At 40.5% G+C, this 125,585-nt stretch overlaps 14 protein-coding genes and 1 long non-coding RNA gene across 23 annotated transcripts; 6 read left to right on the top strand and 9 right to left on the bottom strand.

The window, feature by feature from the left end:
• Positions 1 to 4,199: 4,199 nt before the first annotated feature.
• On the top strand, positions 4,200 to 4,942 carry LOC122640382. Its single transcript, XM_043833555.1, has 2 exons — positions 4,200 to 4,664; positions 4,787 to 4,942. The coding sequence occupies exons 1-2, from the start codon at positions 4,224 to 4,226 to the stop codon at positions 4,937 to 4,939; spliced, it is 594 nt and encodes a 197-aa protein (XP_043689490.1). The 5' UTR covers positions 4,200 to 4,223; the 3' UTR covers positions 4,940 to 4,942.
• Positions 4,943 to 9,022: 4,080 nt separating this feature from the next.
• On the top strand, positions 9,023 to 15,930 carry LOC122667900 (protein NLP7-like). Of its 2 annotated transcripts, XM_043864381.1 has the most exons (4): positions 9,023 to 9,622; positions 12,654 to 12,701; positions 12,791 to 13,727; positions 14,752 to 15,930. In XM_043864381.1, the coding sequence occupies exons 1-4, from the start codon at positions 9,173 to 9,175 to the stop codon at positions 15,897 to 15,899; spliced, it is 2,583 nt and encodes an 860-aa protein (XP_043720316.1). In that variant the 5' UTR covers positions 9,023 to 9,172; the 3' UTR covers positions 15,900 to 15,930. The 2 variants fall into 2 exon arrangements, with proteins under 2 accessions (XP_043720316.1, XP_043720324.1); XM_043864389.1 differs by lacking the exon at positions 12,654 to 12,701.
• LOC122667941 lies at positions 11,003 to 28,015 on the bottom strand. 2 transcript variants are annotated; one of them, XM_043864443.1, is made up of 10 exons: positions 27,880 to 28,015; positions 26,734 to 26,970; positions 25,860 to 26,133; positions 24,920 to 25,070; positions 23,512 to 23,734; positions 23,337 to 23,428; positions 23,062 to 23,197; positions 22,051 to 22,382; positions 21,507 to 21,775; positions 11,003 to 11,014 (listed from the first exon to the last, which is right to left on the bottom strand). In XM_043864443.1, exons 1-9 carry the CDS (start codon positions 27,924 to 27,926, stop codon positions 21,525 to 21,527), a joined length of 1,743 nt encoding a protein of 580 aa, XP_043720378.1. In that variant the 5' UTR covers positions 27,927 to 28,015; the 3' UTR covers positions 11,003 to 11,014; positions 21,507 to 21,524. The 2 variants fall into 2 exon arrangements, with proteins under 2 accessions (XP_043720378.1, XP_043720369.1); XM_043864434.1 differs by lacking the exon at positions 11,003 to 11,014 and having other exon boundaries at positions 21,362 to 21,775.
• Positions 19,157 to 20,005, top strand: LOC122667967 (LOB domain-containing protein 25-like). Its single transcript, XM_043864474.1, has 2 exons — positions 19,157 to 19,385; positions 19,599 to 20,005. Exons 1-2 carry the CDS (start codon positions 19,191 to 19,193, stop codon positions 19,944 to 19,946), a joined length of 543 nt encoding a protein of 180 aa, XP_043720409.1. The 5' UTR covers positions 19,157 to 19,190; the 3' UTR covers positions 19,947 to 20,005.
• A 46-nt stretch (positions 28,016 to 28,061) lies between the features above and the next one.
• On the bottom strand, positions 28,062 to 52,844 carry LOC122667929 (protein KINESIN LIGHT CHAIN-RELATED 1-like). 2 transcript variants are annotated; one of them, XR_006333879.1, is made up of 5 exons: positions 52,154 to 52,844; positions 50,013 to 50,921; positions 46,927 to 47,242; positions 42,897 to 42,900; positions 28,062 to 28,073 (listed from the first exon to the last, which is right to left on the bottom strand). XR_006333879.1 is itself a non-coding variant. In XM_043864420.1 (3 exons), the coding sequence occupies exons 1-3, from the start codon at positions 52,813 to 52,815 to the stop codon at positions 47,008 to 47,010; spliced, it is 1,806 nt and encodes a 601-aa protein (XP_043720355.1). In that variant the 5' UTR covers positions 52,816 to 52,844; the 3' UTR covers positions 46,733 to 47,007. The 2 variants fall into 2 exon arrangements, 1 of the variants encoding a protein (XP_043720355.1); XM_043864420.1 differs by lacking the exons at positions 28,062 to 28,073; positions 42,897 to 42,900 and having other exon boundaries at positions 46,733 to 47,242.
• LOC122667954 (bidirectional sugar transporter SWEET4-like) lies at positions 29,629 to 31,118 on the bottom strand. Of its 2 annotated transcripts, none has more exons than XM_043864464.1 (5): positions 30,970 to 31,118; positions 30,852 to 30,888; positions 30,393 to 30,771; positions 30,060 to 30,152; positions 29,629 to 29,925 (listed from the first exon to the last, which is right to left on the bottom strand). In XM_043864464.1, exons 1-5 carry the CDS (start codon positions 31,010 to 31,012, stop codon positions 29,710 to 29,712), a joined length of 768 nt encoding a protein of 255 aa, XP_043720399.1. In that variant the 5' UTR covers positions 31,013 to 31,118; the 3' UTR covers positions 29,629 to 29,709. The 2 variants fall into 2 exon arrangements, with proteins under 2 accessions (XP_043720399.1, XP_043720389.1); XM_043864454.1 differs by having other exon boundaries at positions 30,033 to 30,152; positions 30,970 to 31,117.
• On the bottom strand, positions 33,892 to 45,029 carry LOC122667914 (RNA-binding KH domain-containing protein RCF3). 2 transcript variants are annotated; one of them, XM_043864399.1, is made up of 8 exons: positions 43,916 to 45,029; positions 36,707 to 37,195; positions 35,885 to 36,133; positions 34,859 to 35,116; positions 34,623 to 34,702; positions 34,390 to 34,498; positions 34,170 to 34,296; positions 33,892 to 34,051 (listed from the first exon to the last, which is right to left on the bottom strand). In XM_043864399.1, exons 1-8 carry the CDS (start codon positions 44,621 to 44,623, stop codon positions 34,026 to 34,028), a joined length of 2,046 nt encoding a protein of 681 aa, XP_043720334.1. In that variant the 5' UTR covers positions 44,624 to 45,029; the 3' UTR covers positions 33,892 to 34,025. The 2 variants fall into 2 exon arrangements, with proteins under 2 accessions (XP_043720334.1, XP_043720342.1); XM_043864407.1 differs by having other exon boundaries at positions 34,390 to 34,505; positions 34,630 to 34,702.
• A 1,985-nt stretch (positions 52,845 to 54,829) lies between the features above and the next one.
• On the top strand, positions 54,830 to 56,724 carry LOC122648738. Its single transcript, XR_006331124.1, has 3 exons — positions 54,830 to 54,842; positions 55,825 to 55,827; positions 56,598 to 56,724. It is a non-coding gene; the product is annotated as an uncharacterized LOC122648738 (long non-coding RNA).
• Positions 56,725 to 57,697: 973 nt separating this feature from the next.
• On the top strand, positions 57,698 to 64,206 carry LOC122669109 (protein phosphatase 2C 57-like). Of its 2 annotated transcripts, XM_043865788.1 has the most exons (11): positions 57,701 to 58,144; positions 58,533 to 58,661; positions 58,897 to 58,999; positions 59,146 to 59,256; positions 61,147 to 61,226; positions 61,365 to 61,418; positions 62,248 to 62,364; positions 62,941 to 62,995; positions 63,086 to 63,118; positions 63,224 to 63,270; positions 63,953 to 64,206. In XM_043865788.1, exons 1-11 carry the CDS (start codon positions 57,852 to 57,854, stop codon positions 64,074 to 64,076), a joined length of 1,146 nt encoding a protein of 381 aa, XP_043721723.1. In that variant the 5' UTR covers positions 57,701 to 57,851; the 3' UTR covers positions 64,077 to 64,206. The 2 variants fall into 2 exon arrangements, with proteins under 2 accessions (XP_043721731.1, XP_043721723.1); XM_043865796.1 differs by lacking the exon at positions 61,365 to 61,418 and having other exon boundaries at positions 57,698 to 58,144.
• A 3,764-nt stretch (positions 64,207 to 67,970) lies between these two features.
• Positions 67,971 to 69,268, bottom strand: LOC122656100 (beta-amylase 3, chloroplastic-like). The gene is made up of 3 exons (XM_043850545.1): positions 69,089 to 69,268; positions 68,881 to 68,997; positions 67,971 to 68,762 (listed from the first exon to the last, which is right to left on the bottom strand). The coding sequence occupies exons 1-3, from the start codon at positions 69,266 to 69,268 to the stop codon at positions 67,971 to 67,973; spliced, it is 1,089 nt and encodes a 362-aa protein (XP_043706480.1).
• Positions 69,269 to 72,625: 3,357 nt separating this feature from the next.
• On the bottom strand, positions 72,626 to 73,236 carry LOC122656093 (beta-amylase 3, chloroplastic-like). Its single transcript, XM_043850534.1, has one exon. The coding sequence runs from the start codon at positions 73,184 to 73,186 to the stop codon at positions 72,626 to 72,628; it is 561 nt and encodes a 186-aa protein (XP_043706469.1). The 5' UTR covers positions 73,187 to 73,236.
• A 1,980-nt stretch (positions 73,237 to 75,216) lies between these two features.
• LOC122656084 (beta-amylase 1, chloroplastic-like) lies at positions 75,217 to 80,138 on the bottom strand. Its single transcript, XM_043850522.1, has 4 exons — positions 79,603 to 80,138; positions 76,305 to 76,515; positions 76,098 to 76,214; positions 75,217 to 75,981 (listed from the first exon to the last, which is right to left on the bottom strand). The coding sequence occupies exons 1-4, from the start codon at positions 80,136 to 80,138 to the stop codon at positions 75,217 to 75,219; spliced, it is 1,629 nt and encodes a 542-aa protein (XP_043706457.1).
• Positions 80,139 to 93,937: 13,799 nt separating this feature from the next.
• On the bottom strand, positions 93,938 to 96,955 carry LOC122667624 (importin subunit beta-1-like). The gene is made up of 2 exons (XM_043863981.1): positions 94,529 to 96,955; positions 93,938 to 94,410 (listed from the first exon to the last, which is right to left on the bottom strand). The coding sequence occupies exons 1-2, from the start codon at positions 96,946 to 96,948 to the stop codon at positions 94,212 to 94,214; spliced, it is 2,619 nt and encodes an 872-aa protein (XP_043719916.1). The 5' UTR covers positions 96,949 to 96,955; the 3' UTR covers positions 93,938 to 94,211.
• A 9,538-nt stretch (positions 96,956 to 106,493) lies between these two features.
• On the top strand, positions 106,494 to 110,823 carry LOC122659239 (luminal-binding protein 5). The gene is made up of 8 exons (XM_043854373.1): positions 106,494 to 106,631; positions 107,620 to 107,887; positions 107,998 to 108,212; positions 108,316 to 108,558; positions 109,098 to 109,577; positions 109,749 to 109,903; positions 110,130 to 110,212; positions 110,306 to 110,823. Exons 1-8 carry the CDS (start codon positions 106,574 to 106,576, stop codon positions 110,802 to 110,804), a joined length of 2,001 nt encoding a protein of 666 aa, XP_043710308.1. The 5' UTR covers positions 106,494 to 106,573; the 3' UTR covers positions 110,805 to 110,823.
• A 1,615-nt stretch (positions 110,824 to 112,438) lies between these two features.
• LOC122659251 (acyl-CoA-binding domain-containing protein 1-like) lies at positions 112,439 to 122,215 on the bottom strand. 3 transcript variants are annotated; one of them, XM_043854390.1, is made up of 6 exons: positions 121,551 to 122,214; positions 118,583 to 118,688; positions 118,367 to 118,476; positions 116,862 to 116,953; positions 115,241 to 115,334; positions 112,439 to 112,662 (listed from the first exon to the last, which is right to left on the bottom strand). In XM_043854390.1, the coding sequence occupies exons 1-6, from the start codon at positions 122,060 to 122,062 to the stop codon at positions 112,479 to 112,481; spliced, it is 1,098 nt and encodes a 365-aa protein (XP_043710325.1). In that variant the 5' UTR covers positions 122,063 to 122,214; the 3' UTR covers positions 112,439 to 112,478. The 3 variants fall into 3 exon arrangements, with proteins under 3 accessions (XP_043710325.1, XP_043710320.1, XP_043710329.1); XM_043854385.1 differs by having other exon boundaries at positions 112,439 to 112,658; positions 115,237 to 115,334; positions 121,551 to 122,213; XM_043854394.1 differs by lacking the exon at positions 112,439 to 112,662 and adding an exon at positions 113,211 to 113,443 and having other exon boundaries at positions 115,202 to 115,334; positions 121,551 to 122,215.
• Between the last annotated feature and the right edge of the window lie 3,370 nt (positions 122,216 to 125,585).

Genomic DNA, 125,585 nt, shown 5'->3' with positions numbered 1-125,585 from the left:
GCAGATCTAGAGGGCTATTATGGTATAAAAAGGTTAGGGTTTGGATGAGTTTTGAAATTCTGCAATTTTGGGCAAAATTGAATTTTAGGCCAAAATTAGGATTAAGTTAGGTTTAGGTTAGGGTTGTCTTATATGGTAATGATAGGCAGGTGTAGGGAAGTCTAGTGGTATAGGTTTTATAATGTTTGAGTGAATGGAAGTAGGTTAGATGAGTTGGACAGCAAGATAAGGTTATTGGAGACAATTCCTAATGGAGGTAGGAGTAGGGGATTCTAGGGTTGAGGGTGGTGGGGGTTTGATGAAACTTGGATCGAGTGTCGATAATGATGTAAGAGATGTATGCTGAAAGTTTGGTTTGAAACTAATGGACATATTTGAAGTTATGGAGGAATCCTAGTTAGGATAGGAGTGAGAAGAAAAAGGTTTAAACAAAGTTCAGATTCAAACTTACTGGATTTGAAAAGATCTTCAATGGCAGCAGCTTTGAAGATGAACAATGGGGTCTCCCGATCTTCACGATGCAAGGAGTCGATTGGAGATCCACCAATCCCTTCCACCTTGATAAACCCACAAGGATGCAACACTCTCAAGGAGCAACATCAGCAACAAAGGCAGCAAACATAAATCTGAGTTTTTATTAATCAAATTCGTATTCAATGTTGGCCTCCCTTACAAACTTATATAAAAGAATAAAAAATAGACTTAGACACTAAAAAGGAATGGCCTAACCCAATCCTTAACCTAGTAGCTAACTTAAACTGACTAGGAAACTGAAATAGACTCAAAATAGAGTCCTAATCCAGCCCAACTAAACAACTAAAAGAAAAACTAATAAAATCACTTAAATTGAACCATTGGTTGAACCGGTTCAAGTTAAAACACCAAATAAAAAGCTAAGTATGGAAATAAAACTAAGTATGAGAGCTAATCCCGTATGCAACCTATTTACCCATATTTTAGGCCCATAAAAGTGGCCTATTACATTAGAAGCCCATGAGATCAAAGACCCAACATGTATGTAACCCAACCCTAGACTTATTCCTAAAGAAATAAGTCCATTCGATGATGAATCTGCATTTCCAAGTTCCCTATCCTAGGGTATAGAAGAGGCGGTTGCGATGAGATCGATCCACTGCAATTGTCAACAGACTGTTGAAATACCATTGGCATGTATGGGTGTGGCTGAGTTGGGACTGAGAATATGTTCACAAAACCTGGCCCAATGCGTTGATTGTTATACTCATGTGCTGATTGCGCAAACTGACCATAGCCACAGGCAAGGTTTTGCAGCTTCTGGTCGAGTTAGAGGAGAGATCTTGCCTCTTGGTCGAGATATGACCTTTTTATAAAGTGGTTTGGGTTGAAATCTCGGTCGAACCGAGATCTCGACTCTATCTAGATTTCGACCAAGTTGGGGTATTTTTGGGTTTTGACCTCCATCTCCTCTCGCCAAATCAAGCGAGTTTTTACCGAGATCTCGGTGAGTTCTTGTACCATGATTTCCTCACTACTTCTCCTAGGGTCATTTTAGGCTTTGCCCCTAGCTCTTTTAGAGCCTTCAATCTGAATCAAATAACTCATTCATACTGGTGCATCCCAAGGCCTCCGTTGAATATGACCATGCCACCTCAAATGACTCTCTCATAGCTTTTCCTGTATAGGGGCTACTTCCCAGCTCAGCTCTAATATGGTCATTCCTTGCTCTATCCTTCCTAGTCTAAATGTGACCAAGGTCTCATCAGCTAAAGATATGACTAAATGTGAAAGATAAAACAAAGTAACTGGCCATGCCCTTATGTATGATAGCACAAGCGGAGACTTTTTCCCATTTAGTCACTACAGGAACTCAAAACTAAGAAAAGAGTATTAAGGACACCCCAAGTTTAGGGGATATTAAGATAAGTCAGATTAGAGTTTATGACTGACCTCCAAAAGAACAACCAAAGTCCTCAAGCTTGTTCAGTTAACACGTCCTTTTTCAAGATAGCCCTAACCGAAAACAAATGATACTAAATTAGGACAAATCAAGTTTGATTGACCAAGGAAGAAAGTATTTAGAGAGAAATCAGAAGAGTGTGGCTAGAGTGGAGGGAATGGAAGGGGGTGGAGAGTTGAGACGGCTGCAGAGAGGGTTAGGGAATTGATTAATTAAAAAGGGGGGAAATAGAAAACATGAGCGCCGCATAACCTGGAAATCACAAAGAGAAGAAAAGGTACTCACCTTGGGTTGAATGTGGCTGTTAAAAGGTGAGGCACCAAATTCCGGGAGCTGCTGGGCAGATTGGCAGAGTGCCAAAGTGGGAGGCAACAGTAGAGGCAGAAAAGAGTTCAGCCCTGTTTGGCTAAAAGTGAGGTGAATGGAAACAAGAATTGCTTTGGTAAAGTTACCCTCGGGTCTGTTGTTAAGTAAGTAAAAGAAAAGGTGATTGGGTCTGTTTGGTTTCGACATTGCAGGTTTTTCTTTATATTGGAAACTGGATCATTCATTAATATCATAATACACTCCACACCCCCTCCCCCGTCCAAAGAAGTGAAGGATTTTCATGTTATGTAGTATAGATTTTACTTTTTTAAATTAATTTTGGATTCTAAACTTAATCTGATTTACAAAAATGGTCCTATGAGAGAGAGAAGGTAGTAATATAGTGGTATACCATCAAGTATGAGGGGAGAATTTCATTTATTAAATCAGAGAACCCATGCATCAAATAAATAAAAGGCTTCTTTTCCGGGCTGCCTGTCTATCTCAGTGCATGACATATGTGGAAGGCAACTTGAATATGGTCCAAGTGGTAGCATTTCATCTCTTCTTGGAATATAATTAGAGAAACTAGCACATTGAGGGCCTCTGATGTTACTATGTCCTGGTGCTTCCAGACCCAAAAACATCTGTTTAGAAAATTGTAAAATTATGTTTTTCTAATTTATTGTAAATGTAAAAGCAAATGATATACATAAATAGAATTTATTGCTTGATATGGCTTCCTCGATTATATTGTCACACACGTACATCTATATCACGCCTGCAAGTTCCGGAGGCTCTGTGAATCTGAGAGTAGTAGTAGTTTACATTTGGTTCTTCATGCAATTATCTTGGTGCTGGGAGGGCCATGGCTTTAGCTTTCCACCGGGTCACAGTGACTAGAGGCAAACTAAAGCTCAATCTGCAGATATTTGCGATTGTCATGAGTTTTATGTTCTGGTTGGTGGCTTTATTCTGACCTTTTGAATGTAATTTCTCTTAGATACCATCAGTTCCGAGTTTCTACTAATTCTGTCAGATTTGTGATACCATTGGAATATGTATTACTGAGGTGTCTAATATTGTTAAATGTCAGTTAAATGCAGGGCTGCAACAGGGTCGGGTTGGGCCGGGCTTTATAGAACCCTAGCCCAACCCTAAGTCCCCTTAGCTAGGCCAAGCCCGACCCGACCCTGACTCAGGGCCAGAAAAATCCAACCCTGACCCGCCCTCAGGGTCGGGCCGGGCCGACCCTAATTGGCCCTGATCATGGGGAGGGGAAAAGAAATGCATGGGTTGGAATGGGCTGGGAAGAACTTATTAATTTTACATAAAATAACAATATAATAAATTATATTATAACACTTATTGTCTTCATATATAGTATATTATATAAAAAAATGTGGGTGAAATTTAAAGTTCATAATGTATAAATTATATCAATATATATTTTATAGTATAACTTAAATCAGGGTCTGGCCGGGCCAGGCCAAGCTTAGCTCGAGGCCTCAACCCTAACCCGACCCGACCCTAACTCAGGGCCAGAAGTTTCTAGCCCTGACCCGCCCTCAGGGCCAAATATCTCAGCCCAGACCCTGTTCGGGCTCAGGGCGGGTTCGAGCCGGCAGGGCCAAACTTGCACCCCTAGTTAAATGTATAGGAGTGCATATCTCACATTCTCACCATGTCAAACTTTAAACTGGTAAAACTTAATATATAATGAACGCTTAAATTATTGCTAAGATATCTCAAATAATGAAAGTCCCCTGACTGATCTGAATTGTAGTTATGTGTTGCATACCTTGTTCTCCAGGTCTACCCCTCTTCCACCATTTAAAAAAAAAAAGAGGAATTTCTATGGATCTCCCTCTGGGTTTATAATTAAGAACAGGGATTGTTTATCCTTGCATTTATAGTTTGCTCATTTGTGAATGCTCCATTCCCCTGTTTCCTACAGGAGTCTTGCATTTCTTGCCTCTTTATGGGGACTCCAAAGGAGGAGTACAATGCCTTAGAGGAGAAGTTGAAGAGGACTGTTTTTCTTGACAACCTCTCACCACAGGTTACTGCTGCTGTATTAAAATCTGCCCTGGGGCAGTTTGTGAATGTCATTGAGGTGCAGTTCATTCCAAACTACCTGGGACCAAGCAACATCCCACGATGTGCCTTGGTGGAATTGGAAACTGTAAAACAAGCTCGAAGCATTGTTGAGGAGATGACCAATTACCCCTTCATGATGTCTGGGATGCCAAGACCTGTGAGAGCACGTATTACTCATAAAGATATGTTTGATCGCCCAAAAAAATCAGGTCTAGATGTTCGGTGTCGTTGGGCGGATCCTAAGGACCCATATTTTGAGGTGGCAACAAAGGAGAAGGATCTGATCAAGAAACATGAAGTAGAAGCTTATCTCTTGCTGAAGGTAAAACTGTGTATTCCCTTGCATTCCAGGTTTCTATGTTAAATTTTTAGTGGTGGGACGATAAAATTGTGTATTCCCTTTCATTTTTGTAGAGAATGAAAAACCATGTTCTGCTTTTGCAGCTGGAACTGGAAGAAGAGGAGAAGCTATTGAAGCATCAGTATGAGGTGCTTCAAGCGAACTACAAGAAATTTGAGATGATTGATAGTGTTGTCGTTGATAAGACTCTCACTTGCCTTGCATCTCGGTATGGCATGAGAATGAAAGACGATTGACGAGAATTCATCTCTTGCTTCCTCTGTAAATAATAGAACTCAGCTCTTGCTTGCACTGTTCTTGTAGTGCCCTGGTTTGTACTATGGCAGAAATAGCTTCTCATTTGCTGCCCAACACAACCCTTGACCTGTTTCTTATGTTTGCTTTGTCTAGTTGAGTGGAACATTACAGTGGAATCTATTATAGTTGTAAGAATGCATTGATTTCATGTCTTTGGATGGTCTGTTCTAAGATCACCGGCTCTGATGAATTCATGAAAATTGGGATCAGTGTCTCAACAATCTCCATTGTTACAGTTGCACAGGTCTGATTTAGATCCTTCCCATTTAATAAGAATCCTACCCAGGAGCATGGATTGAGGTATTGGTATCGGATTGGCTGGATTGTATTGGTATTGGTCGAGTCCGATACCAATACTTGGCAGATCCTGCATTGGGTATCGGTATTGATCAGGGGTAAAATCCAAAAAAAAAAAATCTATTTTTAATGAAAACTAGGGTAAAATTGATCGATCTGGACCGGTACCGGTGGTCCGGATCGGTAAATCTTAATCCTTGCCCAGGAGACCTCTTCTCCTAAAATCTACTCCTACATCTACATGGCATCATCCATTGCTTTCTTTTCAATGGACTATTGAAGAATCTGAAGAAAGCGAAGGACTAAACCATGCAAGTATGTCATAAGCTTTTGAGGAATTCCTTCTTCTAAATGATATTACAGAAAAAGAAATCTGAAGGAATAAAATTGTACTTGGAGGGGGAGCATCTTCTAATAATTTTTTGGGGGCAGATAAAACCTCTAAACTACTCTACTGGGCCACCGCCCTCCCTTCATGTCGTTTTGTTTGTTCTGTGTGGGGATTTGTAGTTTTGCATGGCATGAGGTCAGGTGACTTTGAGCTGGTGATCATTTTGGTGTAGATAGTTAAAATCACTTTATGGTTCTGATTGATTATGTTGGTTGGGGTTAGGGATTATGGATTTAGACTTGTCAATCAATGTTTTAAGAAACTCCCGATTCCAACCCAATATGGTTAATTCATACTTAAAAACCCTAGAAATTCCCAGTTTTTGGATCTGGGGACTGATTCTAGGGTTCTTTATGTGGACCAGTTCTGATTCTGTTCCGATCCAAATCGGAATCTCCACAGAACATTCCGTCTCTGGAGCTGTAATCAAACTAAAACGGTTTCCAGACCATGCAATTAAGGTAGCTCAGTAGAGTTTTTTCTTTGGACGGCCAGTTTGTTGGATTCCGATTCATCTCAAATATTCCACTAAATTAAGTGAAAACCATGCTAACGTTTCCTGTGCCATTACAACTTCAGATGTGATGCTGGAAGCCTTGGACTGGGGAACCTTCTCTGAGATATGATTCTGTTCGTAATTTCAGGTTTATTATACTTTTTGATAGTTTTTATAACAAACGGATAGAATTGTTTATACAGAGAAAATAAAAAATCCGACTGAGATATGTAGAACTTTGGACTCGATGATGGGGTTTAATACGCGTACCCCCTAAAATGCATCGAATATTCTATATACCCCCCAAAGGTTCTGACAGGTCCACGTATCACCCCTAAAAATTCCACGTACCACCTCTACTTTACCCTTTTAAAGTTATTTAAGTCCACATCAAGTGTTAAATACTAAAAAATGACTAAACTACCATTTCTTCTATCTTTTCTAAAATTTGAAAAGACCTAATTGCCCTGACCTATTTGCTAAAATTTGAAGAGACCAAAATGTCCTCATCTTCCCCAAATCATCATCTTCTTTTACATACCCAATGCTACCACCCACCATTAACATCATCACCACCGTGAAGCCCCACCGTGAAGCCCCACCTCCAACTCCTCCACCTTTACAGATTCCACCACCGAGTCCCCCACCCTTGCCTATTCCTCCACCAACATCGCCGCCCTTGCCGAAGAAGCAAGTTACATGAATAAACACAGGAAGTAATCGGTAAAGGAGCGAGTGAACGAGAGAAAGAAGAGAGAGATGGCAGATTTAGAGGGAAGGACTCGTCGAGGTTGCGACAACCAGCGTGGGTGTCCAACACCCTGCCCCGGTGGTGTAGCTTGCAAGTATAGTTTTCAATTTCAGTTTCATTTTTGCTTTCTTTCTAGTTTGACAAGCTGCCTGATATAGATTGTGACTCGGGCAATCGTGAAGGAGCAAGCGGTGGTCCGTCTTCGTCGGAGGTATGGGCCGAGTTTGAGATCCGCCACCTTCTTGGCATCAGTACTGCCATCGGGGCAGGGCGTTGGACGCCCACACTGGTTGTCGCAACCTTGACGAGTCCTTCCCTCTAAATCTGCCATCTCTCTCTTCTTTCTCTCGCTTGCTCGCTCCTTTACCGATTTCTTCCTCTGTTTATTCATGTAACTTGCTTCTTTGGTGAGGGTGGCGGTGTTGGTGGAGGAATAGGCAAGGGAGGGGGACTCGGTGGTGGAATCGGTAAAGGTGGAGGAGTTGGAGGTGGTGCTGGAGGTGGGGCTTCACGGTGGTGATGGTATTAATGGTGGGTGGTGGTGGTGGTTGTAGTATTGGGTAGGTAAAAGAAGATGATGATTTGGAGAAGATGAGGGCATTTTGGTCTTTTCAAATTTTAACAAATAGATAAGGGCAATTAGGTCTTTTCAAATTTTAGAACAGTTTGGTCCTTTTTTAACATTTAACATTTGATGTGAACTTAAATGGCTTTAGAAGATACAGTAGAGATGGTACGTAAAATTTTTAGGAGTGGTACATAGACTTATCCGAACCTTAGCAGGATACGAGGAATATTGGGTGCATTTTAGGGGTACACGCGTATTTAACCTCTCGATGATGTGTATGGTCACCATATAATAATATAGTAGCATTACGTGAAGGATTTGTTTATTTCTGTGTATTGAATAAAAAACGCCTCTACGAAAAAAAAAAATGTCTTCCGAAAGGCGGAATATCCACTGCGAAGATCGGATTAACCACGGTAGTAGTAGTTGTAGTCTTGTTGATATATTATTATAGTTATCACTTGTTTTTTTTGGTGCAATTATTATAGTTATCACCCACTCAGATAAATCAAGTAATTCAATACTACAAGCAATGGATTCTATTGAATCGATCTCTGCTAATCTCTGGTTGTCACTCTCCTGCTCTCTTGTCATTACTTCGATAGGAGGAGAAGAAGAAGTAGAAGAAGAAGAAGAAGAAGAAAAGAAAAATGTGGGAACCAGTAGAAGAAGAAGAAATCGTGACCTTCTCTCCAAAGTCGGCACAGAGAGATTTCATCATGGATCTCGATCTCGATGTTGACACATCATGGCTGATGGATCAGAGCCAGAGCCAGAACCCCTTCTTGACCGACCAGGCGTCTCCGTTTCTTTTCGCTTCATCGGCTGACAACTCTCTTCTCCTGCCCTCTTTCTCCGAACAGCCCTATTCGCCTTTGTTGGCCTTCTTGGATGCTAACGAGGACACATCTGCTCGCAACACCAATTCCTTGGCAGGAGATCCTCGGTTTGCTGAATGCTCTACAGTATGTAAGTTTGTCAGTTTTCTCTCTTCGTCTTGTTGACTCCTTATCCGGGTTGAATTCCGTAAAATTTTTCTGCAAAACTATGCTACTGGTTCTTTACTTCTGCTTGACAAAAAAGAATCTCTCATGTAAATTTTTTTATTTTTTTATTTTTTTGGTGGTAGTTTAGGATTCTCTTGATACGTCTCACTTTATCATCAATTTGAGCTAGTACTTGAATCCCAAATTTAGAAGAACCTTCCAAAGGCTCATCTGCCCTGTGACTTGGAAATTTCTCACCTCCTCAACTCTTAGATGTTTGGAATTTGGAGGATCCTCTCCTTTTTTGTTAGCTAGGAAGCTGTTACCCTAGATTCAGGAAATTCCATAACTCCACCCTCCTCTAATTATCACATAAAAATCCATTTTTTTTAATGATTATACTCTTAGTGGAATATCATTCTCTACAATATGCTTCACCTTGGTTTTGCACCTTGGTTTGGGAAGAAACCCAATAACGTATTTCTGTTGTTTCTTTTGGTAGTTTAATCTTGTAGTGTTAATTAGTTTCAACTTACAGCACTTTTATTAATTTGCTTTGACCAGGTAATCCTGATTCAGTAATTGGTAATCCTGTCACTGATGAAGATAAAAGAAATCTCCTTCCAGTACCTCTTGGTTTGGTGCTGCAAGAGAATCCAGAAGGATGCTTGATCAAAGGGAGGATGATGCAAGCGCTTCGGTACCTCAAAGAATCGACAGAACATGTTCTTGCTCAGGTTTGGACACCTGTAAAGAATGGGGAACGCTATGTACTGACAACTTCCGGGCAACCTTTTGTTCTTGATCCGCACAACAATGGTCTTCTTCAGTTTAGAACAGTCTCTCTGATGTATATGTTTTCTGTGGATGGGGAGAATGTTGAGGATCTGGGGCTACCTGGCCGTGTTTTCTGTCAAAAATTGCCAGAATGGACCCCAAATGTGCAGTATTACAGCAGCCAAGAGTATCGACGACTTAATCATGCTTTGCACTACAACGTCAGGGGAACCTTGGCTTTGCCTATCTTTGAAGCGTCTGTGCAGTCGTCCTGTGTTGGTGTGCTTGAGCTTATAATGACATCACAGAAGGTTAATTATGCTCCTGAGGTTGATAAAATCTGCAAAGCTCTTCAGGTTGGTGATTTCCTCTTCTGAATATTTATAATTGTGTATTTTTATTGTTTATCAAAATAATTTGTCATTCGTTCTTACTAATACTGTTTTGGAAGTTTTACGTTTTCTTGATCTAATAATGCATATTTTTTTAATAATTAGTTCTCATCATGAAGGATGGTGTGCTCGATATCATTTCTTAATCGCTAAATGTGCACAGTCAGGGATTGTACAAAATGATGTATAAGCGTGGATCCTATGCCTCATGAGTGCTGTTTTTAGTAGACAATGATGAAAGTATTTCGTTTAAAATATTGATCCTTCAAATATTGAATGCTTGATTCCTACATCCTCTGTTTATTCATTGAATAAAGAAACCTATCTCAGGATCAATCATGGAAGGTAAATGGTTCTGATATTTTCATAAAGAAGGATTCATCAATCAGTTAATCCACTATCATTACTTTATTGGGCGAAAATCCCAATTGTTTATTATTTTGCTGGGAGCTTGTTCTGTCGAAATCAAACATGAAACTGTTGAAAAGGTACAGCAGCTCAAATAACTCCTTGTCCCAAATTGCAAACTCTCAGTGGAAACTAGAGTTCCTCGTGGAAGTATGACATAGTTATCAAGGCGGCAAGGCGACCATGGCGATGGAGAGGGTCTAAAATCAAGGCGACCAAGGAGCCTGGACGCCTTGATAACTATGGAAGTATCTGGTTTTAACAATAGATTACGGGGTTGGGAGAGTTGCCTTATTCCATGACCCCAGAACAACATCCTTTGCCAAGTTGAGTGGTGAGACCCGATTTTGAACAAAGTATGTTTCCTCTTTGTTAATTATGCTAAAGTGTAATTTTGTTGCTGAGATAAGATTACTGGCGTTAACATAAAAAGAACTTCCTGTTAAAATAACCCAACGGGGTAACTCTGTAAAGTCTAATACTCCACAATGAAGAAGTCATGAGTTCAACTCTCCTTCAGGCCAAAAAAAGAAGCAATATGATCGCATTTATTAATTGACACTATGTTTGTTTGTTTTGAGCTTATTCAGCAGGACATTTTAGTTAGACCTGGATGCCTTCGTCTTAGGGTTGTTACTATATATTACATTTGAAGTACTCCGATTCCCCCTAGATGGTTAAGTGGTGACCTTCTTCGTAGGTGACCTGAGAAACCTAGTTGGCTCTTCAGTATCTAATTTTAGGGATTACTAGTTTTCAGTCTCTATACTAAAATACCATTTCCACTGTCATGCTAATTTCTTGAATTGATTACTTTCTTGCATCAAACCAGCTGATCATCCGGAGGATCTATTGGCTGGTCATGGTGAACATAATCTTGATAGTGTGAGATTCCCTTGATGTAGATTCTGGCCAGAGGAAGAAGCAGAAGAACCATTGAACCATGTCCTTTTTGGGCCAGAACTGGACCAGCTTGAGCCAGCTCAGCAGGGCTTCTAGTAGCTGCCCAAAGATGCTCCACAATTTTGACAGTTTTTCCCTTGATCAGTCCACTAGTAGTTACTATATTTACTAGTTTGATTAGTTTCTAATTTGGTCCTTGCTATTTCTTAAGTTTCTAATTTTGTAAGCTGACCTATTCCATTAAATAGGCAGCCCCTCTTGTAAAAGAAACAGATTTTGAAGAATAGACTTTTCTGGCCAAGCTTGCCATCGATTATGGGAGTAATTCCTTGTTTCAACAGCTGGGATAGCTGTGGGTGAGAGACCCAGGCTGAGAAAGCCATTCCCGTACCCTCTTTCTTCTATCTTCTTCTCCCTTCTCTTTTTTCTTACCTTGCTCGGTCTCCTTAAGCACTGCTCCTACTAATCTGTAACTGCAACAACTGCTGCTGCTTCCCCTTAGATTAACACAAGTGCTGCGAAGATCCATCGAAGACTGCTGTCATCCCTCCAACACCCCAGATTACTGTTGCTGTTGCTGATCCGATAAAGCAGAGGTTGCACATACCCTGCGGATTCAGTTCTGTCCTGGGTTTTGCTGCCAACTTCGAGGCTGCATAACTCCTTATCCCTCCATCAGAAGTTGCTGAGTTTGGAGCACAGAATCACACCACCTACCACTCCACTTGACCTCAGTTCTGGCCTATTCTGTTGGCTGGATTGCTCCATCTCCATAACCTTCTATTTTCATTCCCCCTTCATAACTTCACTTCTGTCCATCAAATTACACCAAACTTGCTGCAGATCATCTATTCCTCAAGGCCTCCACTCGATCCAAACTTGGCCCCCAACTGGTGACTGGTTTGGCCTGCAGGATATAAGTTTCTATATTGATGTTGCTGCCATATCTTCCAATTCAACCATCAGAATCAAGTGAGACTTTCAGTAGTGCTTCTACTCCATACAAGCACCAATCAATCCAAGTTTGGTTGAATTCCCTTGGCTGGTTTGGCTTGATTCCCTGAACCTTCTAATTTGGTTTGTCGGTGTATTTGGGGCTAGATTAATCCTAATTTAGCCTTACAGCATCCCTGCTTTGAGACTTCCATGTTCTTGGGTCTAATATATATATATATATATATATTCAATAAAAACATTCTTGCTTTCCTCTTCAACAACATATTGAACATATAATTGGGGAAAAGAAGACCATGATTTCCTAAAAAAAGCCTCCATATTGGGGACCTTTGTGTAAACACTGTGTTTACACTTTTTCAACTAGTCTCGGTTTCTCAAAAAACCGAGAAATTCGTCGAGATCTCGTGAGTTCTCGAACTATGTGTGTCTGCTCTATAGAGTAGATGAGTTGTAAAAGCCTAGCCTTTTAAGTTCTGGCCTTGTATTATGGGACCTCTTGTACCTTTTCCTCTTCTTCTCCTACTAATAAGTAACCATTTTCCAGAAAAATATATATATAACAAAAAACTTAGAAAAAGGGGGAAGAGTATATTGACTGGATACTAGAACAATTACTAATACTTTCTTTATTTTTCTATCCTTGTGTGGCTGTGCTCCTTGGTTACTATTCACTTTATATTTCTCATTTTATCTTCTTGTTAGTAACATAATTCAGTTCCCCTTGCAGGCAGTAAATCTAAAAAGTTCTGAAGTACTGGATCTTCCATATATGCAGGTGAGTTGCTACTCTGTCCCAAATATCAGGCTTGTCATTCTGCCATTTTCCCCTCACATCATTATTCATAGGCTTTGTCATTGAAACAGATATGTAATGAAGGTCGCCAAAAGGCCCTGGCTGACATCTTAGAGATATTAACCCTCGTGTGTGAGACCCATAATTTTCCTTTGGCTCAAACATGGGTTCCATGCATTCATCACAGTGTTCTAGCCAATGATGGTGGTGTGAAGAAGAGTTGTACAAGCTTTGATGGAAGCTGCATGGGGGAAGTCTGCATGTCAACTGATGTAGCATTCTATGTTGTAGATCCACACATGTGGGGTTTCCGCGATGCTTGTGCTGAGCATCACTTACAGAAAGGGCAGGGAGTAGCAGGGAGGGCATTTGCATCCCATAAGTCATGTTTCTCCAGGGATATCACTCAATTCAGCAAAACTGAGTACCCCCTGGTACACTATGCACGCATGTTTGGCTTAACTAGCTGCTTTGCTATTTGCTTACGGAGTGCCCACACAGGCAGTGACGATTATGTTCTGGAGTTCTTTCTGCCACCTAGCATCACAGACTGTAGAGAGCAAGAAGCTTTATTAGATACTATCTTGAAAACAATGAAGCAGCAGTCCCAGAGTTTAAGGGTTGCTTCTGGAAAAGAACTGGAAGAGGAGTGTAGATCTGTTGAAATTATTGAAAAGTGTTCAAATGAGAAACATAACTCCAAAATTGAATGTTTTCAAGTGTCTCCTAGCACTAAATCCCCTATTGGGCATGAAGGCTTACCAAATATGGTGGAGGTTGTGCAGCCAAATCCATTAGAACAGTGTATAATAGACAGCTATGCTCTGAAGGATGAAGAGAGTCTGGCTAATGCTGATGAAAGCCACACTGCTGTCACTTTGTTGGACAATAAAGTCATAAAGAAACCATTAGAGAGGAGTCATGGCAAGACAGAGAAGTCAATCAGTTTAGAGGTCCTCCAACAATATTTTTCTGGTAGTCTTAAAGATGCTGCAAAGGGTATTGGTGGTGAGTTATATATATTTACATTGATCAATAACACTCGATTAAAGAGAGAAGGGGTTGGGAGACACAACATTACATCAGATAGGGGACAAAAGATTTTCTCTATCCCATCTACGTAATTGGATATGATGCCTCAGGCTTTATGTCCACTCTGAACCCACCTATTATTAGATTGGTAGGGGCTGGGCATTTAATGGCCTAATTTGGACATGCACAAACCACCTCAAATTGGTTGAGTTGGGCGCGCTATGGCTGGAACCGAAGTTGACATACTAGTTCATCGCGTCTGAGGCCCATGCCCATGCCCAAGCCCAACTTATTTAATGATCAAGTTAACAGAGGCCAAACTCAAGTATTAATCAATCTGGATTCAGGTGGGCTGGTTGTGAGTTTGTGAGTTGTTTTACTGCCAACCCCATATGTGCCAACTCATTGATTATGGTTGATATTGGTGAATACATGAATGGTATATTGATTCAGCCTTCCTAATCAAATGAGCTGGAGAACCTCGCAACTCTACTATAACTGAAAAGTCTTCAAGATAGGATCTGAATTGGCCAAGTTTGCAGCACTGAACTGTCCTAAAAGTCCTTCAATGCCTCACAGCTGATTTACCACTGAATACCAGGAGTTGGTTCCCGTTCTGAGAGAAAACTCTCAAGTTTAATTTTGAAAGGTTTTCTTTACTTGGTTAGGGGACCAACTACTGGTGATACAAATCAACTGAATTCATTAAGCCTTCACACCACTTAGGTTTGCTATAGGTTTCGAATGCCAACTGCTAGTGTGATGCATCTGACTATTCTATCTGGGCTTGGGAAAGGCAGTGGGGAATTCAGACCAACTACTGATCTGGGGGGTGAAAGACGAAGCCCAATTATAAAACTAATATTATGCTTAAAGCACTGCTGCTTTGTAATCTTGCTCACATGTTTTCCTCACGTCAACAGCTTAATTTCTTACCTAATGATTAGTTGATGGTAGTGATTGAAATGTTTTGATCTTGACCTGATTCTTGGTTTTACAGTTTGCCCTACTACCATGAAACGAATTTGTAGGCAGCATGGAATTTCCCGGTGGCCTTCTCGTAAGATCAACAAGGTTAATCATTCTCTGACCAAGCTGAAACATGTCATGGAATCTGTCCAAGGCACTGAAGGAGCATTAAGTCTGACTTCTCTGGTGACAAGTCCAGTTCCTGTTGCTGTTGGTTCCATTTCTAGGCCTGCCAATGGGAATGGAACCAATCAACAATCGCCACATTCTAAGCCTTCTGACCAGGGGGGAAGGGAGACAGAATCACCAAACCATGTCACACCAGAAAGCGATGGGCATGGTGACGCAGGAGATCAAATAATTGATGCGAGTAGACTGTTGGCTCATCAGAAACTCATTCATGAGCAAAATGGGTTTGTCATGGAGAATTGTAAGAGTCCCAATGTGTCTAAAACAAGAAGTGGTTCAGCAGAAGAGAGCACCAACACCCCTACTTCTCACGGTTCATGCCAAGGAAGCCCTGCCAATGGAACTGCTCAGTTAAATGGTCAATTCGTTTCCTCTATCCAAAAAGAAGGTATTTCTGTGGGGAGATCATCAGCTTTGGCATTTCAACTAACTGATACAAATCCACCTACTGCCTATACTGTCCCTGATGCTACTATCACCACACAACATCAAGCACCATTGGGTGGAATGCTAATAGAGGATGCAGGAAGCTCAAAAGACTTGAGAAACCTCTGTGGTTCAACAGCAGAGTTTTGTCAGGCCGAGCAGGTCCCAGAATCTAGTTTTATCAAACTTCCATGTCCTGATCAAGCCTCAAAGCAGACTCTGGCTCCTCTCACTGATGAGATGCCACATGTTACAACTACCCTAGATGTTGGAACAGTTACCTTTAAGGCAACTTACGGAGTAGATATTTTTAGGTTTCGGCTTTCTCCGGCTTCTGGCATGGTCAAGTTGAAGGATGAATTGGCCAAGCGGCTGGAGTTGGAAGAGGGTACATTTGATATCAAGTATCTGGATGACGACTATGAGTGGATTTTGCTGACTTGTGATGCAGACTTGCATGAGTGTATGGACGTGTCGAGGTCATCTGGTGGACGTATGGTCAGACTGTTGGTGCATGACATAGTTGCCAACTTTGGCAGCTCTTGTGAGAGCTCAGGCAATTGAGGAGAAACCACATCGTAAAGCAGGTAAACTTGTAGTACAACTTGTAAATATAAGTTTCCAGGCAGGTGAAATTGTAGATTTTCCCACTGTAACAAATATTCCCCCTTTGGAATAGGAAAATTCAGCTAGCATTTAAACCCCCCTCCCCAGCCTGCTTAAGTTGTCGATTCATTTTGTTGGTCAGGGACATGCAGACTGATAACTATACTCACGGCTAAAGATGAGATTTCCTACCAAATCTTATGCATGATAAGAATGCCGTTGAAGACTTGAAGTTCTATTTTAAAATCTGAGAAATTTTATGGGTTTCAAACTGCAGTTCAAGTGTGTGTAGCTGATTATATAAATCTGGAATACAAATTCTATACACGAAATCTACAAAAATGAGCAATAATCAGCCAAATAGGAATCTGAATGTTGTTGCAGCTAAAATATATATTGTGTCTTCGGACAATGCATTTTCAGCTTTGGAAGATCAGCTCATGTTTTAAGTATGGATGGATTGAAATTGATCTAAAGATTTTTATCAGATCAATGAGAGGGATTGAAAATCAATCAATTGTATTGATCAGATCTTTCTTCAATGATTGGAATGAAGCCAATACCAACTTTAAGGAGGCAAAATAGCAAAATACCTCCTTATATCTCCTGACTAACTTATCCTTCATTCCTAACTAACTTGGTGGAACTAGATGAATAAGCATTATAGTGACAACATTGAGAATGCTCATAGGTGCAAGGTGCAACAAAACAATCTGCTCCCAGACATGGACCGGTACGTAATCAGGCTGAATTGGATAGGAATTGGCCATAATCTGCCTCAACCCTAGATTCCATACATGGATCTGCAGATTCAAATCTGCCAATTCCGATTTTTGAATACCTGTTTGGGAGTGTTGAAATGTCATAAACTTGCAAATTAACATGTGGCCAAAAGCCATTTGTCTAAGTACCTGAAATCCAAATTAGACTCAACTAAAACTGAAGAAAGTGACAGAGTAAAAAGTCCAAGAAATATCTAGTTCCCCTACTTCAAGCAAGCAGCTAGTAGAAGATAAAGTCTCCGAAATTCTTGTACTGATAACCCAAACTAGCATGCCTACTACCAGTTTTGGTTAGGCCATTTTGTCTTTGTGGCTTGGTTTGGACTGACTGCAAGCAGCTCAAAATCCTTTGTTATCCACTGAAAACTCCCAATACCAAAGTCTAATAATAGTTGAGTTGACTCACTCATGACTAGACTTGGGGATGGACTCCATACACTGCCTAAGAAAGGCCACATGTAGATACGAAAAGCTCTCTTTCCAATCTGATTCTGATCTACTGCTAAAATGTCTGGCTTCTCTTGGTTGATGGGTTAGTTAATAAATTCGTTAATCAATCTCAAACATATCTAATTTTTGAAAAATCATACTGGATGATGTATCTTTCAAAGCTATGGTAAATCTCTGTACATTGACCATATTATCCTCGAACTTCTTGTCAATTTTTTTTTTTTTTGGGGGGGGGGGGGTTGGGGGGAGTGAGCTGTAGCTCATAGGTTAATATATATCAATTGTGCATGAAATAGGATGGAGATTTCCATGGCATTTTTCATTGGTTCCAAGTTGAAGATTCTGTCATGTAGTTAGAGAAAGGGTGAGGGTTTTCTGAGCAAGCGGCATAGGGGTGCGCACTAATGAGGCATGACAAACGATATTTTACATGGGAATCATGATATCTTAACTAGTCCATTATTCTTTATTTCAATCAAGGGTATTTTATCTTCGAAAACAAAGAAGATTGTCAGGTTGTGTGGCTCCCACACCAGCGGGGCCAATGTGAGTCCAATCACAAGCAACCAATAGAGGTGGGCTCATGGGGGTAGGGTGGTCATTTCATCCTCACTGTGTCTAGGCGCAAGGACTGTGCGACCTAGCAGTGATTCTTGGGTGCCCTTTACTTTTGTCCCTAGGCCATAATATTCTCTTGGCACACCCGGAAAAGTGGAGAAAGAGGATTGATGACTGAGTGCATGTATGTTAGTCACCCGTCTCACCAGTGAAAATTTCATCAGAAAGAAAATGGAAAAAATTCATTGAGCCACGGGGTGGGGTATGTTAGCAGAGAGAAGAGCCCCTTCGATGTGGGGATGGTCTCTATACCATCCACGGGGTGTGGGTCTTGCATGTCAAAGGTTGAGTGAGGTCAGCATTTTTGCCTTAGATGGATCTTAGTGTCTGTCCCACTGTCCCAACTCCTAACAGCAAGCCCGGCCACGGGGAAACCAATCGCAGTACACAGTTAATATTCAACTAGTCTCCATCAGAAGAAAGCAAAGCTGTCCTGTTTGTTCACCAAAAAGAAGAAGATAAGGAAAGGAAATTAAAGTCTGATCTGATGTTCCATCTTCCATGTATGTGGGTGGGTCAAACTTTGACACTTTTAAGTTATGAAATATCTTTTCGTCCCCTTTCATCACTGAAGAATTTTAAGTGGTCTTGTGTGGTGGTGGCACCTTTCCATGGAGCCCAGAATTCGGCCAAGTGTATGACATGGATATGTAGGACGGCCTCTGCTCTGTCTTTGTCTTAGTCTTTCCATGATTATTATGATCTATCATATTGACTACCACAGAGGAGGATTCACATCTGCAAATATTCCTGAAACAAGAAAGAAACCCGTTTGTTATTTGGCCTACTAGGAGATGAAAAGACCTCAGAGCTGAGTCTCAGAATGGGTTCATGCCTCAGGACAGTGAATGTAGGGATTCATGGTTGGGGTTCCAGTGGAAGACAGAAAGAATAGTCTTACGTTGGACGTGAGTAACTCGATGTGGAGACTTATAGGAACTTGGGCATCTTCTCCTTGATAACTAGCTTTTAAGAATGAGTTCTATTCAAATCCCTAACAAATGGTATCAGAACCAAAGATAGAGTAAAATCAGCAATAGAAATAGGCTACCTTGTTTGTGTCTGTGTTATTATTTATGGATGTGGGTAAGGAGAGCACCAATGGTTGATATTACTGTAGAGAGTCCAGACGGGTATGGCATTGGAAACCAAAATTTTCAACATAGATGTGTGCAGCTACACATTAAACCAGTCAAGTGACGGCCACCAGCTTAAACTCCCTTTCACTTATAAAACTTTGAATTTTTAAGCCTTCCCCCATGTCACATCTTTGGGAATTGGGAGTTTAGGCCTTAAGGTCTTCCGACCTTTTCTGCTTTCTATAAATGGAACATAAAACCACACACATGTATACCAACTTATCAAAACAAAACCTGAAGCTCTAGCTCTTCAAGTACATATGGATGTGGGATTAATGCCGGCAAAGGCATGGGCACGGGTGAAGATTAACCAGCCCTGTGCCGCTTGTAGGATGCTTCGTCGGAGATGTGGGAGTGACTGTTTGTTGGCTCCCTACTTCCCTCCTGAAGAATTCAATAACTTTGTTGTCGTTCACAAGGTGTTTGGTGCTAGCAATGTAATGAAAATGCTGCAGGTGAAGTGTTTTTTGCCTTTCCTTTCTTTAGAACTACCACTGCATACCTTTCAATTCACCTCTGACCTTAAAACAATGGGTGTGCTTCAAACAATTTACGTAGAGGTTAGAGACTTAAGCATGCCAAAAAAAAAATTTCTTTTAGAAGAGTTTCTGATGAGATTGGGCTTCTTCTTCTTCTTCTTCTTCTTCTTCTTGTGATGGTGATCTCAGAAGGTAGAGGAGAGCAAGAGGGAAGATTGTGTGAAGAGCATAGTCTATGAAGCAAATGCAAGGCTGAGGGACCCAGTTTATGGGAGCAGTGGAGCCATCTGTCATCTGCAGAAGCAAGTTCAAGAACTGGAGCTTCAATTGGAATCGATGAGAACCAAATTTTTGGAATCACAGGAACAAAGGAATCAGCTCTTGAAGATTTTGATGGATTTTCAATACCAATGTCCCATCTCCCCCATTGATGATGTGATGTTCGATCGAGGTAGTTTCTTCTTAGATGATGGCACAGTGCCAGTATTAGGCTACAATCCAATAGAATTTCCATTACATTGTGATTGGATTCTATAGTGAGAGAGAGAGAGAGAGAGATTAGGGATTAGGGAGATCCATAATTGAAAAAAATAAAATAAAATTCCACCCATTTGTGCTAGTTGCTTTGCAGATTGCAAATATCCATACTTTCATTAATGGAAGAAAAAGGACATGTGTTGTCACATAACCATACATGTAGAATCAATACAGGAAGGAAGGTGCTCATCAACTACTAGGAGAGTGCTCTTAGAGCACCATTGCCTTGACTCTGTTAAGGCCACAGTAGTTTGATTGCCCCATCTCTCCATGTATGGAGAGCTGATCCAGACTCCTCTTCTCCAAGTTAATTATTGGCATGACACAAAAATCAATAGGTAGTTCAGGGTTACCATCGCAAAAATTGGAGTGGGGAAGTTGGTGGATGTTGCTATAATGTTATGGAGGTCATGACATACTCAACTTTATAACAACTTTTTAAACTTCGAGTCCTTTATCACATGGACCCACCCACACCATCAAATTTTGCCAAATAGAAAAAATTATCACCTTGCGAAATTGGCAATTCACTAATGATTCGTGGCATTATATTTCGAACTGATTTTCCTTAACCCACGGAGAAAGGGAATCCCTAGACCACGGCTTTCGGAGCTCCAATTCTGATAATTGGAGAAAAATGTGTTTGGATGACATAAATTCTGCGTGTAAATAATTCTCATAGTAATGATAGACCATTGATCTGGTATATAGATTGAATACAAAGAATTGTGTGAATGAGCATTGCTGCACATATGTGGGTCCCATTATAATACAGATTCCCTAGTGGGCCCCACAAGTAGGATCAGCCCATTGAAATGGAATGAGAAATGTTAAATCTTATGTGCATGAAATTGAATTAGTTAACTACTTAACTCCGAAAATAACATTGTTTATATTAATCAATCCAAAGGGTAATCCAAGTGATACCAAGCTTACCAGCTCCACAGAAAAACACTGGGTTCTTAATCTATAAACAAATAAAAAAAACCAACCACAGAAACTTCATTATCATTAGTTTAAATTTGTAATGGAAGCATAATATCATTAATTACCACTATATGTTAAGGCTAATATGGAGAAGTAAGGAAATTCCAAAGCATTTAGTATTCTAATTGGCAAACAAAATGGAGCATTGGAAAGCTCCATGGACAAATTTGAAGGCAGGTCCCTTAAATGGTATAATTTGATTAGGGTCTTATAGATGCATTCTTCAAACAAAGTTACTTCTAATATCAAGGATACTTTGTGAACCACAAGGGGATAGCTCAAGTTGACAAGGATCTACACCTCACTAACAAGAGGTCATAAGTTCAACTCTCCTTGGGACCTAACTATAAAAGAAAAAGGACACTGCCATTTGTTTAAATAATCCAAGAAAACTGAGGGTGAAGGGCGTTTCAGATTGGTTCTGCTTACCCACAAAATTTACTGGTTCAACCGTCCAACATTTCCCAGCATTTGGCATTTACAGGGAATGACATTTGACAGACTAGAGATCATGTTATCTTATAATCCAGCAAAACTGATTCAGTTTAACTACAATCTCATGAGCTAAGAAACAAATAAGATACAACGGAACTACGATTGAACATACTGCTTATACTTGGTTCTAAGCATGGATAGTCTTCTCTGTAAAGGCAAAATTTCATCTTTTTTCCCCAGTTTGTCTAAATAAAAAACTACCTTCTTTAGAGTAACCATGACATCTTCACTCTCATGGCCCAATTCTTTCTCTTGAATGCTCAACACCCTCTTCAGCAGGGCCAATACTTCACCATCATCTTTCCTTAATCTGGACTGAATGGAAACCAAACAGTCAAGAGCCTCCCCTGCAAACACACATGCAAAGTATCATAGGCAGATGACCAAAACCGATCTGTATCAGTCAAATTGAATTTCAAGCCACCTGATCCCTATCACATTCAACAGAGGTGGAAGGCATAGAGCAAAAAGCCAAATCAATTCATTCTATACCAAAAATATACAAACTTACCAACTGGGAGAGATTCTTTTCCAAATGATCCCTATCACATTCAACAGAGGTGGAAGGCATAGAGCAAAAAGCCAAATCAATTCATTCTATACCAAAAATATACAAACTTACCAACTGGGAGAGATTCTTTTCCAAATGCCTCCTCACGTATACGTGTAGCCTCTAGAGCAAGATGCTCCGCCTCTTCATCCTGTTTCAAATGGTATAGAGTAACTGCAAGGTGCAACATTGGAAAAGTTATAGATTGATCATCAGGACCCACAGTCTTCATCATAATTCGGAGACTTGTCCTCAGCAAGCGCTCAGCTTCCACAAATTTCTTAGAGCGTGAATAAGAGGTTGCAAGATTTAGAAGGTGGGTCACTGAACTGGGATGCCCATTTCCTTTATACTTCTCGGTGATCAGCAAGCACTCCTCCAGTAGCTCTCGTCCTTCAATTTCTCTGAGGACGATAGAAAAGATGTCATGTTAAGACAAATACAACCATGGACGACAAAATTTAATTGGTTGAAGTTACCTATTAACAGTTGAAAGAAAAGAATCTATTGACTGTACAAACTAGAGCTTTGAGGCATGACACAGATTTTCCACAAGCTAATTTTTCATTAAGCTTGAAGGATGAGATTGAACCCACCATTTCTTTGCTGTGTTTAATTAATTGTATGGGCACACTATTTCTTTTCCCTATTTAATTAAAATACACAAGAAATTTCTCAATTTGAGGGGTCTCCTTACAAAGTTTTCATGGGATCATGAAGTAAAGGAATTGCTCAATAATCTCCAGAAGAACAACCAAAGGCCTCAAGCACCAGGGCTACATAATTTTCAACTCAATACAAGGTCTTTGAATGAGAGAATATTCATGAGAATAAGGAACCAAGAAATGATACCATGAACAATAGAAATTTTCTCTAATTGTCTAGCAACCTGTGTCATGTTGATGACTTGGTATCTATGCAAAGACAAGTTTATCGACTCATGATACTCAAGCACTCAGGTTTCTCCATATGAAGGTCAGAAAATATAAACAGAAACCCTCGGGGGAGGGGGGGGGGGAGCATAATCTAGAACAGATAGATCCATTATTGCTCAATAGTGTCTGGTATAAAATGAATCCCCACCTTCCTGCAACATGAAGCAACTCAGCCAAGTCTATCCGCATCTTCTCCATAATATCATCATCTAAATCCATGTACTTTGAAAACTTAATTACCTGTAAACCATTTCTGTATAAACGTATAGCTTCATCCATATCTCCTGAAAAACAAGATAGCATGAACTCCATATCATGAAAACAGATGACCTATTCGTCACTTACTAATTACTATTAGAGGTATATAGAGGCAAGGAAAGAACCACCCACATGCAAAATAAAGACCTAATAAAACTTACCTACCTTTTGCACACTTCGCGTGAGCTAGGAAGCACATAGCCATTCCTACTCTTCCATCCTTTTCTCCATATAGCTTGGTATATATGCTTAAAATTCTAGAAAGAAAAAGGAAAAGTGGGGTGAATTTAGAATGCCTGAAAAGCAAAGATTAACCATTAAGAATGTAAGACACACAAACCTCTTAAAAGAATTTTCTGCATCTGAAGCCTTTCCTTCCTTGATTAGAAGATTACCAAGACCAAATAAAGGCAAAACAACATCTTCACTTTCTGTACCTCTGCTTGTTTCCAAAATATTCAATGCTCGATAATAGAACTCTACTGCTTTTTTCACCCTTCCAATAGAACCAAACACTTTTGCCATCCCCAGAAGTGGTACAATAAGAAAAGGACTCTGCTTTCCTACAGCATGAAACATAACAATTTTTATCATTAATTGAAGTTTCTAACATATTTTTCTCAATGTTAAGAAAAGATTGCTAGTACACAATTGCATCAAAGGGGGTTATTGTGGAGAAATGCTATCCAAGAGGCACTTGGTGTTGACTGTGGTCCTATGAAGAATAAAAATTTCCAAACCAAAGGCCTAAAAAAATGCTTGGAACAGTACAAATTACACTACTGAGGGTAAACGGCTAAGATTATCTACCTTTTTTCTGCAGAAATCAAGCAGAACCCCTGGCAGTGCCCAAGGAAATTGAAAACATTTCTGACTAGAATAATGTTATGGCTAAGATGCAACTGGAGGTTCTCAACAATTAATATTTATTGTGAATGCAGGTCTAAACATTTCATATGCAAAGTTTGACACCCTACAGCAATTCCACAAATAACCTAGACCAAGCAAACAAACCTGAGACGTAAGAGGAAGTAAATCAACTTGTTCTATATCCTCAAACCATAGTTGATGCTGATCAAAGCGGACAAAATTTCAGAAAGCAAAGGTAACAATAAGGTGTTCTTTACCATCACATAATAGGAACAATGACTCCCGTTGTTTTAATAAATAAGATCAAATCTTGTAATGCTTACAGGTGCTGTCCTTTTAGGCAGGGTCTTCCACAAAAGCAGAAAGTTCTTTTCATCCATGTTACAAAGCCAGCAAACTGATTTGCAAGTTAAGCACAAGCTTTTGACCCAATTTAAAATTATGATCCCGGCGTATGGGAGTTGATTGTCAAGGTAGTATTGTTATATAACATGCAGCAGCTGTTTATTTATTAACACCGAGCAGTTGGCTTTAATTCATTAAAATAATCACAATCAAAACAACTATCAATTCAGGGATGATATGTTCAAAAGTTAATAGGGGGGGAATAGTATAAATGTTCCAGAAGTGTTAATCTAAATGTAGATTTAGAAATTTGCAATGGACTGCTTCATTATATATGGAATAGCATGATGCTTGCTTTCAATATCATAATTTATCAATTTAGCTCAAAGGTGGCATTTACGTGCATAGCCAAGTCAGAGAAACAAAATGCCATGATCAAGAAGGAAACAAGATCAAGTATTCAAGGTTGTTAACTGACTCTGAAACAAGATCACACAAACACATCATTTAACAGACACTAGAAATGGACATACCAAATATACTCTCTAAAATTTCAAGACCTCTTCTGTACACACGCAATGCATCTTCAAATTTCCCCAAAGCTGCATAAATACTTCCCATATGCATCAGTACTGAATCCAGAAGTGGTTCACCATTCTTCACACTTCTAACAATTTCATTCAACTGTAGTTCATAATAAGAGCTGAAAATTATCAACCACGAGTCTTCAAAGAAAGAAGAATTGACATGAACTCCCTATCTCTCAAAGAAGACCCAATTAATTCACAATCTGCTACAAATTATTGAAAGGAAATAAAATGTTTAATTAAATTTCCAATTCCCTGAAAAAGAAAGAAAATACCACAACCGGCTCTCAATTTCAGAACTTCAAAAAAAAAAAACACAAATCTTCCATGCCCATGAGGAACCCAGCATGTTTTTCTTACATACAGATAAATGGCGTCCTAAGGAATAAATTGATGCTTCAAAAATTCTTAAAAAAAGGGGGGCTATCAGGGATTCTAGCCAAGCACAATGCCCACTTTGAGTCTTTGCTCCCCATATATATGCTGGCCAGAATTTTCACAAACACCCTTTGGGAGTCGTCATATAAAAAAAGAACGTATCAGTGCACGAGGTTCCCGCTACTGCAGCGTCTGGGAGGGGCAAATGTATGCAGCCTTACCCCTGCTTCGCAGGAGAGGCTGCTTCCAAGTTTTGAACCCGCAACCAACAAGTTGCAATAGCACAACTTAACCTTTGGAAGACTTCATACATCTCACATACATGGAGAATTTAGCGAAATGGAATTGTAGCATAGCTGGAAAAATTAAGGGGTTATAGGAGATGACTCCTAGTCCTCACGTTCTTCTGAGATTAATGCAAATAAATGAGAATCACTTAGTTCCCAATATCTTGGTCATGCTTTAATTCTTCTACATTATTGTGTTTGCATGAAGAAAAGGAAACTACCATATTCAACAGGCACTCAACAAGCTTGAAGTCCCCGATACCCATGTATCCCAAAGCTATGATGTCAAGAATAGCAGCTTGCTCCATGCCTTTAACACCTGCATCCATCTGTTCTTTAACTGCTTCATAATTTGCTTGAAGAAGATCAGTAGCGCCATTTATATCCCCTTTCTTAAGCATTGTTTTAACCTCAATGAAGAAGTCCTGCAACTCTCTCTCAAAATCACTCATATCATGGATGGGGTTGCTTGAGCTATCAAGCAAAGTGTTTGACCTGTTAACAATAAACTTGTCAAGAATTACAATTTCAAGATAAAATTTTGTATTTATCAATATGTTCTAATCTTTCACATTCCAATGGTAGAATACGCTAGCCATAACCAGCAGTATAACATTTTCCAAACACTCTTGGAATATTTCTACGTCAAAATGAGTTCTACTCAACAGAGCATGGAAGAATCAATAAATTTTCTGTCAAATGCAAAAACTCCCACTTCCACAATGTAAGAATGTGCAGGCTCCTAATGGTGCATAAGCACAAGACCTTAAAAGCAGAATATCCAACCCAATGGTTTCCTCTTTACCATCATTTACTGAAGATATAGTGACCAACTTACTAGACTATAATAGGGATACGAGGAATAGGTTTTTTATTAAGGGGTGTGTGTGTGTGTGTTATTATGGTAATGTACTCATAAATTATGGCTCTTTAAAGGGGGAAAAGAAAAAGAAAAACATCAAACTTCACATTTCACAATCCCTCTAGATAACAAGCATCACAAATGAACTGATGCCCAAATTTTTATTATGCTAAAACAATCTGCAGCACATTGTTCATGATTGTAACAATCCATTTGAGAATGTGAATGCCAACCTTCCCAAGTAGTTTGGAGCTGAAACACCAGAAGAAACAAAATCCTTCTCATGACCTCCACGCAATTCTTTTGAACCATTTGTTGTAAAGCATCTCAATGAAGTAGGGCGAGAAATGGTTCTAGAGGGCATCGAATAAAGCTTGAAACTAAATTTTTTACTTTGGAGGCGAACGGAGAAATACAGAATGCCTTTTTTCCAATGGTTCAAATGTGTATAAAGGCGCACTTGGCCCTCCCTGAAAAGACGGGGAAAAAATGGTAAGTCATCCAGGATAATAGAAATTCCACATAAGAGCATGGATTAAAGTTACTCTGGAAGCTCACAATAATCAGCTGAAGAAAACTTAAATCACAGGGGGTTGGGGGGGGAGGGGGTGTTGGAAAGAGAACACATATCAAAGAACAATTTAAGGATGATTTTAGAAAGCAATCATAACTTATCTCAGTGGAGAAACTGAAATAGCCATTTCAGTTTTATTAGTTCATTCCCCCGTGGATTTGTCATGTGTAGGCAACGTAACTACTAAAATAATATATTTTTCAAAGAAAAGAAAGGGGGTGGGTGAGGCAGCTAAACCTGGGTCCGAAACCCATCTTACCTGCTAATAACTAAACGCTAACCTACTCATACCAAGCCTTCGTTTTTGTTTTTAATCCCACCATGCGTTGAGTGTTGACGCCTCCATTGACGGAAACTATAATATTCCGTCACAGTGAAAACGGAATGGGAACCAATAAACATCAATTTGTACCCAAATACAGAAATACTAAAGCAGAACAAAGTGAATTCCCAAATTTGAGAGGAATTCAGTAATCCAAGCTGTGATATGCAAGTCAAAAAAAGCTGTATATGAAGCAAAACCATTATGATTCAGACCTCAGGCAACAATACAGGCGTAGTCACCTTCCTCTTCTCAGTAGACGAACCCATGATTCCTTGAACTCTGGATTTTAAATTTCTAATACGTTTTATTGGTCAGGTATATACAAATATGATCTCTTTGCGTAGCAGACTAACATGCATGGGCAATATCAAAACGCTACAAAAAAATCTAGTAGAATACAATGGCAAGTGTTAAAAAATAAGGATTTCGGAACTTGAATTCCCTGAAAGCAGAGAGAGATGAGATGCTATTCACTGGTACCTGTTAGTATGAGAAAGCGGCGCTGCAAGATGAAGGGAAGTTGCCATTGAAGCCGTCCAAGAGCGGAATCTTCGTCGACACTAAGCTGTGTGCCCTCCTAATCTAATCTCCGATAGTTAAATCTCTTCTTCTTCCCCTGGATGTGATTGAATCTTCCTTCGGTAGTTGTTGCGAACGCGAGCTTGAAGCTTAAGCTTATCGGATAGAAGAAGATTCAAGATTACATTATATTCGTAACCCGTAGACGCGACTTTTGAGAGACAACGTATTTACCATTTTACCCAACATTAATTAATAAACGGACTGAAGGTACTCAATTACTCAACCCTAATCCAGCCCATTAATAATTGGGCGTGTGTGAGCTGGGGCTTTTAAAAAAACATTTTAATATAAGGATATGGGCTTCTCTCAAATGGGTGTGAATAGGCTTTTAGATTTTGTAAAGAAATCTGTTAATTTGTTTGAATGAAATACTGGATGGAAACAAATAACTTATTTAAGTCCTCTCATAAAATGATCCATGTAGTCGACACCCATTTAATTGGGATAAGACTGAGTTGAGATGAATTAAATAGTTTGCTCTAGAACCCTAAACTTGAATCCAACCCATTTAATAAATGTGGATTCGGATTCGGATTTCAGTTATCCATTTACATCCCTACATTGAAGTGAGCGGGTGTGGTTTGGGTTGGAGAATTTGCCACTCTACTTGTTGGTGATCTGATCACTGTCCTTTGCAAAGATACGCCCGTAATGCTAAATAATACTTTCATGGATACGTCCATGGCAAATTCTTGCATAGTGAAAAAAATACACAGTCCATGGTAGGATGTTAAAAAATATGTGTGGAATGTAGATAGCTAGCACAATTGGCTTGAGACTAGTGCTCTTGAGCTAGCCCCTAAGAGGTTTCAAGTTCGAGACTTCTTATTCCTCATCTAGTTTAGGAATTTCCTGCCCCCACTCCCCCCATAAAAAATATTGATAAATAGTACGGGCAACAAATATTTGTTTACATGCTCACCTAATGTTAGGGCCGGTAAAAGTAAGAACCCGGATCACGATGAGATTTATCTCACCTACTGCCATTAAGAGTGCATAAAGGGGATATTTATGGAAGCAAAAGGACAGATGTTATCACCTAACCGTTCATGTACTTTCAACCATTGTAGCCTCTTTTTTTTTAATAAGAAGCAAAAGGGTCAGATGTTATCACCTAATTATATCTGTACTTTCAACCATGCCGTGCCCCATGCTTACGGTCTAATCACGCTGTCCTTATTTACGATGCCTTGTCTCTATTTAGAGACAAATCATAGTGCTCGCCATTCACACTCTGTAGTCTTTATTTTTAGGGAGACAGTTTTATGTCCGGGTCTATATCCACTCCTCCTCAAAACAAGGGGCCAAAGATGTCTTTTCATATGAGGAGGAGAGAAATATACTCATGGGAGTGTTGGTGTAGGTCACACTCTTGGACAGAGTTCTTTTTCTCTTATTTTTATAAGGTTTTCAATGTAGAGTCATCACATGTGGGATGTTCAAATAGGAATTGAGATCAGCTAGGCCGTTTTTGATCATACTCATCCAATCCGATGAATCCAATCCCAATTCTTGAAACCCTAGCTTTGATAGTCAAATGTAGCAAAATGTATTATGATCGAGAACCTCATGAACAACAAAATTACTTTTTTTTTATAATAATTTTATTATTATAAAATGAAATTAGAGATGGTAAGGAACAAAAGAAACACTCTCTGGGATTAGTGACCCTAATAATATTGGTTTGGGGTATATTTGTGTTGTGGTAGTGTGAATAAAATGTTATGATCATGGCCCAGGTATCTCAGAAACTAGATTACCATTCTGAAGAGTTGGATTGATGAGCATCTTCTTGGAGTCTTGGATAAGAACCACATTTGGCAGCCCTATGTCACTTTTGCCCTGCAACTTCCTCTCCTCCATCTGTCTCTGCGTGGATTTATAGAACTTGGCATACAATAACAGTTGCACCAGCCCAAATAGAGTTCCTAGACTGTTAGTAATCTGCAGCATGGAACAACCAAAAAACTGTCATAAACTATTTTTATCATCCGAGAATGTGAAATCGACTTAAAATGCATATCAAACCCTGCCTAAAAGTTGTAAATTACTGTGATAAAGAGGTCGAAATGGATGACAGCATAACCAGTCCAGCAAATGCCGTTGACAAAGGAGGCAAGGGAAAGAAAGAATGGCATGTACTCTACGCTTCTCGTGGTGATCACCAGTTTCTGCATCATCCATTATTAAAAATCCACAGAGCTTCATGCATGAGAATATGAGACTTCTAAGACAAAGAAAGAAGCTTGTAATAGAAGAAGATGGGTTGTGTTTGGTATGCATTCTCGGAATATATTTTTGAGTCTAGAATGCATTCTGAAGCGAGAAAATAGAGAAGAATCAGGTTTCAGAATATGTTCTAGACCTAGAATCTCTTCAGAGAATACATACCAAACACATCAATTACTGACCATGACTGCTAAGGGTGCTGCATACATCAAAGTCCCAAAGAAGACACAAACACTTCCAACTACAAGAGAGCGGTAGGCAACTGTGTGTGCCAGAGTCAGGACAAGAATGGCCACCAATGCAACAAATGCAAACTCTACCAGCAACATTACAAGCACTCTGAATCTCTTTCTCCCATCAGAGTAGAAGAGGAAGAGAAGCACAAATGTGAGTTCTATCAGAAACCCAGATCCATTAATGGTTATCAATAGCATACTATGAGGATGCACCAGTGGCAGCCCATACACCAACCAAATCATACAATTCAGAAGAGTGGCTAAGTATGGTGCTGGTGAGAACTGCTCAACCGACCCTTTCTTCCATATTTGAATGAAAGTTGGCCTGAAATTAATCAAAACAATAACCCATTTAGAAAAAAGGGGGAGAGGGAGAGAGTATAGTAAAACTCGATCTAAGCTTACACTGGTGACAAGAACAAGATCAGAGAAGTAATGTTGCCTGCAAATAAGCAGAACCCATGTCAAGAATTTCTATTTAAATGAAATGAAAAACAATTTACTGGGTACCCAATTCACCCACCTAAGATGCCAATGATGGTCCGAGCAACTTCTACAGAAACCATGATTGGAAGAAGCAAGAGCCTAAGAAGAAGAATGGGGCTAATTAATCAAAGTTGCTGTACTAGAAGCATGGACAAGCAGGGGAGATGGATAAATAGTGGAAGAAGCTGTTTGGATTAAGAATGCGGTTTGGTCACCTGTAGGGCATGTATTGGTTTCTAGCTCTACATAAATAAGAACATATATAGATGGGAGCATGACACTGCTTTCAAGATTCTCAAAAAACCTATTATAGGTTTTAGATAGTGATTGCTTCTTGGATGATATTTTAGAAAATAACCCAATTGCCAAGACTAGCAATCTAGCATGTACTGGAAAGTAATATAATGAGGAATCCACAGTTCTTCACTGAATATATGTCTATCCATTCTTAGTAAATTGGAAAAGTTTCAAAGAAGAGACATCATATAGAATAGGATGAGATATAATCATTTTTTCTTATTGGGTCTTAAATGATATCAGGTGTTTTTAAATCTTAAACCATGGTGGTGCTTGTTAATTAACATATGTAGAATCAATTCAAGTAGGTTGTTCATGGTTACACTGTGAGTTCACATGAAGTTGGAGTTGCTCAACAGTAATTTAGTTGATAATAACCAACTTCAATTGATAGGGCTTGACCATGATTCCCTAGCTAGGGCTATTATTTTGATAAGATTTAATAGGGGAATTTAATTAGAAGGACTTGTTAAATACCTGATGGAAGGCCAAATTTCTGTACTCCCATTTGTGACCACATCATGATCCTACTTATGATATTATTCACTTGTTCCTCATGGTTCACCAAATGCGTCTGATGAATTTGATCACATCTGGCTTCATTTCATGTGATCCAACTTATGCAGTTCATACCAAGAATAAGGATTTAAAACTACATTTCATTGGCGGTAAATAAACCTTTCCTTAATTTTTCTAAGTTTAACATCAAAAGCCAAGGCACATTTAGCAGTAGATTTTAAGCGTTCCAGTAAAGATTATCGAGGTGGTTTTTGGACCTTTGCTGCAGTATTTAATGCTGCTAATTAAAACCCTATTTTTCGGTAGTGGGATTTGTGATGGTTCACCATGGAATTAAATCTCAGTCGAAACCCCAGTTTCGGACCTGGCTGAAACGAAACCCATGATCAAAACTTCGAAACGAGATTTGGCAAGTCTTGATTTTGGGCCTTACCGAAACCAAGATCTCGATCATTGGTGTCCACAAGAGTGATACTCTCTCTCTCTCTGAGTTGAGGATTATGAGATGTTAGATTAAGTTTCAGTTACACATCAAACACAATCAACCTACCGTTTAATGAGGAAGGCCAGAAACAAAACTCCTGATGCTCTATCATCAGGAATTAAAAAAAGTAGTAGCTAGAATTACGAATAGTGGCAGTAGTAGACTCGTGTCTTTGCTTTATATCTCTGTAGGAGTTCTTTAAGTTGATGGTTCTGTTTCTCCCACTCTCTCCCTTTCACATGATAGAGATTGGTGATTCTGATGGAAGCTTGGAGCAAAGTAGCAGATATTTTGATTTGCTTTGCGTGATGAGAAGAATATTTTTAGATACATTGATATCCATATTGGATAGGGACGTAAAAGTTAGCACTTAGAAGCCACTGTTACTAAAAAAGAAGCCACTGGGTTGTAGACAGAGGATGATAAGTAAGAGATACCCCCCAACAACCACCCTCTTCTGTTGTCCATAAGGATTATAGGTGTTAGGATTCACTTTGTGTGAGCTCAAGTACTATTCCAATGGATTGATCTCTTTATTTGGCAATTTACTAGACATGGAATTATGTTCTTTTTTACCTGGCCAGAGAAATCTCATGTTGAATTGTTGCTGCCTTTTGTTGGCCTCTCCATTCATGAGTCATCTTTATAGCACCTGAACGGATCTCATATCTGATTCGCCACATTTAAGTTGAATTTCGTATACGCAGCAGTGCTGCTCATATTGAGTAGGTGATGTTGAATTCAACGAGGCCATGACACTCCTACCTATGCGATCTCTAAAATGTAAATTCTTTAGGGACTGAGCTTCCTTCACCCACATTGAAGAAAGAATCACTTTACTCCTGGGTTTTGAGGACATTTGGATGAGACTTTTGGAATAGTTTAAAGGATATTCCGTACCTTCGTCAACAAGTGAATGATTGGATTCTCTTCACCCACAGTGATGATGAGAAACTTTCATCATTCTTTAATCTGTAGGGGATGGAGTTGGTTTGATAGTCCTTTCGACTATGGGATGTCTAGTGATCGGTACAAGTAGGTCCCACAGTACTTTGAACACTCGTCAAGTTTGAACTCAATTAAAAGTGGTCATGTGACAATATGAAGCTTCGAAGTTCATCAGTTTTTGAAAAATCAATCAATGACTAAACAATGCAAGAGGATGATATCAATGCATGATGAATTGAGTTTTGCTATGAAATTTGAAAAAACAAAATGACACTGCCCAATACAGAGTTTGAACCATGTCTTTTACTTTTCAATGGTTGGATTGGCCAAATCACCCTTACACGTGGCACATTTAAGTGCGTCCATGGAGGCTTTTGTGCGTGTAATAGCCACAAGAACTCGTAACAAAAAGTGTATTTTGCCATTCACTATACACATCTAAATTGATGATTAGGTCCAACCACCTGAAAGCTATAACAAGAACAAGAGGAAAGATTTTTTTTTCACAAAGGCACCAAAATTTCTACCATATTTTAACCCATTCAAAGAAAATTATATCCATTCCTATATGGCAAGACTTTCATCTTCCCAAATATACTAATGTTTCAATCTCCTAAAATTTCAATTAATTATGCTTCAGAGAAATAATCTTCAAACTGCAACATGAAAAGCTACACATACCTTTCTGTACAAGAAATTAAGAAACAAATAACATAACTCTCGGGGATTGCATTAGGAGGTCAAATTACCAAATGAAACTGAGCATATCTCTTCCAGTTTTTGCATTGGGAACAAAATTGTAACCAACTTCTCCTCTTTCACTTTTTGCAAACCCCACTTTCGAATTAGCTTGGTGGACCATCTTCTTGTGCTGAAAAATGAAGACCACTTGAAATTATAATTGTGATATGCACATAAAATGAAATATACATTATGGATAATAAGGTTGAATTCTTGCTATTGGGAGAAAAGGGAAATAGAGAACTTACTACTCAGAATAAACCCTTGAAGTAGGCTCTGGGCTCTCTCAGCCTGTTCTGGAGTACCGGATATTTGAATGACCTTTTCAGTCAGCTCAGGTCTATCTTCAACAAGGCTAACACTTGCTCCTGACAACTACTCCAGTGAAACCCAAATTAGAATAAAGTATCTAAATCACTTCACAAGTCATTAAATCGGATAAGAGAAAAAAAATTTGGAAGTAAGCACCTCGCTGATCTGTGCAAGCTTGTTTCCAGATCTCATTATGAGCTTCGGAATGGCATGCTCTGGGATGACAACTTCGAGTGTGCTTCTAGTGACAAGTGGCACAGCAATTCTGATAGACAGTAGAAAAAAAATCATAGTGGGCAAGTGCTGCAGAATAAGAGACGTCACTACTGTGAGGGGGAAAATAAAAATAAAGAGCCACTACTGCAAAGAAAAAATTGAGAAATCACTACCTATTCAGCACACTTGGCACATCTTCACGAATATCACCTTCAATTCGGTCCAATGATCCACTACTAGATGCTCCAGCATCCTACAACAATGAAGCTTTAACCACATAAAAATAACAAATAAAGGCTGACACAGGAAAACATTGCAACAGCATCAATTAGATGAAGCTGCAAAACAGGATGACAGAACACTGCAAATATATCAGCAATGCAATTTCCAATTCTACTGTGATTATTACCTTTGATGTCCGTGCGGTTGTCACAGTCTGCACATTCTGAAAGCCTGCAGGAGTGTCACTTCCCTGGAAACTTTCACGGCTTGGAATTCTACTGGGGGAAGCAGCCTCGAATCCAAACATGCTACCAGCTGGGGCTGTCGCTGACGTGGAAGGTGGTAAGAATTCCTTTGAAAAAGATATCTCACGATACAAGTAACTCCGAAGCCTTGACGTCACCTCAACAAGAGCATCTCGGGCTGCTCTTATCTCTCCCACAATCTGTAAATGCTCATTTTATCATAATACTGAATCCATTCTTTCTATATAAAAAGAGCACCCCAGTGCACGAGGCTCCCGCTACTGCAGGGTCTGGGAGGGGCACATGTACGCAGCCTTACCCCCACTTTGTGAAGAGGCTGTTTCCATGTTTCGAACCCACAACCTGATGGTTGCAATAGTACAACTTAACAGCAGGGAAAATTAATGGCCATCTTAGAAATGCCAAAAGGGATCGACAGCAGGCCCCCCACCTGGTCAGCAATTGGTAATCAACGCCCACCCCTCACCCCCTTTTCCCCTGTATTTGGGGACTTGAACTCTGAATGGGATTTCAACAGATCACAAGATGGTAGCATTGTCTGGGTCAGTTTACAACTTCCCTGACCCAGATTTTTCATACCCAAACAGGTTAGGTGCACATCTAGTTGGATTTCTTTGTTGCCATCCAGACAACAGCACATGCATGACCATATTGAAGGTATGCTTTCAACCACCTAAACAAGCTTTATGAGGATCTGCTCACTTGCCAGGACAGTTTGAATCTGACTGGCAAAGCATATGATAGGTTAGATGGATGAGACTATATCTGGATTAGGTGATCTCACACATTCCTACATGAGGTCCACCAAAGGATGGTTCCAACTCCCTTGCATGCAGTCCACAGGTTTTCTGGATGGAAGTGAAAGAGAGCAATGCATCTATGATGCATAAGCTTCCATTGTCCGGATAAGAATTGTAAGAATTTCACTTAAGATAGTGATAGCAAACCTGTATAAGCTCATCAGCCCCTAGTACACATGCAGGAAGTTCATCTCGGGGAAGGATATCTATATTTGCAGCAGTTAGTCTCCTCAGTTCAGACAATGATCCATCTCGCCCCTGTAAACACCCAATTTCACTAGATGGCACAAGTAACCTTGTGGTTACAATGTTATCTTTGTCTGGGACAAGATCTACAATCCGACTCTGAATATGCAATAAAGCTTCTTGAGCTGGAAACAGTTCATCATCAGGAGCCTAGCATAAAGTAGAAACATTGAGATCAAATCACAATTAAGCACCAAAACATTTGGGCAAACAATTATGTCTCCATGGAAAGTAACCCTTAAGCCGACCAAATACGTCTCTTGAAATTTAACAAACCCTATTCAATAAGAAAACTTCAAATAAAAGCAGCTGATATTAAAGCAGGCCATATTGCCTCAATGGAAGTCTCGTCTTAATGATAATTTTTCCTGAAACTTTGAAACCATTGTAGTTTAATTGTCTTTATGACTGTACACGCTACAGTCAGCTACTCAGGACCTTTACAGTGATATACATAGTTGGAACATGTAACATTGCACCAGTGCTTTAACAAAAGAAAAAAGAAGGCCAACTGAGAAGCACAACTGAAACTCCTAACATGATTCCGATCACATTATCAAAGTACAGCCAGGTAAAAGGGATGTGTTTCACTCCTGAGGTGCAAAGGCACATTCTTGAGGAGCACGCCTGATAACACTGCCTACACCAGTGCCTATGCATGTGCATGCTCAAGTGTGAATGTGTGTGTGTGCGTATAGAGAGAGAGAGAGAGAGAGAGAATACCTCGTCAGAAGTAATAATGATTATCTGCTCCTCTGATCCAGGAACAAGATCACTAACTCTAAGATCAACACCAATTTCATCCCTGAGCATTTCTATAATCCCATTGGCCTCTCCCATTACACTCTCTACCCTGTCATACGGGCAAAGAATTTGAAACACTATGTCCTCACCAGAGAATAGCTGTGACTGGTGGTCTGCTATGGGACCAGCCCCAGACTCAAATGCATAGCCAGATGTACGTGAGCCATATGAATTGTTTCTCAGACTGGGAAAACCTGCGGAAGATCGTGGTCCTAATGTAGCCTCATCCATGGGTGATCGATGAGGTATATTGTTTATGTGCGGACTGAAATCATCATCAGAAGGGAAAAACCGCTCTGGTGAATGTACCCGTCCATGGAAATGACTACGGTCACGAAGCTGGCTCTCTTTCAAGCGTGATGAAATAATTGCTATAGCTTTCTTCACGGCATTAACATCACCCACAACCTGAAAGGGAACTATTGTTATCAGACTTTTAAAAGCATAAAGCAGTTCCTCTAAGTACCAAAAATATAGGAAACACCAAATTTATTTATCTATTTCCATGCCAGCTACAAGGAGTTATTAGTTACAGAGCTCAAAAATATCAAGCTTCCTACAGATTCTTTACAAACCATAAAAGGAACCTCTTTCTCTAAGTATACGATATAAGTATATAGTAATTCTAGGAACACTGAAAAAATGAAGATAAGAACTTCAATTCCCCTTTCTTTGTTACTCTATCTGGTAATTGTACTAATATCTGTTCTAACTACTAATAATTTGCCAGGACATACAAAAATGATCTCAATAGAAAGCAACTAATCAGCAGGGGTTATCAGCCCAGTGTACCTTTTTTTTTTTTTTGGGATGAATAGCCCAGTGTAATTTCAGCGGTGCAGGAACATACAAAACCCACTTGGATCCAATATGCTAGGTCCAGGGAAGGATTTATTCAATTTTTTAATGAGTTATAGAGTTTTAAAGGTGAATTTCAAGAAAATTGGTTTAACTTTATCAGAATTCTAGTAAAGTTGAGATAACAATTTAGGAAGGAAAGATGGAGTTCAGATAGGAAAGATTTGTTTTCACTCAGGTCTATGGTGGCACTGGTAGCAGTTATTGTGAGTTCTTGGAGAAAAGTATGTATTCTTGAGATAAGAAAACAAAGCAGGTGCGTAGAAGTACTTGGGTAACGGTGATAAACAGCTGAAGGTAACTGGGGGATGCATGATTTTTAAATTTGATTTTTAGGATGGGTTCTTGGTGGTTTCGAATATACTTGCTAGAGATGGTAGCTGGTCAATTGCGCAGCTGTTTCTGGTCTAAAATATAAATGAATAAAGAAGAGATAAATTTACACACGAACTCACCTACTAGAAACCATAAAAACAAACACGGAAGAGAAACTGCTGAAAAAAACCATCCCGGTAGGGTGTTAACTAAATGGCAAAACGTGTGGGTCAAATCCATTAAATGACCTCATAACCCAAACAGCTACTTGGACGTTGACCCACTATTAGTAACAACAGGACTTGAAATGGCATTAACTCCTATCAAGGGTGAAACAAAAGGCACTCCTTGATTAGTTGAGCTCGTCTCCAGGGAGGCGTGCGCCCAGGGTGCTGCCAGGGGGCATCCAGCTGCTGAGCTGTGCCACACACATCTCGGCGCACGCCTAGGGATGTGTGCAGCACAGCCCAACAGCTGGCAGCGCCCTGGCAATTCCCTGCTCCCTGGAGACGATCCTGATCCCTCCTTGATGTCCTTTCAGCATAGAAAACCCAATAAAATCCCCAAAACTACTTCAAGGCCAGGATTTATTACAAGTTTGCCCCACTTCTCACAGTGACAAATTACCCTTGCTAAACAAGATTTAAGTAAATGTTAACTCACTAATCACTAACAAAACCATTTCTGAAACAAATTACAGCAGAAGCCATCAATGACACATCCCAACCTAGACCAATTGCAGCAGAGCTATTACAGTTACAGAAGTGTTGTACTCTGGTACTCACAAAAGGAAAAATGAGCATAGAAAAACCAAATACATAACGATTCAACCAAAACAGAACTGTAACCAATTCCTGCCAAAGAAAAGAGAGGAGACTGCCTAAGAGAAGCAATCGTTCGTACTAGGTAGCCTCCCTCCATCGTATATATAAATCCAACAAAGTATCATAGTTTAACTCTAATTTAGGAATTAAAGTACTAGCTAGGAAGGTAAAAGAAAGGAAACTAATTGCTCAGACCACGTACGAATACCCGAACTGACCCAACGGGTTGGCTGATATCTGTCTGTGTCGTATATGTGTTATTGTTGTATCGAAGGTTCGACTCGACTACTGGAACTGTCTGGCCTTACACTGTCTATCACTGCCATGCGTCATCACCTAACTGGTGAGTGATAATTTGACTCATCAGTGAGACATAATATCTTAATACTCCCCCCCCCCCCCTCAAGCTGGAGTATAAATATCAAAGGCTCCAACTTGGAACAACAAGAAGAGATATTAAAAGCCGCATTAGTCTTGCGCACAAACAGTAGTGGCAGACGACAGTGAGCATAGGGAGAACTTCATTCAGGTAGCAATATCAATCAAGCACATTAATCATCAACAACTACAGTAGATAATAATCTTCGTGTCGAATAAAAATCCAATTAACAATTAATAGAAATAGGCGGTAGTGAACACTAACTGCAATCCACAATATCATAGCAGCAACAACAATATCAAAGGCACTTCTCAAGAAGGCAGGTAGTATTAAGTATCCATCTTCTCAAAGAGAGATAAAAGTGCAGCATCCAACGGCTACATCATAAGCAGCAGGTCGTAGGTAGTAATCTTCCCAAAAAAAGATAAAAGTGCAACATCCAATAGCTACATCAAAAGTCCTTCCAAATGAAGGCAAGTAGTAAGTAGTAACTTAAACAAAGACAGATAAAAGTGTAGCTCCAATAGCTACACATAAGCCCTTCTCAAGGAAGGCACTCCAATCAACATGGTAACAATAATGAGACTAACAAAGATCACATAATTAAAGGTTTGATTAATAAAACTCAAATCCACTGAAAAATAGGCAGTATAGGTTACTGCAAACAAAGTAGCTACATTAGGTTGCTAGGGACCAGACAACATCAGGTTGCTGCTTCTTTTTTTTTTTTTTGCTGAAAAAATAGCAGTATAAGTTACTATGACCTAAGTAGCAGGATCAGGCTGTTGGAGACCAAGCAACATCAGGTTGTTGTGAACTAGGCAATATCAGGTTGTTGTAGACCAAATAATTATGCTTTGTTGTTGAATATCATCTTCATAGATAAAATTGTTGTTGAGGACACGAACAAATAAATAATAATAATATTCAAATAAAAATAGTCTTGAGCTGATGACTTGAGCAAATATGAATCTCCAGTCTCCCCCTCAGTAGCACGACACGCGGACAAATAATGACCAATAATCAGCACTTCAAAGGATGAGCATCACAAACAAAAAACCCAATATTCAAGACTAACTCTAAATAAACTCCAGCACCCCCTTACGGTAGCAAATAAAATCCCAATAATAATAATTCCCAACCTCCCCCATCACAGTAGCCAAGACAATATTGGGTGTATAAGATATAAACGAATCCAAGCAAACAGCAATCAGCAGCACTCCATGAAAGTACCAATCTTCAAAAAATTGCAAATCCCAAACTGATGTGAGTCATGTGACTGGTGATCCAAGACCGTAAAATGAGTGTTATGCGCCCACAAATGGCAAATCTGTAATTAATCTATGCAATCTCGAGTTTAAAACCAATGATGGGCCCACCCAAGGGAGGTAAAACTCAATTCCAAAGTAGTGGCAATCTGTTAATAAACCAGAATTTTCAAGGGTTTAAGTAAAGAGGAGAGGTTATGGTAGGGATTAGTATTTATTGTCCAGGGATAGACTAGGAAGCAAAGTTAATTAACAGATATGACAGAAGGGGAAAGATAGGGACAATTTAGGAAATAAAGAATTAAAACCAACAGCCACGCATGAGATAATCTTCTATTATTCTTTTTTTTTTTTTGGTGGAAATCTTCTATCATTCACATTGGGCCATGAAAGGAATTGTAATTATTCACAAAAGTTATACTTGGAAGCAAAGTAAATAAAGGACAAGATTGGATTTAGAAGTAAGGATGGGTAAAGTTGGAAGAAGAGATTTAGGAGATTAAAATTAAAAGAAAAACAGAGACAGAAAACCTGCAACTTCCGTAATAACAACAGCCCGCAACCACGTCTCTCTTATCCTTCAAGATAGCAACCAGCAACAACAGGGAGGTAACCACGATAACTCGCAATCAAAAAGGGAACATCATCAGAACAGCATCAGTAGCAACAACTAGCAATCGAAGGTGAGAGTTTGCTCTACACTGCTGCAATCGATAACACTAGCAGCCAGCAACCAGAGGAAGAACAATCAAATTGAGAACCAGCAATAGAAGGAAAACCCATCTCAAGCAGTAGTAAATTAGCAAATCAGACAACCTGCGATACGATGTAGCAAATCAGCAGATTTGGTTGTCTCCATCAGAAAATTTCAAGGTAGCAAAACCTTTAGATTTGCTACAGCAGAACCTCTCCACAATTGCAGGTATGATCTTCATATAAATAAATCTTCATCGAAACTCATACAAAACCCTAATTCTCCTTCTTCCTGTATGAAATAGCGTTGCACCAGTAGCAGGAGAACTTAGAATGACTCTCGAAACAGCTAATGGTTACAGCTCTGATACCATGTAACAAACCCAGAATCTGTAACCAGTACCTGCCAAAGAGAAGAGACAGTAGAGAAGAGAGGAGACTGCCTAAGAGAAACAATCGTTCGTACTAGGCAGCCTCACTCCATCGTATATATAAATACTAAAACAACCAGTTACAAAACAATCATTATGGAAATAGAAATCCTAGTATCCTAATCTAACTCTAACCTAGGAAATAAAGTACTAGACTAACTAGGAAGGTAAAAGAAACACCAACTATATCACGTTGGGACAAACCCCCAATCATGACACATATCTTAACAACATAAATACCCCAAATTAAACTCCGAAATAATTTGGACTTATAGGAACCATAAAATATCAATCATGTAACCTCTCTAATTGCTTAAAGTACCTTTCAAGCCGATAGAAACCCAATTTTTAAACTGAAATTTTATTATCACAAAATATCCCCCAAACAATCACATGCTTATTTTGATTTGTATGATAAAGTATTTATGCTGCTACTGTGCAGCTAATTCTTAAATTTATTGTTACCACATTAGTAAGTCCATTAATTGGCTTTTCTTACTGAGGAGCAAGTGAGCAAAACCTTTTAAAATATATCAGTCAATGGTTAGGACTAGTTCTCCCCCTTCCCAATACAACGGTTAGGACTAGTCAGTTGATCCAATTGCAATGAAAAAAAAGAGCAACCTAGTGCACAAAGTTCCCGCTACTTCAGGGTCTGGGAGGGGTAAATGTACGCAGCCTTACCCCCTGCTATGCAGGAGAGGCTGCTTCCAAGTTTTGAACCCACAACCAACAGGTTGCAACAACACAACTTAACCATTGCACCAAGGTTCATCCATACCCAATGGCAATGATTAAATTTTAACTTATCTATGGTGAGAATTTAGAAATACATACGTGATGAAAACAGCTCAACTTTCCAAAGAACAAAGTTTACACTCCTCTCCCTCTCCCTTCCCGACATGGTTAGTAATCTCGGCATCAGTATCAAATCTGTGTATCGGGATCAGTATGCCCAGAAGCGGGCCAAAGATGACACATTTGCTCATGTTATTTCATTTTTAAAAAAAAACTATTTTTTACCTTTTTACCCTTGTCTGTATCGGATCGGTCTCGGCTTATACCGATACGATTCGATCCGATCCAAAATTAAGAACCATGCTTCCCCATCCCCTCTCTCATATCAATATCCATACGCAAATGTTACTTTATTTCTTCTCTATTCTTCCATCTATGTTTCTCATAGGAGTCAATGTGCACACTTTCGAGGAAGGATCTTGGACTTAGATCCCTAGAATTTCACAATCTTTTCACTCTTAGATGTTTATCAAGGATTGAACTTTTAAACCAGTGAATATCACACTCAAGCCACTAACCAACTCATACAGCTTCATTGCAAACAAATCTCCACACTAAAGCCTTCATAGAATTTAATATTTCCACACAATTCATCTCATTCCAACCATACAATCTAATTCCAAAGCAAAGACATGATGCCAACCCTTATCAAAATGCATCATCCTTCCAGTATGCAATTTTCTCATCAAACTTTCTACCATCACATCCTAAAAAAAATTCAGAGGAGATGCCAAAAAGAAATTGAAGGAAGTCAATAATTCATTTGCCCCACACATTGATCACCTCAGTTTCATTAAGGTTCATGTCAGGAGTTTGGTAACCCTATGCAGTTTTATTGTTGTATGCTACAAGTTTTTAATGTGGATGCAGAACGGATAGAATATTTTTTATGATCAACAACTTGAAATTTAGGTATTGGATATAGAAATCCAAACATTTAATTATCCTCTGTAGTTTCTCCTGAAGCTGTCTACAATATGCACAGTGCTTTTGCCACAATTGGAAAGCAAAAATGAACAATTGAACTTGCGCTATGAAGTTCCCCAAGATTTATGATAATCAGTATTAAATCACACAAATAAGCAGCACAGCTATAGGAGTGTAAATATTATACATGCATTCCCTTTTGTCCATTCTTGATTGTATGACATGTTAGTGGTTTCAATTGCACACTTTCTCCATTCCAAACAAGCATAAATGAAGTCATTCTTCAATTCTAACTCCTGAATCAAGACAGTTGTCTGGCACTAGAATGCATATTTATAAAAATTTCTTGTGATTGTAATGATAACCAACAACCCTCATTTATTTTAGACTTCCCCCACGGCTGCAAATTACTGAGCTTTTCTGCCGTTTCTTCTCAGGTGTTAACAGTCAAATCCTTTTTATAATTTACACTGTAAGAACTCCAGACTCGTTTTTAAGAAGTTGCCTTTCGATCAAACGGAAATGTTCCATTGAAGTATACCAAAAAAAAACGCTTCTTAAAGGAATTACGGGGCTAAACAAACGGAAACCCAGTGAATGAACCAAACTATGTAACACAATGAAAGGCATGGTACCTGAACAATTTCCTCCGACATCGAAACACACCGGGGCAGATTATGATCCCTTGGAAGGATCCTAATTTGAGTCTTTGTCTCCATCCTCATTTGCTCGATGATCTTCCCACCCTTGCCCAACAAACATCCGACATGCATCCTTGACACAACAAGCCTGGTGGCAACACGACCAGCACTACCGCCGCCGCCACTTCGCGGACCATAATCGTCCTCCTCATCCTCAGGACCCCCAACAAATCCAAAACCAAATTCAGAATCACTCGCCAGAATTCGTTCGTGAATCATAAGCAGCGCCTCCTGGGCCGGGGAGAAAGATGGGGCACGTCCGTCAGGGTCACGTCGACGGGCGTCGGAGATCTCAATGATCCGCTCTTCATCACCGGGCATGAGTGCGTGAACATTGATCCAGGCGCCGGTCTCTTGACGGATTGCCTTAATGATGCTACCCGACTTTCCAATCACACCACCGACTTTCATGTCATGGCATAGGATGCGATAACAGGTGGTTGCAGTAGGAGAAACTCCCGGAACTTTAGATAAACGGCCACCGCCGCCTCCGCCGCGGCGGTGGTGATTGCTGGTACCATTGTTATAATGATGGCTTTGATTGTTGTTATGATGGCGGTACCGTGGTTTGGTCCTTGCTAGGGTCTGGGAATCGTAGTTCTGATCGTAATAATGGTTCCTTTTCGATCTAGATCTCTCCATATCTACAAACTTTGTCTAGGGTTTCCAATATTCGTTTGTTTTGCTGGTGAGATAGTACGATACTGATATGTGAAACTTCAGTGAATCCTAAAGTTTCTGCTTTACTTCTTTAGTTCCTGAAGGAGCGAGATTACTGATGCAGCACCTCCGTCATGTGATGAGTTATGGGGGTTTATCTGTCTCTCAGTCTCTCACTGATGTTTCTGCCCAGTTTTAGGGTTTCTGTTGGTGCTTTGGTTTCTGTATCTGGTTCCTTGGAAATGTTCGTCGGAAAATCTAAGCGGAACGACCCACTGAGATTCGAAAAGTTCATCTGAAGCTGAGACTGGAATGAGTTAGTTGCAGAGCATGGAGGAGAACAAGCCGAGTTACTTACTAATTTAAAGGGTTCGATGTTTGGTAGTTGTCGGAGTCAAGAGAATCCTCCTCTCTCATCCTCCTTTCCCTCTGCTACAACTGGCTACTAGGGACTACCGTGACGAACAGCTAATGAAATGATTGCTTACCCATTCTGCGTTCCTAATCATCCAATTACGTAGTAATTTTTTTTGGAAAAAGATCCCTACTTGGTGGTGGTGTTTCCTACGTCCTATCATAGGCAGTGTGAAATGACACCTCTGCCCCCTGAAGAATTTAGCTCGTCTCCAAGGATGCATGCCCCTAGGATGCTATCAAGGGGTATCCAGCGGTTGAGCTGTGTCGCACACATCTCGATGCATACCTAGAGATATGTGCGGCATAGCCCAACGACTGGCAGCGCCCTAGGTGTTCCTTGCTCCTTGGAGACGATCCTAATCTGATACTAAGACTGTTTACCCATTGGGCCAGATGCTATTCGACCAAGTAGAGATTTCTTGCACATTTTTTTAATTCCTTTTTTATTATTTTTTCTTGCTGAGGTGGATTTCATTTCGGTGATTAAAGGGTAAAAGAAAATGAAAACTTTGATTATATTGGAAGTCAACGGTCAATACTAAGTAGATCCACATGGACAGATTTTATCCGAGTCAGCCACAGAATCCCATTGCAAATATGACGTCACAAAGGATGTAATAGTTTGATGGTAGGGCAACGCGCATTTCATGCGTTTAAATCACGCTGGGATACCAATTCCTTAAGCTAGGCAGTGCGGCAGTGTTTGGTGGAAGCTTGGACATCCAAGCACTGCCAAGTGTTCAAGCTGCCACATATCAGCATTTCCACCTAGCATTACCGCACTGCCAAGCTTTAAGAAATTAATCTGTCACGCTGGGATGCGATATTGTCAACCTTCTATCATGCTTAGCGTAGCTCGTGTTTTTCCGTCCCAATATCTCATATCAGTCCTTGCTCTAAGGCTGCTCTAAATCTTACTTATATCAGTTTGTAACATGGTTCGTAATCTCAGTATCAGATTGATGTATTGTTCAAAACCGAATCAAATAAGACACATTTACCTTTGTTTTTTCATTCCAAAAAAATAGTAATTATTATTTTTTATCCTTGTCCATATCAATGTATCGGATCAGTCTCGGAATTAAACTCAGCCGATAATGATCCAATCCAGCCAATATCATCCGATCCTAGATTAGGAACCATGGTTTGTGAGGGATTTGGTGTGATTTAATATGGATTTGTGTTTTTTGTGTGAATTGACATGGTATTCCATTCATGGATTTAGTGCACCGTATCAGATCGGGTATCAGGATCAGCCTGTACTGATAAGGCTGATCTGATACCGATACCTAAAACCATGACAAAAAGAGCGGATTTGGGTTCCGATTCAGTCCTAGATGGAATCAGTTGGCAACCAATTAGAATTGAAAGAAATCACCGGCAGGCGGCAAGGTTGAGATTCCAACTGATTCCATGTTTGTACGTGAAACTTGAAGGACAGGATTGTGTTCAGGGTCTTCCAACATGGTTGATTGAAACTGGGGAAAGGAATAGCTTCATATCTGGACCTAGCTATTGATTCTTTTGTCATTAATTAGATGCTTAAATCAACATTTTACTATGGATATTTGTATAGTTGAGAGAGAGAGAGAGCGAGAAAGTATTGTGGGAAACAATAAAGGAAAATCAAAGATAGGAGCCCTCTGTACCTGGTCACTTCCAGAATAATTGGGATTTACAAGGAACACAATTGTTACATTTTTCAGAGACACCAGTGTCTCACAAAGAAGCAACCACAAATGCTTATTCACTCAACATAAGCTCAACTTTTAACCCACCTTTCACAGTGAAGAACAGCTTCAAGAGCACAAGACAAGTATTTTAAAGAATAAATCACAAGAAATCAAGGCTGACCCTCCCTATAGGACATGAAGCGCAACTTGACCCTTTACACAATTTTCATTTTATGTTACAGAGAGTGAATAATTAGATGAGGAGAGCATGCTTTGTCAAGTTTTGAAGCCCAAGCCTGACCACCTCCTTGTTACCTCTTTCTTTACTCTATCAGTCTTAGAATCAAGAAGGTTTTCAAGTGATTTTGCTTTTCTATCCCGAATCCTGCCAGCTTCTTTGAGGAGCTCTGCTAGCCTTTTCTTCTCATCATCAACATCAGGATTCGCCGTTCCAAGCTCTTCTTCCCTAACTTTTAGGATGCTCTCCAAGATCTCTATTGCATCATCTACCCTGTAAAAATAAACCATGATGATATGTTCATTAAAGCAGGTCCAACAGCAGGAGATTTATTCCAAGGTATTCCATAATACATAAACATTAGTTAATGCTAATGCAAATATCAGTCCCTCATCTAAAGACCAAACTTTGTTCTCATCAAGATTCCATTGGTTTTCTTACAGCAAAATGGTGATATCCAGTCACAATGAAGCTCAGTTTTCAGTTGGTTCATCAATCAATGAGACTGTTGGTTGCTGATTCTAGTTATAGTTGTTCAAAAGATTAAATGATTGGAAAATGGGAAAATGTTCTGTCTGGGACCGTAGCCTATGCAGCACTCCCCAGTGTCTAAAACTCTCCTCCCCTCCTCTGAAATGATCTCTTTGCCCCCCGGAATGATACTAGATAACCCATCGCAGTGGAAGGCCTTTACAACACAAACTGCTTTCAAATACAAAATGGAATCAGGATAGATATCAGTAGGATAGAACTGGAACAGACACTGAAGATGATTATAGTAATATGGTTAGGAAGGGATGACGGGGGTTCAAAGTCCCCTGGAGTTAGCAGGACAGGTGCCATATCTGGTGTACAGCAGTTTAGATGGCACCCAAAACAGATAGATAGGTAGATCCATCCTCCCTCATTTATGTATCGAAGATTACATTCCAAAAGGAATTTCACCACATGGAAAAGTCAAAAAACTGTTTGACCCGGTAAAAGAAGACAGAGACAAATAAATGCTGGAGCTGTATAATGGACTGTCGCATTGAGATTAGCCAGTCAAGTTACAAGATTATACTGTCGCATTGAGATAAGCAAGTCAAGTTACAAGATAACATAAAAGGCTTCATTGATCATTAACTTTTGAAGTTCAAAGCCAAAAACCTAATTCACCATTAACATTTGAAGGACATTGATTTCAAAGCTTCACAAAGGTATTTGTGGGATTATCTCTACATTAGATTCATCAATTTACAAATTCTCCAACATAAGTAACTTCTACTCCACTGCAGAATGAAATAACCATCTCACATTATGGAGTCAAAATGATAGGCTAATGCTATACATAGATTTCAGGAATGAAGCATTACTCGTGATGTTCATTCCCAGCATAGTTCGAGAACTCGCGAGATCTCGCTGAGTTTCTCGGTTTTTCGAAATCCCGAGACGAGACTGCCTACGAGTCTCAAAATGTCAATATCTCACCGGATCTCGGTCGAGATCTCGGTTTGACATAGAAAAATGCCCATCTAGGTCCTTTATATGAGTGCCAGATCTCGAGATCTTGCTGGAAATTCTTGGTATACAGACACCTATCTATGCCAGAAACTAAGACAGACAAGACAGACACTTTTATATGCCTAATATCAGTTAAGTAAATGCTTTTGTATTTGTATTTCATTTACTTAAGATATTATTCATAAATAAGCAAATACCCCCCTATTTGAATCGAATAAAAATAGTTAAAAAATAAAATTCCAAAAGGAAAAAAAGTCAACCCCCCAGTTCAAGAACAAAAACTGGATTTTCGACGGTAGGTGCAATTTTCAACTTTCTAATGCTGGGGTTTTTCTCAAATCTAAAAATTCCATAAATCTTATTATGGTAAAACATTGCTAAAAACCAAAAGTGCGGTAAAATATTCATTTGTTTTGATGTCCAAAAAACTATTTTCATTCAGAGTGATTTTGACAGCATTCGCGCACACCGAATTAAGTTTGACCGGTACATAACTCTTTCAATATAAATCATATTTTAGCAATCTTGGACTTGTTGGAAAGCTTTCCAATTCCAACAAGTCCATGGGGTCAAACTTAATTCGGTGTGCGCAAATGCTGTCAAAATCGCTCTGAATAAAAATATATCTTTGGACATCAAAACAAATGAATATTTACCGCACTTTTGGTTTTTAGCAATGTTTTACCATATTAAGATTTATGGAATTTTTAAATTTGAGAAAAAACCCAGCATTAGAAAGTTGAAAATTGCACCTACCGCCGAAAATCTAGTTTTTGTTCTTGAACTGGGAGGTTGACTTTTTTTCCTTTTGGAATTTGATTTTTTAACTATTTTTATTGGATTCAAATAGGGGGGTATTTTCTTATTTATGAATAATATCTTTAGTAAATGAAATACCCCCATAAATCAGTGTGTTTGTCCTGTGTCTGTCCTGGTTTCTAGCATAAGTGTCTGTCCTGCTTTCCCATTAACTGAAACTCCTATTTGGACTTTGTTTTTGCAAAATCTGATAGTGCCATTGTGTTTAAATGGCTTAAAATATGGTGAATACCAAGTTTCAAACCCAAACTAGGTCTAAAACCCACCGAGATGAGGCTTTGAGTCTAGAAAAAAAAAAATGCACCAACTCGGCGAGATCTCGACTCGACTCAGTTTTTCAAGGGTCCGAGTTGGCACCAAGACCCGAGTTTTCGAACCTTGATTCCCAAAAGAATGAGGATCCCTACATTTCATTCAGCAAAATGGAAGTTTCTTTGAATTTCGTCTTGGTTGAAAGTTAATTCAGGAAATGAAAAGACACTTAAGAGTTAACCTAAATAGAAGGAAAGAGTTACCTAAATAAAAGGATCCATATCTATGACAGTAGCAGCCACGCTATTCAAGTTGTAAGATGGATTTAGAGTCAATACATTATTCAAGAACTTTAGGTGGAATTCTCCTAGGATGTAGAAACAGAGCTTTGAGCTTTGGCACATAATAGGAGAATGCTTGAAGAGGATAATACATACGCATTAAAACCATAAAATAGAAATCTTCTTACCTGCCCATGGCATCATAGGTTGCTGCAAGATTACTATACACAGAAAGAGTATCTGGATGATCCGGACCACACTCCTGCTCCAATATCCCCCTTGCTTCTTCAAATAGCTCTGCAGCCTCATCTATTTTATACAGCTGCACAGAAGCCAAACCCATTTGGTTCAACAAAACCCCAAAGAAGGCTGATTTCCTCTCCCCACTGGCTCTAAGCTTCTCCACAGCACTCTCAAAAGAGTATCGAGCCTCTCCATACCTACCAAGCATGTAGTACATTACACCCATTTGTGCTTCTATCCCTGCAATCGTGCTTTGCTGCCCTGGTGTGTCTTCTAACAACTTCATTGCCTTCTGCAAGAGCTTCAATGCTTCCTCAGGTTCATTTACAGCTTCATAGATTGCTGAGATTTCAGTCAGCCCACTGGCTATCTCCTCTGCTATAGTTCCAGGAACAGGTTTTGAATATATCCTCAAAGCACTTTCACAGTAGGACTTGGACTCCCGAAGCTTGCCTGTCTTGTAGTAGAGGTCAGCAAGACGCACAAAGACTGATGCGACTGAAGGATGGTTGTCACTCTTGGCGGATTTGAAGACAGTTAGGGCCTTCTGATAGGAGAATATGGCCTCATCAAAACGGCTGAGGGACAGGTAAATGTCACCAATGCTAACATCAATTGCAGCAACTTCGATCTCTTGGCCATTGGCAATCATGGCCATACTTGCAAGAACAAGGTGCTCAAGGGCAGATTCATAATCTCCCTTTGCTTCACATATGAGGGCCATTAACCGGCGATCAGCAGCTTCTTCAAGGGATGCTGGTGCGCTGTGCTCACGGTGGATTTCAAGGGTCTTCGTGCATAGCTTTTCAGCTTCATCAAATTGCATAGCTTGGACATGGGCTTCAGCCAAGTACCTGCCATTTTATAAACAATTGTGTGGAAACAGAATTAGGGATCTGATTTTCGCTTCCAAGTCTGCACTAGATATTTTCTGGCAGTAAACCGCTATCTGCCTATTGAAAATAAACGCAAGAATAGGATAAAAACTTGTCTCTGGAAAATTTTAGATCTTCAGAGCAAAAGATAACTACATCGAGGTGATTGTGTTGAATATTGAACATTAATTTCAATAAGAAGATCCTCGTCTAATATATAAGTACAGGAGAATGTTTGTTGACCCACTTTTTATTATCCTTTTAGCTCATACAAGCAAAATTGATGCAAAGTTGTTACATACTATTTAATTGTTACATATGTTTTGTCATTGTGTTGTTTATCATTGTCAATTTATCATCCATCCAAACAAAATGTTGTTCTACAAAATGTAGAGTTGATAGTCTGATACAATCATACAAGGTAATTTAGCTAAGATGGAAGATGTAGTTGGTCGTTAGAGCCTCAGACAAGGTTATATTCGGTAAAGTCCAGAAGAAAAGTACATTTAATCATTCCATGACCATGAGACATGTATGAGCAACAACTGTTTTCAGAATTCTGCCAAAAAAATTTTTTTTTTTTACTGTGACCACATTGAAAATGCTTGATCCCAGCTTTCCTTTTTTTTTTTTTTTTTTTGGTGGTGGGGGGGAGTTAATCATTGTGAATGAAATAATTTTAGAATAAAACAGGCACCAGATTCCAAATCTCGAGGCCATAAAATCTTCTGACTGTAACAGGCGCCAGTGGCCGCATCCCGCCAAACACGCCTCAAATCAAGTGGGGTCATGGGGATACAGGATACTCAGTAAAAAGCGCACGTTAGAATACAAGGACATTTCACTAACATGCGCCTAACATCGTTGGAGGAAAATTCAGAGACTACGACGCCGGAAAAACACACTCTTTGCGGCCAAAACAAGCGTGAATTGTTGCTTCTGAGAACCCAAACTACAGAAATCTTCGTCGAAAATAGAAAAGAACAACGGTATGCCACACAACAAAGTGTACACGTAACGTGCAAATTGTCGTAGGCAGGAACAAAAACTCCAGAAAGCATTTCTCTATAATCTGCCAAGAACAAAATCTAGAGATATATATCTTGCAAAGCTACGGCGCTGATCGTCCGGCACCGAAGCGGTTCGTCACAGGGAGGAGCGGAATATAGTGCCGGCTAGAATAGAGTAATGGAAAGGGATTGGCATCATACCTGCAAGTCTCTGCGACCCTCGGATCTAACTCTCCCAAAGCTTCCATCTGGATCTTTAACCCAGAATCATAACAAGCAACCGATTTGTCGAGCTGACCAAGCATCGAATGCGTATCTCCGAGCTGCATATAACCTGAGAACGCTGCGAGCGCGTGGTCTGGCCCTTTCGCTACATCAGGGACTGTAATCGCCCGCTCAAGCACGGGGATCGCCTCCTCGAACCTTCCCAAACTACAGTAAATAGCCGCAACCACGTGCAAACACATGGCCAGCTCCAAGTTCGGTTCGCCCTCCCCTGTGCAACGTTCGAACGACTTGGAAGCTCTAATCGCGAAATCCAACGCTTTGTTCGGGCTCTCACCATTGGCTATCGTGTCGCGGGCGAGTTTAAGAAGGAAGGGCCCGAGATCGGGATTGTCAAGGGAGGATTCGTCAATTTTCGGCTTCTCGGGTGTCTTCTTCTTGCCAGAGCTTCCGCCTGGCGAAGGCTTAGCCCGTGAAGTGGATGGAGATGGGGTTCTCTTCGGCATCGGGGATCTGATCTTAGGGCTTCTGGTTTCGGATTCTTCGTCATGATTTTGAACCTGTTGATCTCCGGCGGGAACAAGAATTTGAAGCGGTGGAGCGTCTGGAGGTGTTTTCACTGATACAAGACCAGGCATCTCGCCAACAATAAATAATTAAAGAAAGGAACCGAAAAAATACAGCGATTATGATTATGGCGGTGGTACTCTCAGGACTCGAAGCTCAATAGCTCGATAGAGAGAGAGACGCCGGCCGGCAAAGGTTGAGCTCTGCAACTGCGAGAGTGTTAGAAGGAACAAAATACAGAAGCTGGGGATTACTACTCGCTACCATTCTCCATGGTTGCTTGTATTACACTTCTCGTCATCGGATCGGACATTAATTTGTAATTAAATCAAGGATATTTTAAATTTTAGGTAATTAAGGGGGAGAATGAGAAAGGTTTAGAATCCATCATCATGGCTTCTTCTTTTCCCTTTCTCCATTATCTACCTTTCTTTTACTGATCCTGAAAGTAAAACCATACGAAGGCGAACTACCAAATAACCGATATGGAGTTTAACTGTTCGTTTACAACCAATCCTTCATTTCCATCAAAATTTCGTGAATTGCCACTTCAGCGCGAAAAACGCATAAAATCTAGCTGAAAACAAAAATAAAATAGCGCATCACATGGTGGCATGCTCGAACAAGGCAGGCTGCGTGGGCACTGCATTTCATTAATTGAGTTCGAGTCTTTGGCTGGTACCTTAGGAAAATTATCACCTCCAGTTTGCTGACCGGCCCAGTTCCCCAGTTCCTCTAATAAGGGGATGGTGGACCCCACCCGGGCAAGGTGTTTGGGCATGGGTAGAGAGGTCATTTCAGCCCCCCTTTGTTAGAGGAACTGGGAACTGGGCCGGTCAGCAAACTGGAGGTGATAAAGATCCGGTACCTTACCCCCTCCAAAGGTCACTCCCCCCCCCCCCCCTTATAGATAAATATATATATTCATACAAGCTCTCAATTCCCAAAAAAAAAAAAAAAAACTTGTTTAAAATCCTCTATAGTGCTCACACGTGTGCATTGCATTGCGGCCCTCAAAGCTCAACACATGGAAGAAGCTTCATTCAAGGCTTCTTTTTTTTTTTTTTTCCTTCTTTCTTCTTGAGCTTGGTACTGTTGGATGTCACATCTTCCACGTGTCGAGCTCTCAAACCTGCATCGCAGTCTACTGTGCCATTTATCACCATCACCGTTAATAGGCTCTTGATAGTCATGGACTTGTGGCCCCCATGGACAAATCAGAATTGGTAGTCTCACCCATAAGATGGAGATCTTTAGAGTCAACACATCCAACGACTAAGCAGTGTTCGGCACATCCCAAGTGCTGCTTAGCCATTGGATGCATGCTGGAAAGGATCTAGATCCCTCGCCCATATACCAACTAGAATCTAGATAGAAGAATTGAGACGGTCCGATTGGAGGGGTAGACCAAAGGGCAAGGTTTAAAGTATCGGTATCCAGGATTGTATTGGAAGTGTGATTTTTAAGAGACGTATAGAGAGACATCCATGTATGACTACGAAAAGTTGATTAGGTTTCATATCGATACCTTAAAGATATGATCGTATTAGTATCAACAGATAAGGAATGATACTTAAAATCTTACGTAGGGGTTTCAAAAGGTGGTGTGTACCGACAGGTCCAATTTGAACGATTAAAGTCTGAGATCGATCGAATCAATTACTAAATATGTCAAGCTCAAACATTGACTCATTAATAATCAAACGTTTTGGGGAACGTAGTGTGCCGAAAATTGCTTGATTGGGACAAACCGAATATTATGACCATGTGAGTGACCATTTATAGCTTGATTAATTTATTTAACCTGGTTTATCATTTAATAACCTATATACCCAATTAGTCAATTAATACGTTTAAAGTTCGATTACCTTGAACCAATTACACAGGCAAGGGTGAAATGATCGCGCTATCCATTGTTTGAATACTTTGCCCGATGGGGTACGTGCCCTGCCAGTGTGAGGCCGCACAACGATTGCCCGATTGCCCGGCCACAGAGGATCCAAATTCGATATTGCCAAAACCTAAGGTGGCAAAATTTTGGTCTATCCATCTGTCCGGCTCAGCGCCCTCTGAAAACTAGATCAGATAATATTTTGTTGTCCAATATACGGTTTGGGAAACGAATATCTTTCTTGATTTTAAAAATCGGGTCAATGGTTGACGTATCATATTTTTTATGGCAATGTGATAACTCAGTTTGAAGCATTAATAGATTTTGGAGTGTATAGTATCTAATATGTTTTATTAAAATAAATATAAAATAAATGTGATAAATTCGGACCATTGATAGAGTGAACAAAATAAGTAGAATATTTGTCAAATTTCATACTAAGTATAAGCTTTAATTATTGATATATTTTTTTGGTAGAATTTAATTATTGATATATTTATGGTATGGAGAAAAAAAATAAATCTTAAAGGTAGTGTGACCCAGTACCGTACTGGACATAAAAGGGTGTGACATGATCATCCCATTCTTATGAAAGGTGAAAATCTTACCCTTATTGACGTTTCTATATATGCTCCCATTGGCCATATTTCTACTCACTCATAAGTTATGGATTTTCGATGTTTTATTTCTTTAATTCATAAATTCTGTTTAAATTAAAACTTGACATTTGAGTAATGGACCTAGGGTCCATTGTCAATAAAATTTAGGCCACATCCAACATAACATGTGACAGATTTTTTAATTAACCAGCTAAGCTTATCTAATCAAGTAAACTAAATATGCTTTAGCAATAACTAATTGATTTGTTTTACCAAAAACGGAAAAAAAACAATAATTGATTTAAGTATTAACCTTTACTCTTAAGTATAATTGGCAACAAAGCCTTGAATGACGACTCGAGTACCTGATCTTAGTAAACCACAAGAGGAATGCTAGTATACGATTGGCCGATGTTTAATAATCCACGATGTTTGTTGGTATATGCTGATCCTACGGTGACTATGTTGCGACAGTTCAATCAAATGCCAAATAAATGTTATTTATCCAACGGCTGACAGGATGGGCCACAGGTGTTTACTCCCATCTAACACGCTGTCTTACAGTTGAACCATCCCCTTCTAGGCCAGAGATGGTCTCTTATGATCTGTCTCTTAAATTTCACAATGACAGAGATGCCCTCAGATTTATTGCCTGTCTATTTTGTCCGGGAGGCTAGAGTTGCCTTTGTGAGTTCTTTTAGGTCTTTCAATCTATATCAAATCATTATTCTGTACTGGACCATCTAAAGGCTTCCATTATACATGTCCATGTGATCATGCCATTTCAAACGATTTTTTTATAGTTTATCATGTATCGATGTACTTCCAAATCAGCTCTACTTTGTTCATTCCTCACTTCATCCTTCTTAGTTTTACCGCATAACCATCTCAACATCTTAATTTCAGCCATAATGAATTTATCTATATGATGTTTCTTAATTGCCCTACTTTCCATCTTACATCATGGCTAGTCGTAAGACTGTCCTATAAAACAGAAGCACATATTTAAACAAAAGAACCTCCATTAGGATTATTAGTTATTAGAACCTTAGCTCTAAAAATCTATCACCTATTAGGGCCACTCCTAGGCTAACAGGAATTTTGTCAATTTTTTATTTTACCTTTTTTGGTTTTGCCACTCATCCATCTTAACATCCTCATATCGGTATATTTATTTTATTTATATTCAATTTCTTTATAATCTCTTATTTTATTTATGTATAGTTTTTATATTTCCAACATAAGCTCCATTTGTCATCTTGGTCTTATATCTTAATTGTTAGTGAAATTTATTGACACACCACTCCAAAGCGCCTCTACATCTCGTCCAACAACCTTCAGAAAAACAAATAAAATAAATAAGGCATTTTATTATTGTCACAAAAGTCTGTTATTTTTCCAAATGTCACAAGGTATTTATTCTGCCATGTGGACAGATGATATGTCCATTCCAATCGTTGGATAGAGAGAACATGATCTAGATTAGTCACTTGTCAAATTTCAGAGTCTAATTCAATCAAGGGAAAAAGAACTTTGTTCGGGAGTGTGGCCTACATTAGCACTCCCATGAGTCTATATCTCTCCTCCCCATATGAAAATATAGCTCTGCCCTCTTGTTTTAAGGAGGAAAGAGATAGACACATGGCAGTGCCGGCACAGGCCACACTCCCGGATAGAAAACTGTTTCCCTTCAATCAAATACCCATTTTGTATTGGCACACATCCTGTGTATGTCCATGCATGTGTACTAGCATGGTTCTAAGTATCGGTATCGTATCGCCCGTATTGGGTGATACATATCGGAATACACATTCCGATACTATGCACTAAAACCATGTGTAGTAGTACTCTAGACATTATTGTACACTCTCTCAACTTTGAATAGGAGCATATGGTATAGATTAAAAGAAAACCGTAAAAATGAATGACTCAAATTTATATTGTGATTTCAAAAGCATTACATTCCATTTGTTACATGGATAACTACTTAAGAACAAAAAAATGTAAATATATATACTAGGTTGAGTTTGACAATTCATCTCAAGACCTCAGCCTATGCTTGGCCCAACCCTAGCTAGGGCTTAAGAATCTCAACCCTAGCCGCTTATAGGCTGAAAAGTCCAGCCCAGGCCCTACCATGCTTGGGCTCACCATGCCAAATTTGCACCCCTACCCTTACCTAAATACTTTGGTTGATGAGTGATGATTAGGGGTGTTAAATGGTCCAATTTCAATTAATGGTATGGTTCGATTTAAATCATTTAATAAACGGTCTCAATTTTGAAACTATACTGGAATTATTTATTAAATGGTTTCACGGTTTCGGTTTGATTTTGGCATCGGGTTATAATGGAACATTTATAGAAGAAACCAATCCAAAGTTCCAACCCTCTGGATATTTGACACGTGGCGATTTTGGCCGTTTTGGGTCAGGCCCAGTCACCACCATGCTAAAGCAAATCGGGATTTCGGAATTCGGAGTTAGTTGATGGCGCGGAATCTGAAATCTAATCCGTTAAAGCGATTAGAGGTCTAACTCACTCTCTTATCCTTTCCAGCTACAAGGTTCAACTAGTGTTTACAGTTGCAGTTAGCTTGAACCCAGAGGATTCTTTCCATGGCGTTGCTGAACCAACAATTGCAGAGATTCTTATTGAACGGAGTCAACTGCAGCTTTGGTTTGACGTCTAAGAAGAACAACATCAGAGAGAGAAGCCGATGCTGCTCTGCAATCGCCATTGACGCTCCATCCTCTTTGACAGGCGTTGCGGGGATCAGATGGGGTTGCTGTCGATTACAGGGCCATCGTGAAGAGATGGAAGATGATGTCGTCGTCCGAACGGAGGACGGATTTTCTTTTGCTGCCGTCTTTGATGGTCATGCTGGCTTTTCATCCGTCAAATTCCTCAGGTGCTCAGGCATTACTTAGTACCCATTCGGAGAATTGTGTTTTTTTTTTTTTTTTTTTTTTGGGGGGGGGGGAGAGGGGGGATTAGTGGGGATTTCTTGTACTTTCTATATTGTCATTATCTCGAGGACTAGAGCATAAATCCTGTTGATTTCTGTCTATGGCCAATTAAAATTTATTTTTGAGACAATCCGGCTGAATCCAGCCTCATCCATATAGGCCATCCATCTCGAAAAGAACACCATAGAGTGATCTTGGAATGGAATTTCCAAAATGTTCTCAAGCAAATTTGCCATTTGGAATCTCGAACTGTCAGAACTTGCAAAGAACTTTCTTTTCAAATATTTTTTTTTTGGGTTCAGACAATCTTATCTGTTATATGGAGTTCAGGGACGAGTTGTTCAAAGAGTGTGTTGAGGCTTTACAAGGTGGATTGCTGCTAACTAGCAAAGATTTCAATGCTGTAAGAGAGGCCCTACAGGAGGCTTTCACAAATGCCGATACGAAATTGTTGAATTGGTAAACCATTAACTTTATAAGCATCTGTCAAGCGTATATGATCTCTCCTCAACGAAATATGGTCATATCGGTTGAGGAGAGATCATATACGCTTGACAGCATCTGTTCCCAGAAGTCGGAGAAAATTCTACTGATTCTAATCATTCAGTAGCTTTCTCTGTGAATTTTGATTGGACATTTATTATACCATTCTTTTGAAGCATTCAAGGTTTATTTGGCATCTTATCTTCTGCAGGCTTGAAGTGACTGCAGAGGAAGTTGAGTCTGGTTCAACGGCTACAGTTATGTTTGTTGGGAATGATGTGTTGGTCATTTCACATGTTGGGGATTCATCTGTGGTATAAATTCACAGTCCTTTAGATATTTGTAATGATTCACTTTTGCTTCAGGCTGTTTTGCGTTCCAAAACTTTATTTCTTCTGCTATTACTGAATAATGAACTTTGGGGCTCAATGAATTCCGTTCTACTGTTACTGTTGATGAGGTTCTCTGTCGCTCTGGAAAAGCTGAGCTGTTGACCGGCTCTCATCGACCTTATGGCAGCAGCAATGTTTCTCGTCAAGAAATTAAGCGCATCAAAGAAGCAGGTGGATGGGTGTGTCTTTCTGTTCTTATTTCCCTTCCTCATTAAGTTATGCATGAGTATAGTTTTATCATTTGCTTGGTTGGCATGCTCTACTGTAGCTTTTGAGGTCTGAGATATCCCAAGTGTCTAAATAGTTTTGAAGGATGTGTGATATGATCAGACCAAATTGAAGTAGCATGAGCTAGAAAATTGGCAATGAACATCAGATTCCCATTCAAATTGTAATGTATTGCTCATTCTTATAAACTTGCTTACTTTTCTATTGGCATGGAATACAACTATTATACCCCATTTAGTTGGGAAAAGGCTTAGTCTAGTTGAGTCGTAATGCAACTATTATGAAATTCTCATCAGAGCATCATCATCTAAGTTTTCTGCAGATATTTAGCTTGGTCATGGATTCTGTTCTTCCCTTCAATTCTTCATATTGCGTTGCATTATCTGTCCCAATCCTGGGTGATAGAGGTTTATGTCAGGTTTCCAGCCAATATAAAATTTATGGCCAATGCTGTTTCATATGAATCCTGTTTGCTTGGAGGTTTTAAATCTAAAAAGAAAAGGGGTTGTTCATGGTTTAGTGGTTAACAGGATGCTCTTTTTCCTATATTGGAGCCAAACAGTGTTCTTTAATTAACCTATTCGGTTCCCTCCCAACCTCTCCCCATCCACCCACCCCTCAAAAAAAAGGCCAATCGTGTCTTATGTTACATCTTTGAAGTCATTGATTTGATTTTTTCATGTATAGAAGTGAAAAGTACATCCTGATGTTGAATAGCATTTGGGGTTAACAAGTGTTTCAAATGCTTTTCTTGAGGAGGTTGGGCCAACAAATGCTAGGATTTAGCCATGGAAATGTCTAGAGGAAATCAAATCCTAACAGTAGTTTTATTCCAAATGGTTAAACCTTTACTTGTTTTTCCTATGTTTGTAAAGAAGAACTTCTATAGTTCTATTTGGTAGGATAATCTGTTAAACTTTTCCTGTAAAATTGTTGTATGCTTGAAGAAAGAATTGTTTGAGAAACTTAGGTATCCTACTTTTCACTCACTCTTTGTCCTGTCATTTGTTCAAGGATGGAGAATGTTAACTTTAGTTAACTGAGTTAGACATCCTTGTCTTTAATTATGTGAACAAATTATTAATATTGGCTCCTCTTACAGCTACGTCTGCATGGTAAAAGTGCTGAATTGCTGCTCATTGATAATTAAACAGCCTTGTACTAATTTTATAATCTTACCTGCTATTGGCATTAGCTGTGCAGGCCATTAAATGTTCTAATATTAACTTTTTAACATATCCTGCTATTAGTGTGTGTGTGTGGTTCTCTTCCTTTCTACCTTTTTTTATGGAGTGGTTTTGTATGAAAAAAAAAATTTGTAGAAAATTTCCCTTTACTTTTATTGATCAGGCAACTGGGGGAAAATTTGTAGAAGTCTCACCTCCCCATATTTCAAATTCAACTGCTTTGTCCTATGACGTAGAGCTTTGTTCTTTTATCTAATCATGTTACTGTGTTCCAATCATTTTAAGCTGATGATTTATTAGGCTAAGCAGGGTAGGAACATCTCTCTGTTGTCCTGAAATTCTCACAAACATGTTTCAGATGTTTTTTATCTCCTGCAGATGTTTCCTTTCAGTCATAGTAGACAGTTAGATGAGACTTTTTTTTTTGGGTAGGGGGTGGGGAAGGTCAGTATAATGGGATTAATTCACTTGGTATGTTTTATTTAGCTTTGATAATCCATCTCCATCACAAGTTTCAATATGAAAGTAGTTCCATTTTCTCCCCAAATAATTGACTAGACTCTCTCCAAGAAATTCCTAAGGTGGCTTTGTATTCAGCAATCTATTCTGTATTCTTTGCTGCTGACGATGTTTATATTGAATGGGTGTGTATAGATTGTTAATGGAAGGATATGTGGTGATATTTCTGTATCCCGTGCGTTTGGTGATATGCGGTTCAAGACAAAGAAGAATGAGTTCGTCTCTTGTACTCTCCTTTCTTCCTCTGGATAATGATGCTACACAATAATTTTTCATTTGTAAAGCTATATTGCATTTCAATCTATTAATATATGGATCTTATAATGGCCTCTGCCTGTTATTCCTCTTGAAAGAATGCTGGAGAAAGGAGTTGAGGAGGGGAGATGGTCCCAAAAATTTATTTCTCGGTATAGTATTAAACTTTATTTTCATAGCATTTTCTGTCATTATTTATTTATTCATTTATTATTTTCTTCTTAAAGTAGGATTTGAATCTTGACCACAATTCTGTTATTTTAAGAATGAGGTTATGCAATGTTATACATCACAGAAAATATTCATACTTCCTTCACATGGTGCATCTTTTCTTCCCCTTTCGGGTGGGGGGGGGGGGACATTTGGAGTTCTTCACCAGCTAAAAGGTGTGCCAACTCTTTGGATCATCCATGACTTTCAGACTATATTTGACCTCTGAATCAAGTTGTTTTATTAGATGAAATAATTTCATATAAAATTAGCAGTTTTCATAGGTATACAGATCAACTCTCAGGTCCAGATTTGTACATCCCCGTGTGAAGGAGTCAGGAATCATGCAGTTTCATGACAGCAACATTTTTTTTATATTTCTTCCCAGTGACCTTGTCACCACCTCACTGCCTGAAAACTGATTAGATTTATCAAAGCAAATAGATGAAGAAACTCTATTTTGGTCAGTGATTCATGGCATACCATTTTAATGACTGATAATATAATTGTGGGATTATAATTATTCTGTGGCGTCATTGTTCCTAGACCTAGTGTATGGTTAATTCTGTAAGAGGTGGAATATGTCCTAATTATTTGATCTGCCTTATAAAATAGTATACACACTTGGCAATGTCAGCTTCTAACCGTGTAGTTGCTATGCATAACTGTTCAACATAAACTAAATAACCCTTTCAGCATAGTGTAACTCTTAACCAGACCTGGTGAAAGTCACATAATTGTTTGATTGAAACTGCATTATTTCTTGTTCAGATTGCGATTCAATGGAGACTTGGTTATTGCTTCCCCTGATATTCATCAAGTTGCTCTTGGATCAGACGCAGAATTTATATTATTAGCAACTGATGGATTATGGGATTACATGAAAAGGTTTGCTGGAAAAGCTCTTTGATCTTTGTGTATAATATGTTCGGATACTAGCTATTATAGAAAGGGTAAGGGTTTCCTACATGGTCCACCTAAGAAGCTTTACTAAAAACAGGCCTAAAAATCTGCCATGTGGCAAATCAGAAGGGGCCCAGATTTTTGGACAGGTGGACCCATAAGTCCCCTGTTCCATGTCAAGTGTCAGTTCAAAAATATGCCTAGTGGCCAACTAGAGCATTAAAAATCCAGGGTATGGAAAGTGCACAGTAGTGGTTGGAGTACTGTAGACGTCTTACATAGGGATGCATGCCAATACATGGGAAGGTATTTGATTGAATTAAGCTCTGAAGCTTGGCACATAACTTATCTAAACCATATCCTCTCCATCCGACGGTTAGAATTGCCATGTCATCTGTCCATGTGGCTCAAAATAGTGAACCATTTTGAAGTCCTTCCTAAACAGGGCCATGTAAAGGCAATTTCCCTTATAAAAAAAATTACCCATGTTATTTGTTTATGTTGTTGTTGGTTCAAAACAAGAAAGAGTCAACAATTGCTTATACTTGCTGATTCCTTCAGTTCAGATACAGTAAGATTTGTGAGGACTCAACTTCGACAGCATGGCAATGTGCAGGTACTATGCATTCTACAGGCCCATTTGGTGCTAGAACTTATTATATTCCTATCAGTCTCTAACTTCCCCCCCCCCCCTTCTTTTCCCCAGATAGCATGTGAGGCACTTGCACAAGCAGCTCTGGTAACAATTTCATTTATTGGTTCTGAGCATATGTATCATTTTATTAGTTATATTGTTATACACCTTCGGCAGATTTATAAGCACGTCATTTTATATGTGTTGCAGGACCGGGGCTCACAAGATAATGTTAGCATTGTCATAGCCGATTTGGGGTATGTTTCTGTTTCTCAAAATACCTATATTGAAATTTACTCTTTTTTACCAGAACTGAGCTGAGTTAACCAACACATGGCTCTCAGCTGTGATTCTCAGATTAAATTATGAATTATGATTATAATATTCTGTTGTGAAAGGTGAAAAAACAAGTATAAAAGCAAAACAATCTACCATCTGATGGTTTATTTTATTTTCATTATTATAAAATAAAAAATCTAGTAATCCATCATACAATAGCCTTTAAACAAGTATAAAAATATGATTGCACCTTCGAGTCCTGTGCTGCATAACCCTCTGCCCTCTTTTGATTTGGGAACGCACATTAATAATTAAATTTCTCAACTCCATTACGAAATCTATGAGGACACATTTCTTATATTGTTAAAACATTTCAGGCTGAAGAATACTGCTCTCTTGATTGTAAGGCCTCATGCTATTGTTAAAAAAGCAACTATCTTTTTTTTCGAAGGATCAAAAGCAACTTTATTATGGTTACTGTTTTTCCCTTTTTTTGCTAGTATAAGAAATGTAATTTTTTTGGGTGATATTTTGGATGTTGTAGCTTCATGCTTCTCATACATACGATTCATGTTTAATTTCCATTTATTTGTTTTCTTTGTGAATATTTGTCCCTTTACTTATTCCTTTTTGTGTATATGGGCTCTGAATTGTTGGTAGGAGGACGGACTGGAGAAGTTTGCCTCCTCAGCAAGAAAGTTTTGTGTATGAATTAGGCCAAGCCTTTGCAACTATTGGTATTGTATCACTAGGAATTTGGATGTCATCTTTGTTTTCGTCATAAAATCAAAGCTACTCTCAATGTATATTGACAGATTTTCATATTCTTGTCTATATCATGTAAATGTATTTGTTTCCCATCTAATAGTTTTGCACTGCTCTATATAATAAATTATGATAACCCATATTATCCAGTGCTGCTGCTGAGAGATCTTGTTGTTTTACCATGTGTAAACGTCGAAGTCATATACAGCAGTTATATTATGATCTAGTCTGTAGAGGCTGATTTCATGGTATATCAGATATAACTCTATAGTTGTCTATCTTATGATTTTTAATAACTGCTACTGTGATGTGCACACACACGCACATATGTCTGGATGCATACTCCTTGTTTCCTTTTGTACAGAGGAGCTTTAAGAAACAAATTTAGGCTTGCTGAGATTTTATTTAGGACCTGTAGCCAAGTAAAATCTAGTAAAGTGAACCTTAAACAATCACTCTGGTCTTCCAAGCTTTCCCAAGAAAGGGACAAAAGGAAAATACTCTAAACTCACTTCTATTTGATTGGAATCCATGATGTGTCTGCAACTAACAAGTCATATTTGTAAGACAAAATAACTTTAGAGCGGTAATAAATTCCTCATATAGCTCAAAACAGAATAAGAATGTTATCAAGTTTACTTCTTGAGCAATTAGGACTCTTACTAAAGTTTCCTAAAATTATCTTCAACAACACTAAAATTAAATTCCAAATTATTTGATAGCATTTACTACAAATAGCACTCAAATTTACTTAAACTCAAGACCATGAAGATAAATTTGGTGAGGGGCCTAATATGGTGGGTGCTCTTAGTATGGCATAGTGCTCCTGAACATTGAGGGTATCCTTCTTGCTTAGAAGAACTTATATTCTCTAATCCTTTCAATGGTGATCTGGAGGTTGAAATTTTGTGGTGCACGCCTATATGGGAGAGTGAGAAGATCTCATCCCCTCGTTTGCAACCGATTTTCTTTCCTTTGCTTTGAGAGATTGGAACCCGTACTGTTGGATTTTCTTGTTTCAATGTGATGCTTTCCTGCCAAAATCTTTATGTTTATTGTAGGAGAAAGATATCACCCTATTTATTGGAAAGTAATCGATGCAGTTTTTAGGTTCTGCATTGAATATGGAGAGCTGTTCAACTATCAAACTTTTATCCAAAATCATTTCGTTTCCGAATCTACTTACAAATATAAGTAGCAGTAGCACCCAGTCTATAAGTTCTTCATTGTGTAAATTCTAATGATTGGAAAGGAAACTTTGGAGTTTTTGCATCATTAGGATGATGTCTGATTTGATATCAAATCCAACCAAACCTGACTTGGTTTGGGTTTGTCATATTCCATCCCAACCACCAAGAAGGACAAAATGTGTGAAGTTGAGCCCTACTTGCAGCCCTTGCTTTTGCACTATGAATGATATATTGGTCAATGCCAGATAGTGAGTATGAGGTGGTTACATTTTCAGCATGAGTTATGGAGATACATACTTTCTTGTTTGAGTGAAACACTTCGGTAAACATCATCTTTGAATTATATATGGTTCTTAGATCTACATTAAATTTTATTTTCCTTTGTCAGTGAATTTGTCTCTGGTGGTCTAGCATGTGAGTTGGTGGATTGGTTCTGAAACCAAGATCCAGTATCAAAGCCAAACAATTCTAAGAACATATTTTCCATGCTTAAGTCATTGTCAGCGGCATAGCAAGGGATACAAAGTTCTGTTTTGTGACATGAAAAAATAGGTGCTCTTTCATGGTGTGGCAGTTGCTAGTTAAAGTATAAATGAAAGAAGCTCTAGCTTAAAGCAGGAATCCCTTCTGAGTCTCCTGGAGGTGAATATGTTCTGACTGGTGGAGACCAGAGGAGGTAAGGCAGGTGATGCAGGAGCATCAGCTAGATATGTATGTCCTTGAGGGAGGAATCTTATTCCTACCACTTCCAGTGTATCTTTAATTAATGGGAGTCAACGCAACAGAGGGGATCAAAATTTGAGTAAAGGACCATAACCATTTGTGGGAGCATTGCTCTAGGATGGGATTCATTTCTTTTTGTTACTTTGTCTAATATAGTTCTGGTTTTGCCATCTACAATTGGGGCAGTTTTTGTAATTTTTTTAAGGGAAAAAGAATGCTAACCAGTGTTGTGCCTCGGCGGGTACCTGCACCCAGGCACAGTCCCGCGCAAAATGGTCGGCGCACCCCCCTGGAAAGGTGGAAAGGATCAAGGTTGCGTCGGTCATTTTGCACGTGGATGTGCCTGGGCGCAGGTAGACGCAGAGAAACAACACCGATTAGCTTTCCTTTCCCCCCCCCCCCCCCTTTTTTTTTTTAAATAAAAGTTTATGGTCTTACGAGTTGTCATTGGAGTCTGAATTAGTATTATTACAAGTCCACTCTGAGGCCCGTTGTATTTTTGGATTTTGCTTGTTGGATTTGAGTACTGGTTAGAAAATAGGAATTGGTTTCTCCTTTTAAGGTATCCTTGCAGCAGTTATTGGATTCTTTTTTGTAGTTATTTGCTTTCTTGCTGGTACATAATGTCAGATTGTGATTTCTTCCTGTTCTTCGTTTTGTATGGATCTTGGATCTGTTCTACCACCTGCACGATATGTTGGTAATTCTCTGCTGGCCAGATCTATGTTTTGATAACTCCTCATCACTTACATCAATAGATGCACTTCTTGAATATCCTAGAATCCTTAAAAGCCTAACTTATTGCAAGATTTTCATCCTGAAATCAAATTTTTTTTATATCAAAATTCTGAGGGAACATACCTTACAAAGCCTCAGAGGACCGACATGAATGATAGCACAGTGGGTTTTGCTTTCTTTTTTAGGTCTGAAAGTCTTCTTCTCGGTGAGGGTGGAGAAACCGATTTGGATGCCTCTGTTCCTCAATATTCCTTATTTGATTCGAATGAGAATACAGAGGAATCGGAAAAAAACTTGATATGTTGTTTCGGGAAACACTAGTGGAATGCGTTGGGCTCCTCTATAGCGTGACAGGGAGTGTAGCGCACATCCAACGGCTTGTAGTGCTTGGGCACGCAGCCTAACACCTCGTCTGTGTATTGAGCTGCATGCCCAAGCACTACAGGCCGTTGGATGGTGAGCTACACTCCCTGTCGCTCTACGGAGGGACCCAAATCCCTAGTGAAACTGTTAGCTCCAAAGATAAGGGAGAGGGTTCCATGTACAAGCGTCATAGCATAGGGAGGGTGATCCAACAGTTTTGTAAATAAAGTGTAAAAAAAGTCATTTCATATGTACTTGTACGTAATTAGATATGTAGTTTTTGGGTTGAGGATCGCTGCCAGGCTGCATGCAGCCTGCACCAGCTTAGGCCAGCCAATGGGACGGCGCAGAAGCATCCAACATTGGGGCCACTTAGTCATTTTCAAGAGGAGACATTGCATTAGAAGTTCATAAAGCTTCGTGCTGCTATGGACCGTCTTAGAAAAGATCGATCTACCAAGTGAAGATACTCATAAAATATTTGAAGACAAAAAATGATCCCACTCACAGCAACTGACGAGTGGGATCCAAGTAACAGAGACCATCAAAATCCCAAAGGCCTGCTGGCACAAGGCCGGGAACCGAAATATATCATATTGGAACCATTCAAGTCCTTCTTACCTAACTCCCCATGTGAAAGAAAGATGCATGAGACTTCACCAATTTCACTTTATAGCTAGCTAGTGCAGCCCTAATAGCTTTAAGATCCTCTAGAACTTGCATTTCTAACGATAGCACTACATGTCACATTGAAGTAGAGGTGGCAACAAATATGGGGTGAAGAATTTTTGTATTGAATCTTCATTTCACTGTTCCAACATTTACATGCAGATCAATCAATTAGACATCTTTTATATGTAGAATATACAAACCAAAGAAAGATCGAGCCTGCCTGCCTTCTAAGAAGAGTATGCAAAAGCCTCAGTTGCTAATACAGAAGAAACAGATCGCGGACCATCCCCGGTGGTATAGTTTAGTTTGGATTGAAAATCATTGACTCTGGACATCTGCTCAACTAAACTGCAAAAGCGGGTCCAGTTATCATGCTTGTACAACTTTGCGTTCATTTTCCCGAAGTTCAACGAAATGGATGGATCAGTGAGACCATCTGAGTATAACATGAACATCTCTAGCACATTTTTCTGTGATGTATTATCAATCCTAGAGTCAGTAGTTTCACCCACTAGGGGTACATCACATGCCTTGGCAGCCAACACCAGTCGCTTAACAAGCCCTTCTGGACTGCTAGTCGGGTGTAACTTCTTCTCAGCTTGATCAACCAATTCAAAGCATTCACAGCACAAGGTAATCCCATGCCTGCCGAACATCTGGATGATGGGGAGGTATCCATCTCTGCCTGAGGTATTGTAATAACCTGCAGTCAATTCAGATGGATGCGATATTGTATGATAGTGCCAGAATATCCCTCCCACTTTGGCAGCTATATTCACCCCTGTACCATGAAAGATGGTTTTTGCTGCCATGCATAACCTCTCTCCATGCAGAAGCAACATCCCAGAGTACCATTCAAGAAAAAAATGACCGTAGATGGTGCGCCAAATTCCGGTACTCTTAAAGAACTCTAGCTCTTCGGGACGCTGTCTCAAGCGTGCAGGACCTGCAGGGCCTCTAATTCCCCAGTCTGGTTTTCCAGCATCTTGTGCACTAGCCCTCAAAGATGCAAGCATGTACTGATGGAGTTTCGAAGAAAAAAAATGCATCAGTAATAATGAGCAAATAAATGCAGGCGCATGCAATTGGAATCAACTCCACTAAAAGCATGCAAACAGAACTGGTGTCACCACCTACCCTATCATAGATCTGGAACTCTCCAATTTCATAAAACCGCCAATGCCATTTAAGCCTTTGAGAAGGGCTTGAAGCATATCTAAGTTCACCTGCAGGACCCATGCCAACTTGAATGTCCTGCCAAATGAATCATGTTCGATATATCAAAACTCTAACAAAAGCACAAATCTACGACCTCATCTGACAAGACAGAAAATTTTAATCTTACTGTTATAATACTCCCAAGGAACTCTCTAAATGTATCTCTGAAGTTCCTCATAAAATCTGAGTAAATTTGAACAGGTGATCGGCCTTTGAGAACAGGAAGGATATCGCAGCCCAAGGATATGTATTCTCTGCTCTTTATTCCAAACCTGTCACTATATACCAAGTCTGGATTCTTGTCCATCTCAGATAACACCCAATGAGGAAGAGGAATCCTTCAAAATGAAACAAATGTGTCAAAATCCTGTTGAGGAAAAAAAGAAAAGAAAAGCAAATCGAGTGGGGAAATTAAGAAAAATCCAAGAGCTCATGTTTTAGTGTACAAGCCCATATTGTCAGGTACAAAAATGGGATTCTAGTGATCATAGTTCACATTAGCGCTCCACTATTATGATTGAAAAAGTCACTACCAACAAAATAAAATTCTTTTACCAGATGGCATACAATTTTCATCAGAAGAGAGAGAGGAGAGAAAAACAGTGCACCACCCTCATAAAGTCTGCCCCACATCAGTTCCTCTGTAGATACTCCACTCTGTGTATCTCATTCCAAACAATACACATATTTTCTTTTAGGGAAAAAGAATTATGTCCGGGAGCATGGCCTACGCCAGCACTCCCATGTGTCTATCTTCCTCCCTTATGAAAAGACATCCCTGCCCATTGTTTGGGGAGGAGAGAGAGAGACACTGGAAGTGCTCCGGTGTAGGCCGTGCTCCCAGACAGTGAACCACTTCCCTTTCTTTTAATAAAAGAACTGCTAAACTATCAAAAGAAACATAAATTAAAGAGAAAGTGAGCACTCTAGATGATAGACATGAACATATTTCTTATATTTAATGGAACTCCCTTAAGCTATCAAATTAACTGAGACCCAAAAAGAAACAGGACTATGTTGTGCGAATAGTATGATTGTTGAGAAAAACTTGATCACATCATCATCTAGAATAGGGACTAGAAACCCACAGAATGACTAAGTACTGGTAAACTGCATGAAGGATTTGAAAATCAAGTTATACAAACTAGAAGGTTTTACACACCGATTTGAGCCTTTAAAAATAGGCTCCGCAGACACTCACGGAGGTGTATATTGAAGTTTCGAAATTGATTGGAGAAACCAATTTTGCAAAATAACAATCTTTCTTATCAATATACAGAAGGATAATGTCTGAGAAATAAAAGGAACAAGAATAAGTAGACAAACTGCATGCAGAAATTTTACTAACTGTGCATCAAAACTACCCAGAGTCATATAAAGTAATATTAATCTTTAGAAATTACACTAATTGTGCATCAACACTACCTACAGTATCCATACAATGGAATATGATCAAATCAACGTGAACCACAGTATGCTAAAATTTCTTAAAGATATAGAGTAACATTAATCTTGAAAATAAAGAAAACAAATTAAAAATCCATAACTTTTGTGCAGAATCAGAATAAAATACAAGGAAAATAAAATCTAAACATGCTTTGGACTATCTCCATCCAAAGCAGTTTTACAAGTCTGTTGACTGTTCCTAAGATGCACTGAAGCAAACGTACTTATAACCAATAAAGACATCAATATCTTCAAGCCCTAAATCATCTTCCACAAGGGGTTTTAAGTATATAACTGTTTTCAAGAGTACCAGAAGGACAAATCTTGGTCTTATCAGTCCAATGGCGGTACATTTTTTACGAGTACAAGGATCCATGTAGCCAACCCCATTTAGCGGATCTTTATCCTCTCATTTTTTACGTGTTTAGGCGTTTAGCCCAATATATCACTGTGAATTTTCATTTTCAACTGCTGCTCTGTGCAATCCTTCTTGCAGTTGGGATATGATCTTAGGTTCATTGAAGCCAAGCCTGGAAGTACACAGCTCAAGTACTAATTTTTATTGTCTATAATTCTTATACACAGAGAAAACATTTCAAGGTGAATGCCACTAAACCTTAAAAATTTATTTATTTTGGTAGTTCTAGAGGCCATGGAAATCCTAAGATTAGTGGCCTTTCTTTGGGTTTTCATCTATATTCAAGATATAGCTATTTCAGGCATACCAGGGACCAGTTTAGTCTAGTTGTGACTCCTGAAGACTCTTCTTATGGTAGTCAAATTGTTCTGAAATTTTTACGGATTAAGTATTGGAAGTCTTACCAGATGAATCTACAAGTTCTCAATTTCTGGAACTTTCTATGATATTTTTAGTAAAATTAACAGGAAAACTAGTTTTGAGAAACAATTATCCGTGTTGCAGAGTTGTGATTCATAATTTCAGCCTTACCTTCTTTGAAACTTATACCATTGGATTGCTTACTGGTTCTTGTATCTGCAAATTGAATTTTGTGTGATTTCATTAATAATGAATACTGTTAGCATTTTTAATATTTTTGAATTTACATGATTTTGTAAATTTGACCTTCTTGAAGCAATGAAATGAAACTTTCTGGTTGCAGATCAGAGGGAGAGGGGGCAGAAAAAAGGAATTTAACCAATCAGTGCAATGCACCCAGCACTCCAGCAGACAAGAACATGACATTTATAGTGGGGGGAAAAAATCAAATTAACAGGGCTCGTAGAGTATTTGGCTGCTGTGTGGCTGCTACAGCAGCTTATCAGAACTTTCATAGGCAGGTCAATGCTGCTAAGGGTGACAAAGCATTTACCATTCAGCATCTGCTCAAATCAAATACCATACCAACTTTATTAAAGCTGAAACAGTTCCATAAGTCAGCATCACATAACTGAAATGCATATTTCCTCATAGGCCTAAGGGTAGCACCAACAGATGACAATACAAGTGATAGGCCACTGGGATGGTTTTGTTATGTACAACAAAGAAAAATGACATACAAAGTGAGGAGTAACATAATGAAAGATGAAGCAAAAAGGACATGGAATTGAGGAAATGGGCTAGAAGGACCTAGGTGAAGTGGTGAAAAACAAGACATCAATGCCTATGAATTAAAATTTAACAGAGAGAATGGCTCAGGCTAGTCCAACAGCACTCCAGTGGACGGCCCAGAGTGGATGAGGTAAGGCGTGCTTGAGTTGATTTGAAGAAAGGCTTTTAAGAAACTATGAAATGGTTGGGCAAATGATTAATCACGGCCCAATTAAGAGAACCTTATGTGTTTCCGAAAGAATATGTCACATCCGAGAAACTAAACCCTTGTATGGGGCTCAAGTATCCCAAAGATCGTCGTTATTTTACCGCCTTTTTCATCGGGTAGAGACTTTCACATAGGGATCTCTCCTATAATCTCAATTTTGTTAGAGCACCGTCATCTAAGCCAGTGAACATATACATATATTTTCTTCAAAGAAAGAACTCAAGAAGAAAAGAAAACTGGAATTAGTAATACGTACTTTGAGAATCTAGAGACCAATACATTGAAATTTGAAAACGTATGAAGAGATAATGATATACAGACACCCAAACTAATCACAAAATTCTGTATAAAGATTTGAGAGAAAAAAAATCTTGATAAAGATTATAAAAAGAGTCGCATTACCTACAATCTTTTCTGCAAAAGAAAGAAGGAAAGAAGGATCAAAAAGAGCAAAGACAAAGGACCAACCACAAAGATTCACGGGATTCAGCGGGCTCAGTGCGCCACTGATGAAACGCCATAACCGCTCGAACCTTCAATTTGCAATCTCGAACCATGGCCACTAAATCCAAATACGCTCGCCAATCATAGTTCTCTGGCGTGTCCTCAACATATCCCCACCAGACCTCCATGACCACACCTTCCACGCCAGCTGCAGTGAGCGCCTTCAGCGAAAACACTAGCTTCTTCCGGCCCTCGGAGTTCCCAATCATACTCGACGCGTCAACTGGAAGTTTAACAAAGACAGAGGCTCCTTTTCGCCGTTGCGGGGGTGCGAATCCGTGCTGGAGCTCGTACTCGAGATCTTCATCGCCGGGAGAGACGGAACCGCCGGTGCCAGAGGGCTTCGAGGAATTCAAACTGAACCGAGATGGATATTGTTTCAGAGCGGTCAATGACACAGTAATCGACGGAAAGCGAACGAAGCGAGCAGGCTCGGACCTCGAATAACAGAAAGAAGCGGATATGCTGGATGGAAATGCAGAAGAAGCAATCGCCATTGCAAACCCTAACGAGAAAGATCAAGAACGCTAGAAAGACAGAACGCGATTGCGACAGTGAGAAAGGTCGTGGGAATGGTGTGGGAGTGTGGGAGTCGGAGAGTGTTTTGATTCTGTTTGCTGTTGGTAGTTACAGAGAGTATCAGAACGAAATAAAAAGAAAATGTAATAACCGAATGGACAACAGATTGCTGTCTGATCGTGTAGCGCCTCACCAGCGATTAAGGGGACAGCTGAAACGGAATTTTTAATTGCGTTGGTGCTGAATGATAAATTCACACTTCCGGTTACATAGGATACGCTAGCACATTTGTGTCCATCTCTCTTTTTTCCAAATGAAATGACTTTGACCGCTGTTTTTCTATGGTCCTACCATTGGTTGCAACCTATTAGTGTGCATCGTTGCTTTCCTATAGAGAACCCTCTCCCTACTATTATATAGGGAAAAAGATCTCTGTCCGGGAGTGTGGCCTATATCAGCACTCCCATGAGTCTATCTCTCTCTTCCTCATGTGAAAAGAAACCTCTGCCCTCTTATTTTTAGGAGGAGAGAGATAGACACATGGGAGTGCTGGCGTAGGCCACACTCCTATACATAAAACTACTTCCCTATTTTATATCATATGGGATAAACAAGCCCAGGATGCTAGAGTATAGAATCTTTGCATCCCTTACATTGACATTCTCTTTCCTATTTTTTAATTATATGAGTCCCATGTGGATGACAACATTATCCACACTTCTATTGATGTGGAATTTAAGGGTGTCAAAATGGAACTGAAATCAACCGTTTTAGATCGATCAAAATCGAACTGTAAAAAAATGATCTGCTTTTTATTTCATAGGTTCTTTTTTCGGTTTGGTTTTGATTTGCACCGTGAAACTGACAGTTTTAAATCAAATAGGTGCCGGAAAAATTCAATAAAAACCGATACATCTCAATCAAATACTAGCCCACGCACTTTTGGTTTGAAATGCACATAATTCCCCACAATGGCGTCACGGGGAATTGTCTACCGTCTTCCTTAGCTCAAAAAATGTAGGGGTGGCAATGACACGGGTTGATCCAGGTCAGGTCTATATAAATCCATATAAAATGGTATTAGGATCGGTCACTTGCAAAATTGGAACGTATCAAACGATAAGATACTGATACCTCAAATCATAGGTGGAAATGTGGAGGTAAAGTTACTTTTCCCACGAATAATAATCAAAAGTTCTACCGATTTCGTAGGACTTTGGATAGAATAGGAATGCGATTTTGAAGTGTAATATCAACAGACAAAACATTTAATGACGTTCTTTGAGCTTTTATAAGCTCATCACCCGGAGATAACCAAACAAGGTTGGGGTGGGATTTTAAAACGCCACATCAGCATTTTCCCACCCTAATTCTCCCACCGCACCTAGTACCCTCTAAAAAAATAGGGGCCTTAAGGATTTTATCTTTGATAGATTTAACGAATTTTACATGTGGTTTACCCAAGTAATTTATTTTCTATCTAATATTGACAATGAAGAAATCATATATGATATATCCATGTGGGATAACAAGTCACGTAGGAAATCTGTAGGTAATAGGGGAAATTGCGTAGATCTAGTAGATTGTAAAAAGAATTACAAAAATAATAAATATAAATTATGTTTTACCATCACAAGTTACACTGTTGAAAAGATTTACCAAATTCCCACACGAATAAAATGGCTAAATGAATAACCTAAAATACCCCCATGTAAGAGATGCATGAGACTCACCAATTTCACTTTATAGGTAGTGCAGGGCCATGGGATTGTTCCCAAACCCTAGCCTTTAATCCTGTAGAACTTGCATTACGAACGATATCGATAGCTCTACCAGTCACATTGAAGTAGAGGTGGCAACAAATAGGGTGAAGAATTTTTTATTGAATCTTCATTTCAATATGACATCTTTGTGGCAACATAGAACCATGATCAGAAATTACTACATTTGAAGATCAATCAATTAGACATCTTTTTGTTGAATATACAAACAAAAGAGAGTCTGTCTTCTAAGAGTATACAAAAGTCTCGGTCGTTGCTAATACAGAATAAACGTTTAGTTTGGATTGAAAATCAGTGACTCTGTTCATCTGCTGAGCAAAATTGCAAAAGTGGATCCAATTATCACGCCCAAATATCCTTGGGCTCATTTTCCCGAAGTTCAAAGAAATGGATGGATCAGTGAGACCATCTGAGTATAACATGAACATCTCTAGCACATTTTTCTGTGATGTATTATCAATCCTATAGTCAGAAGTTTCACCCACCAGGGGTACATCACATGCCTTAGCAGCCAACAGGAGTTGCTTAACTAGCCCTTCCGGACTGCTAGTCAAGTTTAACTTCTTCGCATCTTGATCAACCAATTCAAAGCATTCGCAGCACAAGGTAATCCCATGCCTGCCGAACATCTGGATGATGGGGAGGTATCCATCTCTGGTTGAGGTATTGTAATAACCTGCAGTCAATTCACACGGATGCGATAGTGTATGATAGTGCCAGAATATCCCTGCCACTTTAGCAGCTATATTCACCCCTGTACCATGAAAGATGGTTTTTGCTGCAATGCATAACCTCTCTCCATGCAGAAGCAACATCCCAGAGTACCATTCAAGAAAAAAATGACCATAGATGGTACGCCAAACTCCGGTACTCTTAAAGAACTCTATCTCTTCGGGACGCTGAGTCATGTGTTCAGCACCTGAAGGGCCTCCAGTTCCCCATTTTGGTTGTCCAGCATCTTGTGCACTAGCCCTCAAAGATGCAAGCATGTACTGATGGAGTTTCGAAGAAAAGATGCATCAGTAATAATGAGCAAATAAATGCAGCCGCATGCAATTGGAATCAACTCCACTAAAAGTGTGCAAACAGAACTGGTGTCCCCACTTACCCTATCATAGCACTGGAACTCTCCAATTTCATCAAACCGCCAATGCCATCTAAGCCTTTGAGAAGGGCTTAAAGCATATCTAAGTTCACCTGCAGGACCCAAGCCAACTTGAATCTCCTGCCAAATAAATCATGTTCGTTATATCGAAACTCAGCAAAAGCACAAATCTATGACCTCATCTGATAAAAGAGAAAAAATTAATCTTACTGTTATAATACCCCCAAGGAACTCTCTAAATGTATCTCTGAAGTTCCTCATAAAATCTGAGTAAATTTGAACAGGTGACCGGCCTTTGAGAACAGGAAGGATATCACATCCCAAGGAAATGTATTCTCTGCTCCTTTTTCCAAACCTGTCACAATATGCCAAGTCTGGATTCTTGTCCATCTCAGATAACACCCAACGAGGAAGAGCAATCCTTCAAAATGAAACAAATGCGTCAAAATCCTGTTGAGGGAAAAAAAAACAAGAAAAAGAAAAAGCACATCGATAGGGAAATTAAGAAAAATCCACGAGCTCATGTTTAAGTGTACAAGCCCATATTGTCGGGTACAAAATGGGATTCTAGTAATCATAGTTCATATTAGCACTCCACTATTATGATTGATAAAGTCACTACCAACAAAATAAAATTCTTTTACCAGATGGCATACAATTTTCATCAGAAGAGAAAGAGGAGAGAAAAACAGTGCACCACCCTCATAAAGTCAGCCCCACATCAGCTCCTGTGAGATACTCCACTCTGTGTATCTCATATTCTCATTCCAAACAATACACATATTTTCTTTTAGGGAAAAAGAATTATGTCCGGAAGCATGGCCTACGCCAGCACTCCCATGTGTCTATCTTCCTCCCTTGTGAAAAGACATCCCTGCCCATTGTTTGGGGAGGAGAGAGAGAGAGAGAGAGACACTGGGAGTGCTCCGGTGTAGGCCGTGCTCCCAGACAAAGAACCACTTCCCTTTCTTTTAATAAACAGAACTTCTAAACTATCAAAAGAAACCTAAATTAAAGAGAAAGTGAGCACTCAAGATGATAGACATGAACATATTTCTCATATTTAAAGGAACTCATAAGCTATCAAATTAACTGAGCCCCAAAAGGAAACAGGACCATGTTGTGCGAATAGTATGATTGTTTAGAAAAACATGATCACATCATCATCTAGAATAGGGACTAGAAACCCACAGAATGACTCGTAAGTACTGGTAAACTGCATAAAGGATTTGAAAATCAAGTTATACAAACTAGAAGGTTTTACACACCGATTTGAGCCTTTAATGCACACACTCAGGCAGGTAGTTATATATTGAAGTTTCGAAATTGATTGGAGAAACCAATTTTGCAAAACAAAAATCTCACCGTTGCCGCATCTCAATCTCTGTCTCTTTCCTGTTCAGCCACATACATGTATTTATAATTAAACAACCCAATCCTAATCTAAAGAAGAAACTAAGTAATAAAACATATAAAATAGAAACTAGACTCTAACTAGGATTCCCAATTAAGATTACAACTCAAATAGGAAACTAAATAAGTGTCTAATAATAAAAATAACACCAAAAATCAACTCCTCTAAGCCAGCAGTCCATATCAGACCTAAATCACTATTCACGTGAACAGTGTCATGAGGTACTGTTCATGTGACAGTAACTTTTTTTTTTTATTTACTTTGGTGTTCTTCATGCTTTGATCTACATCAGTTTAGCCCAATATATCTCTTTGAATTTTCATTTTCAACTGCTGCTCTGTGCAATCCTTCTTGCAGTTGGGATATGATCTTAGGTTCATTGAAGCCAAGCCTGGAATACACAGCTCAAGTACTGATTTTTATTGTCTACAATTCTTATACACAGAAAACATTCCAAGGTGAATTCCACTAAACCTCAAAAATTTATTAATTTTGGTAGTTCTATAGGCCAGGGAAATCCTGAGATTAGTGGCCTTTCTTTGGGTTTTCATCTATATTCAAGATATAGCTAGGGGGACCAGTTTGCACTAGTTGTGACTCCTAAAGACTCTTCTTATGGTAGTCAAATTGTTCTGAAATTTTGATAGATTTAAGTATTGGAAGTCTTACCAGGTGAATCTAGAAGTTCTCAATTTCTGGATCTTTCTATGATCATTTTAGTAAAATTCACAATAAAAATAGTTTTGACAAACCATTATCTGTGTTGCAGAGTTGTGATTCATAATTTCAGCCTTACCTTCTTTGAAACGTACAATATTGGATTGCTTACTGGTTCTAGTATCTGGTGTGATTTTATTAATAATAAATAGTGTTAACATTTATAATATTTTTTATTTTTGTACGTTATTTTGTAAATTTGACCTTCTTGAAGCAATGAAATGAAACTTTCTAGTTGCAGATAAGAGGGAGAGGGGCGGAAGAAAGGAATTTAACCAATCAGTGCAATGTATCCATCAGACAAGAACATTACATCTATAGTCGGGGGTAAAAAACAATTAACAGGGCTCTTAAAGTATTCGGATGCTGTGTTTCTTCTACAGCAACTTATCAGAACTTTCATAGGCAGTTCAGTGCTGCTAAAGGTGACAAAACGTTTTCCATTCAGCATCTGCTCGAATCAAATACCATACCAACCTCATTATAGCTGAAACAGTTCAATAAGTCAGAGCATCACATAACTGAAATGCAAACTTTCTCATACGCCTAAGGGTAGCACCAACAGATGACAATACAAGGGAAAGGCCACTGGGATGGTTTTGTTATGTACAACAAAGAACAATGACATAAAAAGTGAGGAGTGACATAATGAAAGATGAAGCAGAAAAGACATGGAATTGAGGAAATGGGCTAAAAGGACCTAGGTGAAGTGGTGTAAACAAGACATCAATGCCTGTTAATTAAAACTTAAAACAGAGAAAATGGCCCAGGCTAGTGCAACAGAACTCCAGTGGACGGCCCTGAGTGGATGAGATAAGGCGTACTTGAGTTGATTTGAAGAAAGGCTTTTAAGAAACTATGAAATGGTTGGGCAAATGATTAATCACGCCCCAATTAAGAAATAAGCTTATATGTGTTTCCGAAAGAATATGTCATATCCGAGAAATGAAACCCTTGTATGGGGCTCAAGTATCCTAAAGATCATCGTTATTTTTCCCCCTTTTTCATTGAGTAGAGACTTTCACATAGCACATAGGGATCTCTCCTATAATCCCAATTTTGTTAGAGCACCATCATTTTAGCCAGTGAACATATACATATATTTTCTTCAAAGAAATAACTCAAGAAGAAAAGAAAACTGGAATTAGTAATACGTACTTTAAGAAACTAGAGGCCAATACATTGAAATTTGAAAATACATGAAGAAATAATGATATACAAGCAAACAACCATCCAAATTAATCACAAATTTCTGGATAAAGATTCGAGAAAAAAAAATCTTGATAAAGATTACACAACAGTCGCATTACCTACAATTTTCTCTGCAAAAAAGAAAGAAGGAAAGAAGAATCAAAAGAGCAAAGACAAAGGACCAACCACCCAGATGTACCGGGCACAGTGCAGCACTGATGAAACGCCATAACCGCGCGAACCTTTAATTTGCGATCTCGAGCCATGGCCACTATATCCCAATACGCTCGCCAATCATAGTTCCCTGGCGTTTCCTCAACATTTCCCCACCAGACCTCCATGACCACACCTTCCACGCCAGCTGCAGTGAGACCCTTCATCTCAAACGCTAGCTTCTTCCGGCGCTCGGAGTTCTCAATCAAACTCGTCGCGTTAAGTAGAAGCTTAACAAAGACAGAGGCTCCTTTTCGCCGTTGCGGGGGTGCGAATCCGTGCTGGAGCTCGTACTCAAGATCGTCATCACCGGGAGAGACGGAACCGCCGGCGCCAGAGGGCTTCGAAGAATTCAAACATGAAGACAAACTGAACCGAGATGGATGTTGTTTCAGAGCGGTCAATGACACGGTAATCGACGGAAAGCGAACGAAGCGAGCAGGCTCGGAACTCGAATAACAGTAAGGAGAGGATATGCTGGACGGAGATGCAGAAGAAGGAATCGCCATTGCAAACCCTAAGGTGAGAGATCAAGAACGCTATCAAGACAGAACGAGATTGCGACAGTGAGAAAGGTATAGGGAGTGTGGGAGACGGAGTGTGTTTTGATTCTGTTAGTTGTTGGTAGTTACAGAGAGTATAAATTAATGCGCTCCTACCTCTAGGCGCATAAGTCACATAACCGCATAAATCACATAACCGGTTAGCCTTCTTTTTCCCTCCAAATTTTGAAACCCTCCTTTCATATGCTGAATTAGGTAATTATACTGGAAAAATATCCTCTAGGACTCTAGATAGGATAAACTAGTACCTTTTTGTCTATCTCTCTCTTCCTCATATGAAATGATCCCGCTGCTTTTTTATGATGGATATCATTTTATCACACCCTAATGGTGTGCATCTCTATTTCCCTATATCGCTTTGTTGCGTGTGGAAATCTCCGATGCTTGGTTCGCTCACGGGTGAGCCTGCAAAGACCAAGTGATGAGCACAAGAGAGTCGGTGTGGCTCCGGCCTAGGACTCTCTGATGCTAAAGTTAGATCACCAGTGCAACAGCGTAACTGCGTAGTGAAAGCAAGATGAGGAATGGTGCTCCATACCTGGGTATTTATAGAGTGAGGATGGGATGAGGCGGTTGGGAGAGTCCTCGTATGGTAGGAGTCCTTCTTTTGGAAGGCTCCCTTGCAATAGAGTGGAGTAGAGAGCTATTTTCGGGGTCGGGCTCTTATTAAGATAAGAATCCATGTAAAGTGTGATTTCGTACTGCGCTGGGATCGCGGCTCGATCCTTATCCCGTGATTCTCGGGATGTGCTGACACGGCCCAGCGATCCCCTGTGGGGCGCTATGGTAGCCTCTGTGGAGGAGGGCTCGGCCTCGGAGGTCGGCCTGGTCGGGCGGCCTTGACAGTCACCTCGGCCTGGGAGGTCGGCCCGAACGGTTGGTCTTGGCAGTCAGCTCGGCCAGGGGTTTATGGCTGACCTAAGTGAGCTCGGCTTGAAGCTCTGCCTTAGCCACCGGCTAGCTTGCGCGAGTCTGGCTCTGTCAGGTGACTTATTGGAGATGGGGTCGGCCTGGTTTCCTGCTCGGCTCAATTCAGTTCTCGGACTGAGGTCAGGTCGGCAATGTGGCAACCTCTGATAGGTGGGGTGTTTTATGCCTCATCACAGGCCCCCCCACTCATCAGGAGTCGGCTCGGCACTGATGAGTGAAGTTTCCAGGTCTGCTTGTCTGGAAGATTTTTGTGGCCGAGCCGAACTTATTTTTTGCTGTGGATTTGACGTTGCACGGTCTGACGGTTGGGCGTCAGTGCCACGTTAGCGGAGTCATTATGGCAGGCTCGGGAATTCGAAACGTCCTTTGATCTGGGCCGTTGAATTATGCTGAGCTCTGATCGGCCGTTGGATCAGTTCAACCCAAGAACTATAAATAGGTGACTCCTAACTATTCATTCTTCACTGCTCCAAGTTATTGACTTCTCGGCAAGCTCGGATTCTTTAGCTCTGTAGCGCTCGGTGCTTTCTGGTTCATGATCAGCTCGGCCTTTGCTTCGTTCGCGCTCAGCTCATCCTTAGCTCTTCTTCAACCAGTAAGTCTTCTCCTCCCAGTATGTCAGTTGGTAGTAGTCCCATGGGCGAGTTGTTCGCCGGGGTGGCAGAGGGCGCGAGTCCGAGCCGAGAGCTCCCCGCTCGTTCTCCCACCATAGACTTGTTGGGCTCGACTTCGGATGAGCCCGATGTAGTGGAGCCTCGTCAGGCCGAGGTGGTCGAGCCTCCGTTGCTACTGGAGTTCGACCACGCGGCCCGACCAATCGACGCAGATCGAGCCGAGAACTCTGGGTCGTCCTCATCCGATGAGTCAAGTGAGGGAGATTCGTCCGAAGTGGGGGTTGGCTAGGTCAGCTCGTCCGTTAATGCCCCTGAGCTCAAAGAAGGGAGTGTCGGCATCGTTTCGAGCATGATCACGGATGCCGACCTCGACTATATGACGACGACCTATGCCATCCCCGAGGACATTCAGCTCCGAGCTCCTAACCCTGGGGAGATGGCCTGCTTCATCAGGCCCGGTGAGGTGGCTCTGTACGGGACGCCTTTCAAGTACGCGTTCAGGCTCCCCGTCCTCGGCTTGGTGGACCAGATCTTGGACCACTTCCACCTGTTCCCTGGCCAGCTGGTGCCGAACTCTTGGCTGGCCATGTACGGCTTCTACGCCCTATTTTGCGAGATGGGCCGAGGTGCGAGCGTGGCGCTTTTCTCTCGGCTCTTTTTCTTGAAGAAGTCTCCAGATAAGGGGTGGTACTACTTCAGTCGCCGATCTGGGAAGAGTGCGGCCCTGGGCAGCCACAAATTTCTGGTCGGCATGCTGACCTTCAATAAGTATTGGAAGCCTCATTTTTTCTTTGCTTCCATTCCAAACAGCCCTCTCCGAACCTAGTGGAAGGAGATGAACTTGAACTACGTCAATAGGGTACTGCCCCTAACCAAGAATGAGCTGACCTCACTTGATCTAATCCCCCAGCGTCTGCCCTTTGACGTCCTTCGGCTTCAGGACGAGGGGTTTCTTCAAAGGTGGCACATGACCCCTGGTGGGAGCCCGAGCCGAGCCCGTTTTCGTTCCCGAGCTGACCTCTTTAGTTAGTCTTCATTTCTTTTTTAATTTGTTTTTGACGTTTGGTTTCTCTTGTAGTGGTCGGCCATATTCCCCCTATGGATACAGCTCGGCTAAGGGCCGAGACCCTTGCGGACCGAAGGAAGAAAAATGCAGAGAAGAAGTCCCGAGGCGAGTCCTCCAAGGCCCCCAAGGGCAAGGCCATGTTGCCCAGCCCGCCCGACGCTGTGGTCGGCCTTGAGGCCGAAAAGAGTACGGGCCCAGCGGGGTCTCCGAGGAAAGGGAAGGGCCGAAAAGGAGAGAGGAGCCCGCCGAAAGAGGCCAAATGTCAGAAGCTCTCGGTCAATCTAACGAGTGGGGGTCTTTCGCCCGTGGCTTCTCCCCCCAACATTTCCTGCTATGTCTTGGGGAGGGCCTCGGCCAGCAATGTTCCGGTGAGGCCGACCTGACACCTCTTCCCAGGGGACTCGGCATTGACGTCAGCTGCGCATGCCAAGGAATGGCTGGATGCAGGTCGGCTCGCGGCCAACAGGGAGAAACTCGAGGCGCTGTCAGACCCCGAACTCCTCTTCACCCTGTTTCAGGATTTCAACATGGTAAGTTTTATGCTCGGCTCTTATGATTAGATCCGACCTGTGTAATCTGTCCTGAGTTTTGTTCTCATGCTTTTTTGCAGGGCTTCACCAAGGTAGTGGAGACTATGCTTCGCTTTGAGCGGCTCTTGACCGAGAACCACTCCTTGGGCGTCAAGTGCAAGAAAGCCTACCAGGATGCCCAGGATGCCGTTCAAAGGCGTCGGGAGACCCAAGAGAAGCTTACTGCGGCTGAGGCCGAGGTGGAGAGCTCTAATGCCGAGGTGATCAGGAAGAAAGAGAAGGTTCGAGCTCTGCAGGCTCAGCTCACCGAGGCGAGGGAGAAGGCCAAGGAAGACCTAGCCCTAGCTCGGGACGAGGCGATCAGCGACTATCTCCAATCGAAGGAGTACGTTGATGTGTGCCATGAGATCAGGAAGCCTCCCTTTACCGAAGGTTTCGAGGCAAGCCGGGCTGATCTCTTGGCCAAGATCAGGGCGGTCTATCCCGATCTCAATCTCTCTCGTTTCGACGATGACGCGACTACTTTTGCAGGGGAGTTGGGAGATGAGGAGGGAGCCGAGGTCACCCAGGCTCTGCCCATTGAGGAACCTACGCGGATCGACCTCTTCGTCCTTGACGCTGAGCCCCAAGACCCCCTTGCCGAGCCTACTACCGCGGATGTTGTCGAGGTTGCCTCCAAGTCCACCGCCGAGGAGATTGAGATGTAAATATTTATTGCTGTTGTTTTTTTTTTTTTTTTTTTTTGGGTGATCGAATTGCCCTCATTGTAACCATGCCGAGCAGTTGGCCTGTACTGAATAAAAAATCTATTTTTTCCAGAATTTGTCCAAGTGTTTTAGCTCAGCACTCTTAACCTTCTCTTCCTTGTGTACGTTGTTCCATTTGAGGTTGTGGCCGAACTGCCGAGTCGTTCCGCTAGCCGGGCTTAGGGACTTGTCTATTTTTTACCCATGCTTCACGTGGTCGATGGCTCGGCCATGCCATGCCTGAGGTCAATGTGATTTTCACTTTGGTTAGTTAATTCGCCATTCCTATCGGTCCGATTGGACAGACTATCATATAAGCGGACGCGTGGCCGAGCAGCGTTCCTGGCCGAGCGTAATGCCTTAGCTTAGTTTCAAACTTTGTTAGGCTCGGCCAAGGGGGGGAGTTTGCTCTTGAGAGGTCGGCCAGGTCTATGAGGACCGGTCTTACGACTTGGTTGCCGACCTATAAGGGCTGGTCTTTGAGGTCGGCCAGGTCTATGAGGACCGGTCTTACGACTTGATTGCCGACCTATGAGGGCCAGTCTTTGAGGTCGGCCAGGTCTATGAGGACCGGTCTTACGACTTTGTTGCCGACCTATGAGGGTCGGTCTTCGGGGTTGGCCAGGTCTATGAGGACCGGTCTTACGACTTGGTTGCCGACCTATGAGGGTAGGTCTTCGAGGTCGGCCAGGTCTATGAGGACCGATCTTACGACTCTGCTGTCGACCTATGAGGGCCAGTCTTTAAGGTCGGTCAGGTCTATGAGGACCGGTCTTACGACTTGGTTGCCGACCTATGAGGGTCGGTCTTCGAGGTCGGCCAGGTCTATGAGGACCGGTCTTACGACTTTGATTTAGGAGCTTGCAAATACGTTAAGTGGTGGAGAAAGACTTTATTTAATTGAATCAAACGTCGGGGCTGAAGTCGAATACAAGCATGCTCAGTTATTGAAAAATTTTCTTCAAATTCTTTGAGTTCCAAGGTCTCGGTACCTTCTTGCCCCCCGGAGTCTGCAAGCTATATGTCCCGGGGCGAATTTGCTTGGAGACTATGTACGGGCCTTCCCAGTTTGGTGCTAACTTTCCTTGCTGCCTTGGCTGGGATGCGCTAAGCTTTCTGAGGACAAGGTCCCCTTGACGGAAGTACCGCTCTTTTACTCTTGAGTCATAGTACTTTGCCGTCCTCTGTTGGTATGCCGTGTTTCGGAGTAGGGCATTTTCTCGAACTTCGTCGAGGAAGTCAAGGTTGGCTCTCAGTCCATCTTCATAGGTCTTATCATCGAAGTTGAGCACTCGGTATGATGATGCCATAATTTCGACCGGGGCGAGGGCTTCGGTCCCATAAGCGAGGTGAAAACTACTCTCCCCGGTTGGTGTTCTTACTATCGTCCTATATGCCCATAGGACACTTGGGAGCTCTTCCACCCATCTTCCTTTGGCCTCATCTAACCTTCTCTTAATGCCGGCGAGTAATGTTTGGCTGGACACTTCTACTTATCCATTTGCTTGAGGATGAGCTACTGAGATGGGTCAGAAGTCAATGTAGAAGTGTTCGCTGAACTCTCAAAAGGCCAGGTTGTTGAATTGCGTGCCATTACCTGTGATAAGCACTTTCGGTAGCCCGAACCGGTAGATGACCTTATCTCGGAAGAATTTCTCCATATTCTTCTCGGTGATGGTTGCAAGGGGCTCGGCCTCGACCCACTTGGTGAAGTAATCGATCACCACTACCACGTACTTCCTATTTTCCGATGCCTGGGTGAAATCTCCGAGAATATCCATTCCCCACATAGCGAAAGGGATTGGGCTCAGCATTGAGGTCAACTTTGTTGCTAGTCGGCTCGGGATTGGTGCAAACAGTTGACACTTCTCGCACGTCTTCACATACCTCATGGCCTCTTCTTGCATTCTTGGCCAATAGAATCCTTGCCGAAATATCTTGTATGCAAGAGCTCGGCCACCCATGTGACTCCCGCATATTCCCTCATGCACCTCGGCCAAGGCATACTCAGCTCCCTTCGGTCCAAGGCATCGGAGAAGAGGGGCTGAGATTACTCTTTTGTAGAGCACTTCGTCGATCATGGTGTACTTGGCAGCTCGGATCTTGACCTTTCTTGCTTCGTCTTGGTTCTCCGGGAGCAGGTCATTTTCCAAGTAGTTGACAATGGGGTCCAACCAGGTCGGCCCGTCCTCTTCAATGTGCTTTACGCTTTCTTCTTGTAAGGAGGGCTTCTCCAAGATTTTTATGTATACTGATCGGCTCAGTTATTGGAGGTCGGCCTCGGCCAACTTTGACAAGGAGTCAGCCGCGGCATTCTCTTTTCTTGGTATTCGAGTCATCTCAAAGTGCTCGAGTTCGAAAATCAGATCTCGTGCTCGGCTCAGGTAAGCTATCATCCTTTCGTCTTTCACCTCATAGTCTCCATTGACCTGGTTGACCACGCGTTGGGAGTCTCCTCGCACCTTCAACCGCTTTACGCCCATTGCTTTGCTGACTCGAAGTCCGGCTAGGAGGGCTGCATACTCGGCCTCGTTGTTCGAGGTGGGAAACTTGAACCTCAGGGCATATTGGATCAGAAACCCTTCGGTGCTCACCAGGATCAGGCCGGCCCCGCTTCCTCCGGAGTTGCTTGAGCCGTCGACATTCATGGTCCAAGTCGGGTCAGCCGTAGCCCCGACCTCTTCTACTGTCTTTTCTTCCCCGACTTCATGGTCGAGCCCTGTGCATTCGGCGATGAAGTCGGCAAGGGCTTGTCCTTTTATCACCGTCCTCGGACGATAGCTTATATCGTATTCACTCAGCTCAACCTCCCAGGTGATCAGCCGTCCCGAAACATCGGGTTTGTGCAGTATCTTCTTGAGTGGCTGGTTGGTCAGTACCGCGATCGGATGAGCTTGGAAGTACGGCCTTAGTTTCCTTGCGGCCGTAATAAGAGTGAATGCTACTTTCTCAAACCTGGAGTATCTTGTCTCGGCGTCGACAAGAACGTGGCTGATATAGTATATGGGTCTTTGAGTTTGACTTTCTTCCCTAATCAACACCGCGTTGACCGCTACAGGGGTAGCAGCTAAGTAAACTTGAAGCTCCTCTTTTGGCTCGGGTCGGCTGAGAAGAGGCGGGTTCTCCAAATATTTCTTCAGCTTCCTGGCATTCGTCCGACCAGATAAAGTCCTTCGGGTTCCGGATATTCTTAAGGGCCTTAAAGAATGGTAGGCACTTGTCGCCCGATCTCGACATGAATCGTGCCAACGCCGCCACTGGTCCGTTTAGCCTCTGTACTTCTCAAATCGTCCTTGGAGGGCTCATCTCTTGGATGGCCCTGATTTTTGCCGGATTGGCTTCGATGCCTCTGACAGAGACCATGAAGCCGAGGAACTTTCCTGAGGTTACACCGAATGCACACTTGGCGGGGTTCAGCTTCATTTGGTTCTTCCTCAATATGCCAAAGGCTTCTTCCAGGTCGACCAAGTGGTGTTCGGCCTTCAAACTCTTCACTAACATGTCGTCCACGTAGACTTTCATGTTTCTTCCGATCTGCTCGCGGAATATACAGTTCACAAGCCGCTGGTATGTCGCTCCGACGTTTTTCAATCCGAACGGCATGACCTTGTAGCAAAAATTTTCTTGGTCAGTTCGGAATGCCGTGTATGACTCGTCCTCCTCATGCATCATGATTTGGTTGTAGCCAGAATAAGCGTCCATGAAACTCAGCGTCTCGTGACCTTCCATGGGGTCGATCAAGAGGTCGATTCGAGGTAGCGGGTACTCATCTTTTGGACAAGCCTTGTTGAGGTCGGTGTAGTCGATACACATTCTCCACTTCCCGTTCGGTTTGGGGACCATAACGACGTTAGCCAACCAGGTCGGGAATTTTTCTTCTCGGATGAACCTTGATTGGCGAAGCTTCTCCACCTCTTCTTTGATCGCGGTTTGTCGATCAAGTGCGTATTCCTTCTCTTCTACCGAATTGGTTTTCGACTTGGATCTACGTGGAGCCGGTGTTCAGCTATATGCCTGGGTATGCCCGTCATGTCGGCAGCCGACCAGTCAAAGACATCGGCGTTCGCCCTTAAGAAAGCTCCAAGCTGATTCCTTTGATCTTCATTCAGTAATGATCCGAGCTGGACCACCTTTGCTAGGTTATCTTCACTGAGATGAAATGGGGTCAGGTCTTCCACGGATCATCCTCTCCTCTCGATAAGCTCATCCCGCTGATCCTCGGGGAGGTGTTCGACGCACATTGTCATTCCTCGGACATTGCCTTTGTTTTGCTTGACAAAAGTAGCATAGCACTCCCGCGCCTTCTTCTGGTCCCCTCGGACTTCGTCGACACCGTTCTCGGTGGGGAACTTCATCTTCAAGTGCGTCGGGGAGATGATGGCTTGGAGAGCGGTCAATGAAGGACGGCCGAGTATGGCGTTGAAAGCCACTACCGACCGTACTACCATGAATTTGACCTGGATCGTTGCCTGGCATGGAGCTTGCCCAATCGTGACCAGCAGGTCGATTGAGCCCTTGATGGTCACGGCGGCTCCCGAGAACCCGTGAAGTGAGGTGTCTTCCTGCTTGAACGCTTCATCGCCGAAGCCAAATTATCGGTACGCGTCTAGTGACATAAGGTCCACGGATGCGCCGGTATCGACCAATACACGGTGGACAGGTCTTTTCGCAATTTCTACCTACACCACTAAAGCATCGTCATGAGGTAAACTTATACCTTCGAGGTCGGCCTCGGTGAAGGAGATCGTCGTCGCTGGCTTGAGCTTCTTGGTGGGCATCTCGGCAACTCCGATGAATCGTGCATTTGCTTTAGCCTTTCGAGTAGTCTCTTGCCCGGGCCCTCCGAGGATAGTGTATATGGGAGCTCCCTTATCACTGCTCGGCCCGGACCCGTCCTCTTTCTTCTCAGCTCGGACTTTATCTTCATCTCGTTCGACTCGCCTATTTTTGGGCCTCGGCTCGGCTCTTCTTTGATCCCGCTCTTCAGGCCGCCGACCCCCACGCTCTTCACGGCCTCCTTTGACATATCGCTTCAAATGGCCCGCTTTTATCAGCTCTTCGATTTCTCTTTTCAGTTGATAACAATCCTCGGTGTCGTGATCGGTGTCCTTGTGGAACTGACAATATTTGTTGGGATTCTGAGATGACCCCGCTTGCATCGGTCGGGGTCGACGGATGTACCCACCGTCCTGTATTTGCATCAAAATCTCCTTGCACGAGGTATTCAGTGGGGTGTAATCGGGGCTTTGAGCTCGATCCGACCTGTCGGCTCGACGATTCGACCTGTCGGCTCGGCTATCCGTCCTGGGCCGTTTGTCTTCCCTACGATCGTCTGTTGTCGGCCTTCGTTCGGCCTTCGTTTCCCTTCCGGGCCTGGAGGACCTCGGCCATATTTGCAAATTCATTGCATCTCTCTAAGAGCTCGGCCAGGTTTCTGGTCGACTTTCGGGCCAAGTCCTTGATGAGGTCCATGTCGGCAAGCCTGTTGCCCATAGCCGTATGGGCCGTGGCCTCATCCAAATCCTTGATGTCTAATGATTCCTTGTTGAAGCGGGAGACGAAAGCTCGGATCGACTCGTTGAGCCTTTGCTTCACGCTGAGGAGGTTGACCGTTGTCTTCTTGTGTTTCATACTACTCTGGAAGCGCGTGACGAAGGCTCGACAGAGTTGAGCGAAGCTTGTTATGGAGTTCGACGGCAACCAGGAGAACCATGAGGTCGCCGCGCCCTTGAGGGATGCAGGGAATGCTCGACAAGAAACGATCTCGGTTCCCCCGTACATGGTCATCATTGCATTAAAGTAGTTGATGTGATCCGTCGGGTCGATCGTCCCGTCATATCGATCGAACGGGGGAGGTTTGAACCCGGTCGGTAGCGGCGCGGTCATGATCTCAGGAGGATATGGGTGACGCTCGACCAACGAATAGGCGTCCGGGGTCGCTTGTTTCTTCAACCTCTCTACTTGCTCCGCCAAGTCTCGTAGCCACCTCTCCAGCTCGGTTTCAGGTGCTCGGCCAACCGGCTCATCCACCCGGTACAAATTGTTTTGCTCGATCGGCCTAGGTCGACCATTTGGCTCCTCAGCTCGAGGTCGGTAGGCTCGTTCGTCCCGTTGTGGTCGGCCATTCTGGTCAGCTCGGTCTGCACCATCCTTCCTTGTTCTTCTTTCCTCCTGGAAGTTGGACCCACGGGGGCTCCCCTGTTGTTCTTCTCGGGGAGGCGAGCTTTGACGCCGGGGGTTATGACGAGATCCTTCTCCTTGTCTCGCAGCGCGCCTTTCATTCGGCTCTTTCACTTGTTCTCGGACTCTCCTCGGCTGTCCGTCCTCTCTGAGCCGTCCAGAAAATACCGACCTCCTCGCTACCGAGCCGGCTGGTTTGATTTCCTGCCCTATTCTTGGGCTTCGGCGATGCTCTTGCTCATCCCGCCAAGCGCCTCTACTAGGGCGCGGAGGTGGAGTCTTCTGACGAGACGGGTGTGAGGACGCGGCTCGGCTAGGCTCGGCCCTACGTTGGCCACCATTTTGCTGTAAGTTTCTCTCTGCGCGGACCGGGGCTGGAGGGGGCGCGACCAGTGGTTGGCCCATCAGCTCGCCTCGGGTGGTTCATGAAGGTGCGCAGCATCTCGTTGGTGTGGAGCATCTGCAACTGCAAGTCCATAACTTGTCGATTATTTGCCGGGGCTTCGGGCTCCAAACTCTCCGGTAAGGGCGGCGGTGCTGGTAGGCCCAGCCCGTCCAAGCTTGGCTCGGCCTATACTCGGTTAGCCACGGCTGTGGCTAGCACACCTCCCCCATTCCCACCCTCCAGTGGGGGAATGGGACTGATCATGGTGCCCGTGATGGGCTGCGCACCCCCTACCCGAGGGGGTCTTCTGTTTATCCCCTGTCGAGAGGCTTCAGGGGGCGGTGATCGCCTCGTCTGCCCAACGGGTTGTGGCTCGTCCGTGCGGGAAGTCGAGCCATGCTGCCCTGATCTCGTGTGCACCATTATTGTTGCTCTTGAAGTTGGTAGAAACGACGATGGCCTGCTGATGTCATTCCCACAGACGACGCCAAATCTGTTGCGTGTGGAAATCTTCGATGCTTGGTTCGCCCACGGGTGAGCCTGCAAAGACCAAGTGATGAGCACAAGAGAGCCGGTGTGGCTCCGGCCTAGGACTCTCCGATGCTAAAGTTAGATCACCAGTGCAACAGCGTAACTGCGTAGTGAAAGCAAGATGAGGAATGGTGCTCCATACCTGGGTATTTATAGAGTGAGGATGAGATGAGGCGGTTGGGAGAGTCCTCGTATGGTAGGAGTCCTTCTTTTGGAAGGCTCCCTCGCGTAGAGCGGAGTAGAGAGCTATTTTTGGGGTCGGGCTCTTATTAAGGTAAGAGTCCATGTAAAGTGTGATTTCGTACTGTGCTGGGATCGCGGCTCGATCCTTATCTCGTGATTCTTGAGATGTGCTGACGCGGCCCCGCGATCCCCTGTGGGGCGCTATGGTAGCCTCTGTGGAGGAGGGCTCGGCCTCGGAGGTCGGCCAAGAAGGTCGGCCCGAACGGTTGGTCTTGGCAGTCAGCTCGGCCAGGGGTTTATGGCTGACCTGAGTGAGCTCGGCTTGAAGCTCGGCCTCAGCCACCGGCTAGCTTGAGAGAGGCTGGCTCTGTCAGGTGACTTATTGGAGATGGGGTCAGCCCGGTTTCCTGCTTGGCTCAATTCGGTTCTCGGACTGAGGTCAGGTCGGCAATGTGGCAGCCTCTGATAGGTGGGGTGTTTTATGCCTCATCACGCTTACTCAGAGAACCTTCTCCCTATTATCATATGTGAAAAACAAGCCCACGATGCTAAAGTATAGAATCCAGCATGCGTCCTCTCACATAATGAGATGTAAGGCTTATACTGACATTCTCTCTCCTATTTTTATTCATATGAGTCTTATGTGGATGATAGCATTATCCACACTACTCTTGGTGTGGAATTTAAAAGCACGGATCCTCTCCAATGAGTTGGAGAGCCTAGTGAGGCATCCGATGGCTAGGTTGTACTGCACACATCTCGACGGTTGATTGGGCGTGCATCAGATGTGTGCGACACAGCCCAAACGTTGGATGCTCATTGGGAGGTGGTGGGGCACACATCTCATTGGAAAGGATCCAGATTCGGAATTTAAGGGTATCAAAATAGAACCAAAACCAACCGTTTATGACTGATCCAAATCACATTGTGAAAAAATGATCTATTTTTTATTTCATAAATTCTCTTTCTAGTTTGTTTTTTATTTGCACTGTGAAACCAACTGTTCTAAACCAAATAGGAGCTGGAAAAATCAAATAAAAACCGATACCTCTCAATCAAATACTAGCCGACACACTATCTGCATAGGTATGCGGATAACTCCCTACAATGACATCATGAGGAACTGTCTCCCGTTTTCTTGTTAAAAAACTGTAGGGGTGGCAACTACTACTAAGCAGAATGCCACCTTGGGCCTCTAGATCATGCACACACATGCTGACCAATGGAACATGCATACAAGCATCACCTTAGGTGGAATTTTTGTCTTTCTATGAGGGCACCACAATACTAATGTGTACTTTTGTGTCTAAATACAGGAGCGTAGCGTTCTTTTCCCCAAAAAGATATTCAAAAAACTATTTTATTGTTCAACTACAGCCATAATGATTTCAATACTCTGTTTAAGACTTTTTTGGATGAATTATGTAGATACATTGACAAGTTTAATGGTCAATTTATCAAGCATAACCAATTCAGATTTGTCATGATTGGACCTTAAATTTTTTTTTTTCCACTAAAAAGAAAAGTGAGTTAATATTGTCACAAAAAATCTGTTACAAGGCATCTATTCACCCACGAGAACTGATATACCAACTTCGATGGACAGAGAGAACATGATCTACATTAGTCACAAGTCAAGTTTTAGAATCTAATTCAATCAAAATGCCTCCTTCGTCAAATTTTGAGACCTAGATAATGTAGAACATGATCTACATTATTTAAAGCCGTACATTTATTCCAATCCAACCGTATATTGCATGGCATTTTTTATTGGCTCTTCTTATGACCTAGTCCATGGCCTTCTGCTCTCTCTCATCTACATCTTTGAGTTTTGCAATAAAATCACTTATAAGATTTAGTTCGAGGATCTACACTAACAACGTAGATTGGCATCTCCCACAGGAATAAAATGGGCAAAAAGGAGTGCCACATAGGATATACATGTGATCAAGGATGAAAGATAGTGTCAGAAAGAAATAGAGTATGTTGGATTGTTCAAAAACACAAAAAAAAAATCCAAAAACCCAACAAAGTACCTGTAGTAATTGATGATGAAATATCATTGATGCAAAATATAAATGCTCCATACGACTGTGACAAATTCCATGTGGGGAATTCCTAGCCCCACATAATGAACCAAGTATACAGAAAAGCAAGAAAGAGATCTGGCATGACCCACCCCGACTGCAACAAACAGAACCTGAAACAATGCAAGACTCAAATACAAAATTTCCCAAAAAAAACAAAAAAGAAGAAAAAGGAAGTACAGGGGGGAAAATGAGATAAAGAAAATTAAAAACATATATATAGGGAATAATTCCACTGGGGTTGTTCTTCAAGTGCTGCAAGACCCGAAGAAATTTATGGGCATTGGAAAACAGCTAAGACTCTTGATTCCTTGCCCATTTGAAGAAAACAGTATTAGCTGGGTGAGATGGGGTCCCTCACAAGATGTTATCCAAGCAGAACCAGATCGGACATAGAAGCAATGACAGTACCACCAGAGCTGTAACTGCTTCACAGATCACACAGCTCACATCGCCACCCACCCCAATTCCTCCCATACAGTCCATTTTTCCCCCCTTCCCTTCTGTAAGAGAGATCTTCTTCACCCATTTATGCAAAGTTAGCAGAGGTTTGTGGGCCATCGCCACCCACTTCCTCAATGAGAAGCAAAACAAACCGAACTCCATATGGTGCTGATGCAAGAGTTAGTAACAACCCCAACCGACCCTGACTCTTGTCACGCGAAAATGGCGATGACCTGACACATTGTATGCAACCCCAGACCCCAACTCAACACACCCGAATGCATGCAGGGACTTCTAAGAAAGAATATACCGAGTGGAATGTATCAAACAGAAATGGCTCGACTGATGGCCGACTTGGCCCATTCGGCAGATTCCTTAATTAAATGGTCATCTGAGGACAAGCATTCAGTTAAAAGGTCTCTGCTTGACACAGATTGCTGAATCAAAGGACCAGCATTACTGCCCAATGTGTCTGCTAGATCACCCAAGACTCCAATCGCTGTCTTCATCACCACATCATCCCTGAAGAAAGAAAAAACAATGAAAAAACATAAGAGTCAGAAACAGAAGAATAAACACTCAAGAGGAAATGAGGTACTTAAAAGAGGGGAGAGGGGGGAATAGAACACAGTACACTCACATGTCTTTCTCCATATACAAGCTATCCAAGAACTGAAGGATATGAGGGGCATAAGGCATCAGTAGCTGGGTCTTAGGAGAGTTCTTAAAACCTTGGAATATTCCTGAGTAGGCCTCCAAAATCCCATTTCTTAAAAGATTGGTGTACTCTGCTGTTTCATCATCCGCACCTGACGCATGGACAGATAATTCTGCTGCACTCTGGAGCATGGGCATGGAGTACATCAAGTACTTCTCAAAATTCTCTCCTATTGCCAGGGCAATGTCACCAAAGCATGAGAAGATTGGGGGTTTCACAGAACGGTGCAACTGGTTGCTAGACAAGTCCTTGAGGAGTTGTGTCATAATCCCATCACAGTAAGGTAGTATTTTATCCTCCAATGCCCTGCATATGTCACCAACCACACCAACTGTGATGGCACAGACCTGGTACTCCTCAAAATTCTGAAGACCCATTTCCAAGTACTTGTAAAAATCTGGCATATATTTTACAAAATCAGAGCCTGTAGCATAAGCCAATGCTCCAATAGCAAGCATAGCCTCCTCATGCACTGTGGCGCTTCTACAAGCAAAGACCCTCAAAAAGAGACCCATCATTTGGTCCACATACTGCATGAAGACATATTTTGTTGGCTCAGAACCTCCCAACTTCTGTATCATGACCTGCAAGCACCCACAAAGAAGACCTTGCAATTCATTCTGCTTTTCCCTCTCATCAGAAGAGAGTTTTTGTGTCTCTAGTGTTTGGTGGAGCTCTGCCATAATGATAGGAACTAGTTGCATAACCATTGGGGCTGTTTCATCTGTTGAACACCTCACAACTTCATTCAATGTCTCATAAGCAGCAGTTCGGAGGCGTGATTCTCCAGCATCTTCTCGGTGTGTCACGGTCAGAAGAGCTTGGACTATGTCTTGAAAAAAGGGTGTTAATGGGGAGGACGATGAGCCAATATCCTCATAACCTTGTGCAAGGAAATATAGAGCACCACAGGCTTTCTCAGCAACATTGGGAGCATCCTTCATGCTCTGAAGCAGAACCGTGATTATCTGTTGGCAGTTTGCATGGGTAATAATAGGTGTGTCCATAGTTGAACCATGAAGGAATTCAAATATTCTCCCCAGGGTCCAGGCAGTGGTGTCCTTCACATGGTTGTTTGGATCCTTCATCAAGGCACTAAGCATGAAGTTTAGAGCAACATTAACAATAGATGTGAGCTTTTCCGGGGAAGGACCTTCCAAGATAGAGCCAAATGCATAAGTGGCTGCTTCCCTCTGCCGCCAATCCGGTTTAGTGATGTTCTCTTGAATGAAAGGCATAACCAGTGGAACAATGTCATCTCCCACAGTTCGTGCAACCAAACCTAAACATGTTCCGCCAGCCATTGCAAGGTTCCATGCTCCTTCATCCTGATCCTGATCCTCCTCCTGCTTAAGTAATGTCTCCAATAGCAAAGGAACAAGAGCAGGTAGTGCCTGTTTGATAAAATAAAAGCATGGAATATCAGAGTCACCACTGAATTCACCTCCATATTCTTCTATGATATCTATCTCCTCATCACAGATTGAGCTCCAAAACTCAATTGCCTGAAGAGCAACAGGCTCTTCATCTTCTTTCACTGCCTTTGCTGTGATGTTAAAAATGTCCTGTATGTAAGGAGCTAGCTTCTCATAATAAGTTGACGAAATGGAGACCAAGCACTCAAATGCTGCCTGACGTATCTTCACTTCGGGAGATAAGGTTGCCTCACAGACAACTCTCATGATATAGTCTCGCTCCATGTCATTGGAAAAATTTGCCTGAGCAAAGCCCAGAGCATTAAACAATGCTCGTGTAGCAGCAAGCCTGACATCATTGCTTGCCTCAGAAGAGTTCATACCCTGAACCACAGCTGTAAGTATCTTATTTACATGATCTTGATCTACCACATCTGGAGAAACTTCCTCACACAAGTAACCAAGAGTTTCAAGAGTGGCCTGCTTCACATGAGGTGGAAGTTGGTGAATGTTGGACAAAAGTGCTCCTATCAACTCAGGCCACTGATTATGCGGCAACTCAATACCCGCAACCTTTGCAATGACTTGAGATGCAGTTGACCGCGCCTCATGTACAGGAGAAGAAAGGGATTGCAACAAGCATGATTTGATCTGAGCCTTCACAGCTGAGTCCAATGCCAACCATCTTTGTACAAGCTCAAACTTCCTATGCTGTTCTTTTGCATCCAATGCATTTTTGAGGATCAAACCAGCTAATTTACGGCTATCAACCGGCTTCTCCTCATTCGCCAACTCCCCAGAAAGAGAAAACAGAAAACTGGGAAGGTTTTGCTCCTGGAACTGTTTCAGGCTTTCTTCTGCATGCTTCCGCACAGTACCATCAACCGATTGTGCATTCAAAAGCATCATAGTTACTTCCATCGCCATCTTGTATCTGGGAGTAAACAAACACAATTACTAAAGTCAACTTAAAGGAAGTAGGACATGCTGTAACAGAAATAGTTCATACGGAAACCAAAACTTAAAACCAACAGTGCAGATTTGAAAAGAGTAAATCTTATAAACTAGGATATAAAAAGCAAACAAAAACACTTGTCCTCATGAAAAGCATCATATCATAAACCATGTCGATTAAAGTCCATCTACTAAGCATATAACCCAGAAATAGTACCGGCTATTGCGAAATTAATGGGGTTTTTGTATTAGAAGGGGGTTGTAGGAAAACAAACTTGTACAACCGAATCAAGCAACACGAGGCCTTCCTCCAGAAACATTTCCAGATAATACAGAAGCGGAAGATAAAAGGATCTGAGGCATCACCTATTATCAAGGATCATAGATCTGGACTTTCCGGAGAAAAAACTAAGATGAAATGACAGAGAAACATTCTCAATCGATCACCCGAACAAAGCCAAGTAATTAACCTCTAATTTTAGTTTCTTTTTTCTTCAGCGCATAATAAACAGCTAGGAATATGAGTTATCCAAAACCCCAAAAAAAAAAAAAAAAAAAGCATATCATGTAAAGGAATAAGAAAGCAGTATCAAAGGGAAATGCAAGGAACTGAAATCAAACCATAAAATATCCAATCTTTACATGAAAAATTCACAGCTAAACTACCTTCAGCAACGATGGATCGGTTACAATTTCTTAGTCCCCAAGCAAGGAACTAATTTACAACCGTTCCAGATCGAAAAAAGGTCGAATCTTTTAAACAGAAGAGCATGAAAAAAAACCCTAAATACCGAGAAACTGTATAAGGAAAACCATCACAAATAAAAACAGTCCAAATCAAAGTCGAAAGTTAAATCACAACTCAAAAACTGAGAGTCGCGAAAAAACTCAATATCAATGCCAAAAAAATTCTAAACCAATAACCAAAAACCTCAATTATCAGTACAAGATTAAAGAAAACTTACATGGATTGTAGCCACTTCCCAATAGATCTCTGGAACAGTAACAATCGAGATCAGAAGACCAGAAAGACTTGAAAACCTAACGAGAGAGAAAGTAAGAAGAAGAAGGGTATAGAGAATAAGACGGAAATGTAAAGCTGGAATTAATGTATATCACTATATCTTTTTATTTCTCTTATTATTTAAAAATATTATTTATCATTATTTTCATTGGATGGGACCTTTTTATTTCATTTAATCTATTTGTTTTTAATAACTTATTATAATTCCTATAATGCCCTTTTCCTATTCAAACACACACTGACCCCTTTTCTTCACTCTCTAGAGAGTATAGAGAGTCGGAGACTATCCGGGAGTCTAGGGTTTCCACTTTCACATCACGAACCCATGGCCACGTCAAAACGCACGCTCCCCCGCTTGCATTCTTCCCTTAAGTCGCGTTTTGGAGTCAAAATCATTTTTTTAGTTTTGATACTATCATTCAAGTGGGACCCACTTGGGATTTTTGTTTTGTGAGATTCAAACGTTCGAGATTATCTGTCCTAAAAATCAAGCAAATCTCAATATAACATATCTTCGTCACCAAGAACAAAAAAACATAATACACATATTTCTTCAGAGCGAGGTTTCCTTCACCCACGGTGAATGGGATCTCTTTCATAAGAGAGTGGAAGCAATTTGGATCCTCTACTGCCGAGCTGCCCAATAGGACCGTGCTGTCAAGACATGGTGAGACATGCAATGACTGCCTTACCCCTGCCCAAGCGTCTCACCCCGAGTGAGGGTAAGGCGATCATTGCACGTCTCACCGTATCTTGACAGCACGATCCTGTCGAACAGCTCGACAGTAGAGGATCTGGATCCACAAAGTCATTTTGAAAATATGCTAAAACCCTATATAGGGTTCATGAACCATAGGATGATAGATGAACCGTCCTTTATGGGTAGAAGAAAATTTTAGCTTATTCATCAACAACAACAACAAACTAAGCTTTATCCCATATAAATGGGGTCAACTAGTTGGATCTTTTCACATCTTGCACATCAAAGTAAGAGAAAAGAAGAAATCAAGACACAAGAGAGTACAAATAAAAAAAATGAAAGGCTATATGGGGTCGGTAACATGGATCTTTGCCCTCCAAAAGGCTCTATCCAAGGTCATACTTGGTACAGGGGCCTATGTTCATTCCTCACAACTTCTCTTATCGTCATTTTTGGCCTGTCCCTAGATCTTTTAGTTCCTTCAATTAGAATCAGATCACTCCTACGTACTGGGGCAGCCTCAAGCCTCAGTTGCACATGGTTATACCATCTCAAACAACATTCTTGCAGCTTGTCATTGATTGGAGCAACTCCCAAATCAACTCTAATACAATCATTCCTTATTTTATTCTTCAAATCTTTTCGCACATCCATCTTAACATCCTCATCTCTGCTGCACATAACTTCTCTATATGACACTTTTTAATTGCCCAACATTCCGTCCCATACATCATAGTCGGGCCAACAATAGTCCTATAGAACTATTCTTTAAGCTTTAAAGGAATACACTGGTCACATAGTATTCTGATCGTACTTCTCCACTTCATTCATCCCACTTTAATTTTCTATAAGACATCATCATATATGTCACCTTCTTTATTTGTGGTTGACCCCAAATATTTAAAATAGTAATTTTGCGGTATCTCCCTCTCCCTCTCTCTCTCTCTCTCTCTCTCTCTCTCTCTCTCCCCTTAATTTTCACCATATCATCACCCATCTGGAGTGATTAAAGTTATACATCATATACTTCGTCTTCGATCTACTAATCTTAAAGCGTTTCATGCGTTGATCTCCAAATCTCTAACTTAGCATTGGTCCCTTCTTTAATCTCGTCTACCAAAACGAAATCATCGGCGAAGAGCATATACCATGGGACGTCATCTTGAATGTTCTTGGTTAATTCATCCATGATAAGTGCAAACAAATATGGGCTTAGAGCCGATCCTTGGTGTAACCCAATCATAATTGAGAATTCCTTGTCTTGAGTTCTCATAGATCTCACACTAGTCACCACGCCCTCATATGTATCTTTAATTACATCAATATATTTACTGGACACCCTTTTCTTCACAAGAACATGACGGATATAGTCTCTAGGGACTCTGTCATAGGCTTTTTCCATATCAATAAAGACCAAATGGAGATCCTTCTTGCTAGTTCTACATCTTTCCATGAGCCTCCTCAATAGTAAAGTAGCTTCTGTCATGGATCTACTTGGCATAAAACCAAATTTGTTCTTTGAGATATGTGTTTTTCTCAGGCGGGCTTCAATAACCTTCTCTCATAGTTTCATAGTGTGACTCATTAGTTTTATGCTTATATAGTTATTGCAGCTCTGAATATCATCTTTATCTTTGTAGATCGGTACTACAATGCTTCTCCTCCAATCATCTGACATTTTCATTGAGCCAATAATCTTGTTAAATAGCTTGGCTAACTAATATACCCTACAAACTCCTATGGCCTTCCACACTTCAATTAGGATCTCATTTAGGCCCGGTGTCCTGCCTACTTTCATCTTATTTAAGGCTTCTTTAATCTTCGCCACACCATCCTTTCGAATATATCTATGTTGTATGGTCTCTTGATGAATAATAAAATCATCTTCCTTGAGTCCATAATCTTGTAAAACAGCTTGGTTAACCAATATACCTCACAAACTCCTAAGGTCTTCTACACTTCAATTATGATCTCATCTGGGCCCGGTGTCCTGTCTACTTTCATATTTCTTAAGGCTTCTTTAACCTCCGTCACACCAACCTTTCGAACATATTTATGACGTATGGTGTCTTGATTAATAATGTAATCATCCGGGTTGTTCATACTCAAACTTTCTCTTATTCCTTATGTATTGAAAAAAAATTTGTTTCAATAAAAACCTCTAAATATGCTTAGAAAGAAGTTACGAAATAGAGACCAAGCAGTTCGATCTAGTCTGGTCTGTTTCAAGTTTACATTTATATACATATTGGGTTAATATTGTGCAGGTAGGGGTGTCAAACAAGAACTGAAACCGAATATCGGAACTAGAACCGATCGTTTATGATCGAACTGAACTACATCGTAGAAAAATTATCCGATTTTGATTTCATAGGTTCTCTTTTCGGTTCGGTTTTGATTTGCATTGCAAAATCGATGGTTCTAAACAGAATAAGAACTGGAGAAACCAAATAGAAATCGGTACCTCTCACTCGAATACTAATCCACACATCAACTGGGTTAATTAATAAAAAATGATTAATTATTTTCCATAAGAAAAATAATGATTAATTCAATAAGTAAAATTTGTTGCGTCATGCTTGAAACATAAAATAAGTATGTCTTGGGACTAACTATACAATATATATATATATATATATATATATATGTTTAAGTATGGATTGAAAATGATTGGTTATATTAAAATGGATTAACAAAACTCTATTTGTTAATGGAAGAAATTGTTTGTTTATAATGTGAAAGTGGAGAAGAAAAAAAATGGAAAAACAAGGAACATGGATAAAAATAAAAAAACACAAAGGAACAGGTGAAGATGAGATAATTTTTTTTTTTAATCATCTAGGCGTCGGAAACAGGATGAGTGGGAGAGACTAGGAAGAATGGGGAAACATAAGAATATATATGTTTTGAAAAGTTGAGGTTGTCCTCGTTACCGTTTCCCAAAATGGACACTACAAACCGCATGTGAATCGAATAACAAAAACCAAATAGAAACCGGTAAAACCGAATCGAATGCAAAACAATCCTAATTTTGATTGATTGCTATCTGGTTTTGTTTTGATTTCACCTTGTCAAAATCACATCGAAACTAGACCGATTGACACCCTTACAGGCAGGTCCGTTTTTCTTTATCGGATTCAATCCAATTTTCAGTTTGGTCAATGCATTCAGCTAGTTTCAGTTTTTACAAGTTTCATAAAACCATAACTCAAAATCAAACCATAAAGATTTATGTCCAGGCTGAACCGATCAGTTCAAGTAGACCTTTGACATCCTTAGGCCCAACGATTTGAAAAATAGGATCAGATCACTTAAGGACAACCGTAATTCCACCTGATCTGGTTCGACCCAATTTTATATGGAAACCAAGGTTAGGGTGTTTTTAAGTCAATTCCAACCAATTTCGATTGATATCAACTAGGGATATAAATGGATATTCGTAAATCCGTATTCGATCCGCGGTCGTATCCGTTTAGGAGAATCCGAATCCGTCCGAAATTAATCAGATACGAATATGATAATCCCCCTATCCGATCGATTATTATCCGATTAGTTTAGCAGTCCAACGGTAATAAAATATTTGAAATATAACTCTGTGTTTGTCTATCCTTTTAAGTTACCTTATTGAATTTTGTTATCTTATTTTTATAAATTTATAAGTTAAGATAATGTGATTCTTTTTCTAGATTTGTTATTGGTTGATATATATTATTTTATGCAATATGCTACATGGAATTACATATCTATTAAAAAATCAAAAATAAAAAACGTAAGAGAATAAAAGACTAAGAAGAGTAGAAGAAAGGGTAATAACTGAACTCTCAAGTTTCAACCCTAACCTTCATCATAAAAACTATAAATATGTCAACGGATAGTCGAAAAATCGTATTCGATCTGTATTCATATCCATTTAGGAGAACCTGTATTCAAAAAATCATTATCCGGAAATTATCTGAATCCGTCCGAATACCGATAGGATATTATCCGAATCCATCCGAATATAAACGGATACGAATATGATAATGCCACTATCCGACCGAATTCGATCCGTTTACATCCCTAATATCAACGGGACCGATCGAAATCTTGCTTCTGGATTCTTAAACACAACAAGGGCCCCTAATGGTTAAAAACCATTGAAGATGATTCTCTGAGCAAATGGCATACAAGAATGTACCTATGAGATGGATGAAAGTATTTCATACATGAGCGAATTTTCATATATGGAGAAGGATCCGACTCCTCTACTTCCGCCTGCCCGGTATTATGGTGCACCCCCACATACAAGCATGGCGGAAAGTACCGCCTTACCCCCAGTCGGGCAAGATGCTCAAGCAAGAGTAAGGCGGTACATTCTGCCTTACTAGTGTGTGGGGCGCACATGATAGTAGGGGCAGGCAAAAGTAGAGGAGTCGAATGGTATGGGGAAAGAGAGAAAGTGCTAGCAAACCATCCCCTAGTGGGTCAAAGAAGCTTTTCCCTTCTCTTGAGTGCAATATTTCACTAATCGAAAACAATTGTTTCCGTTTTACAAAGCTGTTGCTTGCCACTGAGGTAAGGACTTTGGATTTTTGTGGCTAAATCTTGGGGATCGAATCTTGTTACACCATTCTTTCTCCAATTATCCAACCGCATTAATCAAAACAATTATAGTTTTAATGGACTTTTGAAGTGTTTACATAGTCGTATGGCTCTAGGGCTTGTATTTACAAGGGAAAGATGAACTGTCTAGTACACCTTTAAAGTGTATCTATAATGGGAGGCAAGTAGCAAAGAGGTTAGAATGGATGACTTTCTCCATCTATCTCCAAAAAATCAGCTTAATCAAATAATGGGAGGGGGAAAAATGATCACCTCGTCCCCATGAAATGCGAAACGATTGTTCTGTTAATACTTCTGCTTGTGCGCTCATTGGCCCAAAGTATACACAGAGTTATGTTCCCCACATGAAACACTTTGCCTCAAATATTTATAAGTAACAAAGAAACGGACAATGTCGGAGTACAGATTCTAGTGTTAGACCTCTCACGTAATGAGATGTGGGACTCACGCTAACACCTTCTCTCCTATTTTGACCCATGTGGATGGCCCCACAATAGTGTCATGGGGAACCCTCTCCCTAATTATAATTAGGGGGTGGCACTGGCACTGATAGTTTCCCTAACATCAATTCACCATATTGTTGTTTTGTTTTTTTTTTTTTTTTTTTTTGTCAAAAGATAATTAATAAAGATTGAAGACTAGTAAATACATAAAATTTTGTTGCTCTCGATATGACTACCAAAGAGCTTAAAACATTTAACTGAAGAAGCATAAGTATGAGCCAAATTAACATGATGCTCACTAACTTTTCTAAAGGCACAGAGATCGTTGCCTGCGCCCCTCTAGAGCCTGTATGCATGTGGTGGCCAATGGGATTACACACGTAAGCATCGCCTTGGGCTGGATTTTTATTTTTCTATGGGGGTAGCATAGTACTTCATACGCTTATGTGTCTAGGCGCAAGAGCCATGCCGACCACACGACCAGGTAGCATTCTTTTCCCCTTATTTAATTACCACAACTCAAAAGTGCTAAAGAGCTGTTTGAGATCAAATAAAAGTGTAAAAAAAGGCCAAAAGCAACACCTATATTATTCCGAAGATAACCATGCAACCAGTTCGGCAGAATCAGTTCAAATGTCTAAATGCTTGATGCCCTTGTTAGCTACAACTTTGATGCCTTGTTCAATTACTTTGCCTTTGGAAATGTAATAATCAGTCCAATGAGAAAAAAAAAAAAAAAGATGAAGTAAATGATGAGGGTCATTTGTTTTTTTTTTTTGTTGGGATAATGGAATCCAATAACAAGAAAGAGTTTAAATCAAACTTGGAAAATCTTTATTGTTAAACAACTGACAAAAATAGTTCTTGAACAGGAGCTACAAAAATGGACATAAATAATCAACAGGGAAGAATCGTTGGAGAACTTCCTTGGTGAGCCATCAACAATTTTCCAACAAATTAACTTACGAAACTCTGGTAGAATGTCCAACATTTCCCTACAGAAAAATGGAATATTGTCTTTGCTTAGGGGCTAAAAGGAAAGAAGTGTGCCTAAAGTATTTAGATTGAAGCATCTGAACCCAGAAGTTTTGCAACAAAAACAAAAAGATTCTTTTACTTTAAAAAGACTCAAGGTTGGATTCAGCAAATCTAAGTTGACCTAAAATGTTAAGAGAATGACCTAAACTTTGAAGCTCAAGAAGCTCGTTGAAACCAAGCCTCTTTCAGAACAAAAAGGTTACCAAAAACATCCTGATTCCACTTAAGAAGGTATCAACCCTGAGTCCTCTTAGCTCAGTCCAAACCCAGCCCAGCCTGGCCTAATTGACCCTGATTCTATGCATTGAGAGAGAGAGAGAGAGAGAGATGATTTACACACAACTTTACGTCACAATTCTACAGAAAATGAAAGCCTCTGGTGAGATGTTATCTTAAAATTTAACCCAAAAACTTAAAATGTTAAATATTTATGTCAAACTTTTGTTCAATAGATAATTACAGTCTAAACAAAAATTGTAAAAAGTAAAGAATAACCTAACACAAGGTTAGGCTCACCCTGAGGCCTCAATCTTGGCCCAACTCACCCCTAATCCAAGGCCTGGAAATTTCAACTTTAACCCACCTTCAGGGTTGAAAAATCCAGCCCAGACCTTGTTGAGACTCTGAACGAACTCGGACCGACAAGGCCAAACTAACATCCCTACTTAAATCCATAGATGGATTAGATCGGACTTCTTGTCATGGTAGCTTTTACCATGTAATGATATTGATGTCATGAAAAGAGAGGGGATCAAGTTAACCAGAAATGTATCCTCTCAAGTGTAGTGCACTGCCCACTCCATCATACTTAATAATCCAATTGGCCACCCAACACTAGAGATGATAAAAAGATGTCACTGCCCATGATTTTACGATTGGATTCTTAAACATGGTGTACTGGATAGTGCACCGCACTTGAAAGGATGAAAGATCCAACCTCCCGTTAAAAACCCTAGTGGCACTCAGTTTTCACAATCGGTAAATAGTGGCCTTTGGCATGGGTCAATGGTCTTGACCTTAGGGATTATTATCCTCTCAGGTTCCCTGGTACAATTGTTCAGGTCCTCTCATAGGGGAGTGGAAATGACTGAATTTATATCGTCTACGGCCTACCTACTAGTAGCAGCCATAGCAGCCCACTAATGAGGGGCGGTGCAATGACCGTCTTACCCCTTCTCAGGCAAGGCGCTCGGGCAGGGGTAAGGCGGTCATTGCACCGTACCTCGTAGTGCGCTGCTATGGTTGCTACGGGCAGCAGGTCGTAGACGATTCTGATCCAAAATGACTACCTCACCCCCTGGCCGAATAAGATTAAGTTGTCATTGTGTACCCCGTATGAGACTATGAGAGGAACCGGACAACCGTACCGGACAGCGAACGTGAGAAAAAAACACTCTGACCGTAGACCATGGAAACCAATAAGGCCAACACGTCATAATTTCCTTTTTCTTTTGTTAGTTCATCTTCGAACAAACGGTGACGATACCCCCAACGCAAACTGATATCCCATTGGTTGAGATATCCGCTCTCAACACTTAATTGGTCCACGTCATCTCGAATGACATGTCCATTAAATATCGAATACTTTTATTATTCCCGTTCTTGACGTGTTATCGTGAGATACGGGCCTATGAAGTTTATAAACTTCAAATCGCGAGCTAATTAACTGACACAAAAGCCTTTAACAATTCTTGAAGGCGAGCCAGAGAGCGAGCGACGCAGAGCCACATTCCTGAGATCTGCTCATCTTCCTTTCGTATTTGGTAGAGATCAACCTTCAGCAGTTAAGCCATGGATGGCTCGTGGAGAAAGCACGGGTCTTTGATCGTATTGGGCATCGTTTTCCTCGGTAAGTGCCGCTCTAGATCCAATCAGTTTCTCTCCCTTCTTTTACTTCTGTACGTCAGTCGATTATACTGCAAAAAATGTTATAGATACCTCGAATGTTAGTTACGCTTCTTCTGAGTGACGTTTTACCGATGAGAGTTGATGATTTTATTTCCTTTTTACTCACTTTTTTTTTGTTGATTATCAAAATTTCCTTCACGATCAAGATACCTACCATCTTTGATTTTATATGGCGAACAGGTGATAGCATGAAATCTGCATTTCCTTTAAATCTAGTCTTTGATTTTATTTGATATATATGTTGTTGTCATCGAACCTTTGTATCTAGTATCGACAGAAGTTTAGGATTAGAAATCGCAACCTTGTTCGATGGTGTAATTTGTAGGTGGGTATGGATCTGCTTTTCTTTGACAAATTAGAGTTTCTGTTGCACAAGTAATATAAGTTCAGAATAGAAAGAGGTATTAGATGATCATCGTACTATGTTTTTGTTTACACGATGGATGTGGTGTTAATCTACCTCCCCTTGGAAATATATAAATTCTCCTGCTTTTCTATTTACATTTTGTTGAAATCAGATCTGCTTAAAATTAGAAAAATGGATGTGGTTCTTAAATGGTTTATTGATGTAGAAAAAAGTACATTTTTATGCTATTTCATGTGGTATGCACTATGCTTGATTGTATTGCTGCCGTGAAACAATTCAGTGCTTGTCCACTCAGTGGGCCTTATATTTGGTCAATCACATTCCATAAAAGTGGCCAATCCGAATAATATATTCCTCGGAGTTGTAGAGGCGGGGAGATCGACTCTATATATGCATTCTCCGTGTCATAATTTTCTGCCATATGATTTGTTTGTCTTGTTAGCGTAGGCATGCATATTATTTTTAATTTTAGATGGCTGTATCTTTTTTTTCTCACTTTTGTATTTGTTTGGACCAAATATTGAATCTGGTAAGCTAACCAAATCTGTGGAATTCATTGCAGGATGCCTTTCTGCATTTGCCATCGCAAAAGAGGAAGCTACCAAGTTAGGAACAGTTATTGGAATAGACCTTGGAACAACCTACTCATGTGTAGGTGTTTACAAGAATGGTCATGTTGAAATCATAGCAAATGACCAAGGAAACCGTATTACCCCATCTTGGGTAGCATTTACTGATGGTGAAAGATTGATTGGTGAGGCTGCAAAGAATCAGGCAGCTGTGAATCCCGAGAGAACTGTGTTTGATGTCAAAAGGCTTATTGGAAGAAAGTAAAAACTCTTATCTCTCTCTTCCCTCCCCCACCCCGACCATAATACTTATGGTGCTTTTATGATTTTGTAAAAGTATACATGGAGAGCGCTAACCTATGTATCGGCAGGTTTGATGACAAAGAGGTGCAGAGGGACATGAAACTTGTTCCATACAAGATTGTGAACAAGGATGGCAAGCCTTATATTCAAGTCACGATTAAGGATGGGGAGAGCAAGGTCTTTAGTCCTGAGGAGATCAGTGCTATGGTTCTAATTAAGATGAAAGAGACAGCTGAAGCATTCCTTGGAAAGAAAATCAAGGATGCTGTTGTTACAGTTCCTGGTATGAAAGTGTTTGTGAGCTCTTAAGTTTTAAGTAAACATGCATTGAGTAGAAAAATAGGTTTATATGGAATTTTACTGATTCTATCTCATGCATTTTGCAGCCTACTTTAATGATGCACAGAGACAGGCTACCAAGGATGCTGGAGTCATTGCCGGATTAAATGTTGCAAGAATTATCAATGAACCAACTGCGGCAGCCATTGCCTATGGTTTGGACAAGAAGGGTGGGGAAAAGAACATCCTTGTATTCGACCTTGGTGGTGGTACGTTTGATGTCAGTATCTTGACGATTGATAATGGCGTCTTTGAGGTTCTTGCCACCAATGGGGACACTCACCTTGGAGGTATGAACATTGCCGGTTATGTATTTGTAATGGTTGCTATTAGATAAAATCTGTTTTGTGCTTTATGGGATGGTTTGAAGGAAAGAGGTCCATTTGGGAGAGAACATAAAGTAGACGTCTTGCAAATTGTACAATATATTGCCCACTGCATGACTGAAAATATCTGTTAGAGGAGGGTGGGAGAATAAGCATTTTGCATTTCTTTCAATGAAGGTTCCTATTAGTTAACACGTACTGATATTTCTTGTTCTGTCCATGGTTGGACTTAAAATTTGTGTGTAAATAACTGCTTAATTTGGATTTGTTAAATTCTCAAGAATATTGGGGCTCATTGAAATAACTAGATTGTTGGTAACCTCTTACAAAGATTTGATTGCATCAGTGGGTTAACCCAGATTAATGCAGCTGATTTAGTTTTTTAAATATATATTGATTTCTGTTTTCTTTTGAGACATCTTCAACCATTTTGGATTGCTTATAAGTGGATTTGTTGCATCATTTGGACATTGTAATGAAATACTCAAATTTAACTCTTGCAGGTGAGGATTTTGACCAGAGAATTATGGAGTACTTCATCAAGCTGATCAAGAAGAAGCATGGAAAAGACATCAGCAAGGACAATAGGGCTCTTGGGAAGCTCAGGAGGGAGGCTGAGCGTGCCAAGAGGGCTTTAAGTAGTCAGCACCAAGTCCGTGTGGAGATTGAATCTCTCTATGATGGCTTGGATTTCTCTGAACCATTGACCAGAGCTCGTTTTGAGGAATTGAACAATGATTTGTTCCGAAAGACCATGGGACCAGTGAAGAAGGCAATGGAAGATGCTGGATTGCAAAAGAACCAGATTGATGAGATTGTTCTCGTTGGTGGAAGTACCAGGATTCCCAAGGTTCAACAACTTCTCAAGGATTACTTTGATGGAAAGGAACCTAACAAGGGTGTCAACCCAGATGAGGCTGTTGCTTTTGGGGCTGCTGTACAAGGAAGCATCTTGAGTGGAGAGGGTGGTGAAGAAACAAAAGGTATTATTTCCATATCATCTTTAAGATACCAGTTATTATTTTAGTTACAGAGAGAAACTTTTACCCCCATTGCCAACCCCCGCCTTCCAGCAAAAAAAACCTATGTAAAGGAAAAGAAAAACTTAAATGTTTTGAACTTGACCAAATAATGAGTTGATGTATTTGATGCAGACATTCTTCTTTTGGATGTGGCTCCTCTTACTCTTGGTATTGAAACCGTTGGTGGAGTGATGACCAAGTTGATTCCGAGAAATACTGTTATCCCAACCAAGAAATCTCAGGTTTTCACCACATACCAAGACCAGCAGACGACTGTCTCCATTCAGGTAACTATTGTTTCTGCTACAGTTGCTCCAGCATAGAAAGATTGTAAGAATCCACCATTACTGTTTCTCACACAGCATTGGAATTTTGGAACCTGACCCACTATTCCATGAGTTAAGAAGTACATGAAGCAATGTTCTTCTCATCTCAGATTTCATTGCTGGAACCATGGAATTTGACGTTTCCATCGTGCCCCTATTCTGATGTGTATCTTATGATGTGTTGCAGGTTTTTGAAGGTGAAAGGAGTCTGACAAAAGACTGCAGGGAGCTAGGGAAATTTGATCTCTCTGGCATTGCCCCTGCTCCAAGGTTTGACATTATTTAATACAAAAGCGCTTTCTTTTCAAATTGTTCTGTTCAATTTCTTAGAGATCTCAATGAGAACCCACCGTCCTTGAACAGGGGAACCCCACAGATTGAAGTAACATTTGAGGTTGATGCTAATGGTATCCTTAATGTCAAGGCTGAAGACAAGGGCACAGGCCGGTCTGAGAAGATTACCATCACCAATGACAAAGGGCGGCTGAGTCAGGAGGAGATTGACCGAATGGTCCAGGAGGCAGAGGAGTTTGCTGAGGAAGACAAGAAGGTGAAGGAGAAGATTGATGCACGTAACAGCTTGGAGACTTACGTGTACAACATGAAGAACCAGATCAATGACAAGGACAAGCTTGCTGACAAATTGGAGTCAGAGGAGAAGGAAAAGATTGAGACGGCTGTGAAGGAGGCCCTTGAATGGCTTGATGAAAACCAGAGCGCTGAGAAAGAAGACTATGATGAGAAGCTCAAAGAAGTAGAGGCTGTATGCAACCCGATCATTGCCGCCGTCTATCAGAAGTCTGGTGGAGCCCCGGGTGGTGCATCAGGTGATGATGATGATGATTCACATGATGAACTGTAGGAGCTCATTTGATTTTTGTGAGAAAGAGGAGGTAGGATAGATCACAAGGGAGGTTCTTCTTGCCTTTTGAGTGGTGAAACTTAACAGGAGGAAGAACATAAGAGAAATCAGCAGCACTGAGGAAAAATGTTTACTCTCTGCTGAGGTTTCCTCCTGTAGAATATGTGTAGGGGGAGGATTTATTTTCCTTGGATCTTCCGGTTTCATGATCAACCCCCTTAAATTTTGTTAGCCTGTGGGGAACTAATTTTGACTTGGTTTTATTTTATTCAGCCTTTAGTTTTTATTTGTTTGAAATACATAATTAAAAGAGTACATCTTAATATCCCTATCCCAATGGGAGAGAAAGAGTGACTAGGTATTCCTATAATTGTTTTCTAAACAATATCTACTGGCAATCAAAATGATGGTTTCACTACTGGCGAAAATGAAAATATTACCTCTTCACCGAAAAAATAAAAAGTAAATTAGAAATCTGATCAATAAATTTGCTTTACTTTGCAATCCCTCTGATTTGAAAATAAAAACAAAAATTACACCTGAAAAAACATAATTAGCAAACTTCCCAAGAGAGTGCGCACAGAAATATCGGTTTGTTTGAGATTTTTTATTTCACTGGGGAGTGTGGACTTTTCATGCGTTATGGTGGTCAGTAGGTAGTGATCTTTTCCCCAATCAATAATTACAAAACTTTCCTCCCTTGTTTCCATAATCAATTTCACTTTCCTTCTTTTCCTTTTTGCAATGCTTTTACTTAAATTTTCTATGAATTGCTGAAACCACTTGGTCATGGAACTGCTAAATATTTAGGGTTACCCCTACTTGTTCACATTGCTAACATTCCACTTAATCATATTTCATTTAAAAAAAAAGGGAGAATGTTCTCTGTGTCACAGCGCAGGTTGCACCCAGACACAGACAGCCTGTACAGGGGGGCAGGGTGATCATTGCACCTACCCATATTTGATTGGGCACAGCCTGCGCTGCGGCACAGAAAATAGCGTCCCTAAAAAAAAATACCATAAGGGACCATGTTTTGCTTCACCCATGGTGGAGGAATCCCCTTGCCAATGCCATTGGTGCTCATCAAATTGGCTTGGGGATTGATAGTTTCAACCCTCCACAACAGGAATCCAATCACATGAACAGAGACGGAATTCTTCCTCACAGGTGAAGGAAAACTTAGTCCTAAAGTAAATTCCTCAGGGCCAAAACGCCTTTCCTTGCCATTTCATATATTCTGCAATTCTTTGGACCCAACACATCTGGGCTGATATGCGGAGATCTTGATTATGCGTAAAATTAATCAGTACACAATACATGTAAATAAATGATGATGGACCCCATAAATTCACCAATTCAGACAGGTATACTGCAGCTGTCCAAGCAAAACCATCCTTCAGCTAAACCTCTTCAAACCTTGGTTTTATAGTCAATAAGAGTAGAGTCAATGTACGCCAATTAACAAGTGAGCTTGCATTTCATTTTGCCCCCAAAATCAATTCTAACTGGAGAGAGAGAGCGAGAGAGAGAGCTCTTTGGGGGGGGGGGGGGAGATACAAAGAAAGAACATGCTGCACCTGTGTTAACACAGTATGCCACCAGGTTATATATACATGCTGCAGGATTTTGTCGAAAAATTTTCCAGGTTTGAAGACTAATAAAAGGAAAGCATCAGCCAATCGTTTTCCCAGATAGAGAGATCCAGGGCCAGTTTGATTCACTTAGATCACAAGGGGAGCAGCCATCATTGTCTTTCACATTGATGTCTGCATTATGCTTCACCAGATACTCAGCAATTGCTTCTCTGTCACAGACTGCCGCATAATGCAATGGAGTTTGACCCTCATCATCCTTGAATAGAGTTGCAAACAGTGACAAAAAGAATGAGAATGGAAATCCATAAATATATAATACCTGTAAAAAGCTCACTATGCTACCAACTTAAAATAGATCAAAGACTTCAATCTGAAAAATTTAGATCATAAAAGGGAAGATGGTGGGCAGAAGAGGATTTCACATCTAGCAGCCCCCCCCCCCCCCCCTTCTCTTTTCTATGTTATGCCATTGCTTCTAATATATTTCTTTTCCTCTTAAGACCAGGATGTATAGGGGGACCGGCAGATTATTTTCCCCCCTCCCTCCTCCCAGATGGTGCTCAACCACTGTGAAAAGGAAGACTGCAACGACAACCACCAGATGAGGAAAGACAACATAGTAAGATGGTGCCCCAAGTCACAGAAGGCATCCAGCAAGCATCTCCAATGTTCCTAAAAAAACGCTGGACTCATATTGTGCCTTCTTAAACTTACAAAGAATAAATTTTTAGAAACTATCACATTTGGAGTTCTGAATACAAGTTCATAATTCCAAGCATATTCTGTTCTTTTTTTTGCACCAGGAAGGGGGAGAGGAAGGGGGAGGAACGTTGGGGTCCTACCATGATTGCAGACTTTGATTGCCACTTTCAATAGCAGATGTGGATAATTAAATGCAAGATGCATCTAGATAATTATCATTTCTACCTATATTTGCCTACTTACCCATGCTAATAGGTGGATCCATATGAGAGTAGTCCCTGAATCCTAGGATGCAACTGTTTGATGGATCCAATTCTAAGACACAAAATTGCACCTGAACTGATTACAAAAGATGGCAAATAATAGAATTACAATAAACAGTAATTTTTTGCTTCTAGTAATTCTGCATAGCTTCGAGCCATTTCTTAACCTATACTACATACTCATTAGCCTGGAACTTGATCGAAGAGATGGGTGCAGTCTTCTGATGCAGCCAGCCAATCCTAGATTCCAGTTAAGAAATCAGAAATCAGAAATCAGATCAACTGCTCCATAGGCTTATATCTAAATTATTTCTTGATAAACCAGGGTTGAAAAAGACTTGTTGATGCTGATTTCAGCAACTTGTCACAGGGAAAGAAGAGAAGAAAGAGAAAAGAAACTGGTAGTTTTGGGACTGTGAACGGTACCCGTGAAAAAAATAGAAGAAGCAAAAAAAAATCAATCGTGTAATCTAGTAGGGGGTTACATCCATATATAAAGGTAGTGTCTGAATGACACCTCTATAGGTGTATTTAGAACTAGACAACTCCTTTTAATTGCCCCTTATCTTATTCTCACAAGGTTTTTAAGATGGGGATGTAAAAGGGTGTTCAAAAATAAGTTGAAAGTGACATATCATTATGTCATTATCAAAAAGTGTAATTGTCATGCATATTTTTTGAGTCCGCATATGAAATGATATTATTACCCTCATTGGAAAAAAATTTGTCATACCAAAAGGGCAAAGAAGTAGGTTTATAAATTATTTGACACCTTGAGGGGTGTTAATAAGAAAATCCCTCATGTAAAAAACTCAAAAGTAGTGTTTGAGAAAACTTCAAACACTTTAAACAAATTCTAACAGAATTAAATAAAGACTATGTAACATAATCAGCTTAAACACTAACACTGAGTAGATTAACATTAATTAGACAGAAAATAGAAGTTTATCTAGCTAATAAGTATCCTATTCTAACCAACACTAATTAGACTGAAAACAGAACCCTATGGACCTAAAATTTGGGCCTTACAAATTAAACACTTAAAACAAAAGCCTATAACCAAACCAAGAACCATAGTTGTCACGGCGTCTAGGCGACCCAAGGCGCTGGAGAGGGTCCAAAAGCAAGGTGACCAAGGCGCCTGGACGCCTAGGTGACGCCTTGACAATTATGCCAAGTATTAGCAAAATAAGACCAATTTTTGGACCGAGACTGCATTATCCTCTATAACATGCACCCATTCAATCAACCATTGCCTACCTTCACATGAACCTTACAAAGTTCATCACCCATTATGAACATTAAAATAACTCCAATTTTCAAATGTTCAGTAAACCAAGGAAAAGAACAAGATATCCCAACATTTACTGTAATTTATGATATTATTATATATAGAGATATCACAACACAAAGTACGAAAGACAATTGCATCTTCATTCCTCAAATGCCATCTTACAATCTATCAGTCCTACCAATAAGAATCACCATTTAAAACATGTCTAACTATCCTTCATGATACTTGCATGTGCATGAATGAGGAGAAAAAACTTGTTATCTATTGAAACCAAGCCAGAATCCCACACCTCATTTTTGTTGAAACCATGTTTTTGATAATGTATTAATGTTAACATCTGTGATACTGTCGTACTGAACCAAAGAAGGTAGAGATTTTGATTGAATGTAACTGACGCAAACTTAAGCAAAAAAAGTTTCCACAATTCAGATCTTTTTTTTTTTGGGGGGGGGGGGTCGAACAACAATTCAGATCATGTAGCAGTAAAACCCCTGAATTACATGGGCAGATAAAGACGAACAAACGAGAAAGCAAAATTAATATTTGAGCTACATGGAAGTGTCATTGATTTTTACTTTAGCATTTACATCAGCATTCCTGCTGACAAGCAGCTCCACAATGTTGAGATGCCCACGGTCAACAGCCCAATGCATAGGGGTCCGGCCCTCGCTATCTGCAAGCATATCAATTGGAACATGTCAGGAAAACCGAAATTCTTGGATGAACACAAATTTTTAACCCCTTCTCCAGATTCCTGTTTCCTCTGATGGATACTTGAGAAGCATGTTGAATGTAGCATGTTAATACTAACTGTCAAGAAACAACCTGCAACAAGAGAATTTAGTAGACGCAGAGCAGCACATTATAGAGCAATATACTAAGTCCAAGTGCTCAGACTCTATTCCCATATTCTCCCATACAATTTCCAGCCTGGACTCCCATGCTTGTATTCAATGGAAAAGCATCATTGCAAGGAAGTCATGGTAATTATCGAGACATATGTCGAAATTGACCCCAGGAGAAGTGGTGCGGAAAGACATGTATAGTTTAGGCCTTGTATCAAGTATGACCTCGAATAGAGCTGATAGGAGGCCAAGGATCCATGTAGCCGACCCATTTAGTTGGGATAAGGCTGAGTTTTTGTTGTATGTCAAAATTGAAAGAGTTTCCTATCAATCTAACAGGAAGAGAAAACTAAGATGTCACAGGATCTAATTGCAACTCTATATATCAAGGTTTTCCATGGTCAGGTTTAATGTTGTCCACGAGCATGGGAGATTCAGAATTGCTATGTTGGACCCACCTCGGAGGAGAAAGGGATCCATCTTCAAACATCAGTCACTGTAGATTTCTTTTTGGGTGAGCACAGGGATGGAGGGAGGGGATAGAACACTGGTTTAACTTTGAACTTTACCACTACATGTGCATTCAACTCAACTCAACTAACGTTTATCACATCTAAATGGTGTCGGCTACATGAATCCTGTTCCACAATTGGACTCTACTTTGAGCCTTACCTGTTAATCCTAGGCCACGCATGCCTTTTCTCACAACTTCTCCCAAAGTAATGTAGGCTTGCTTCCAATTTGAATTATATTACTCCTTACTAGTGCATTCAGAGACCGTCGTTGCTCATGTTCATGTCCATGCCACCTCAAACATCTCTCAAGTTATCACATATTGTAACTACTCCATTAACAATTACATGTAATGTGTTCATTTCTAATTTAATATTTTCTGGTTTTACCACTCATCAATATAAACATCCTCATTTCAGCTACACTAATATCACATATGCACACAATAAACATAAATAAGGACAAACATTTTAGCAGGAGAAAAAATGAAATTTAAACATCGAATTTCAGTTTCATGCAATTTTGAGAAAGTTGACACAAGGAAATTTTGAATAATTTCAGTTTACATATACAAAATTTACAGTTTACCTAAATTTTTGTACATCCAGCCATGCAAGAGAAAGATGCAGAATCTGAGAATTAAAATATCATGTACAAAGAGAAATTCGTGTCCTCAAAAGTAGATACCATGGAGATCTGACTTAATATCCGATGCTTATAGATTCTCGTTAACCACAAGCAAAATTGAAAATCAAAAACCAGATTAAAACCATGGGATAGACAGCAGCATACCAAAAGAGATATCATCTATTGATTGACAAAGAAAATTATTACGTTCAAACCTTTAAGATTAACTGAAACACCACTATCTATATGTTTAAGCAAGCTATCCATCTCTCCTTCCCTTGAACAGGCATGTATAGCTTCCATCTTCCTGAGAATTTAAAAGGATAACCATTAATATATTTTGTTGAATATATCCTTTCACATGTATTCACATGAATAAATTTCCAAAGGATTCCCACTTATACTCTTGCGTCCATTGAAAACACGAATAGATCATATTGACTACTTATACAATATATGGGATGGGTTTGCTCAAAGAGTCATGTAAGAAAAGAATCTACGAGATGAAGGAAAAAACTACATGGCAACCTGGTTCACAGCCTAAAAGGGATCCATGTGCTGAACCTGTTGATGGCACCAGTAATGTGTGAAATAAATTCCCTCTTTTCTGGTAATTTTTAACTACAAGAAGCATATACAAAAATTTAATGACTGGTATTACTAGCAGATAAGTCTAATATGGGTGTGCCGAGAACTGGAAACGTAGCAAATCCAGAGCATCCACATGCGATTCAAAGCATACAAGATTATCAACCTATAAAACCTTTCACCAGATAGAGTGGTTCACCTCACAAAGAATACAAGTTGATACACCAAGAAAACCTTTCTCCAGATACAAATGTGCATCAATTCAGAAATAAATGTGTAAATTGCAATTTCAATACCCTTCCAATTTTCAAGAAATTCCACCTTCTCTTGATGCACGAGGGCAGATATATCCAAAACTCAAAGATAAATAGAATGAGAATGACACAAAAGGGAAGAGTTGTATGCAGGAATTGTGGTTCATTCACCAATATTTTTCTCATGCACACTAAATGAACAAAAGCCTGAAAGGTTTGTTGGTAGCTTTACAGCAGTTGGGAGTCTGAGAAAACAAAAGTATTAGGAAATAGTAAAAATATTTCCTGTATTATTCAATTATTTAAACAACCAGTAGCAACTGCCATACTGGAAGTTAATCTCTGTGCAATCGTATTCAGCTCCAACCAAAAAAGCAAATTAATGTCATCCTTAATCTGACAATACCACAGAAACACTCACACAGATCCCAAAATGAATAAAGGACAAATTTAAATTTAAAGGCCTGAAATCACATTCCAATTTCTCTTGGGAACAATCTCAAAAGCCTGCCATGATCAGCTTCATATGAAATTGACAAGTCACAAAAACAATACTTCTCATCTAACAGATGCTATGGCAAATATAAAAAGATAGGTTTAATTCTCTTTACCCAATTATGATCTTAAGCTCCATTTTTTAAACAATACAAACATAAGTAACTGTGGTGATATACCAAGATATGTAAATGAAGAAACATATAATAACTAAATTATTAAGGAAACTCCACGTTGTCGAAATCAGCACAGGCATCTATACAGAAACATATTTATCCATATGCACATAACACAAACCACTAAAGTTGCATAAGCTCACCTTTATGTACAAGTAATTCAACTATGATCTAAAAATTATACAACCAATAGCTAAAGAACCTTACAATTCAACTCCGGACTCCTCCTCATAAACAAAGCTGCTGAAAACTGGGCCCATTGTTCTTGCTCCTTCAGTGTCTGAAATAGGTGCATCATCGCCTCCATCTTTACGTTTCTTTTTATGCGTAGCCATATGAAAGGAATAAATAACAAACTTAGTTAAGAAAGTATAGAAAGACTGGACACCACATACATATAACATTAAATGGTCAGATACCCACAACAGTAGATCCAGCCGCCCAAGAAGGATATAGCTCGCAAACTATCATTATATACTTCTGCATTGCTTCTTCTGGAGGCATAGCACCCAACCTCTGCCATGCATTCCTGGCACATGTCACCAGAAATTCATCTTTCTCTATCACTCGGGCATGAAAGCATGAAGTAAAAAATAAAAATAGTGGCTAATTAATGCAAGGCAAAAAGATTAGAAGGCAACGACTACAGAACTAGTCAAACAACCAAATTTCCACATAGCATCTCCCATCTTCTTCTTCTTGTTTTATAAGTAAATATCGAATATCCTCACCAGAACACAAGGACATACCAGCATGGTTTTAAGGATGCCTAGTCCTGATCACCATACATAGACCAAGACTGGATGGACCAATGCAATCTGAAAAACAAAATGGATGGGACAATCCACCAGAGATATCAGTTTTTCGAAAACCTGGAAAAGGTACCCAAACTGATCAGGATCAGTATCACCTGAGAATGATCCAGGGTCTATTACCAATTTTTAAACCCTTGGATAAAAGTACAGAGACATTTAAATGGCAAACATAGGGTTCCGAAAAAGGTTCTCTCTCTCACTCTCTCTCTCAACTGATAATGCAACAAAATATATGAAATTCCTGTAGAAGCAGTCCTGCAACTAGGCAGCAAGTTTTTTCACAAAGGGTGCATTAAAAAGGGAGACCATGTCCAGTGCCTTGGTTTTAAGAAAGATTAAAAGGCACATTTTTAGCTAAAATGGAGATTGTGGCTTGTCAACATAGATGGCAATCCTTGTTCGGACTCATCTATGATTCATATTAGGTAAGCTAAATTGTATTTCACCCCAATGTATCTCACTATTTATTCCATAAGGCCCAAATAAATTTGGGGCTCCTCTAGGTGGCTGACCTTGGAGTCCCAAATTTAATTTATTGTACTTTGCTTATCCAAAAGAATGAATTAGGACCACTGAACAGCTAACTAGTTGTGCAAAAGTTTTCCAAGGTTTGAAGTCGTTGTCCAGTCTTAATGCAGAGGGTCACCTGCAGAAGCACCCACTTTTGGATATGCCCCTATATTGTGCAAACCAATATACTTTGAGTATGCAAATTTTCAATTATATAGTCCGTCTTTGATAACAAAATAAAAATCAAGTTTACCCCAAAAATAGAATAGTTATGATATAGCGTTTATCTATTTTACATCATTTAAATAGATCTTAAGTTTCAGAACTATCACATCTTTAATTCGTACAGACCAAATTACTCAATGAAGCTTCCCCTTTCACATTATTAAATTCTAACGATTATGAAAAGGCGTTCAATGGAGAAAAACTCAAATGTCACGATATAAAGAAGAAGAAAAAATTGAACAATCAAGCAAAAGCAATTGAATGCTTTTTTTTTTTTTTAAAGATAGAGGAGCATTTATTCACCTACAAAAGTGGGCATCATATCGGCCAAATAAAATTCTTCCAAACAAGAAAGCCCGACACATTATTTTGTAAGGATTGTAAGGATATACCAGGGGAGAGCCTAACCACTCAACATAGATTGGTGGTCCTGGATATGATGCCTCATTACGCAAAACAGTATGAAAGAGGGAGACTATTTGCCCTAAGATAAGGTGGTGAAGATAAAAAGGAGATTCCTTGAATTCATTCACTGATAAAGTGGTCATGTAAGTGTTGGATCTTTGATCGCATGGGTTTTCTTTGTAATGAGCCACTTTAATGGGTAGAAAGTATGAAACGGGATTTACTTCATTAGTCTAGTTAGAGTCCTGTTTTGAGTCAATTTCTTACATTATTTTAGTTTTCTAGTCAGTTTGTGTTACCTTATTAATTAAGGATTGGGTTAGGCCTTTCCTTTTTAGTGTTTCCGTCTGTTTTTGAGTCTTCTATATAATTTGTAAGGGGCTACAACTTTGTATATAAATTTGATTAATGAGATTGTAAGAAAAAGAAAAAAAAACATAGCTTTGTGCGTTGATTTGTGAGACAGTGTGGTGAGATGCCATTGGTAAGAGATCAAAAAATGGTGAGAGGTTGTGGGTGAGAGAGACTACCCTATCTTCTTCTTCCCTTCTTCGATTTCTTGTTTTTCATTTTATTATTCTGAAATTGCCTACAAATCTGAGAGCCAATCAAAGTATTTATTGTTGCTGGAACTGAAATTTGCAATTTTCTTGTGGACTAGTTACCAATTGTGAGTTGTGACGAGTCTACAGTGGGACTTTGAGGGAGACACTAATATGATGTGGAACGAGATGACGACTTGTATTAAAAAAGTTGCTAAAGAGATTCTAGGGGAATTGAAAGGTAAACATCACGCCCCTAGGGAGATTTGGAGGTGGGGTGATGAGGTCTAGGCAGCCATTAAGACTAAGAAAGCTAGTTTTAAGACATGGCAAAGGACTAAGGAGATAGAGGATCTAAAAAGGTATAACTTTATCATAAATAAAGCTAAGAGGATTGAGGGGAAAGAAAGGGAGAAGAAATATAAAAATCTTTACAACAATCTGGACACAAAATAAGGGTAAAAAACTATCAGTAAGATAGCTAAAGTGAAAGAAAGGAAGAGTAGAGATTTTGACCATGTTAGATGTATATCATGTATTCAAAGTAAAGATGGTAGAGTATTAACAAGAGATGAGGAGTTTAAGGAGAAATGAGAAGAGTATTTCTACAACCTACTTTTTGAAGACTTTTTAAGAAATAGTGCCCTTAAAGGCTGCATTACTTATCTAGAGATCATATCTTGTATTACTTTGTATAGAACTGATTGGAGAGTAGGGATCCATGTAGCCAACCCCATTTAGTTGAGAAAAATAAGGCTATGTTGTTACTGATTGGGGAGCAGGGATCCAAATAACCGACCCTACTAAATTGGGATAAGGCTATATTGTTGTTATGATGGTTGTTGTTGTTGAATGCTTGAAAGTTAAAACCTAATAGTAAGCATAGAGGAATACCACTTGGCACGAGCTGACAGCTTGAGGGCAGAGGGTTGTGGTGTGCTGCAAGGGCCCTCGGTGGCAATCTTATAGAGACCATAAAGCTGCAATTGAACATCGTTAGAGACCTTCTGTGACAAACGATCCGCAGCAGCAGCAGCCACAAAAGCCGTAGCAGCAATAAATGTTTCATCAAGCTCGGTAGTCTCAACTCCTTCCCAATCATCATCGTCATCCTCTTCCAAGTAACTCTCACTCTGTTTGCTCTGATTCTCGCTAACATCTTGATTTCCTTCACTAGCACGGAGCTTCTCTTCTGCTGCGGCACTTGGTTTTTCGGAGACTGCACCAGGTTCCTTTACACCAAACGAAGATTCAGCTTCAACTGACATGGACGGTATATGCTCTTCCCGTGCCAACCTAAGGTTCTCATCTCTGAATGAAATCACCATGGATATAAGCTTCGCGACAAGGAATGAGAAAATGAGACCGATGATTACTGATTGAGCAAGATCTTGCCAGTCCCCCATGATTACAGGAGTCGAAGAAACCAAATATGAATAGAGATTTTCAAACACTGATCAGAGAGCAGAAACCCTAGACCTGTAATGCATCAATGACCGGATGTTGGGGAGCCGGCTAAGAACATGTTATAAATTTGCATAAATGCATAGAAACCAGAAAGGATAAAAAAAAATGAAGGTATGAAACCTTTATAAAATTTTAAGATTTAAACAAAAAAAAAAAAAAAGGGTTAAAGCTAAAACATTAAAGTTCCTCACAGAAGAGAAGACTATAAGAAAAAGGAATTGAGGGGTTTAGCGGGAGATACAAATTAGTCGAAACAGAAATTCACTGAAACACATTGAACTGTTCGAATTTCGAAATCATTAATTTAAAAATAATAATAATAATAATAAAAAGAGTTTGAGTCCGTGTAATATTCCGGAAATCTTAGGTTTTGTCCTCTTTTTTAAACTAAATTTCGAAATATGTTTTTTAATGTTTCAGCGTAGGAACTAAACTATTTATAATTCTACTGTAAGTTTGTAACCCGTATGCTCTATATTTTTAGTTTTTTTGTTCGGGTGCTTCTGTTTGTAACCTTCAGACGTTGTAACGAGATAATTTTGGCCCCCAAATAACGATGTGTCAGCTGTTTAAAGGGCCTAAAGTTGTACATTCACCATGATCCAGTCCCTCAGGTCCCTGTAGACACCGGCCTCCCTCACCAAAATCACTCATGGTCCCTGTAGACACCGGCGCCTGTGACATGGCCGGAAAAGTTGGATGAAGTTTAACAAAAATCAGGTTTTCCTCTGGTTTCATGTACAATCGGGGACCAGGTAGGGTGCTGTGGAGAGAAAGAGAGAGACTAGCACTGATGCAGAGATGAATTAATACTCAGCTCCAATCGGTGAACACCTGCACAGGCACACTGGTACAGGGTGAAGCGGAATGGGGAATGTGGGAGGAGTGGTACTAGGGGTTTAACTAACAGTAACAGAGATGAATTAATACTCTGTTCCGATCGGTGAAGGCAGGGTGGGCTTACGCCCATAATTTTCCATCTGAGGTTCTAAAATTTCCACCTAACATAATAACCAATTGTAGCAGCGGATCTAAAAGAATTATATAGGAAAGCTGGATCTGCAATCATCCTGCCAATGCGTTGCCAAGATAATCGTTGTGATAGAGCTCAAAAAAACCCAAGCAGTGGTTGGCTTTGCATTGATTCTAGGAACCTCACCATTTGAGCAGAGCTTACCAAACCCGTTAAATAATGGCTTTTGCTACTCATATAAGACAAGTCTACAAACTTCCTATCAAAAAGCTCCACAAAAATAGCTCGCATTTTAAACAATCCACCCTCTTCTCCTTCATCAAAGTCACCGATGTAATCATCATCATCACCGTTATTAATTTTCTTTCCGATAACTCAACCCCCCTGTTAAGATAAAAGACACGTCAAATGTAACGTAGGAGAGTGGCATGTACTGTAAATATCAGTTTACATAAGGGTTGTATTATGTCGTTATTGTTACACTTTATTATATATAAATATAAGAAAATCCTTAGGGTTTCATCTCATCAGAGAGAGACCTCAAAAACTCTGTTTTGTTCTCCGTATCATTCTTCTCTTCTTCTCTGTTTTCTCTTATGGTATGAGAGCCATTACAGAGCTGACTTCTCACTTCTAGTCTTGATAATGGTGAGTTCTAGCTCACTCATGGAGTTCCCTTACCCGGCCACTCTCAATGTCACGAATTTCGTAACGATCAAGCTCACGCAGAGCAATTTCTTATGCTAGGAAACTCAAATGCTATCGCTAATAGAAAGCCAAGATCTGCTTGGATGTATCCATGGAGAGGTTCCCCAACCAATTCGCGAGATAGAGGATCTGGATAGTGGAGTAGTGCTGGTGAATCCAGACTTTTTGTCATGGATTCACACTGATCGCCTGGTGAAGGCGTGGATAACTGGAACCCTCTCTGAGGAGGTTCTCGGTCTTACAGTAGGAGTCAAGACTGCTTCTGATCTTTGGAAGATTCTTGTTGATGCATTCTCGCAGGCGTCTGCTGCTCACGAATTTGAGCTCATGTCGAAGCTCCATTTCTTAAAGAAGACAAATTCTGTAGATCTGTCGACGTTCTTGATCGAATTTAAAAGCGTCTGTGATCAGTTAAGCTCCATTGGGAAGCCTGTTCCTGATCAACGCAAAGTGTTTCTGCTACTCACAAATCTTCGACCAACCTATGAAAGTTTTGCAATGATGATGCTCAAACCACCAGTGCCGAGTTATCAAGAACTCATTCCTCTTCTTCACAGCCATGAGATGCGCAACCGTGGCAACAATCTTGAGTCATCTAACCCACATATGGCGTTTCTTGGGCAACAGAATCCCAAATCTGAGAAAAATTCCAGTCGTGGCAAAGGGAAACAAGGGTACTTCACGTCTCGTGGTCAAGGATTCATTCAAAATTCCAAGCCATCTTCTAATGACAAAGAAAACAAGGTTCCTAGATCTGACTCGTCTCAACAGAATAGCAAAAATTTTGCTTAGTCGTCTCGATCGATTATCAGGTGTCAGATTTGCCACAAGCTCGGCCACGGTGCTCTCAAATGCTACAGCCGTTTTGATAATAGCTATCAAGCTGAGGATGTTCCACAGGCCCTCACAGCTATGTATCTTGGTAACTCTTAAGATTCTGTGTGGTTCCCTAATACTGGAGCTACTGCTCATGTGACTGATTTACCAGGTATGCTCCATTCTTTAGTTCCTTATAGAGGTACAAATGCAGTCATGGTAGGGAATGGCACTCAATTCCTCATCACTTATGTTGGTGAGGGATCGATTTCAATAGACAATGCTGTTTTACATCTGAAAAATGTTCTCCTGGTTCCCTCTATTAAAAAGAACTTGTTATCCGTTTCACAGCTCACTCAAGATTATCCATGTTTCTTTAAATTTAATAAGTTTGGTTTTCTGGTTAAGGATCTTCAAACCAAGAGGACTCTGGCATCAGGGAGTAACACTGGAGGGCTCTATACCTTTGATGCACCACTGGACCATGTGGACTAGCATCCCCTAGCTTTGTTTTCTTCTCAGTTTTAGGCTACCACTGAGGATATCTGGCACTAGAGGCTTGGTCATCCTCATGGGCGAATTACCAAATTTCTTTGTAATAAGGGTGTAATTTCTGTTACCCAACCTTCTAAACATTTGTGTTTTGGATGTCAACTTAGTAAGAGTAGAAAGTTGCCGTTTATCAGCTCATTTATTCGTTGTATTGCTCCGTTAGAGCGCATACACAGTGATTTGTGGGGCAAGGCTCCAGTTGATAGTATACAACACTTTAAGTACTATGTGATATTGATTGATGACTTCTCCAGGTTTTCTTGGTTTTATCCCTTAAAGAAAAAATCAGATTTCTATGCTGTATTTTTGGATTTTCAGTCCATGGTTGAAAGGCAATTCAACACTAAAATCAAGGTGTTTCAGTGTGACGGTGGAGGAGAGTTTTCAGATGCTAAGTTCTTAGCTCATCTTCG

The sequence above is a fragment of the Telopea speciosissima genome, chromosome 1, assembly GCF_018873765.1.
Source record: "Telopea speciosissima isolate NSW1024214 ecotype Mountain lineage chromosome 1, Tspe_v1, whole genome shotgun sequence".
Classification (NCBI taxonomy): domain Eukaryota; kingdom Viridiplantae; phylum Streptophyta; class Magnoliopsida; order Proteales; family Proteaceae; genus Telopea; species Telopea speciosissima.
Note: the sequence above shows the minus strand (reverse complement) of the source record. Positions and strands in the feature narration are given on the sequence as shown.

What these genes read in the sequence shown, in the direction of transcription:
- LOC122667954 (XM_043864454.1), bottom strand. Translation starts at nt 31,012, where the DNA reads ATGGTTTCTGTAGAAGTTGCTCGGACCATCATTGGCATCTTAG. An exon ending in GACCATCATTGGCATCTTAG is followed by an intron (nt 30,889 to 30,969) that starts GTGGGTGAATTG and finishes GCTTATTTGCAG; the next exon opens with GCAACATTACTTCTCTGATC. An exon ending in CAGCACCCTTAGCAGTCATG is followed by an intron (nt 30,153 to 30,392) that starts GTCAGTAATTGA and finishes TGGATGATGCAG; the next exon opens with AAACTGGTGATCACCACGAG.
- LOC122656084 (XM_043850522.1), bottom strand. Translation starts at nt 80,138, where the DNA reads ATGGCGATTCCTTCTTCTGCATCTCCGTCCAGCATATCCTCTCCTTAC. An exon ending in GTGCCCGGTACATCTGGGTG is followed by an intron (nt 76,516 to 79,602) that starts GTTGGTCCTTTG and finishes TTCATTTTGAAG; the next exon opens with GATTGCTCTTCCTCGTTGGG. An exon ending in AGTTCCAGTGCTATGATAGG is followed by an intron (nt 75,982 to 76,097) that starts GTAAGTGGGGAC and finishes AAACTCCATCAG; the next exon opens with TACATGCTTGCATCTTTGAG.
- LOC122667914 (XM_043864399.1), bottom strand. Translation starts at nt 44,623, where the DNA reads ATGGAGAGATCTAGATCGAAAAGGAACCATTATTACGATCAGAACTAC. An exon ending in TGTCGGAGGAAATTGTTCAG is followed by an intron (nt 37,196 to 43,915) that starts GTACCATGCCTT and finishes GTTCCCTTTCAG; the next exon opens with GTTGTGGGTGATGTTAATGC. An exon ending in TCAAGGGTTTATTCTGAGTA is followed by an intron (nt 34,052 to 34,169) that starts GTAAGTTCTCTA and finishes TTCATTTTTCAG; the next exon opens with CACAAGAAGATGGTCCACCA.
- LOC122667624 (XM_043863981.1), bottom strand. Translation starts at nt 96,948, where the DNA reads ATGGCGATGGAAGTAACTATGATGCTTTTGAATGCACAATCGGTTGAT. An exon ending in TTGTATATGGAGAAAGACAT is followed by an intron (nt 94,411 to 94,528) that starts GTGAGTGTACTG and finishes TTCTTTCTTCAG; the next exon opens with GGATGATGTGGTGATGAAGA.
- LOC122667900 (XM_043864381.1), top strand. Translation starts at nt 9,173, where the DNA reads ATGATGCAAGCGCTTCGGTACCTCAAAGAATCGACAGAACATGTTCTT. An exon ending in TGGATCTTCCATATATGCAG is followed by an intron (nt 12,702 to 12,790) that starts GTGAGTTGCTAC and finishes TCATTGAAACAG; the next exon opens with ATATGTAATGAAGGTCGCCA. An exon ending in TGCTGCAAAGGGTATTGGTG is followed by an intron (nt 13,728 to 14,751) that starts GTGAGTTATATA and finishes TTGGTTTTACAG; the next exon opens with TTTGCCCTACTACCATGAAA.
- LOC122667929 (XM_043864420.1), bottom strand. Translation starts at nt 52,815, where the DNA reads ATGCCTGGTCTTGTATCAGTGAAAACACCTCCAGACGCTCCACCGCTT. An exon ending in AGGGTCGCAGAGACTTGCAG is followed by an intron (nt 50,922 to 52,153) that starts GTATGATGCCAA and finishes ATAAAATGGCAG; the next exon opens with GTACTTGGCTGAAGCCCATG. An exon ending in ACCTATGATGCCATGGGCAG is followed by an intron (nt 47,243 to 50,012) that starts GTAAGAAGATTT and finishes TTATTTTTACAG; the next exon opens with GGTAGATGATGCAATAGAGA.
- LOC122656100 (XM_043850545.1), bottom strand. Translation starts at nt 69,268, where the DNA reads ATGGACAAGAATCCAGACTTGGTATATAGTGACAGGTTTGGAATAAAG. An exon ending in TCCTTGGGAGTATTATAACA is followed by an intron (nt 68,998 to 69,088) that starts GTAAGATTAAAA and finishes TTCATTTGGCAG; the next exon opens with GACATTCAAGTTGGCATGGG. An exon ending in AGTTCCAGATCTATGATAGG is followed by an intron (nt 68,763 to 68,880) that starts GTAGGTGGTGAC and finishes AAACTCCATCAG; the next exon opens with TACATGCTTGCATCTTTGAG.
- LOC122659251 (XM_043854390.1), bottom strand. Translation starts at nt 122,062, where the DNA reads ATGGGGGACTGGCAAGATCTTGCTCAATCAGTAATCATCGGTCTCATT. An exon ending in CTGTCAGCTCGTGCCAAGTG is followed by an intron (nt 118,689 to 121,550) that starts GTATTCCTCTAT and finishes GACATGTGCCAG; the next exon opens with GAATGCATGGCAGAGGTTGG. An exon ending in GAGGAGTCCGGAGTTGAATT is followed by an intron (nt 116,954 to 118,366) that starts GTAAGGTTCTTT and finishes TTAAATTCTCAG; the next exon opens with GAAGATGGAAGCTATACATG.
- LOC122667941 (XM_043864443.1), bottom strand. Translation starts at nt 27,926, where the DNA reads ATGGCAACTTCCCTTCATCTTGCAGCGCCGCTTTCTCATACTAACAG. An exon ending in GCTCCAAACTACTTGGGAAG is followed by an intron (nt 26,134 to 26,733) that starts GTTGGCATTCAC and finishes TATTGTTAACAG; the next exon opens with GTCAAACACTTTGCTTGATA. An exon ending in TCACGCGAAGTGTGCAAAAG is followed by an intron (nt 23,198 to 23,336) that starts GTAGGTAAGTTT and finishes CTTGTTTTTCAG; the next exon opens with GAGATATGGATGAAGCTATA.
- LOC122656093 (XM_043850534.1), bottom strand. Translation starts at nt 73,186, where the DNA reads ATGGCGATTGCTTCTTCTGCATTTCCATCCAGCATATCCGCTTCTTTC.
- LOC122669109 (XM_043865788.1), top strand. Translation starts at nt 57,852, where the DNA reads ATGGCGTTGCTGAACCAACAATTGCAGAGATTCTTATTGAACGGAGTC. An exon ending in TTCAAGACAAAGAAGAATGA is followed by an intron (nt 61,227 to 61,364) that starts GTTCGTCTCTTG and finishes TCCTCTTGAAAG; the next exon opens with AATGCTGGAGAAAGGAGTTG. An exon ending in TCCCAAAAATTTATTTCTCG is followed by an intron (nt 61,419 to 62,247) that starts GTATAGTATTAA and finishes TTTCTTGTTCAG; the next exon opens with ATTGCGATTCAATGGAGACT.
- LOC122640382 (XM_043833555.1), top strand. Translation starts at nt 4,224, where the DNA reads ATGGGGACTCCAAAGGAGGAGTACAATGCCTTAGAGGAGAAGTTGAAG. An exon ending in AAGCTTATCTCTTGCTGAAG is followed by an intron (nt 4,665 to 4,786) that starts GTAAAACTGTGT and finishes CTGCTTTTGCAG; the next exon opens with CTGGAACTGGAAGAAGAGGA.
- LOC122667967 (XM_043864474.1), top strand. Translation starts at nt 19,191, where the DNA reads ATGGATGTGGGATTAATGCCGGCAAAGGCATGGGCACGGGTGAAGATT. An exon ending in ATGTAATGAAAATGCTGCAG is followed by an intron (nt 19,386 to 19,598) that starts GTGAAGTGTTTT and finishes TGGTGATCTCAG; the next exon opens with AAGGTAGAGGAGAGCAAGAG.
- LOC122659239 (XM_043854373.1), top strand. Translation starts at nt 106,574, where the DNA reads ATGGATGGCTCGTGGAGAAAGCACGGGTCTTTGATCGTATTGGGCATC. An exon ending in TGGGGACACTCACCTTGGAG is followed by an intron (nt 108,559 to 109,097) that starts GTATGAACATTG and finishes TAACTCTTGCAG; the next exon opens with GTGAGGATTTTGACCAGAGA. An exon ending in AGACGACTGTCTCCATTCAG is followed by an intron (nt 109,904 to 110,129) that starts GTAACTATTGTT and finishes GATGTGTTGCAG; the next exon opens with GTTTTTGAAGGTGAAAGGAG.